The sequence below is a fragment of the Manduca sexta genome, chromosome 19 (assembly GCF_014839805.1).
Source record: "Manduca sexta isolate Smith_Timp_Sample1 chromosome 19, JHU_Msex_v1.0, whole genome shotgun sequence".
Lineage (NCBI taxonomy): Eukaryota > Metazoa > Arthropoda > Insecta > Lepidoptera > Sphingidae > Manduca > Manduca sexta.
The window spans coordinates 3,423,947-3,568,125 of NC_051133.1; the positions used below are offsets into that span (position 1 = coordinate 3,423,947).

The 144,179-nt window shown below is 35.3% G+C and overlaps 3 protein-coding genes and 1 long non-coding RNA gene across 5 annotated transcripts; 2 read left to right on the top strand and 2 right to left on the bottom strand.

Annotated features, from left to right (window-relative positions):
• The first annotated feature begins 696 nt into the window (after window positions 1-696).
• Window positions 697-41,239, top strand: LOC115446182 (5'-3' exonuclease PLD3). 2 transcript variants are annotated; one of them, XM_037440385.1, is made up of 11 exons: window positions 697-795; window positions 2,434-2,543; window positions 5,199-5,363; window positions 8,588-8,765; window positions 9,685-9,819; window positions 10,162-10,284; window positions 10,593-10,661; window positions 16,559-16,690; window positions 36,529-36,668; window positions 37,592-37,757; window positions 38,164-41,239. In XM_037440385.1, exons 2-11 carry the CDS (start codon window positions 2,509-2,511, stop codon window positions 38,422-38,424), a joined length of 1,404 nt encoding a protein of 467 aa, XP_037296282.1. In that variant the 5' UTR covers window positions 697-795; window positions 2,434-2,508; the 3' UTR covers window positions 38,425-41,239. The 2 variants fall into 2 exon arrangements, with proteins under 2 accessions (XP_037296282.1, XP_030028608.2); XM_030172748.2 differs by lacking the exon at window positions 697-795 and adding an exon at window positions 1,454-1,689.
• Window positions 41,240-51,143: 9,904 nt separating this feature from the next.
• LOC119189826 lies at window positions 51,144-52,713 on the bottom strand. The gene is made up of 2 exons (XR_005112633.1): window positions 52,361-52,713; window positions 51,144-51,390 (listed from the first exon to the last, which is right to left on the bottom strand). It is a non-coding gene; the product is annotated as an uncharacterized LOC119189826 (long non-coding RNA).
• A 2,498-nt stretch (window positions 52,714-55,211) lies between these two features.
• LOC115446187 (structural maintenance of chromosomes protein 3) lies at window positions 55,212-84,255 on the bottom strand. Its single transcript, XM_030172753.2, is given in 24 exon segments — window positions 55,212-57,150; window positions 57,483-57,533; window positions 57,535-57,666; window positions 64,037-64,217; window positions 67,275-67,411; window positions 67,894-68,070; window positions 68,497-68,704; window positions 69,292-69,455; window positions 70,090-70,252; window positions 71,367-71,578; window positions 72,784-72,942; window positions 73,678-73,836; window positions 77,021-77,167; window positions 78,322-78,421; window positions 79,068-79,277; window positions 79,532-79,761; window positions 80,298-80,451; window positions 80,908-80,999; window positions 81,573-81,740; window positions 82,149-82,274; window positions 82,736-82,894; window positions 83,360-83,499; window positions 83,913-84,027; window positions 84,134-84,255. Coding segments are annotated over 24 exon segments (3,612 nt in total). The 5' UTR covers window positions 84,149-84,255; the 3' UTR covers window positions 55,212-56,937.
• A 33-nt stretch (window positions 84,256-84,288) lies between these two features.
• Window positions 84,289-97,307, top strand: LOC115446186 (SET and MYND domain-containing protein 5). The gene is made up of 7 exons (XM_030172752.2): window positions 84,289-84,618; window positions 84,689-84,816; window positions 85,521-85,757; window positions 91,557-91,794; window positions 92,048-92,225; window positions 92,732-92,946; window positions 93,378-97,307. The coding sequence occupies exons 1-7, from the start codon at window positions 84,580-84,582 to the stop codon at window positions 93,495-93,497; spliced, it is 1,155 nt and encodes a 384-aa protein (XP_030028612.2). The 5' UTR covers window positions 84,289-84,579; the 3' UTR covers window positions 93,498-97,307.
• The last annotated feature ends 46,872 nt before the right edge of the window (window positions 97,308-144,179 follow it).

Sequence of the window (144,179 nt, forward strand, 5' to 3'; positions counted from 1 at the left end):
CATTTTGCAATAAAAATACCATAACTATGACTCGATTGTCGTGATGGGTGAACGTTTAATTATATACCTACACGTTTGTACGGAACCCTCGGTGCGCGAGTCCGACTCGCACTTGGCCGGTTTTTTTTATTTTGAAACGTATGCACTAACTCAATGGACTAAATATCTTTTTACTTTTGAAGAAAATATGTTTGAATTTTTGATAAAAATTTACCATTACATTACCCATTTTATTTAAATCTTTCTTCTCTCCCTTTTCCAAGCCAGATAATTTAAAAATTGGCTCCTATTTTTGCGAGTCTCCAGGAAGTAATGTTGTACAAATATTTTTGAATATGTTCATTCGAAGTCAATTTACTAAAGTAATGAAGTAATAAAACCTGATATAAAAATCAAGTCACGCAGGATATTGTACTAGTCTAATAAAAATGTCGAAAAGCTTTTAATCTTATTACAACCGTGTAACAACACCGTTACTAAATCTATTGGCATTCGTTCAGGTCAAGTTCGGCAAAGGCTTTGTTGGTTTATAGCAAATTTGTTTGAAATTATAGCCTTAATGTCGTTCATATTTGAATTTTATACTGAAGTTACCATCAAAATGTTTCGTCACAGTGTAATTTTGTAACTTGCCGTGTCCACACGACAAAGCCGAAGTAAATTTTAAATGCGTTAAAATATTTGCTTGAACGCTCATTAAACTATTTGATTGTGGCGTGAGTGAAATTTTACGTCTTTAATGACTGTTTAACGGTGGAATCACACGCAAACGTAACATCGGTATTTGTCGCTAAGGTGAGAGATTGTGTCAATAGGTGGTAGTCATTAATGAGCTCTATCAAATTTATGTAAAATTATTCAAATAAGTAGGGACTTAATACAATGTGTTTCTTTTTAAATCTTTTTGAGAATAAATTTGTTTTGAATGACTTATTATGTATACACCAATAACGTGTACGTATTTTTGTAAAAGTCACGCCTTCCCTAGTATTTTATAGCTGTGCCCGAAGCTTTTGTGCCCTGAATAGTTTTACGGTTTGTAGTAACCTAGTATTTAAAATGCACATTCACAATGCGGCGTTTGTCGACGTCATTTGCTTTGCAGTAATATTTTTGCTACTAATGCGCCTGCACGACTTGTAAAGGAACTCCAGGACAAACAAAATGCAGTTTATAACGTGTTGCATTCGTGTTTGCATTTTAGAAAGTACATTCTGTGAACTCTGTAATTATTTGTTTGAGCATTTACTTTATTTGTTTCTGGAACGAGTACTTAAAACTAAATGGTTGGTACCAGTGTGTTAGTAAATAAGTGGAGTTTTTATATTCTTTCGATGAACGTGGTGGTGTATTTTATTAAACATTAGCATTTGTAGTTTGTGTATTGTGTAATTTCAATAGATCCATTAATTTTGATTTATAAGTGAGCACAACACTAAGAAAAAAAATATGAACAGTATTGTCACTTTTGACAACTGACCGTTGACGTACAATACTTTTGCTTTGCTGTCAAATATAAAATTTTGCTTAGCTTGGCGAACTACCAACAAAGAAAAGTGCTATGAAATATAAATAGATTTATTAAATTAAACCGGGTAACCTGTTTTATTATAGAAAATATAGTAGTCAAATAATAGGAAAATGGGTTTTTTGACGACTACTGCCAAAAAATTGTGTCAAAATATTAAGGTAAGTGGGTAAATTTTATACGAGGAAAATAAATATTAGAACAAATTTTGAAGAAAAATAATATAATTGTGCATAAAAAGTACATGACTTAATAATGTATATAATTCATAAAGCAACAATTAATTGCCATTCGACAATAATATTGCGTTTATTAATTTCGCGCCTTTTCAGTTTTGTGAACTTGATTATATTTAGTTAGGTTACAACTAGTTACTCCAACTGCTAAATGATATTTACGTACAGTATATTCGTTAATACAAGTCATTTAATACATACAAATTAATATTAACTTACCATAAGATAATTAATTTGTTTACTCCCTCAAATAAAAAAATAAAATGTAGAAAGGTATCTTCAAACATTTAGTTACATATTTTTATCTAGAAAGTTTTATTCATATGTTATAATCCACACAAACTCATCTTTTATCTGAAAGGGGTATGCAGGGGCATAACTGGTATTCTCATTTTCCAGCATTTGTATTCTGTCCCAAAAAGTGATAGAGGGCGAGCAACTATGCCACTGAAACTGATATGTAATATTTTTTTTTTATATAGGACATGGCATGTTTGTTTACCTTTCAATTTTACTCAGAAAAAATTTGTTAAAATCCTAAAACTGACATGGTTATATTTTTATTAATAGAATGAATCTGCAGAGTTAGTAATGCATGATAAATTCTGCAAATTAAAATGTATTTGTCTAATCTACAGTTTTAATGAGAATGTTTTGGTTTTGTTGCAGACTGTGCTAGAGTCAGGGAGTGTGGGGAACGCATCGTCGTCTGATGAAGAGCTCGAACAGTGGGAACAAATATTCATGATGAATGAAAATGGGAACAGTTACAATGATAAGTGAGTTTTACACTATTTTCTCTGTTTTACACATATTTATGTACTTTTTATTAATATATGTATCAAAACATATGTCATCAAAAATAAAACAGAAAAAGAATTTTCAAAATCATGCAATAATAAGTAAGTTATAAGGCTTTGAAATTTAGAGGAAGCGTTAGCTGACAATAACAGTAGTAGCGGACTGACTTCACGGGTCTTAAAGCTGCGTGCGTGAGAATAGGTAGCATGATAATCTCACCAGATCCTTACTTTTGCTCACACAATATTTGAAGTATGAATATCTTATTTATTTTTCAATCAATTTTGATGCTTATTTCACAGAATATTTTTTTTCTGTGTTATTTTCTGTTTCATAGAAAATAATATACAAAATCAAACATATGTATCTACCATATCCAATGTATCATGGCAAGTTGAGAGATGTTAAAAAGTATCACACAAAAACATTTCAAGCAATTGGTTTTAGCTACTAATGCAAATGGATCTTAAGATAAAGTAGAATAAATCAAATTTGAATAAAATACCTGTTATCAAACAAAGGAATGATAGTGTAATGTATGACAACATTTAATTATAACAACAACTGACATAAACATTGTAAATATAATATTGCATTTAGAGATCTAATTGACCAGTACTGTGTTTTTCTATAATAATTAATGTTGATAAGTATAGCTTAAGGAAAATGAATTAAAATTTATTTTTTTATCATTTATTCATAATAAGGTAACTCACTCCATAAATTGATTGGTGATGTAACACTTTGTTTTGATGAAGGCTCACATGTTCAAAACCTATGCTTCTGACTTATTAACCCGGCGAGCGTGAGGTAAAAAATGTAACAAGGAGTATGTGACGGGGTATGACATACCCCTTAAAAATTAGCTATAAAACTTGTTTCTGAAGAAGTATTATACTATTTATTTTTTTGTATAATAAGACAATACCATCATAACGCATTGGCAATAAAACAATCGCGCCATTTTAAAAAAAAATATTTTTTTACCTTGATGGAAATAAGTCACTTTGAATTTCAAACAAACACTTTCAGTCTCTTAAAAACTAAAAGGAACTAAAGTAAAACCAGGAATATGATAAAAAAAACTTAATCGTATGATAGAATATGACATAATTTTCTTTATAAACTAAAAAAAAATTACAAAAAATTTTAGGAACATCTTAGGAACTGGAGATAAAATCTGTGCAGTTTTTGCAAAAAAACGTTGCATGCTCCACACTAATAGCCTTTCATCAGCTTGTTCATGAGTAGTTTGTCTTATGATTCTTTTTGTTGGGACAATCTCTACATCTAATAAAATGACCAGGAACATTTTGAGTCGATGAAAGTGATTCGTTTATCTGGGAAGAAATTCTCTGACGTATATAAATCGGAATATATATTTTTTGTCATTTCACATCTTCAGGTGTTCGTAAACTAAAGCCAAGCCTAAGTTACGGATGAAATCGGTCCATTTAGTGTCTTTGCCCTGATTTTCACGAAACATAGGACCCCTGGGGGCCCGTGGCCCCTCTCAGGGGATCCGCAAGTAAAATAAAAATTAAAAGAAAAACTATAAAGTGCACGCTTTTGCACTCTTGTATATCTAAAAAATAAATATAGAAGTAAACTGCTAGTAAAAACAGATTTAAGAATCCAACTGAACAACATCAACCCAAACATTACGACTTTGGTCGCAAAAAAGGTCGCATAAGGTGGCATTAGCGGTCCGCACTAAATAAAAGTTTGCGAAACCCTGTTCTAGTAAGTACATCTTCTATCATGGACCGAAGTTGTTTTTTTTTATTTTCAACATCCATTTTCTATTAAAATCTACAATTAAACAAAGAAAATAAGTTAAAATAGCAGAAAAAGCAATGTTAGTTTTTGTCACACCAGCTATGTGGCGGGGTATCACGTACCCGAACTCAGTTTGCAAGCGTGTAACTCGAATGCAGGTTGCCGCGACACTGTGATCACGCCACTATTACCTTCCGCAACCCTGTAACTCCAGCTACTCAAAGAGACTATAAGTTTGAAAGTCAGGCACAAAAAATATACGCCAGTAATTAACATGGGGGGTATGATATACCCCGCCACACGCTCGCCGGGTTAAAGTTATGTGTATTCTTTTTTAATGGCTCGCTTTAAGGACGAAGCGAAACAGTGCAAGAAACCCTATACGAAAACCTATATCTAAGAATCCATAAAAAAAATCAACTCTGCCAACCCGTTCTATGCCAGTGCAGTGGACTAAAGCCTAAAACTGAGTAAATAAGACCCGTTTCTGGCAGTAGAACAGTAAATATACAGGGCTGGTATATTATTAAACAAAGCAGATGATATTACTTATCTCATAAGATTTTTTGCTGGTGATAGGATCAATGTTATATCTGCCCAGATAGTGGCCACAGGGGTTTGCACAAGGTGTTTAAACGGCCCACGTAAGTATGTCGCGTTCCGGGATCAGCCTGTGCTTATTCGGTTGCATCAGGCCGGCATAATTGTGTCAACTACCGTGGGGTAATCATCTGTCGTCAGTCGACATTCTATTGGACCCCACTCCACTATCATCATCATCAACACGTGCAGTGGGGTCACATCGCCATGCACATATGTATAAAAAAAAAAACTAAATACCTGTTTCCTTGCAGAAGAAAGAAAAAAAGTATATGGTGTCGGCCGTCTTGCATCCCGGTCTCGATCGTGATAGTGCTGATAGTGCTGGTGGTGCTGGTGCCGCTGCTGGACCAGCCTAACGTGACCCACGCCAACGCCACGAGCAGTCCCGTAGCATTGCATTGCTCAGACGAGTGTAGGTGAGTGTCATTTACTTTTATAATTATTTATATGGTAATTAATGAAAGAAAGAAAAGAAACAACAAACACAAGTTACATAAATATACCAAACAAACAAGCGAAACAGACAAAAAAAAACTTAAAACTATGTGTTTCACAAAAAAGGCACCAACTCAGCAATATGCTGACAGTGAAGCCAGCTCTGATCTTCCGTTGGGCCGTTTGGCTGTTTGTTGGAAATGACGAATAATGAAGATTTCTTTGTATACTAGGTCGGTACTGGAGGGAGGGCAAGTTGGGTTGCCTGGAGCGCTGGGTGCTAGAAGGGGTTACCAGCGATCCAATAGTCCAATGGTCAAATAAATTATAAATTTATTAAAATTTTTAGTATGTCACATTCCAAACTTAGTAATATAAGAAAAGTTTTATAACAAAAAGCATTTCAAACATAGGCAATTATTCTACTTACAAAGTTGACAAAGAATGAAAGTTTTTAAATTAAAATCTAGAATAAAATAAACTTTAGTAGACAAAATACAATGTACAATTTACCATGTCAAATTAGTGACAAAAAATTAATTTTATTACTATTTTTGCCCTTGACTTACTAATAAAATTATAATCAATACTTCACTTTACAAATGGTACAAAATAGGTATGCTCTACGGAAAGTAAATTAAGAAAAAGAGTAGGTACAATGAAGTTGGACTACCCAAAACAAACAAGAAAAAATGATTTCATCCAGTTAACATTCAATTTCAAACTCTAATCCTTAGTACATAGAGTCTATATCCCCTTACTCTGGTGTTGTCAGCTTGGGTTGATCAATCAAAATTTAATTACTATTCTTTTGCTGGTAACTTGCTAGAATGACTGGTAAAGTTGTAATTGATGGTTCATAAAAACTACAAACATCGTAATGATGCGTAGACACGAATGGTGGAGCAGTAGTCGAAGTATATTATTGAATGGTAAATAATAGAGGAGTTACTGTGGAAAGTACAGTAGGCTTTCGGAAAAAGTTCCTGATAGTGGTAATTTCGAAACGTCAAGTTCGGAGTTTGATTCTCTCGCACACACGCACAGGCACACGCTCACGCAAACGCGTACGCACGCGTACACTTTAACTAGAACTCACACAGGCATACACTCACTCACTCACTCAAGCCTTTTATTCCCGGAGGGGTAGGCATGCGCAACTGATGCAACCACTCTCCACCATGCATATTCTGTCCCATGATGTGATGGGATATGAGCCTATCGCCATACGCATCGACCGTGCACAAATTAAAGACTCCGGCCTGATACTGAGTAGAAAAATTTTAAATCACTGCCCGACCCAGACTACACTGCCCGAGATCTCAGCACTGTAGTCGTACCAGAGGTACGGGGGCAGTCATTTGTATGTCGAAGATAATGTGTCTATTTTGTTATTTTGGGCGACTGCACAATAAAATGATCATGTTCAAATTTTTTTTTTTTTTTTTTCTTAAAAATCATTGTGTATTCTTTGTGAATTTATCGTTCGCTTTAACGGTGAAGGAAAACATCGTGAGGAAACCTGCACATCTGAGAAGTTCTCTATAGAAATTTCGAAGGTGTGTGAAGTCTATCAATCCGCACTAGGCCAGCGTGGTGGACTAAGGCCTAATCCCTCTCAGTAGTAGAGGAGGCCCGTGCTCAGCAGTGGGCGAGTATATAATACAGGGCTGATATTATTATATATATTTATATTGTTCAAATATTACGTTAATATTTGACTTTGTTAACGTACGACTGCCTCGGTGGCGTAGTTGTAATTGTACACGGTGCGAGTACAACTGCCACGCTGAGGTCCTGGGTTCGAATCCCGGGTCAAGCCTACATAATTGCGACTGGGTTTTTCCATCTTAAAAAAATACTCAGTCACAGCTCGGAGTCAGGAAGTTGGTAGTATGCGTGCCTCGGAAACCACGTTAAGCCATTGGTCCTGCGCCTGATCTCTCTCCGGTTATGTCGGATTACCGTCTCACCGGACAAGGAAAGTGAAGAAACAGAGAGTGCACCTGTGTATTGCGTACACACTTGTGCACTATAATTTGTTCTGTGTACTTGACTGATCTCCGTTGAGATTGACCACCGTAGCCGAAATTCGGTGAGGAAAGAATCAACCAATCATTACGTTAATTACATATATTTTTCCACAAATTTATTACAATTTAACTTGAATGTAATTTCCTTTTAGTCTAAGAGCATTGGTTTGTTATATCCTTACAAAAAATTGCTTATATTGTTACAATATTTCCGCGAAAGTTCGCGACGTTCGGCCAAGTGGGGCTGAACAGAGGTCAACGTGCTATGACAGATAAAAACATAGTTTTTGGAGCGCGCCCAAATATGATTGATGAGGGGTAAAGAACTAGCCGTGAACGAAACTGTATCTACATGGTCTAGAAAAACTGATCTGATGGATTTTGTAACATTTTTTCCTGCGGTTCAACGTTCTTTACGTTAGTGATGTGCCAACTCGGGATAAACACAACTCGAGCTAACTCGAGTTGAAATTCACGTAATTCGAGTTAACTGGGTAAAATAAAACTGAGTAATGATTTGTTTTGGGTTATTTTTACAAATGCAATGACCCACCAGGTGAACTTAAATAAAAAAGGAATTTATTTATTCATCATGTGTTTATGTTTTATGTATTTAAGATTAAATCTTCGTAACATAAATAAAGTAAGTATTTAAACTCGAGTTAAAGAGAATTCAACTCGAGTTGACTCGATCTAAACCCAACTCGAGTTAGTAACTCGAGTTGACACATCTCTACTTTACGTGGTATATCCTTCGTCGTGTATGTACCGCTGGTTAGATAAGTTTTCTTTTAACTTGACAGAAAATACATCGGATAATTTACGTTCCGTCGAGCCTATTTGCCTCACTTAGAATTCATATTAACTATTATATAATCCATATTATGTCGCCACGAGCTTTTATATGAGGTATATAATTAATTATTGATCTATTTATATTGAAATTGCCTTTATTTTAACCTACACTTTTAACGTAGTACTTCTCTAAAATAGCATTTATTAATATCGTCTAAGTTTAAATATTGTTAATAATATGAAATATTCAAGTGTGATAATTTGGTTTAAAAGGGGGTCTAAAATGACCCATTCAATGGACACTTAGATTTATAAAGGATACTTTTGACCCACTGGTTTGAAATATGGAATGTGTTAATTATATTTTTTTGTTACAGGTTATCTTTAGTGGAAACAATACCAGAGGGTCATATGTACCCTCCGAACGTAACGCATTTGCCCACTAAAAACGTGTGGTTAGATTTGATAGATGAAGCTCAAACTTCTATAGAAATAGCGTCTTTTTACTGGTCACTTAGGTTAAATGAAGAATATCCTTATAATTCCTCTATAGAGGTTAGTATAATTATTTTTTATAATAAACTATGTTCCTTATTACGTTTTATATTTAGCAATGCAATTATACGTTCCGTTCTATGGCATAGGGTTTTTTGTTTTTTATGTAGAATAATGTTTTCTATGCAAGATGCTATCTGGTCACGAAGCTCTGTCGTCAGGTTTAAGCGTTTATAAACATTGTAGCCGAACATAGTATTATTATAGGTAATTAGGTATTTTATGGTTTCGAATATAACTAGTGTGATATCAACTTGAATACTGTAATTTGAAATTCGGTCTGTTGCTGTCAGTTTCTGACGGTTGGTATCAACCGTTATTATAGTATGATAATATATAACATTGTGAAATAAAATATAATGCACTGATTTAACTCGATTTGATAATCAAATACCTTATGAAATTTTGTATTTAAAGCAAAGTCATAGACTTGAAATATCCTTTAAAGGACTCGAGTAATGAAGACTGGCAGTTTTAGATAGTGGAATATTTGCTTTTATGTTTCTGAAAGGGTCACTTTGATCCGTCTCCGAGTTAAGTGTTATAATAAAGGTTATATGTGCAAGTTTTAGTTTTTATAGTATGAAACTTTGGGTCTCGAAGGAATTACGCAGCCAATTTCAAAGAAAACTACATCCGATGTATTTATCGTAGCGTTTTTTCGGTGCTATCGTTACCACGCCGGTATCTTTTGTCGTTGATTAATGTTTCATATTATTCAAGGTTAAGTTAACAAAGGTGCTTTTAAGGGAAGCGTTGCTAAAGGTTATGTAGTTTTTCATGTTTTTATTAGAGTATTGGCGAAGTAAATCGTTGTATTTACGCAAAAGTATTCTAATAATGTGGAACGCTGTTTATTTTGAACGAACGAAGTTACCTAAAATGTACTGTTGGTTGAATGTATTTTTATTGTTTTTAGGGTGAACAAGTGTTCCAAGCGTTATACGCTGCTGGGTCAAAAAGGAATATAAATTTGAAAATTGCTCAAAATTGGCCCACAAAGGCATATCCTAATATTGATACGGAATATTTAGTTAAGAAGAAAGCGGCACAGGTAATGTAATTTATTTAAATAATTTCTATCGAATATTAATGTATTAATTTACTGATTTTAAACTATTTTTACAAACATCAATAATATACATTTTATAATATTTATTTATTTATTTAATGGTTACACCATCGGTTTACCACTATAACTACAACTAATACAATGAATTTTTTATACTAGGTGATAAATCTTTAGAGGTGTATACATTATTTATGTAATTTTAAATAATATGCCTAAAGTTCTTTATTCAAATACGAGCAACAATTATTTTAATTCAAAAACTTATTTATATCCCTCTATACCATTGGATACATAACTTTATTCAAATGAGTGATTGTGATGCAGGTGAGGAGTCTCAACTTTTCCAAACTGCTCGGCGGAGGCGTTTTGCACACTAAGTTTTGGATTGTGGACAGAACACATTTTTACATCGGCAGCGCTAATATGGACTGGAGAGCTTTGACTCAGGTGAAATAGCATCTCTATTGTTAAGATAGGGCGTTATTTGGTTTTTATTGATTAAATTTAGTATAACAATGATCGTACTATACAATTAGAAATGAAATGTGCATGGGTCAAATATGACCCGGTAGATATTTTTTTTATCGTGTCATAAATAATTAAAATGTCCATGGGTCAAATATGACCCGGTAGATATTTTTTTATGTGTGTCATAAATAATTAGTTATCTAATCTACCTAAACGTTATTAGTAACTTTTAGACCAAAAAAGGTGATTTTTTTTTATTTTAAATATTTTTTTTTTTTTGTACATAGGTGAAGGAACTGGGTATTGTCGCATACAACTGTACGTGTCTGGCCGCAGACCTCAGCAAAGTGTTCGATGTAAGTGCTTTAGTTTTTTCTATTCAAATAAAAATGCAGTACAAGTATTTTTAATATAAAACGAGTATGGCTGTGAGCTGATGCGAATTTATTTTGGCTTGGGTAGCGATATGTTTCTTTGAAATAAATAATATGTTGTACTTCTTAAAAAAAGATAAATATGTTTAGGCTCCTAAAATAGGCATATAATAGAAAAATACTTCGTCAGCTTTGTCTATATCGCTGTTTAGAAGTTTGTCAATGAATGGGTTTGAAGGAAATTTGCTTTAACTAACAAGTTCGTATTTGTATATTATAGAGCATTGATCCCAATAATTGATTCTTCTTGATAAAGATTAAGTAAAGTAAGAGAGTAAGACAGTATTTTGAATTGTTTTTCATATAGATTAATACAAAGAAAAAAATTAACCTTGGTAATCGTATATTTATAGGGAATAAATGCAGAATTATTTCTCTCGTTATGTTACCTTTTGGCACTTGTATGTTCAATGTATGATTTGATGCTATCTAATATGTATCAATTTCTTTTCGAATGAAAATAACCTTTTGTATTATATTGATACTTTCATTGTAAATCACTTACCGTGAACAACTCATGATATCAGTTGGTTATTAGACTGGAAGAATCCTCATTTCATACGTTCCACTATTTGTATAATATAACTACACTTTTATAGCCTGAATCTTACTAAAATACACAAGTACATTGGTAAATAATTACTATGAAAGAATGTCGGTCCCGCAATACATTAAACTTAATAAACAGATTAGCCATTACTGCTCCGCTCCTATTGGTCATAGCGTGATGATATATAACTTTGAGCACTCCACAAACAAAGGACTATTCAACACAAAAATATTTTTTCAGTTCGAATCGGTATTTCCTGAAATTAGCCATTACTGCTCCGCTCCTATTGAATATAGCGTGATGATATATAGCCTATAGCTCTCCACGAACAAAGGGCTATCCAACGCAAAAATAATTTTTCAGTTTGGACCGGTAGTTCCTGAGATTAGCCATTACTGCTCCGCTCCTATTGGTCATAGCGTGATGATATATAGCTTATAGCGGTCCACAAATAAAGGGTCCACAAAAGGGCTATCCAACACAAAACGAAATTTTCAGTTGAAACCGGTAGTTCCTGAGATTAGCCATTACTGCTCCGCTCCTATTCGGTATAGCGTGATGATATATAGCCTATAGCACTCCACGAATAAAGGGCTATCCAACGCAAAAAGAATTTTTCAGTTTGGACCGGTAGTTCCTGAGATTAGCCATTACTGCCCCGCTCCTATTGGGTATAGCGTGATGATATATAGCCTATAGCACTCCACGAACAAAGGGCTATCCAACGCAAAAAGAATTTTTCAGTTTGGACCGGTAGTTCCTGAGATTAGCCATTACTGCCCCGCTCCTATTGGTCATAGCGTGATGATATATAGCCTATAGCACTCCACGAACAAAGGGCTATCCAACGCAAAAAGAATTTTTCAGTTCGGACCGGTAGTTCCTGAGATTAGCGCGTTCAAACAAACAAACAAACAAACAAACAAACAAACAAACAAACAAACAAACTCTTCAGCTTTATATAATAGTATAGATTTGGTGCTTGCGTCCTTTTAGAATATAGCAAAGTTCAAGGTAAAAACCATGACTGAAAATATCTGAATATTGGAGAAAAAAAAAATTTCAATTCTAGATATAGTTTCATAAAATATAAACATTTGAGTAGGTATGTTGTAAAAATGAAATGTTGTCAATACCACAATATTGAATCCCGGGACTCAAATCGGCACCTTCTCTTTCACAATATCTTCTGTGCTCCAAACTCGGTCATAATTAATTAAGTAAAACCTTCATATTAACCATTAATTATTATAGAAATATAAAAGCATACACATATTTAAATATCATTTGCATGCTTCAAATATTCTGTTCTAATAATGGCAAGGGAATGCGCTTAATTAGCTTAAACAAAGCATTGTTTGAGTTTAAACTTGACGTGATAATATAACACGGGTTATTCGTATAACAATTTTAAATAGTCTAATTATACGCTGTAATTTTAAGTTGAAGCAATTTCGTTTTATTGTTCACCGGGTCATTTATGGAACGCTTTCATTTTATACTCTATAGGGCCATGAAGTTAAAATATTGGCTGGATTTCACATACTTGCCGTTTTTTATGTAAAATTTTCTGGTCTGCAGGTTTCTTTATTAAGTATTCATTTATTTTTGAATGAATAAAAAATTTCATAAGCTGTTCACTCTGAATATCGCGCGTCATATCAATACAGTTTATTATATAAAGCTGAAGACTTCGTTTTTTTAAACGATTTAATCTCGAGAACTACTAAACTAATTTTGATTTTCTTTACTAATGGGAAGCTACATTACTCCAGAGTGCTATAGGCCACTTTTTATCACGGAAAAAGTTTTTCAAGCGGGCGGAGTCGCAGACAATATCTAGTGTTTGATATCAAGCCGATATATACGTCTGCAACGTTGCTAACATGTTACGATACAATTGTTGACTACCTTGCTTTATAGAAAGCATACATACAGTATATATTTGTGAAATTGAATACGTGATAATTGGCACGCGGCGTCCTTGCGTCCGCTATTTTTAGTGTTAATGCATTCGTGTAATAACAACCCCGTCCGTGTAAACAGCGATACATAACCTACCCTATAACGTGGGAATATGAAAATAAACAATGTCCGCATTATTCCAAAATTAAGTCTAACTATAGTACCGAGTTTAATAACAGATTTAAACTATGGACTAAAAAAATTATTACCAAACTAAGTTTATGGCGTGACTGAGGATTGTCTATGGTACTAAAGTTAATCTGACCGTGTTTAATTACCGTGCATTAGAGAAATTCTCCGTGACGTAGCGTGCGTTTTTCCACCTAGAGACGGCCTAAAATTACTGTGCGCAGGCGCCGGATGAGAGTAAAGAAATGATTAACCAATTCGGTAATGCAGTGCCCAGTGGCGGCCTTAGCCGACGCGAGGCTGCTGGGAAAAAGAACGGACACACGATTTCAACTTTTTCATAGATAAAATGCTTTGTTGGTTCAGAGAGTAGAAACCTAAAATATTCTGCAGTTTACTCACGGCGCGAAAACTTCCTGTAAGCTTGAGGCTCCGGATGGTTGCAACGCCCTCCCCTACTTTGTCTAAGGGCGCCACTAAGTTACTTCTTTTACATAAAAATATGTGAAGCATGCTCTTGATTTTATAGGCTGTGAGAGTTTTCTATTCTGAAGTTATTTCCTTCCCTTCGATATCTATTTCTTGATTATGACCAGCCATATTCTTCTGTTAATTTGAATTTAAGGTGTTGATGGGCAGCAGTGGCGAATAGTGTAATTACTACAAAAGGTAGCCCGAGGCAAAAAATATTGCCTTAGTATACATATCGCGGCTAATTTAACAGAAAAACAAAAACTAAGACAAACGTAAATGAACCTAAAAGGGAAGCCGGTAGGAATCGGGTTGTATGGACGCTCCGCCACTGAATTGGGCAAAGGGGATGTAAGTAAACGTCTACGACGACCTTTTACAAACGAAAATTGTAATAACAAAACCAGTTATTTACTTTACCGGTAGACTTAAAATTCATCATTGTATCGAATTCCGTATAAGAATCACAAAACTTCCAATATCCCTTGACGTAAACTCGCACAACTGAAAGTTACAATCGAGTAATTGTCAAAGTTCCCCCTTTGTGCCGACGTCTGACGCGGCATTGTACTTCGAAAGAGAACTTCGTCACTTTGTATAGAATAGATAAACGGTGTGTTTAGCCTTTAATTACATCGAACGTTGGTGGTTTGGGTAATGGGTATTAATAGGTTTGTTCTGTTAAAGGTCGACTGCCTCAGTGGTAGTTGTGATTATACACAGTACGAGTACGACTACCGCGCTGAGGTTCTGGGTTCGAATCCCGGGCCAAAATAATTGTGATTGGGTTTTTCCATCTTAAAAAATTACGTTCAGTTCGGGAGTCGGGAAGTTGGTGGTGTGATACCCCCGTGCCTCGGCAAGCACGTTAAGCCGTTCGGCCTGCGCCTGATCTCTCTCTGGTCTTGTCGGATTGTCGTCTCACTGGACTATGAGAGTGAAGGAACAGTGAGTTCGCCTGTGTATTGCGCACACACTTGTGCACTATAATATATCCTGCGTACTTGGCTGATCTCCGTTGAGATTGGCCGCCATGGCCGAAATTCGGCTAGGACAGAATCAATCACTGTTAAAGGTGTTATAAGAATTATGAACGTTACGTTCATAATTCTTATAAGATTTAATATAACTATTGGCGTTTACATTGTCAATGGCCAAAGTTTGGACCAGATTTTGAAATGACCGATTCCCCCGACGGATCCAATATTATTGCAGTGTGTATGTTGAAGAATATTATAGTTTTAAAAGGTTTTTTTTTATATTAGAGTTGATAACGCATATTAATCAGGGTTGCCAGAAATCTGTTTATAAATATAGTTTTTTGACAGCCTGTTAACAACAATAAAATATGATATGAGTTAAAATAAAATTACCTTAATTTGTCCTTTGGTTTAACCTTTTGCTTATAGTCTTCCTAATAGTTCCCTAAACTATAGAAACAAATATATGAACTTTTATCCCAAAACTGCCATCACGTATAAAGTTAGTTGATCCTAATTGAAGATACACGGTTAGTCCCTTAGGCGATAATAAGGTCCGTAAGGATACGTGAATTATTGAACGCAGAAGCGCTTCAGATGTAGCAACTGACTAGACGTGTGAATGATTCAAGCGATTTAAATATTAATTTCCATCGCAGTGATAGAGAACATGTTATGATTGAGTCGGTGTTTATAATATGAAAAACTAGATTATGCTCGTGGATTCGTCTGTGTGAATGACCTTCGCTGGAATAAAAACTCTATGTATTTTCCGAGGTAAAATCTATTTTTCAGCCTGTATGTTAATCCAGAACGTGGTCTATTTATGTGCCGAATTCCATTCAAATGCATTCAACGATGTATTTCTATGGTTATAAATCATCGCGAGCTTCCAAAAAGCAGTCATAATTGTGTCGACTGGCGACGGATTGTCATCTATCGTCAGTCGACATTTATCTGGACCCCATTCCATGTACCACACTTTATTGTGCACATGTAAAAAATTTGCAATTGAAATATTCTTAGGTGGTTGTACCATAACTAATCTTACTAATATTATAAATGAGTAAGTTTGCGAAAATGTTTAGATGTTTGTAAATAGTATAGGCAGAAATAGCTGAACGGATTTGGATAAAATTTGGCACACGAATCGTATCATGGATTAACACATAGGCTTTTTATCCCGTTAATCTGCTCTTACGGGAAACTATTGGAATTTTTAAACAGATTCTACAAATAGATAGCGCTGGCGTTTTACAGGAGGCACAGTTACAGTTTTTTTAAGGAGTTTTATAACGGCTTTCGTGTGGGTGAAGCCGCGAGCCTCACTTAGTTTTTTTTCCTAACGATTCGATTTATATTGATTTAATTAGGCCTTAAATATTATTTACCATTGTGTTTCGCATAGGGTGAGGGGGGGGGACAAGGCTAGTTCCCCCTAATGATTCGACTTATATTGATTTAACCCATTCAGCATCGGAATGTTTGCCGGCAAACATGACAGTTACATGACATTACGCGTGTCACGGAAAAATAACCTTATTATGTAGTATATAATAAGGTAATATTCCCGTGACACACGTAATATCATGTAGCTGTCATGTTTGCCGGCAAACGTTCCGCTGGTAAATGGGTTAATTATGCTCTAAATATTATTTAACATTGTGTTTCGCATAGGGTGAGGGAGTAGCATCACCTAGAATATAACGCCAAACTGTCCCTAGGTTTACTGGAGTATGGGCGCGCCGGACGCGGCGGTGCCGGACGCGTGGCCGGCGGAGCTCCACACCGACATCAACATGAGGCACCCGATCAACATCTCCGACGCTAATCACAGCTACGGCGCGTTTATTACTGTGAGTATTACTATGGTGGTTAATGGTCCTTATAACCAGATTCCTACCGGCTTCACTTTATACATAGACAATCGAAAGACTAACCCCCTTATTCATAGACGTTTTTTGTCTAAGGACGGATTAATGCTGTGATAACAAGTTTGTTTCACAGTGGCCAAGGCACTGAGAAACAGACATTAGGGCCGTTGTGATTGGCTAATATTGAGATACAACAATAGCCAATCACAACGGCCCTATGTCTACGCATTGCCAAGGCTGCCATGCAGTCAGCACTGAAAAACAGATTTGTTATCACAGCTTCGCTCCGTCTTTAGATAAAAAAGTTTATGAATACAGGGGTAATTGTCTTAAGCGATTTTTTTTTCAAAAACATTTAAATAGTTAAAAAATCATAGAAAATAGTGCTGATTTTAAATATGTATGAAACTTGTGTCGCAAAAAAATATCGCTTAAAACAATTAGCCTTTCAAGCGTCGATATAATTTCTGTAGTCTAATTATCATTAGAATGATTTATAGATCGCATTTTTGCATATTAGTAAATATCGAAGGCGAAGGGAGAATTTTTTTTTCTAAAGATAACCTGAGACACAAAAATGCCGCAGTGAACATATCGCAGCCAAAGAATACAAAAACTATGACAAACGGAAATAAACCTAAAAGGGAAGCCGGTAGGAATCGGCTTGTATGGACGCTGCACTGGTACATAGTTGTTTTGTTGGATTTCCTTTCCGAAAACATCTTTCGGAAACGACTTTCGCCACTATTACTATTATAATCTCGATACTCTTTTGATAATGCTTTGTGCGATATGTATGCGGATTGTTGTCATGAAGGTTGTGAGTTCGACTGTAATTTAAAAAACTAATTTTGGTAACTGAAATAATATTTACAGATCGACATTATAACGTTTATCAAGTATCAACCATTGTTTCATTATGACAATGTAATATCAAAGATTAATATTACATGCAGGCGAAATAATATTTGTTTTTGATCTGAATGAAATATATTTTCAAAATAAACATCAAATGTAATTAATCTCTCGCATTGCGAATACAACGTAAAATAAATAAATCGGTGCAATATAAACTTTTGAAGAGAAAGTGCAAAGATCTAGAAATTTCGACGTCGATCCCGTCTCGTTGTTCTAAAACTCGTTTAACACATTGTCGTCGATTTACTGAGAGTTTACAAGTATTAATTAGTGCGAACGTGTCATTGTTACACTTTGTAAATAGTTTTAATTGATTCTATAATATATTTTCTAAGGGCCTTTTGTACAATGTCTGAGTAAACATTAATCGTCGAATCGTAAAAGCAAAACAATAAAATGATAATCAACTGAAGAAAACGCACGAAATAGTTACTACTTATACTAGTCTAACATGGTGAATTTATATTTTTTACCAAGTAAAAGCCAATTTGTCAAATAAATGGTAAACAAAAAAGGGCTTTTTATTTTGTTATTTAACAAAAGGCATAACATTATATGTGAAAATGCGTTGTGCAATTTGTGTTAAATGTCTTAGAACCGGTTTAAATAAACGATCTCAATCTCAATCTTCTATCCGATTCCGAGAATGAGCCAATCAAAATAACTCATTTGTAAGCATGTCAAAAAACCTTTGTTCCGATTGGTTAAATTATTAGATATATCGGAAAAGCGTTCGGGCTCGTTTTTTTTTAAAATGGCAGTTATACGTTAACTGGCGAGTAATATTCACTTGTAAATTGTGGAACAGGCGCTTAGTTTTTTAAAGGGGCGTTTGATTTTTTGGTCCCGACATCCATAGTGATTGTAGGGAGCTCAGACTAATATGGGTTGTGTGGAATAATATCAGCCCTATATTATATACTGTGCCATTGCTAGGCACGGGCTTCCTCTACTACTGAGAGGGATTAGGCCTTAGTCCATCATGCTGGCTTGGTGCGGATTGGTAGACTTCACATACTCTCAAAATTCTTATAGAAAACGTTTAACTTATGCAGAATTCCTCACAATGTTTTCCTTCACAGTTAAAACAAGCGATAACTCATAAACATAAAGTGTGGAAAAATATTTTTAATTCGCTAGCTCACTATTGCAGTTTATTGTGTTATTATTTTCTCCTGACGATTTGAAGACTTTGCAATCTTTATGGTGACGGGGGTAATAGTTTTATTTCAATGTCTAACATTCGCGTAAACATAAGTAGAAATTAACATAGAACCTTGTAATAGTGAGCCAGCGAGTTGTATGTCACAATGAATTTATGTTTGTTATGCTAAAAAAGGCAAAAAAATAACAACACATGTAAATTAAAATCGTATAAGCTTATTCATACAATTACGGGTAAAATATGAAACGAACACTAAACAATAAAATAAAATACTTTATTTGTCACGTAGGCGAATAAGTTGTACTTATGATACGTCAAAACAATTTATAAGAATAATTATTATTATTTCTGAATAACAGTTAAGATCACTTATATAACTACAGACATTTTTAATTCTATGCTAAGGCTTAAGTTGTAAGTGTAAACTAATGTTCAATGTAATGAGTGTGGTTGTTGGTTTTCCGTTGTGTTACTTCGGTAATTGTGTATCGGGTATAGGGTTGCCAAAACTTTTCTCCGAAGACCTATTTATTATATTCTAGTAAGCGGGGAAATAATTAAAATCACTTTTACTACGCATAGTAATGAGTCCCTCCTAGCCGATTTTCGGCCACGTCGGCCAATCTCAACGGAGATCATCAAGTATATAGGAGATATTATAGTGCAAAAGTGTGTGCGCAATACACAGATGCACTTTCTTCCTTCGCTATTATTTTTCACGCGACCAGGGATTCTAACCAAGGACCTCAGCATAGTTCTCAAACGCGCGCCGCGCATGCATTGCAATTACACTACCGAATCAGCAAATGTTTTTTGGTCATATCGATTTAAAAATTATGTAAGTATATCTAATTATATTGATTAAATCATTGCTCTTTTATCCGCAAAAAAATTAAAAAGTACACATAATTCGTTTTTCTTACCTCGTTTACGACGTAATAACCGACGGCAAAAAACTTTAACCTCTATAAAAAAAAATCTATCTACTGTCCCAATGTTGTTATGTTTTAATTAGGTTTGTAAGACATTATTTTTCTAACAGTCTTAATCAAAGATTAAACTTGCGCTATAATGTTATTCACAGTAGGTGGCAACCCTAATCACGAAGTCAATCACTGTGTCGTTTGCAATTATTGTACTATGCAACACGTGTAAGGGTTGTCGGGTCATGCGTTAATTACAAGCTAATATTTGATCAATCACGCTCGCAATATGGTTCCTTATGGATTGATGCAGGGGTCAAAGGTTTATTTGCAACAAGTAGCAAATGTCAATCGTGTTAAAGGCTTATTGTGTAGAAAAGAAAAATAAAAAAACATTTATTGTTTGAACAATAATAATATTAACAAAATGAAATAATCTAAAAACTTTACCTAGCATGTAGTAGTTAGCAGTTATTACATAGAGTTCTTTTTTTTTTATTGATCATCAACAAAATTTTCACCAATACATAACATTAGTAAAATTATAATATTATTGACTAGCTAAGTGCCATTGTAGTTATAGGTGAAGACTAACTTATCTTCTATATTTTTTGATGCTTGGAGTCAGTATTCATTATGTTTCATCTTTCACTGTTAAATAGAGCGTTAATCACCAATAATTTGACACTTATCTTCCAAAAGTTAAGAGTGAGCCGACGAACTCAAGACCTTTGCCTTGGCAGTACGTCAAACAAATATCAAATCGTTTACAGTTAAATGAATAGTCCAACAATATAGAACTTTATATCAATTACCTTAATGTTCATATTTTAAAGTAAATTAAGTGTCAACAATACCCGAATCTTCAGTAATATCATTATTGTACTAATTGACATTGAAAATTGGTTCCATTTAGGGGATTAAGTTGATATTACATTCGCAGTATCGTTTCTATTTATCAACCTATTGTATGGAGCATGTAAAATGTATATGTTTTAAGGTCGTCACTTCATTACTAATGAAGTCCAAGGTCCGTTCGATAATGCCACTTACGAGAATTAAAATAGTTTTACTAGTGGTAGGTCTCTCATGTGTGAAAGTCCGCCTGGGTAGGTACCACTGCAATGTCTATTTCTATCGCCAAGCAACAGTGTTTAGTCACTGTTGTGTTCCGGTTTGAAGGACATTGTAGCCAGTGTAACTACTGGAAATAATAAGACTTACATGGTCTCACGATAGCGAGCGCAGCGAAATACCAAACAATACTTTGTAATTCAAGGTGTTGGATGGTGTTTCTACTGTTTATGGGCGGTCATATCGCTTACCATCAGGCGAACGGCAAGCTCGTCTCGTCATTCAAAGCAATAAAAAAAAAAGTTTTCAACTGATTGTTGTAAATGTTTTAATTTTTAATTGGTCTTTATTTAGTGTCAAAATTTTCCATGTTAGGTCTCTCTCGCACTCATATGAAATAGCCACTAGCTAGCTTCGTTATCTTCATAATTGTAATATATTTTAAACTGTCAGGAAGGCGAGTTAACGAAGCGTCGCTGACTTTATCGTTACCGAGCCGTTGATTTTATACGTTTACTAGTCTGATTATTACTGGAGAGTTACCCATTTATAAATCATTGGATTTTTATTGTACCTAATATTTATTAGTAAATGGTTTTCCCCGCACTCAAAAACTACACAATATCTGGAGATTTTTAGAACAGGACGTATGAAGCTCCGTATCACGTTACGATGTGGTTTTTAAGAATACGAATGGCGACATGGGCACTCAAAATATCTCACACTCCAACGATCCCCTCAGATAATTTTTTTCTTTACGACCATCCAAACTAAAAAAGGCAAACGTTTATGAAATACGAATAAAACGCGAGCAATAACTTACATTTGAAGGAACAGAAATGAGGACGACGCGCCGTGACGCCCCGTAGTTTGTTAAAAATGCTCGTAAACTTTTATCTGTCGTTAAAACCTAGACCGAGCGGCGTCGGAACGTTTTAAATTGACAATATCGCGGAGTGCTTCGTTCGGTTTAATGCGAGCGATGCATCCGGCTTCGGTGCTGACTCACGATGGCTTCAAATGTGGGTAGTTCCTGAATTGTTATCGGTAGCTATAGACAAGGTCGGCTTGGAATTGACAGGTGTAAAGCGTTTTGTGCCTTAGAATTTGCGGGTTTATTAACGATTTTGTATTGAACTGGAAGTTTTGTTTAGCTTTTGTAGAATATTTTAGGGTGTTTTATTACTTACTAGCGATCTGTCTCGGTTTCGTCTTGGTAGCAGATCAGGGCCCCAAAATGTTCCTCAAATTGTTTTTCTGACTAAATTCCCGCTATGTATTTTTCTGGGATAAATAGCTCATGTGCTTTCTAGGGCTTCAAACTATCTCCATGTCAAATTTCATCGAAATTCGTTAGGTAGTTTTGAGTTTATCGTATTCAGACAGACAGACACACGCGGCGGGGGACTCAGTTTTTAACTTTTCTACCGGGATAATATACGGGACTTTTATCCCGGAAAACTCTTTCGCGCAGGCGTGAGCAAAAGCTATATTAAAAGAAAAACGCGAATTGGAAAAAAGATTATATTGCTTTTGTGTATAAAGTATAATTATTCATTGTATTGTGCTGGTTTTCGGAGTTGGGCATTTTTTTAAATAATTAAATCAATCATCGAGCAATTTTAAAGTTTAATACTATTTTGAGCAATGTCATTACTTTCTGTCGATTTGAGGGACATCGCTTCCGTGGTGGGAAATCTCACGTGGACGCCGAACGTGACGTGACGTCACACAATGGAGGCTGTCTTTAATTATATAACATGTGGGTATTAAAATGGCTCGCATGAGTCAAACGAAGGTGACTGGATGACCGCATGCAGGGTCGCAGATAGGGTGTATGCGGTAGTATACAACTATGCATTGAACTTAATCAGTCAAGGTTGGAATTTGCATATTTTGCGCGGTTTTAATTTCAACATGACACTTTTCATTTTGGTTAGAAATCCCTTTCAGACATAGATTAGTCAATGGCCAAACCGTATACATAAAATCATTAGTGTCATTGTTGTGGATAAATATTATAAACTGTTTATATATTATAGACCAAAACTAATATTCCACATAATATATGTTTATCGGTACATTCGTAACCGACTTTCAACTAATAGTTTTTGTTTGTCGCAAAACGCCTATAAAGTTTCTTTCGCATTACTGACATGCATATTTCATGGATCAGATTGTAATGCAGTCGTAAGCAAGCATTCAACAATACTATAATAGCAAACATAGTGGATACCAAATATTTATGTGTATTGTATAGATATTATAATAATAACATCAGCACTGTTTTATGGACTGTCACACTGCTAAACACGGGCTTCCTCTACTCAGCCATTAGAATTCAAATGTAATTTAAGGCGATACTATTATGGGTTAATTTAATAGCGACTATCTTAAGATACCAACCTTGGTTTGACAGCGTCTCACCCGAAATTTAATTTGTTAGCAAAATTAAGTAGCACTTATTTATACTCCCCTAAAAGTATTGACTCAAAATAGCGATTACCGTCTGAAGATTCCATACTATATAATCATGGGATCTCAACTATGTTATCAGTTCCCAACAGTGTCGTTTTCTCCCCACGGTGTCGCTGCGAAGTCTGTGTGTATGAAGCAAACTAGGCTCGCCTAACGATGTTGGGGCCGCGTTTTATAGCTTAAAAGCAAATATCGTGTACGTTTGGTACGCGTTACGGTTGTGTACTACGAGTTTATCGTGAGTAGTGTTGTCTTTGTCGATACGTAGGGATGTGTATATTCGTTTGTATTTTAAATAGGGGATATTGCACCGTATTTTGCTCGTGATATGAATGTTTGAAAGATAATGTGGATGAGAAAGGCAGAGGAATGTTAGGGCCGGTGCGATCCGAGAAGGCATGTATTGCTATGATGTCATATGTTTGTAGTTTATCAGTAATGCACGACATTCGTAGTGGCATGCAGTTGTCTAAATATACTCTTAAAATGCTCACATACTTACGTAAATAATACCCTAAGCATAAAATTGCCTTACGGCAGCAATAAGGGCGCTTATCGTACAGCAACTAATGTTGAAAAATCAGTAGCAACTTACCTATATATACCTACATATATTGCACTTTCCGGACTAGCCAAAGGAATATTATCCATTAAAGCGATCAATATGGTTATAAGTCGATGTATCCTTACCTTGGTCATCCACTCATAACTAATTATCGGGGCTACTCAAAGTTATTTACTGTCGCTTCTATCTAAGCAAATTCTGTTAGAGTAATAGTAGTGGCATCAAAGCGTGTAAACTTTAAATAACTTTTTAACGATATTTATTTTCTTCAAAACTACGTTTTTTAATTTTTTATTTACAGTTCAAGTAACTTATTGTAAAGTGTATTTTCAAGAAGATAAATAATATTTCATATATTAACGCAATGTCAAAATTACCCTGTATAGAAAAATGTGCGTAATTATGTTCCTTAGGGACTCTAAAATGGTTAAAGCAATAGATTGAAATTTATATTACTTGAATTTAATGTAATTATTAGGTAATCATCGGATTAAACCAGCGATCTTGTGAAGTTAGGACCATCGGACCAGGTCGATCGGACCAACAGAATGCCTATAAATTATAATTAGTGCAAACCGTGCGAAACCGGGTCGGGTCGCTAGTACACATATTAGACACAGTACAGGAAAGTTATACCGTCTCGTATGTTACGTAATATTTTTTCATCTGGAACGAAGGTCGAGATGTGTATTCCGAATTACTGTGAGCAAGAATGAAATAAAATACGGTGACAATTTCATCTCTCTGTACGATGTTTTCTGCTCAGTTAGTTCGTACTGTATCAATAGTTAGATGTTTGTAATGGTAGAGATGTTTTCATTTCTGTGCTTTTTCAATACATCATTTCTGAAATTGATAGGGAGTTATTTGTTTTAATTCACAAGGAAAATTATTGTTTGGTAAATATGGTAAAAAAATAAAATTCGCGCAGGAGGCAGAAGCTAATGTTGGCAGGTGGATAGGACTAGTTTTTATTTTTGAATTTAACATATTATTAATCAGAATCAGAATTTTCAATTTAAAATGTTATTAATAAGAATAAGCGGCGATAGCCTAGCTGGGTGTGGAACAGACTGCCGAGACGAATGTCCGCAGGTTCAAATCCCAAGGGCACACACTTCTGACTTTTCTAAAAAATCATGTGTGTATTTTTTGTGAATTTATCGTTCGCTTTAACGGTGAAGGAAAACATCGTGAGGAAACCTGCACATCTGAGAAGTTCTTTATAGGAATTTCGAAGGTGTGTGAAGTCTACCAATCCGCACTAGGCCAGCGTGGTGGACTAGGGCCGAATCCCTCTCAGTAGTAGAGGAGGCCCGTGCTCAGCAGTGGGCAAGTATATAATACAGGGCTGATATTATTATTTATATATTATTTAACGGTGAAGTAAAACATCGTGAGGAAACCTGCACATTGAGAAGTTCTCTATAGGAATTTCGAAGGTGTGTGCACTGCTGGACACGGGCCTCCTCTATCACTTAAAGGATTTAGGACTTAGTTTATCACGTCGGCATTATACCAAAATATACCATACATACATGCATAATGCACATACCCTCAAAATTCCTTTAAAATCGTCTCAGATATGCAGGTTTCCTCGCGATGTTTTCCTTCACCGTTAAAGTAACCGATAATTCACAAAGAATGCACACAAATTTAGGAAAGTCAGAGGTGCACGCTCTTGGGTAATTGAACCTACGGGCATTAGTCTCGGCAGTTCGTTCCACTCCCAACTAGGCTATCGGCGGTTTGCTAATGCTAACTAACAGTGGCGAAAGGTCTATATAACCCGTTTTTTTGCCGGCTTCCCTTTATATAGTAATTATGTAGAATTTAATCATCATTAAAACGATTTGCAGACCGCTTTTAAACATTTTAGTAACTGTATGTTGTGTTGGGTTTCCCTTTGGAAAATTTCATCTATCGCCACTGCTAACTAAGCTATGTGGATTTCTAAATGTAAGAGAAACATGTTGAGCGATTACAAATTAAATAGTCCGGACGTAGGTCTTATTCAAGCCAAAATCAGAGATCGCTAGAAAAATTTGTAATTTATTAACAGTTATTCAGCAGTGAGTCGAATTATTTTTTAATACCTATCTAAAATTACGAGTATGCTATTTAATTAAATTATGTATTTACATTGTAACAAGTTACGATGGGATTGTCATGTCTGCTAAAGATAAAAACCCCGAAATTAAAACCAAGATTAAAAAAAAAATGTAAGAGAAACGTTGATTATTTCCAAAGAGACCGTCTATGCGTGTTAGTCGGCTGTAAATTAGGACAATGGCCCTCTAACAACTTAGTTGCTATTCGAAGTTGGTAATAACTATCTACAAACAATTAAGATAGGTAGCGACCACCTTACACGAGATGTTAAAACCCGCCATAGTGGGTTACATAAGTGTGTCGCGTTCCGGGATCAGCCTGTGAATCTTCGGTTCCAACAAGCCGGTATAATTGTATCGACTGCCGAGAAGTAATCATCTCTTGTCAGTCGACATTCTATTGGACCCCACTTCACTTACCATCAGGTGCAGTGAAGTCACGTTGCAGTGTATAAAAAAATGTCTTAAAAATATTAAGGATAAGTCCTGGTATGATTGGATAGTACTGGAATAAACTCTTATTTTAATAATAATAATAATATCAGCCCTGTATTATATACTTGCCCACTGCTGAGCACGGGCCTCCTCTACTACTGAGAAGGCTTAGGCCTTAGTCCACCACGCTGGCCTAGTGCGGATTGGTAAACTTCACACACCTTCGAAATTCTTATAGAGAACTTCTCAGATGTGCAGGTTTCCTCACGATGTTTTCCTTCACCGTTAAAGCGAACGATAAACTCACAAAGAATACACACATGATTTTTTTTTAGTAAAGTCAGATGTGTGTGCCCTTGGGATTTGAACCTGCGGTCATTCGTCTTGGCAGTCCGTTCCACACCGAACTAGGCTATCACCGCTTAAACTCTTATTTTACCTTATTCCAAATCAATTTATATTGAACCATTTCATTCGTACTGAAAACGTGTCAAGACCAATATTTATGCAGTCAGCATATTTAAATGAATCACTTAAATAAGCACAATATTCCACTTCAATAAATTGCTTGAGTGCTATTAAAATATATTGAATCGTTTTAAAATTTATTCAGTGTATTCAACGCTTTGTATATTTTTATTTTGTATAATGCTGAACTCATTGGACCGGTCAGTAATTTGTAGTATTGACATAACATCAATTTGTGCAGTATCATTTTATTCTATGGTTTAATAATATATTATGATATTTTTCATGATTTATAGTGACTGCTTCAATGGCGTATTTGTATTACGGTACGACTACAATGCTTAGGTCTCGGGTTCGATCCCCTGGTATGGCAAAGTGATATTGGGGTTTTCTACTCATTATCAGCCCGAAGTTTGGAATTTGTGCTCGATGTGGCGATAGGCTCCCTCCCTATCACAGATGGGACGGAATATAAACAGCGGAAAGTGGGTGCACCATTTGCGCCTCTACCTACCCCTTCAGGGATAAAAGGCGTGAGTGTATGTGTGTTTGTTTATATGTTAACCTATGAGCCTTAGTAAGTAAATATTTTTCTTTTCACTGCGCTAAATGCTGTGAGTTGAAAATTGTGTTTGGATTGTTGTATTAAAAATTCCTCATAGGTCTTGATCTCTACTACACGGTACAAGCAAGACTTGTGTTTATTTCATAACTAGCCGCGGCCACGTTTGCGTTATTGTTTTTTGAAATTAAATTAAATCGTTGTCTATTTGAGAAGGGTGTAATTTTCTATTACTGTATTCGAATCATTCCGGTAAACGCAGATATTGTTCCCCTTGTTCTTCAAGTGCCTCTTCATTGTTGAAGATTATCCGTCAGCTTCTTGCATTTCTCCTTGTCATTGGTCAGGCGGAATAGGTTTGCAACGGAGTTGATACCACTCCCGAATGTTCCCATACAAACTTCCAATCTCGTGCATCTCTATATTTAAAGATTTAAAAATAATTTTAAAATTCGCATTCCCGAATATAAATAACAATTGAACATCAATGCGAAGTGAAATTCCTTAAAAAACAGAGTACTTGCCATAATGTCAGTGGAACTTGGCCCGGCGCGGTCAAGGTCGCGCGGTGGGCCGTTACCAAAGGTCATTATGTTATGTGTGCTACTGTACTAGTCGTAGGGTTGGCACTTGGCAGTTAGTAGAATTTCAGATAGCAATAGTAGTAACAAATGTATGGACTAATTCTAGGATATTTATTATTATTTATTTGAATGACGAGACGAGTTCGCCGTTCGCCTGATGGCAAGCGATACGTCCGCCCATAAACAACAGAAACACCATCCAACACCTTGAATTACAAAGTATTGTTTGGTATTCCACTACGCTCGCCATCCTAAGACATGAGATATTAAATCTAATTATGTCATTGTGTATTAATATTTAGTACAAATAGCGACTATCCTCCGCAATGTGTAAAACCCTCCACAGTGGCCTACGTAAGTGTATCGCGTTCCTGGACCAGCCTGTGTATATTCTGTTTCGAACCGGCCTAATAGTGTTGACTGGTGAGGGATGATCTTATCATATCATCTATCTTGCTGATATTCCATTTACCGTCACGTGAAGTGGAACTATTTTGCTGTGTTCGTAAAAAACTGTTTGATCCACTGGCAGATTTAATAGTCCTAAAATGTATAACTAAAAAGATCAAAACTAGTTACTACATTCCATAGTCCAATCACAGAGCTTGTCACCCGATTATGTAAAGTTTCGTTGCCAATATTAGGTTTATCTATTTCAAAACTTTAATAAATTTTCTGTTATGTGCCAACCCTAGCTATGAAACAAATTCACTTGACTTCGACTAATTAAATTGTTACCATCAATATATAACGCCTTAATGTACTCCTTTGTTTTAAGCTTTCTGTACTTTGGCCAATAAACTCGTAAAATTCATTGTCAATTTTTTTGTTTTATGAGTGACCCGTCAAGTTTGTGGTAAAATTTAAATTAAGTTTCATTCATTTGCCGATAAGCTTATTGATGTTAATTATCACTTTGTTAACGAGTGGCGCAGGGTCCATATAACTATGTAGTGTGTGTACTTAGTATATAAGACATGTTTTGTAATTTGTATAGTATTAAGTTGTACAATGAGAGCATTGGTGACCCTGCCAGGATTCGAACCTGGAATCTTCTGATGTAATGTTCCATGTAATGGAAGATGAATATATATTGGGACGTATTGATGGTTTTAGGTTCTTTATTAGACTGCATTAACTTAATCTATACTATTATATAAAGCTGAAGAGTTTGTTTGTTTGTTTGTTTGTTTGAACGCGCTAATCTCAGGAACTACCGGTCCAAACTGAAAAATTCTTTTTGCGTTGGATAGCCCTATGTTCGTGGAGTGCTATAGGCTATATATCATCACGCTATACCCAATAGGAGCGGAGCAGTAATGCCTAATCTCAGGAACTACCGGTCCGAACTGAAAAATTCTTTTTGCGTTGGATAACCCTTTGTTCGTGGAGTGCTATAGGCTATATATCATCACGCTATACCCAATAGGAGCAGAGCAGTAATGGCTAATCTCAGGAACTACCGGTTCGAACTAAAAAAAATCATTTTGTATTGGATAGCCCTTTGTTCGTGAAGTGCTATAGGCTATATATCATCACGCTATGACTAATAGGAGCAGAGCAGTAATGGCTAATCTCAGAAACTAGGAGTTTGAACTGAATAATTCTTTTTGTGTTTTACAGCCCTTTGTTCCTGGAATGCTATAGGCTATATATATCGTCACGCTATGACCAATAGGAGCGGAGCAGTAATGAAACATGATGCAAAAACGGGGACAATTTATTAGTTTTGAGAGCTTCTGTTGCGTGCGCTGCGTAAACGGTTAAAGTTATGCAACAATAATGTATGACGGGATTGTTCCTCTTAAAAAGTTCTACAAAAATATATCATAAAACAAAGTCCCCCACTGCATCGGACGTGTTAAACTCAAAAACTACCTAACGTATTAGGATAAAATTTGGTATGGAGACAGTTTGAGACCCTGGGAAGAACATAGGCTCCCGGGAAAATATAACTTTTATAACGGAAAACTTTAGTCCGAAAAACTTTATAACTCGGGCGGAGCCGCGGGCAAAAGCTAGTACTATATAAAACAGGGGTGGCCAACCGGTCGATCGCGACAAGTCCAGTCGATCGTGGCAAGGCAAAAATATAAATAAGTAAAAGAGACCGCGCAACATACCTAATCACTAACTGCTGCACGCATCGTTTTGTATCATTTTTTAATCAAAATAATAATAAATTGTGTACTGAACAATGTTGTTTCATATAATATTTCAAGATGTATGTAGCTTGGTAGATCGCGCAGAGTATCATCAGTGAAAAGTAGATCTTGGATCTTACCAAGTTGGCCACCCCTGATATAAAACATGTCTTATATACTAAGTACACACACTACACCCGATTCCTGTCGGCTTCTTTTTATGTAGAATCTAATTATGCTTAGAATGATTTGCAGACCGCATGCATGCGTATTATTAAATTAAATTTCTCCTTTAGCCACTGGCGCACACAAGTATTCTTTTTTTGCCAAAGTATAAAAATAGACTGCCTCGGTGGCGTAGTTGTATTGCACGTCCGGTACAATAGCGCTCTGAGGACCTGGGTTCGAATCCCGGGTCGGGCAAAGTGATATTTGGGTTTTTCTGCTCAGTATCAGCCCGGAGTCTGGTATTTGTGCCCGATATGGCGATAGGCTCGCCCCCTATCACATCATGGGACGGAACATACTTGGCGAAAAGTGGGTGCCCTAGTTGCGCCTCTGCATACCCCTTCGGGGATAAAATGCGTGATGTTATGTATGTATGTATGTATGTATAAAATTAGGAATCGTGGTTCCAATTCTTACGTTATCGATCTCTTTGATGCCAACATGTAATGAGGTAAAAAAAAACTTCAATGTATAAAATAATCGTTTATTACAATACGATAAAAACATTATATTTCACTTCTGAGTAAATGGTACACGCCATATAAATATAATCCGACCAAATGCAAAAGTAGCGCTCTAATTTATGCTCCTAGAGAAATGGTAATAAAAATACTATCTCAATTAGCTGTTTAATACGATGACTATGAAATTAAATTTACTTAAAACTTATGAACCGGGCCCCTACAATAATGTTCATTATACACTTATAATTGATTGTTACGGTTTTAGTTTAGGTGGTATCTATCACATGTTATTTTATTTATTTTGAGCAGGCTACGGCTAATTTTACAAACTAGGTTATATCTTAAAATAACTGTATGACAATTACAAGCAAATGGCATACACAAAGACATTATAAAATACATTATTAAACTAAAATTAATCGCGTTTAACAAGTTTTGACACAAGGCCCTATAGAAGTTGTAGAATTCGAAGAAACGTGGAAATAACCTTCTGAGTTTTTTTATTTGAAAACAATTTATTTACAAACTGACATTTCTTTAAAACAGAACATTATATCAAGAAAAACGTACCAGCCAGTACACTACAAAAGGTACTTTATATTGCGCTTTCTAATGCAAAACAAATCAATATGATTATTAAGGTTGAATGCATTAATTAAACGTACAACTCATGGTAAGCATCTATTAGATCTATAAACATTATGCCTGAAAGTAACATGGAGTAGACTGCTGGGATGCCAGCTTCTAGTAGGGATGATAAATTAGACATTTCGAAGGACATCCAGACAATCTAATTAATTCTGTGTTATGTTCAAAAGAAAACAGACGTCAGCTATATATTGTTCCTTCTAAAATTTCGTCTCGTCTGTATATACTTCTTCCAAAGCTCTCTAGACGATCGATTGAACAACACAAACATCGTCTGTGTTATGATCTTAAATGCTATCAATGTTATTCTGAATGCGGAAAAATCGTCTAACGTGAAATATTTAATTATCATACCCAAGAATATGTATGCAGTATCACATGTTACAGCAACACCGATCAACGAAAGAACATGACGTTTATTTCTCGCAGAAATACTTTTTTTACAGCACGACATTACAGAAGTAATGATACGTACGAATATCGCAAAAATTCCAATAATTAATAAAAAGAAAATATATAGAGAAAATATGTAAGTGTCGAAGGTTTCGTTCATAAAATTGGCGTTTATAAATATTATAGTAGAAGGCAAGTATGCGCACAAGGCAGTTTTTCTGAAAGCATAACTTATGTAACCATTGTGGAGTAACACCAGTTTCAAATAAGCCACCAAGGATGAGCACATTGACCAACACAGCGACGTGGTGTAACCAAATTCGTTGAAAATGTAAGGAATATCGTCTTCTAAATCAAAGTAAAATAAAACAACACCCAACATGTAAAAATTGGTAACTGTGATTTGATTGAGGCTCATGAAGTTATGAAGACTCCTCCATTTTGGCATCAAACACCAAGTGATAAATAGAATTATCGTGCACAATACGCATAGTATTGTCTCTGCTATCACAAATATGTTTTCCATTGAATCCATTATGTTCACTTTTTGTTTAGTTTTAATGAGCACTCACTTGTTCCATGGTTTCAATGCAACTGTTAATGAGAGCGATAAAAATTATAATTAACAAAAAAATCAATTTATACCACATTTCATGTCAGTTGATAAGTCGCGTGGACAATAATATCAAATGCTTTTTTTACGCTACCATTGTATAAATTAGACCAGTCTTAACATACATGTGTAGGAGAATATAATTCATAGGTTTCGTAAATTATAAACTGGCAATGCCTATGGATCAATACTCTCAAAACTATCATCTAAGTTCACTTCGCGCCTCGGTGAAAAATTAAAATTGCCCGTGTTTTCGCGCGTTTTGTATCTTTCAGTAGCTTTGTTACTTTCACGGTTTTCTTTAATAAGTCATTTGCTGGGCTCGCAATACGCATTCGAGACGGTGCGTGAATTTTGACCTTTGAATTTATCAACCTTTATGGTTGTTTTGTTGAAAGTAATGGCGCATAATGGGTTCGTAGCGTCTGTGAAATTTATTTTGGCCAAGTTTTGCGTGTCGGTTTCAAGGTTCTAACTAGTAATTGGACGCTTTTTATCATCAACACCATTTATATAAATCACTTCATATTGTGGTAGGGTTAAGGTCTTGTGCGGTTCGCATTTTAGTTCGTGAAAATGTTCGTGAAATACATTAGAAAGTATAAACGAAAAAGTTTGCCAGATAGCGAAGTCATTCTAGCCACTTTCCGAATCGCTTTTTTTCCGGAGAAAGTGCCTTATTACTACCGCCCAGCCTTTGTGGAGGGCGACTGAGCGATTATGATGGGGTCACCATGTCTTACGACCCGGCGTTGCGCCGTCCGGATTTGATGTTCACCTTCAGCCGACCGCCGGGCTCAGAAGCCTCCGCGCATAGAAGGACGCTCTCGGCGTCAACGGCAGCATGAGGCTTACTGCGCACTGCCGTCCATCCTGGAGGTCAATCGAAGTGTGCAAAGAGGCACAAAACGCACTGGGGCGGATAGCTCCCTGCTGCCCGCCGACGACCCCATCGTGGCCCCTATTAGTCGCTTCTTACGATAGGAAGGAGATACCGTGATGGAATTCTCCAAACGCCTCCATTCCACATGGCGGGCTTTCCGAATCCAACTTATCTCACCTATTTTTATCCCGCTCACATGTGGGGTCGGCACAATGCCTTTTGCAATCATTATGCCGAAATATATTTATAAAAAAAGTGATTACTCCACCCTGACAAGGGAAATACGACTTTGATGTTCTCTTTTCATCATATTAATTGTATATTTTCTTCTAGTTTAGCTCCTTGGTCGGAAAAACATCTTACTAGACGTGTAGCCCGGGGCCAAGAAATCTCCTTTAATATTCATCATTATCCTAATGTTTTTTTCATTACGCGGGGAAAGGAGAGCTGAAAGATATATATTTCCTAATTGGTTGCCCAATTTTATTTATTATTATTCCCAAGAGATTTTCAGTTTTTTATTTTCTCATTCTATTTCTTGTTGACTTTAGCTTTCATTAGACTAATCCATGATTAAAATTTAAATGTATAAATAATAATTTCCTGCCTTCTAAATACACCTTTCTTAAAATTGAACATTGAATTCAAACTAATATTCTATTGGCATCATTTGGTACAGGATTTGTAAGTAATAGTAATCTCTTATCTACAGGTGATTTATCTTCTCAATGCTTTGTCAAATGCTTAAAGAAAATGTTACCTGCTTAATTTTCGTTGTCCTCTGTCCTATTATTATTCTGTTTAACACAAAAAAAAACTTTTGCCACAATTTCGCCATAATTGTATACTTTAAAAGCGCAAACCACTTTGTTTAAGATTTTATTTGATTTTCTCAAGAGCACTTGTGGTTTTACAGCGGCGCGCATCTGGCCTTAGCTAGTTTCACATTTAAAATGTTTCTGCAAGTCGGATCTTTGCGGTTCAAACTTTACGTGCTTTGAGTTTTTATTCTCTTTTAAATTGTGTTCTTTGGACAGTTCATTGTTATTAATGCTAGGAAATGTAGACAATTTGATATTGTTTTGCGATTTATTTTTGGCATTGAAACCATTTAGTAGAGTTTTTTGTTTGGATCGTTTTCAATTTAGGCGAAGTTTTTGTGTTTTCGTTTGGCTCTATAGAGTTGGAGTTAATAATTATAGACAACTGATTTTCACCCGCGATATTACCAAGCTGTTAGGATATAGGGATTTTCAAGAAAAGCGTGTGTCAGCATGGGGTTTAATAATAAATAATAATATCAGCCCTGTATTATATACTTGCCAACTCCTGAGCACGGGCCTCCTGTACTACTGAGAGGGATTAGGCCTTAGTCCACCACGCTGGCCTAGTGCGGATTGGTAGACTTCACACACCTTCGAAATTCTTATAGAGAACTTCTCAGATGTGCAGGTTTCCTCACGATGTTTTCCTTCACCGTTAAAGCGAACGATAAATTCACAAAGAATACACACATGATTTTTTAGAAAAGTCAGAGATGTGGGCCCTTGGGATTTGAACCTGCGGATATTCGTCTTGGCAGTCCGTTCCACACCCAACTAGGCTATTGCCGCTAGCGTGGGGTTTGCTCTGGATATTTTAATTGTTTATGGGCCATTACCATTGGATCAGCTACTTGTTAGTTTCCTCTTCTATAAAACAAAATCTTAACGTGTCCTCCGTCTATGTTTGCTATAATAAAATACAAATGTCTTGCTTCCATTAGTCTTGCTGAAATATTAAAATATACGTCTCTAGTATTGAAAGACTGCCTCGGTGGCGTAGTTGTATTGCACGTTCGGTACAATAGCGCTCTGAGGTCCTGGGTTCGAATCCCGGGTCGGGCAAAGTGATATTTGGGTTTTTCTGCTCAGTATCAGCCCGGAGTCTGGAATTTGTGCCCGATATGGCGATAGGCTCGCCCCTATCACATCATGGGACGGAACATACTTGGCGAAAAGTGGGTGCCCTAGTTGCGCCTCTGCATACCCCTTCGGGGATAAAATGCGTGATGTTATGTATGTATGTATGTAGTATTGAAAAAGTTGTATTAGCCAGTGTTTTATATAAACTAAACCAATTATTTCTAAAAGATTTCAACGTGGATAAGCTTTGTGATTTAGCACAATGTATGGAGGTAAAGGTCACGTCATTAGTTAGGGTTCAATAGGTATTTGTGAATGAGCCAGTTTTTGCTTAATTATGGACTTTAAATATGAATTATAAGTTTTTGTGGTTAATAATAAGGTTTGAAAGAATGAGTCGTTGTTAGAAACGTTTCACTAAAGAGACACCTAAAGAAGAATAAGTTTTTTTACCTTACCTAAATGATGATTAGGAGAGAATACCATGTATTCTTTTAGTTTTATAAATTTTAAAATACTGATAAGAATGGCGGCGCTGCAGCGTTAAAATGGAAGATTTTTACCTTGTCTTTACCTAGGTTTAATTTAGCAAGAAAACTTACAGTTGCTTACATTTAAATAAAAATTAATACAATTATTTGAACTAGAACTCAAGTATCAGCTGATACTCATAAATAATTGACGAAGTGGATTATATTTGTATCTTATAGTATTTTATATTTTCGCTTGTAAACTTCACCGTATAAACAATCGCAGCAAGGTGACTACAAATTTTAAAGATTGCAACCCCCCTCCTTCCCCCATGTGCGGACATACGTCTCGGCAGTCCGTTCCACACCCAACTAGGCTATAGCCGATTTAAATTATATTCTACCAGCAAATTCGTATTATAATTGTATAATAATATCAGCCCTGTATTATATACTGTCCCACTTGCTGGGCACGGGCCTCCTCTGCTACAGAGAGGGATTGGGCTTAGTCCACCACGCTGGCCTAGTGCGGATTCGTAGACTTCATATACCCTCAAAATTCCGATAGAAAACTTCTCAGGTATGCAAGGTTTCCTTACGATGTTTTCCTTCACCGGTAAAGCAAGCGATAATCCACATAGTTTACACAAATAACTTTAGAAAAGTCGAGATGCGTGTGATTTGAACCTGCGGACATTCGTCTCGGCAGTCCGTTCCACAACCAACTAGGCTATCGCCGTTTTTTGTAATTGTAATTTTATAATTGTATGTATGATTGTTTCACTTTCAGTCTTCCCCGCCGCCGTTTAGCCCCGAGGGTCGCACCGACGACGCCGAAGCGATCGTCTCCCTCATCGAGTCGGCCGAGCAGTTCGTCTACATATCCGTGATGGACTACCAGCCGGCTTGTGTGTTCACGCCTAAACTTTTGTGAGTTTGAATATTATACTCGTCGTACTTTACGTGCTTTATTATACTTTCCGTGCTTTCCGGCGTTATTGCCATGCCTATTGTAATCAAATCTAACAGCTCATGTAATAGGACCCTTTCATTTAATTTTATCCGTGGTACTTTATAACTAGCTTATCTAGTTGTAAACGTCCCTATCCTTGAGGTTAAATCGCCTCCTTACATCATGATTTTGTCACCCGCATTGCTCTGGAGGGAAGTTAATAAAGGACAATTAATATTTCCAACTCCTCCCTATCTTTCTATTTGAATAATTTCGTTACGGGATAATGACAAATTAGTTTTCCCTGAGACTCGCCGAGCTTCACCGCTCGGTGTCATAAATTGCGTGGCACTGCTGATCCTGGCTTACAGGAGTTGTAGTGGTGGGTGTAAGGGCGGGAAAGTCTCGTCGTACTTTAGGAGTTCAGGAAATAAAGAATTTCGGATCATATAGTCTATTGCAATTTAGTTGGTGTACAGTTTGTCTTATTAAACTTTGTTTTTGATGTCCACGATACAGGCATAGCCTAGTGTGGACATCGTTGCTAATTGTTATAAGAAGTGTAACTTTTTGGAAAATAAATTTATTTCTTATTTCTTATACTCTTATATAAGTCATCGAGCATTTATGTCGCGAATGGTGTGGAGTTGTAAAACGAGTAAGGGATTTCTTATGTTTACGCGAATGTTAGACATTAACATAAAACTATTTTTCGGATTTTATCGCGGTTTTATATTATAATTTCGTTCCGACGTTTCGGAAACTGCAGCCTTCGTGGTCACGTGGCGGACTACGTGGTCCGTCAAAATAGTTTTATATTAGTGTCCTTGAGGGCTCTAAATTACGGTGGTCCGTGGTTGGATGGCGGTAAAATATTATTTTTATTAAATTGCATTTCTAGGTTCTGGCCGAAGATCGACGACGCGATCCGGAAAGCGGCGATCGAGCACAAGGTGCGCGTGCGCATGCTTATCAGCTGGTGGAAGCATTCGAGCGGCTCCGAGGACTACTACCTGCGGTCACTCGCCGCGCTGTCCGGCGCCGTGCCCGGAGTCAGCATACAAGTGGTAAGGCGGTGCTTGTTGCTTACTTTCACTTCAAATTTCTGGGTAACCGTCAAGTTACAAAAAAATCTTGACTGTTATGTTGTGTTAAATTTTTGAGTCACGATATAAAAATGTAATCATTTTATGACAAGAAGGTGTAAACATAATATTTGCTTATTGCTTAGTTTCACTTAAAATTCCTGGGAAACCGTCATGTACTTAACATGTTACAAAAAGAAAAAAATCTCAACTGTTTATGTTGAGTTCAGTTTTTGAGTCACGATATAAAAATGTAATAATTTAATTACAATAAAGTGTAAACAAAATCTTCGTTTGGATTTGAAATACAATTAAAATTTACTAACTTTGAAATTTTGTTATATTTTTTTATACAGTCAGTTTTATTATTAAACCCCACTCTCCACAGAAACGTTTCATAGTCCCGTCAACGCCAGACCAAGAGAAGATACCGTACGCGCGCGTCAACCACAACAAATACATGGTGACAGACCGCGCGGCCTACATCGGCACCTCCAACTGGTCCGGGGACTACTTCACCAACACTGCAGGGGTCGCGTTAGTGTTGGAGGATGAGGGGCTGAACACTACTGACGTACGGAGGGATCTGCAGGCAGTGTTCGAGAGGGACTGGAACTCTCCCTACGCGGTGCCGCTGAGACGGTTATAGCGTAGGCAGGCTCCGAGGTTTGCAAGTTTATCAAAATAGGTAAAATGACTTAGAGATCGAGTCGACGAAATAAGGGATATAGATTTATTTTACTGAAATTTTGGATCTTATAATTTAAAATGTAATTACGTTTTTGATGAAACGAAAAAAATATATATATTTCTGGTGTACATTTTTTTATGATTGAAAACTGTCGAATTTTCTGCAAACTTGCAAACGTTATTCAATGGATATATGTATTCTTTCATAGTAGATATAATTTAAATTTAGATAAATGAAATTTAAATAAAAATCTTCCTTCTAGTATGAAGCGTAATGTTGATATGCACGATTGTGATCTCCTGTGTTCTTACAATAGGATAATAAATAGTGTGAAAACGTCAACATATTGGATATTTACATGTTTTTTTAACAATATTTACAATAAAATAATAATTTTTATGTTGACCGTACTAGACACAATCAGTGTTATTACAAAAAAATACTCGAGACACAGTTTAAACACGTGTTTAGCTAAACAGTGTCTAATTCTAAAATCCATTTCTATAGTCTTGTCTAAGTCCTTGCATTACAAAATAGTGTTTAAATATTGTTTATCTAAATACCCGTTAAACCACAAATAAAAATTGTAGCAAAACTGAGAAAATTTTTACTCTCAGATGTCAAATTAGTCTATTTTCCCTCTATGTGCCTGTTAGTGTGAGTCAAATTATTATTCGTTAATTGTGTTGTGCAGCTATTTAACTCAAAAATAAACAAAATTATCTAATGTACTTGTATTTGTTGGTCTATAGTTCCACCTCGGCAATCACAAGGAAGATCTTTTTTATAAAATCCAAAAACATTAAACTATATAGTTAGTTATAGACCGGATATCATAGCCAAATTTCTACTCCACAAGTTATTACCAATTGATCATAAGTCGCCGTCTTATTTGAAATGTCCATATGACAAGATCTCACATGACACAGCGTCCTTAGATATAAATACAAAATTATTATATTTACAGAAAATATGCTAATCTTCGCATTTAAAACATGAAAATCATGATATGGGAAAAATATGAAGTATTTTACATTGATGTTTTGCTACTTCACGGTAGATTGAGTACTGAGTGAACCATCACATATACGCAAATGTTTGTGTGATAACCTTCCTAATGTCCGCTCTATATAATCTCTTTGATAATATCAAATATTTTGTTGGCAAAAGATTTGCTGAATCTGTACTTTTTTTAAAAGTAACTTCATCGTAATATTCGAATAGGTTCGTTATTTTACGGTTATACCAGTATCAAGAAAGTTCTCCATGAAAACTAAATTTTCCATATCAACATAATCTATAAGATTTAGATTCATTGCTCGGGCTTTTTTCCAATTACTACTTAAAAAACAGAACTGAAGTCACAAAATATAGACTACCACCTACTACCAACGTGGAAAGCAGTTTTAAGATCAAACATGCGTTAAAACACCGTCGGCTTGTGTTTAAATATAAACAATGTTTAAACCATTTCTAACTCTAACCAATGCTTAAACATGAATTTGTAATAGAAGATTTTTTATTCACGTGTTCGTCGCCTGTTTAACTTTTTTGTAATACCACTGGATGTATTTTACATTTTGTACCGCATTTGATTTTTAACGTTTACCTTAATTGTTAATAAAATTTTGAAATAAACCTATAAGTTGAGATATTTTTTCTGTGTGGAGCGCTTGTGTACTGAATTTACAGTTGTAATAATATCCAAGGAAATTAAAAATTTATAAATAATTTACAATTCCAATATATTGAACAAACGGCGATGTATTAATTTCGTTATTTTTTTCAGTTTACCTTCTAATACAAGTTTGAAAATACAAAAATTTCTTTTAATGGTTCATATCAATCCATGAAAAACTAATTCACATAAGTGACGTTTCCTTGCGGCGTTAAATTTTATACATGTTTGTATTATTTATTGAACGTACCTACTTCAAATAAAAATATATATTTTTAAATCAATTATATCAAGTCTAATTATAAATATTTATTATGCTTTTATTTGGTTCAATAAAAGTAATATAATTCCTTTACAATTCAAAGGTTGTCAAACCTTCATAATATTAATATCATAGTATTAAATTATACCACGTTTCTAAATACTTACTTTGTGACCATCGTGCGACTGTGTGCCTTGTAATTATGATCCGTGAGTATTCTTGATTGTGAAACGTATATTTTTAAATATAAATAAATTGATCATGAATATTCTATCTTACTAAGATGTTATTTGTATATTCAAAATGCTTAATGGTGTTAAACAGTATTATAAAAGCGGCAATTCTCTTTCAAATGTTTTAAACCGAAGGTAATAAAATATATCAGATAGTTTTAAGTACATTATAATGCATCATATCTAATGTAAGTAAATAGTATAGAATTTATGAAACTTTCGAGTGATGTCACTTGGGTTTTTGTAATAAATTTGTTGCAATTTGGATGTTTTGGATTTTAAAATGTGTATTTTTAATGACTTGTTGTGTTACATTGTCTGAAATATTAAAACATAATTTCTACATAGTTGACTTTTATGCAAAGGTAAAAAAAATAATTTTAAATTATCAATGATCTGTTATTGTTTTTTTTTTTTTTTTTGGGGGGATACATAATTTTTAGCTTATAATTTTCAGTAAACTGTGCATGTTAGTTTCTTCGATTTTTTATTATTGTACTTATTAGTTGTAAGTGCTAAAAGCAATAGAATGATTTCAAAGATGACAATACATGTTATCTCGGATTTTTGGATTTGTAAATAAAAAAATACGTTACTTTACCGCTGTGTTTTAATTTTATCGCTCGTGATTATAATTTTGTAAAAAAATATTTTATAATAAATTTTAGTTATATGGGAGACTATTTTTGTATGTTGATCAACCCTACACACAGCTAACTAAATAAAACACATATTAAAGAAAACGTTTTATAACCGAATTTTTATTCTAATAATTGTCATACATTATAAAATCTGCACCATTCCACATTATGGAATACACGCGTAATTGACCCTTTACCTAAAGGATCACTCATTGATCGGTGACAGGCAATACAGTTTTCGTCAGGAATTGCGGGACTCCAGCTGTGAGCCTCGACATAGTCAAAGCTTTTGATAGGGTTTGGCACCGTGGTCTCCTTTCCAAACTTCTGGTATATGATTTGCTCAATAACTTGTGTGCGTGGATTTCTGGCTTCCCGCAGGGTGTAGAATGCGTGACGTCATTCGTGGGCACGCTCACGGCTCGGTGCTGTCGCCCACCTTATTTCTTCTGCATATCGATGATAAGTTATCACTTGACACCTGATGACAGCACGGTTCATGGACCCCTAGTTCGCGAAAGGACACTGAACAGGCGCGAGGATCTTGTCATTGAGGTCAACCGGACTCCGGACCTCATTTCTATATGGGGTTCAAAAAGCCTGGTTAACTTCAATGCCAAGAAAACGCAGGTGTGTGGGATCACGTGCAAAAGATTCCCGTTTTCCCCTCTCCTCAATGTTCAGGGTGTTCAACTCTCATTACGCAATGACCTTGGCATGGATATCCGCTGTGATCTGAATCCAAGAAATCACATCAGATATAATCGGAACAGATTAAATTTTTACACAAACATTAAGTATTAACGCTTTATTATTCATAAATATGAATATTACATGCAATATTTTACGTACCTTTACGTTTGGTACGAACCCCCTCCCCCCGCCCTTGTAACGTTTCACAAAACTCCCCTCCCCCCAAATTGCGTTACGTAATACTTGCACGGTCCCTGATTGGCTAGCGTAGCGGCAGACTAAAAGCGGTAGTTTGCTCACTGTTTAAATGAGCGCGCTACAACGCAAATTTAACTTTAGATCATTATTTTCTCCTTCATACGTTCATTTAATTACCCTGTAAAATCAAAATACACTTCTGTTTATTTTATTTTTTAGTCTTTTCTTTACTGTATATTTCTGCGAAACGCTGTATTTTATAATTCCAGTTAGGCAACACTGACTCAATAAGTATAACTGTAGGGATGATGCGTATTTACGCGACCAGGTTTTTACACCAGGTATTTACTTGCAAGTACGCCGACCAGGTGCCGACTCGCAAGACTTGAAAGTATTTTACTCGGCTTCTCCCTAGTGACACGAACGAGTCATGACGTCCACGCGGCTCGCCGCGCTACGTCCGCGTTCAGGCCCGTTGTGCTCAAATGCAATTATAGTTCTTAATCTGATGTTTCCAGTGAACAATTTCCTATGCAAGTATTAGAAGTACTTTATTTATAAACGCGATTGTGCTCTTTATCGATAGTGGCTCACGGATCAATGTCCTATGCAGAAAGAAAAGATTTTAAGTATTTCGGCAATCCAAGTGCTAAAATACTTTGTTTGTAAATGCGATCGGCGATTATGCTCTTTACTTATATGGAAATTTGGATCAATTTCCTATGCCGTAAGAAAATACTTGGTATTTCGAGAAACCAAGTTTTTGAAGTACTTTATTACTAAACGCAATTACACTCCTTATGTAAATTGAAACAAGGATTAAATTTAATATGCAGAAAGAAAATACTTGAAACTTGAAAGTATTTCGAACCCTGGTTTTTGGCGCTGGTATCTTAAGGTTATAGCTTAAGGTCCATTTTTAATACATTTTGTTTCACCTTTAATCTGGGTAACTAAACAAGTAATTTCGTCGTATTAAATTTTAAAGGCCGAAATATCCATGCATATTAATTATTTTTACGTTTTTCTTTCAACTGCGAGAACTAATTACTAACTAGACGTGAATTTAAATTCTTTACTTGTCAATACTTGTTTAGTTACCCAGATTAAAGGTGAAACAAAATGTATGAAAAATGGACCTTGAGCTACCACCTTAAGCTATAACCTTAAGGCGGACGTACTTGTAAACCTTGGTTCTCGATTTTGCAAGTATGACCCATTTCTAAGCTTAACTATTCGTATAAAACTCCTGAAGAGGAGTCTGCAAAAACTAACGTGAACCGACCCATCTGAGGTTTCCCTCCTCCAATTTTAAGCTAAGGCTAAAAATTAGATTATGGAGGAAATTCAAATAAGAACGGTCACGCAACAAACGTCAAATCGTATCACATGTTTTGAGTCTTAAACACTCCAAACCTTAACGAAACACGCGAGAATCTTGATATCGCAATGCAGTTAAATGTGTAAATTATATAGCGACATCTAGCGGAAGCTTCTTAAAATAAATATATTGACTTAGTAACCACGTGAAGAAACTAGTTATTGCTATATACTCATGTGAGGTATTCCTCTAATTATACCGTGTAATCGAAACTTGGAAGCGACCCTCTAACCCTAAGGCGGTTCACACATTGCCTCGCTTCACGCTGCGGGGTACGTGGAAACGGGGCCACTCGCGTGGTTGCTCCGTATGAGAGTGAGATGCAGGAGTGTAGATCTGCATCACCATGCAGATTTCTCCGCACAAACGCGCGGGGCTGCAGATAGTATGCGGTGGCCCTGGAGCCTCATTTAACAGCAGGTCGCGGTTGTAATAGTACAGTGCAGAGAATTGTTTTCTATATACACATGGTTATTAATGCAGAACACACTCACGAAGTCTATAGAAGATATTGGGTACATCTCTTTTTACGAGCAAGATCTATATATGGGTGATTTGTTCGGAATTACTTAGATTTAAGACAATTTATGAAGATAATTTTTTCAATTATAGGCGTATGTCATCTGCATCTTTTGATTATTTGTTAAGCAAAATTCGAAGAGCAATTACTGGAATAGACACAAATTTTGATCAACACTCTGACACATTCTGGGACCTTATTCTCTATCCCGCACGTTATTTAGACAGTGTGTAACAAGCACGTAACACAACGCATCATGTCTAGGACTATAGAAATTCGGCTTACAGAATACCATTCCACACACATTTCTCGAAGATAACATGACACGGCCGCGTTACGCGTTTACACTATCATACAGAATAAGGGCCCTGCTCGGTAAACATATTTATTATTTCCTCCCATTGCTTCACTTTCTGTACTCTATCGCTATATTCTTTACATTTCATATTCCAAATTGCTTCTCGACATCGATTTCGAATATAAATCGATCAATATCGAGATCCATACAGCAGCATGCATCATACAGCAAAACTCGGTGTGCCATACCCTGTATTTCGCCCTGCAACCACGCACGGGGACGCGTTTTTCTCTGCATGTAGGCGCGTGATCTGTAATACTGCGCATGAATGCGTTTTCTGTATGTTGGAATACACGTTTTTCAATACAAAAAGAGATACTTACAAGCAGCTTAAGAACACGCATTCACGCATTACGCTGTGTAATGCGGTGCAGTGTGCGAATCGCCTAATCGATAGGGTGAACCAGGCACAGTCATGGATAGCCACATGGTTTGGCGAATTTACGTCAAATATTTTATCATGACGATTCCTCTTATGGGATAAATTTGAAAATACAATAATTTCTTTTAATGGTTCATATCAATCCATGAAAAGCTAATTCACATAAGTGACGTTTTTTTGCGGCGTTAAATTTTATACATGTTTGTATTATTTATTGAACGTACCTACTTAAAAAAATATATATATATATTTTTAAATCAATTACATACCTAAGTCCAATTATAAATATTTATTATGCTTTTATTTGGTTCAATAAAAGTAATATAATTCCTTTACAATTCAAAGGTTGTCAAACCTTCATAATATTAATATCATAGTATTAAATTATACCACGTTTCTAAATACTTACTTTGTGACCATCGTGCGACTGTGTGCCTTGTAATTATGATCCGTGAGTATTCTTAATGGTGAAACGTACGTTTTTAAATATATTACTGTTTATATGGAAGGGGGCTAGTTAAAAGGTCATATGGTCACAACTTAGATTCATCATTAAGTAAGTTCCATACACAATATGTGAATTATTATTTATAAGATTACTCACGTCTTTACATTAGCATAATATCTCATGACAATATTATTTCCAGGCTTGAATTATCAGCAATGACAAATAAAGGCCTATTTATTGGTTTCAAAAATAAATACTGTTTCACAATAGGACAATATTATGAATTGAAAGGAATTGATTTAAAAAACCTAGTTGCTGTAAAAAAATTACAGAGCCGTTTACGGCAATGGAATCTAAAATAAAAAACAAGAGTGAAGAAATGCAGTCTCCATTATTTAAATTTTATTAGAGATGGAGATTCCTCTGTGTTTGCTAATTTGAAAGAAAAAGTACAACATGGGAACTAAATAAAAAAATTGGAATGCATGAATCATGTAATGAAAATTACACCAGTGCACAAGGTAATTTATTGTATCCAATATCCATAGACCTTAATCTCCTTGGCATAGTGTTAGTCGTATTATCATGAGGCCGGAGATTCCAAGGTTTTTGTTACCATTTATGGGTGATAGGATTTTGAATGCTTCAAATATGATTGGTGTCATAAAATCTCAGCTAAATTATAAGTGTAACATTCTTGGTAAAGACTGCTGGTCCCACCACACATTGAAGTACAATTAATGCTTCACATAAATGTTTTGTATTTGTAATCATTAATACCTGGTGGTGTGAACTACTACTATGCTATGCTATTTATTACGATAACTTGCTATATGACAATATTGTAATTAACCTTTTACTTGGCAGACTAAACATTGAAATTGAATTGATAATGTAATGTGGAAATAACATAAGTATATACTATATTACTACTCACATTACAGATTTTAACTAATACAAAGCTTCCACATTATGGATGAAATATTTTGAAACCAAGGTTACTGAAAAACTATTTTGCGATAAATTATTGTACGTAGCAATGGTCAGCCTAGTTCCATGGCTAATGATTTACGGATTCGGCCACCGCATGCATTTGGAAACTATGAGAAGAGGAATAAAAATTTACTACTCTTCCCATTCTTAATTTATTGTATAATATAATTTGTACATAGTGTTACTTTTGTAACATTAGCCAGACAAATGTGATTCTATAATAAAAATACAAAACTATAATCTGGTAAATCACATGCTATTGTATTCGAATTTAATTAGGGTATGTCATAAGTTTGAGAAATCATTTCAGAATTGTGGCATTTTACTTAAAAACAAATAAAACCAAAAACTTTCTTCCAAATATTGTATTTCAGTAAAATCAATGTCCATATTTTCATGACTGGAGCTGGCTGGACAGTCATCCTGTGATTCTGAAGAACTACTACTGTCATCTTTAGGATTTATTACAATTCTTTCAATATCCTCTTACAGGGTATGCTCTCTCTTGTAATACTCAATTTAAATTTTTCTTACATATTGACATGAGTTTTTCCAATCATCTTCGGTTATGTCTTGAAATGCACTCACATATGCTTCCTTTAACAAAAAATAATTACTTTTGATTTGGATAATAAATGAACATTAATTTGTAAATTATTGTTAAAACTGTACTTTGAATGAATCATTTCATTACTTTAATATTAATATTTTCTACAATATGAGCTGCTTCTATTTTGCTATGCCCCATATAAGCTCAATGGGATTTAAATCACAGTAGTAAGGTAAGAGGTAGAACCCTTACCACTCTACCTCTACCTACCTACCTACCTACACTACACCTCCATTAGTAATTTTTCATTATAATTATTGATACAAGTATCTCGAGATGGCGTGGACAATCTAAAATAATTCTGTATCATGAATGTAAACATTACCTACGGGCTTGATAATAATATTGTAAAATATAGAAAAAAAATTGTGCAAGTCAATGACGTTTTACAAATAGACGCGTCATACACTAACAATATTGCACATAAAAACGGCGCACTATTCACTATAGTCACATACCTATTCATATAAATTACAAATTGGCTCGAAGAAGGAATACAAAGATTAGGCATACGTTCGTTAGAAAAGGATATATATACATCGACAGTTACAGCTCGCATTGATACGTCACGAGCGTTGACCGCCGTCGCCACGACAGTCGAATAAAATGCATTTATTAGTTAAAAAATAAGTTAATAGTGTATACTTATTACTAACGTATGAAGTAAAACATTTTTTTAATCCACAGTTAAAGTATAATTTGTACATCATCTAAAAACACAGGAAGGCATTTTATTATCAAAATACTAAAAGTTGTAAGCCGACTAGCCGCGACAGTGGTTGGAGGTTGACTACGTAAATGTCGATATTTCGGCCTTTAAAATTTAATATGACGAAATTTTAAAGGTAGAAATATCCATGATTATTAATTATTTTTACGTTTTTCTTTCAACTGCGAGAACTAATTACTAACTAGACGTGAATTTAAATTCTTTACTTGCCAATACTTGTTTAGTTACCCAGATTAAAGGTGAAACAAAATGTATGAAAATGGACCTTGAGGTATCGCCTTAAGGCGGACGTACTTGTAAACCTTGGTTCTCGATTTTGCAAGTATGACCCCCTCCTAAGCTTAACTATTCGTATAAAACTCCTGAAGAGGAGTCTGCAAAAACTAACGTGAACCGACCCATCTGAGGTTTCCCTCCTCCAATTTTAAGCTAAGGCTAAAGATTAGATTGTGGAGGAAATTCAAATAAGAACGGTCACGCAACAAACGTCAAATCGTATCACATGTTTTGAGTCTTAAACACTCCAAACCTTAACGAAACCCGCGAGAATCTTGACATCGCAATGCAGTTAAATGTGTAAATTATATAGCGACATCTAGCGGAAGCTTCTTAAAATAAATATATTGACTTAGTAACCATGTGAAGAAACTAGTTATTGCTATGTACTCATGTGAGGTATTCCTCTAATTATACCGTGTAATCGAATCTTGGAAGCGACCCTCTAACCCTAAGGCGGTTCACACATTGCCTCGCTTCACGCTGCGGGGTACGTGGAAACGGGGCCACTCGCGTGGTTGCTCCGTATGAGAGTGAGATGCAGGAGTGTAGATCTGCATCACCATGCAGATTTCTCCGCACAAACGCGCGGGGCTGCAGATAGTATGCGGTGGCCCTGGAGCCTCATTTAACAGCAGCTCGCGGTTGTAATAGTACAGTGCAGAGAATTGTTTTCTATATAAACATGGTTATTAATGCAGAACACACTCACGAAGTCTATAGAAGATATTGGGTACATCTCTTTTTACGAGCAAGATCTATATATGGGTGATTTGTTCGGAATTACTTAGATTTAAGACAATTTATGAAGATAATTTTTTCAATTATAGGCGTATGTCATCTGCATCTTTTGATTATTTGTTAAGCAAAATTCGAAGAGCAATTACTGGAATAGACACAAATTTTGATCAACACTCTGACACATTCTGGGACCTTATTCTCTATCCCGCACGTTATTTAGACAGTGTGTAACAAGCACGTAACACAACGCATCATGTCTAGGACTATAGAAATTCGGCTTACAGAATACCATTCCACACACATTTCTCGAAGATAACATGACACGGCCGCGTTACGCGTTTACACTATCATACAGAATAAGGGCCCTGCTCGGTAAACATATTTATTATTTCCTCCCATTGCTTCACTTTCTGTACTCTATCGCTATATTCTTTACATTTCATATTCCAAATTGCTTCTCGACATCGATTTCGAATATAAATCGATCAATATCGAGATCCATACAGCAGCATGCATCATACAGCAAAACTCGGTGTGCCATACCCTGTATTTCGCCCTGCAACCACGCACGGGGACGCGTTTTTCTCTGCATGTAGGCGCGTGATCTGTAATACTGCGCATGAATGCGTTTTCTGTATGTTGGAATACACGTTTTTCAATACAAAAAGAGATACTTACAAGCAGCTTAAGAACACGCATTCACGCATTACGCTGTGTAATGCGGTGCAGTGTGCGAATCGCCTAATCGATAGGGTGAACCAGGCACAGTCATGGATAGCCACATGGTTTGGCGAATTTACGTCAAATATTTTATCATGACGATTCCTCTTATGGGATAAATTTGAAAATACAATAATTTCTTTTAATGGTTCATATCAATCCATGAAAAGCTAATTCACATAAGTGACGTTTTTTTGCGGCGTTAAATTTTATACATGTTTGTATTATTTATTGAACGTACCTACTTAAAAAAATATATATATATATTTTTAAATCAATTACATACCTAAGTCCAATTATAAATATTTATTATGCTTTTATTTGGTTCAATAAAAGTAATATAATTCCTTTACAATTCAAAGGTTGTCAAACCTTCATAATATTAATATCATAGTATTAAATTATACCACGTTTCTAAATACTTACTTTGTGACCATCGTGCGACTGTGTGCCTTGTAATTATGATCCGTGAGTATTCTTAATGGTGAAACGTACGTTTTTAAATATATTACTGTTTATATGGAAGGGGGCTAGTTAAAAAGGTCATATGGTCACAACTTAGATTCATCATTAAGTAAGTTCCATACACAATATGTGAATTATTATTTATAAGATTACTCACGTCTTTACATTAGCATAATATCTCATGACAATATTATTTCCAGGCTTGAATTATCAGCAATGACAAATAAAGGCCTATTTATTGGTTTCAAAAATAAATACTGTTTCACAATAGGACAATATTATGAATTGAAAGGAATTGATTTAAAAAAACCTAGTTGCTGTAAAAAAATTACAGAGCCGTTTACGGCAATGGAATCTAAAATAAAAAAAAACAAGAGTGAAGAAATGCAGTCTCCATTATTTAAATTTTATTAGAGATGGAGATTCCTCTGTGTTTGCTAATTTGAAAGAAAAAGTACAACATGGGAACTAAATAAAAAAATTGGAATGCATGAATCATGTAATGAAAATTACACCAGTGCACAAGGTAATTTATTGTATCCAATATCCATAGACCTTAATCTCCTTGGCATAGTGTTAGTCGTATTATCATGAGGCCGGAGATTCCAAGGTTTTTGTTACCATTTATGGGTGATAGGATTTTGAATGCTTCAAATATGATTGGTGTCATAAAATCTCAGCTAAATTATAAGTGTAACATTCTTGGTAAAGACTGCTGGTCCCACCACACATTGAAGTACAATTAATGCTTCACATAAATGTTTTGTATTTGTAATCATTAATACCTGGTGGTGTGAACTACTACTATGCTATGCTATTTATTACGATAACTTGCTATATGACAATATTGTAATTAACCTTTTACTTGGCAGACTAAACATTGAAATTGAATTGATAATGTAATGTGGAAATAACATAAGTATATACTATATTACTACTCACATTACAGATTTTAACTAATACAAAGCTTCCACATTATGGATGAAATATTTTGAAACCAAGGTTACTGAAAAACTATTTTGCGATAAATTATTGTACGTAGCAATGGTCAGCCTAGTTCCATGGCTAATGATTTACGGATTCGGCCACCGCATGCATTTGGAAACTATGAGAAGAGGAATAAAAATTTACTACTCTTCCCATTCTTAATTTATTGTATAATATAATTTGTACATAGTGTTACTTTTGTAACATTAGCCAGACAAATGTGATTCTATAATAAAAATACAAAACTATAATCTGGTAAATCACATGCTATTGTATTCGAATTTAATTAGGGTATGTCATAAGTTTGAGAAATCATTTCAGAATTGTGGCATTTTACTTAAAAACAAATAAAACCAAAAACTTTCTTCCAAATATTGTATTTCAGTAAAATCAATGTCCATATTTTCATGACTGGAGCTGGCTGGACAGTCATCCTGTGATTCTGAAGAACTACTACTGTCATCTTTAGGATTTATTACAATTCTTTCAATATCCTCTTACAGGGTATGCTCTCTCTTGTAATACTCAATTTAAATTTTTCTTACATATTGACATGAGTTTTTCCAATCATCTTCGGTTATGTCTTGAAATGCACTCACATATGCTTCCTTTAACAAAAAATAATTACTTTTGATTTGGATAATAAATGAACATTAATTTGTAAATTATTGTTAAAACTGTACTTTGAATGAATCATTTCATTACTTTAATATTAATATTTTCTACAATATGAGCTGCTTCTATTTTGCTATGCCCCATATAAGCTCAATGGGATTTAAATCACAGTAGTAAGGTAAGAGGTAGAACCCTTACCACTCTACCTCTACCTACCTACCTACCTACACTACACCTCCATTAGTAATTTTTCATTATAATTATTGATACAAGTATCTCGAGATGGCGTGGACAATCTAAAATAATTCTGTATCATGAATGTAAACATTACCTACGGGCTTGATAATAATATTGTAAAATATAGAAAAAAAATTGTGCAAGTCAATGACGTTTTACAAATAGACGCGTCATATACTAACAATATTGCACATAAAAACGGCGCACTATTCACTATAGTCACATACCTATTCATATAAATTACAAATTGGCTCGAAGAAGGAATACAAAGATTAGGCATACGTTCGTTAGAAAAGGATATATATACATCGACAGTTACAGCTCGCATTGATACGTCACGAGCGTTGACCGCCGTCGCCACGACAGTCGAATAAAATGCATTTATTAGTTAAAAAATAAGTTAATAGTGTATACTTATTACTAACGTATGAAGTAAAACATTTTTTTAATCCACAGTTAAAGTATAATTTGTACATCATCTAAAAACACAGGAAGGCATTTTATTATCAAAATACTAAAAGTTGTAAGCCGACTAGCCGCGACAGTGGTTGGAGGTTGACTACGTAAATGTCGGGCAATTACCTTACTTTCTTCTTGCCAATATTGAGCTCAGGCAACGTAGGTATCTATGTATTAAAAACGCTTTGGTGCAAGAAGTAAGAATCACTCCAGACTCATCAAAACTTATAAAGTACAGTTAAATTTACAAAATAAACTTCTACTTACCAGTCATATCAGCGGTTCTTTGGTAAAAATTGTCGACATCGTCGGTAAAAGTTTTATAAATATTTTTTCTCATGGAACTTATTATTCGCGGCTTATTCATTTTCTATCGCGAAAAGTATTAGTATTTAGTATTAAATTTTAATAAAAACGAAAATACCGACACAATTTATTAAACTTCACAAACGTCAAAAATGTGATAATGTGGCCAGCCATAAAATAAAGGATTAGTTCCATTTCACTTTTTTGCCAAGCTATAAAAAACTGTATTTTAAACTATTTATTCCCAATTTTTCATTATCCATTACAAATATGCACCAACAAAGATGATTGAAATATGTTTTCTGCCTTAGTACCATCTAGTGGTCCTATATAAAAATAACTTTCGATATGTGTGCGTATACACGAAATACCGATTTTTCTGCTTCAGCTAACTTAAACGGTACTATTCTCAGATATTCGTTATGATGAAGTAAAATAAATCTATATATTATTATTATATAAAGCTGAAGAGTTTGTTTGTTTGTTTGAACGCGCTAATCTCAGGAACTACCGGTTCGAACTGAAAAAATATTTTTGCATTGGATAGCCCTTTGTTCGTGGGGTGCTATAGGCTATATATCATCACGCTATACCCAATAGGAGCAGAGCAGTAATGGCTAATCTCAGGAACTACCGGTTCGAACTAAAAAAATCATTTTGTATTGGATAGCCCTTTGTTCGTGAAGTGCTATAGGCTATATATCATCACGCTATGACCAATAGGAGCAGAGCAGTAATGGCTAATCTCAGAAACTAGGAGTTTGAACTGAATAATTCTTTTTGTGTTGGATAGCCCTTTGTTCCTGGAATGCTATAGGCTATATATATCATCACGCTATGCCCAATAGGAGCGGAGCAGTAATCGCTAATCTCAGGAACTACCGGTTAGAACTGAAAAAATATTTTTGTGTTGGATAGCCCTTTGTTCCTGGAGTGCTATAGGTTATATATCGTCACGCTATGACCAATAGGAGCGGAGCAGTAATGAAACATGATGCAAAAACGGGACAATTTATTAGTTTTGAGAGCTTCTGTTGCGTGCGCTGCGTAAACGGTTAAAGTTATGCAACAATAATGTATGACGGGATTGTTCCTCTTAAAAAGTTCTACAAAAATATATCATAAAACAAACTACCTAACGTATTAGGATAAAATTTGGTATGGAGACAGTTTGAGACCCTGGGAAGAACATAGGCTCCCGGGAAAATATATAGCGTGACTTTTATAACGGAAAACTTTAGCCCGAAAAACTTTATAACGCGGGCGGAGCCGCGGGCAAAAGCTAGTATATAGATAAATTGAAGCATAGTATGTACCTCTAGCATATAGCAAACATTTTTCTAGAAACAAAGTATTTTGGACGTAATTATAAAAAATGTGACTTTTTGTGACTTAAATGCCATCTAGCGAAAAAATTGCGGCGGAGACACGAACGCATTCGCCTTAAGGCGGACGTACTTGTAAGCTCTGGTTCGCGATTTTGCAAGTACAACCGATGCAAGTCATTGGCAACACTCTGGCTCTAAGTTAAGTTTAACTATTTACTAATTCTAATAATACTCCTGAGGAGTCTACAAAAAATAACGTGAACCAACCCATCTGAGGTTTCCCTCCGCTAATATTAAGCCAAGGCTAAAAACTAGTTTGTGGAGGAAGTTCAAATAAGAACGGTTCCGTGTCAGCGAGACTCGCAACCTTTTTGAGCTATTATACTGTAAACAAACACACCAAACCCTAACGAAACACGCGAGAATGTTGACATCGCAATGCAGTTAAATGTGTAAATTATATAGCGACATCTAGCGGAAGCTACTTAAAATAAATATATTATTGACTTAGTAACCATGTGAAAAAACTAGTTATTGCTATGTACTCATGTGAGGTATTCCCCTAATTATACTGTGTAATCGGAACTTGGAAGCGACCCTCTAACACTAAGGCGGTTCAACACTGCCTCGCTCCACGCTGCGGGGTGCGTGGAAACGGGGCCACTCGCGTGGTTGCTCCGTATGAGAGCGAGATGCAGGAGTGCAGATCTGCATCACCATGCAGATTTCTCCGCGCAAACGCGCAGTGTTGCATATGTCATATACGCGTATGTCATCTGCATCTTTTGATTATTTGCTTAGCAAAATTTGAAGAACAATTACTGGAATAGACACAAATTTTGATCAACATTCTGACACATTCTGCTCGGTAAACATATTTATTATTTCCTCCCATTGCTTCACTTTCTGTACTCTATCGCTATATTCTTTACATTTCATATTCCAAATTGCTTCTCGACATCAACTTCGAATATAAATCGATAAATATCGAGATAAATTTCGAAACACTGCTTCCCGTCTAGATACGTACTTTATATATAACTAGTTTTTGCTCGCGACTTCGCCTGCGTGAAGGAGTTTTCCGGGATAAAAGTCCCACTATATATTTTCCCGAGATAATAGCCTATAACTTTCCCAAGGTCTTATACTATCTCCATACCAAATTTTGCTTTCTTATACCACGTCTTATGTCATAAGGTTAAAAAGTATCCTAGGTCCGTTTCCTGGTTCTAAGCTACCTCTCCATCAATTTTCAGCCAAATCGGTTCATCCGTTCTTGAGTTATAAATAGTGTAACTAACACCACTTTCTTTTATATATATATATAGATTTATAAATACGTTACTTTATCGCTGTGTTTTAATTTTATCCATCGCGATTATAATTTTGTAAAAAATACACTTTATAATTAATTTTAGCTATATGGGAGACTATTTTGGTAATTTGATCAACCCTACACACAACTAACTAAATAAAACACATACTAAAGAAAACGTTTTATTAAAAACGAATTTTTATACTAATAATTGTCATACATCATAGAATCTGCACCATTCCACATTATAACCAACAGTAGCTTCCCTAAATAAACAATCATTAATCATCCAACACGATAAATACAAGAAAACATTGTGTTTCGTAATACTCTCAAAACCTTAAATTTCATTTATAAAATTTTGAAAAATTTGCACAATGTTTCCTTTTATTTTGCAACTTACAAATTACTTAAGGTTATCTAAAATATAAATCTAGCTTAACAAATCTAAGTCCATTAAAAACAAATATAAAATTTCTAAAATGTCCAAATCAGTTGTACTAGTTAACTTAAGGGCACAACTACACTAGCGAGTTTCTCGCCTGAAAAGCCTTTCCTATTACAAAAGTCCCTAAAAAACTGTAGTGACTTATAGCGCTACCTATACGACGTCGGCCCCTTAAAGTCATCTATTAAAAAATCATTATAAAATTCATTATTTTCCAAGAGAGCTAAGTTCCAGGATAAACAGTAGCTCATTAGTTAATCGAGGGATTTTGGATTTGGCTGAATTTTGTCAAAATCTGTTCAGCTATTTCTACGTTTACATTAACATCCAACAAAATATTGACAAAGTTGCGCTTTTAAAATATTAGTAATACCTCAACGATCCATGTAATTTTTTAGAATGTAGAGTATGTAGAATCATAGCAACCACAAGGTATTATTATTGGCACAGCCCGTAGATCCTGAAGTAAGACATTTGTAATCGAATTATTCAAGTTCAAGAATTATTCAAGTGGCTTTAATAAAAAAAAAAAAATAACATAAAAGTTACATCCCTAAATAAGAATAACTATAAATAAGAATTCAAAACTTTAATGACATTGAAAATGTTTGAATAAATTCGACAAAACGAGAACGAAATTTTCACGGGAAATTCGCTAGTGTAAGCACCACCTAAGGTCAATCTTTTGGTGTTCCACCTTACAGAACTTACAAGAGGATATAACTATTTGTTAAAGTAGCTTAATTTTAGATACAATATCTAATTTACTACTAAAAATTTCTTTTACAATTGACTAAGTGCCGATTGTATTTTGAACAAGGCCTCGTTTTTTATATGATGCGAAAAGTTTTTGTTGTTTAACGTTCTTTCTTTAAACTATTAAATTATCGCATATCTTGAATACAAAAAGGAATTCTAAGAAATCATCACGGGTACGAAAAAAATAATTTTAATTTTATTCAGAAATAATAATTAGATGGGATCAGTAGCGCTTATGTAGTCACGTGACCTATTATGTCTATAAGTCAACTGATATTTTTTTCCATGAAATATAACATCCAGCGTTCAACACTGGTCGATATTTTCTCTAATGTGATCAGCAAGTTTTTACTTTTGAAATCAATGAACGAGTCAAATCACTCACCGAATCCATACCAACAACAAAACAAATAAATCAAAATCTGTAAACACAAAAAACAAACTATTCTGCCCTCGTAGAATGTATAACGAACACGACACGAGATTCCATATCATTTCATTGTAATTGGTCGAGAGGCCATCACGTGAATCGCGCGTCGGCCTCTCGACCAATCACAATCAAACAACACGTTCGTGTTGTATTTCATTTGTCATTCCAATAGGACGCCTTTGTTAATTTTTGGGTTTGATGGGATGATAGCAATGAGTTGATTCAGTTCGGCCGTAGCGTTACATATACCGCAGTGCATTACGCATGCGTGGCGCTGTCCTCGACGAAGTCCCTCGCCTCCTCCTGCGACACGCACTCCACGTGCGACACTTTGTTGCGGAACTTCACGCCGTAGAACTTGTGCGCATGCTCCAGCAGCTCCGGCCTGAAGGTGGTTGTGATGAACTGGGCGGACGTGGATAGCTCGTGTATCATGTTGGCGATGGCCTTTCTGTGTTGGGCGTCGAGAGCCTGAATTCAATAATAATGGTAAGTTAGTGATCGTGGTACTCAAGAAACTGAAGTTTTAAGATCCTAAATAAACATATTTAACATACGAACTCACACCTTTTTGATCCCCGAAAAGGTAAACAGAGGGGCAACTAACGCATCCACTTTTCGAATGTATTCCATCCTATGACGTGACAGGGGTCCAGCCTATCGCCATATCGGACACAAATTTCAAACTACGGGCTGATGTTGAGTAGAAGGATACGATATCACTTTCCCCGTTTCGAAGATGAAGCCCGAAACCTAGGCACTGCAGTCGTGCCGAGGCCGAAGAGACATAAATGCATACTGACCTGGTCGATCTCGTCGAAGAGGTAGAACGGGGCGGGGTCGCACTTCTGTATGGGCGAAGATGAGCGCCAGCGCCACCAGCGACTTCTGTCCGCCCGACAGCTGGTTCATCTCGCGCATGTCCCCCTCGCCGCCCGTGAACGACACCTTGATGCCCACGCCCGTGAACTGGTCCGCGTTCGCGCGCTGCACATCAACATTCACGTTCTAATACTATTTTATATTTACGGACTATCATGGCTCTCCTGTTCTTCTGTAATATCAGAGAGGGAGTCTTGGGTGCAATTTGGTTCTTAATGTACTTAGGGGTCGACCATTAATCACGTGATGTTTGTAGTGGCTTTTTAATCCCCTACTCCCCCCTCGTGATATGGGGTGAGGATTTAGACTACCCCCCTACCCAAAATGACGTGTATTTTTTTTTGGTACAAAGTATATTGAAATTTTTAAATTAAATCGCGCGATCAACGAAAAATAAATACACGTCATCTCATTACTCCCTCCTTCTCCCCTCCTAATGATATTTCGTGATTTTATTTCCGACCCCCCCCCCCCCCTTCGAGCCTCACGTGATTAATGGGGACCCCTTACTAACATAGTTCAATCTCCCTTTATTACTAAAAGTACTATGAATTTTTATAATATCAGCCCTGTATTATATACTTGCCCACTGCTGAGCCTTACTGATTAGGCCTTAGTCCACCACGCTGGCCTAGTGCGGATTGGTAGACTTCACACACCTTCGAAATTCCTATAGAGAACTTCTCAGATGTGCAGGTTTCCTCACGATGTTTTCCTTCACCGTTAAAGCGAACGATAAATTCACAAAGGATACACACATGATTTTAGAAAAGTCAGAGGTGTGTGCCCTTGGGATTTGAACCTGCGGACATTCGTCTTGGCAGTCCGTTCCACACCCAACTAGGCTATCGCCGCTACTACGAATTTTATTTTTCAATAAATTATTATTATTGATTTATATCTTGGTTGATGCTGGCCTTAATCAGCTTCCGACAATTCATAATTTAGTTTATTAAGGCAATCTTCCGCAACAGGTAAGTAGCAAGTCGAATTTAGGGAAATCACCACATCCCGGACACGTGGTAAGCATGTGAGGACGATAGCACCTCCGAGAAACATAGAAGCAAGGGAGCGGTACGTGGGCGACGAGACGTGTAGGGATTTGGGTATTAATTAATATACTAACCCCCTTATTCATAGACGTTATTTTTCTAAGGACGGAACATTGTTGTGATAACAAGTCTGTTTCTCAGTGCTGACGGCATGGCAACCTTCGCAGTGCGTATACATAAGGCCGTTGTGATTGCCTAATATTGAGATACAACTTGAGCTTGGCTGTGAGATAAATAAAACTGAGAAATAGACTTGTTATCAAAATAATGCTCCGTCCTTAGATAAATAAAGTCTATAAGACTATATCTATAAGACATTAGTTCGTAACTGTAAGCCTCAGTAGACCCGCTGGTGGTAGGATGTTTGTATCCAAATTTCGACCGTATAGTCACGTCCTACGTACAAGTAAAACGGCCTCCGTAGGTACCCACGTAAGTCGCGGTCCGAGATCAAACTATCGAGAGATAATAATCGCTTGCCAATGGATACTCTATGTGAGCGTTACTCCGACAAACTTTGAAGTTATTTTTTTATAAAATCTAGGGTCAAACAGAAATCTTAAGTGAGAAACACCACTTCTAAATTCTAATAAAAAAAACTCCTGAGCAGGAGTCTATAAAAATTAAACAGTCGGCCCGTTTGAGGTTTACCTTCTCAAATTTCTTAAGCAAAAAGGCTTAGAAATAAGATTGCGAAATGCGAAGGAAATTCAAACGAGTTCGACCATTGTCACAATGTCATTTGTCAAAATTTTTGTATTTGGAGTGAAAACAAACACCCAATTCTAACAAAACGCGTCAGAATCTTGACATCGCAATGCAGTCAAATGTGAAAATTATATAGCGACATCTAGCGGAAGTTTGTTAAAATAAATATATTGGCTTATGTAGCCATTTGAAAAAACTAGTTATTATTACGTACTCATGTGAGGTATTCCCCTAATCATAGTGTGTAATCGGAACATGGAAGCGACCCTCTAACACTAATCGATAGGGGTCAATTCGTCAGTAGTCAAAATTTGGTCACATAATACATGCAGCCTGTCAGTGGTGTGCCTACTATTTTGGACAGGGCCAGCTATAGCCGACAAGTATAAAAAAATCCGTTTGCTGTAAGTATTACTATTATACCTATATAAATCCTGTTAAGAGAAATAAAAAAACCTGCTTTGGAGGCGCCCCGTTTGATTCCCATTGCAAGACCAAGCACAGTCATGACCATAATATGGTATAGTTAATGAAAGAAAAATATTGTATCATGACAATAATTTGTCTTATAAGGTATCATGCAATAGGGGACCGGACTCATTTTTGTTCTTTATTATTATCAAATATTTACGTTATATAAATTATAACACAGAAAGAATTATTTAAATCCGGTAAAAAATCAACAAGTTATAAGTCTTTCAATTTCGGTAGAAGGGGTAAGTAACAAGAAACAGAAAAGAGGCGCAATACCCACGTGTGACGTCATCGGGCATTACGACGCGTGCGAAAGAAAGAGATGAAACGATGTCCCCACTTCGCGCCCACTTCGGCAAGTACTAATATTTGAAATATGAATTACTGGCTCATTTTTTAACCAATTTTAATGCAGTTTTCGCAGAAGGGTTTCTTTTTCGTATTATTAACCATTACATATAGAATAATGTACAAAATCAAACACAGGACGGTCCCCTATTGCTAGAGTGAATTTAGGAGTAAAAAGTCGATAACTATACTAAGCACGAAACTGAACCTCAACGAAAAGCGTGAGAATCTTGATATCGCGTTGCAATAAATAAAAAAAAAACAGCGACATCTAGGGGAAATTTGTTAAAATAAATATATCGACTTATGTAACTATGTGAAAAAACTACCTTTATTATTACCGCATTATTTACTATCTTTAATAGAAATACACGTGATGTCTTTTATTTACAGTTAGGTGACGTTGGAAAAAGCCTAATAATTTGTTTGAAATGGGAATTGGGATTATGGGATCTAGCTTTTTTAATGAAGAAAAAGTCGATAACTCTAAACCTTTTTTTTACATATTTACTATACGGTGACGTCATAATATATAAACGAGATTTTTTTATTCTAAACTAATTCCATTAAACCATCAAATTTAATGAATAATACACCACTCAACAAAGACTAGGGAGCAAGGGAAAGGTAGTGTTTCTTTTAAATTCAATATTTTTCTATCTTAGATGTTACACGTCAATAGAAGCGTAATTTAATATTATTTTTTATTTTTGCAATTTAATAAAAGGCATGTTACTGAAATAATATGACAAAAATTTTACATAGTTCTAGAACAAAAAAAGCAAGTTCATGAAAATAAAATAAAAACAAAAAAAACTAAAGTATAAATAAAAATTCATTAAAAAGAAACAAAGAATATTCCTAACAACTTTTTAATAACCGTTTTTTACTTTGTTGGATCTTCTTAGGCGTTAACAACGGCTCTACATCGGCATGGCATAATTGGGTATTTGACAAATTTTCGTAAAGTACTTTAAAATGTTCTAGAGTCACTAAAGATATGCTTGACAATTGTTTTTTTTTAATATTTAGAGCCATTTTAATAGCTAAAAGACAGTTTTAATAATTACATTTTGTGTTTCCCGCTGAAACGCTAAGTCACGTGACAAATAAAGGGCGTGACGTCATGATGTAATAGTCTTAATGTAAACAATACGTGAGATTCGTTTATTATTCAAGATTATAAAAAGGCCAATACAATAAAATACCTTATAAGTAGCACACCTGATGGTATAATTAACTACATTTCTCCTGGTTATGGTGGCAGGATTAGCGATGTATGTTTGGTTGAAAATTGCAACTTTTTAGATCATTGGGAACCTGGTGCGATTATACTAGCTGATAGAGGATTCAAGCATATTGAGCAACTGTTATTACAAAAGGGATGCAGTTTAGTGGGACCGCCAAGTGTATCAGTTAAGTCTAATTAAACCAAAGTTGAAGCTCTAAAAACTAAGGAGATAGCAAGTTTACTGATACACATTGAAAGAGTCATCCGACGTCTAAGGGAGTTCTCAATGTTTTTTATAATAAGTTTGTAATTTGTAACCATTGAAATTGTAAACAAATTCCGGTTATTTACAATAAAAAATTATTATTATTATTAATGTTAAAACCACATTCAGTTGTCAATACAAATTTAATTAAGTTTTTGGACGATTGCATTGTTATTGCATGTGCCTTAATTAATTTACTAGGCTCCTTAATTAAAAACATTTGACGAATAAAACAAAATTTAGAATATAATGTTTTATTTTTCTATATTAAGTTATAAAAATAAGTTTTTACAATAGATTGTAAACATTATTCTTCCAAAACTTTACAACTTTAGATAAAATATCATTTACTTTGATCTCATCATACTCTATTGGTATTACATGGACTTTATTATTTTTTTCAAATTCCCAATCTGCCACACAAAATAAACCTTTTGTTAAATTACTCACATACATTTGCAAAAGAACTTAGACTGCAAACTTTTCTGTGATTGTGTTGTTACATATATAGTATATAAAACTTTTTTTGCTTGTTGGACATTTAATTTCAATAACTGTGTCACCCTTTAAAATACCATCTAGCGATGCAGCTACCATTGGGAATTTTTGGCTAATAATAAAACCACATTCTGCAATCTTGTCATATTTTTTTTCCAACTCCTTTCTTACTACTTCTTCCAATGATTTTCCTCTTTTCATGGTTGGAGTATCTAGTACTTTAGCTCCCATTATTAAGGCAACCAAGGATCCAACAGTTATTTTGCATCGTGAAACATCAAATGCTTTTGATGCTTTTATTCCTGAAAAGAAAATTCATTTTTTTTTAAATGTTAAACTAGTGACTGCCTGGTGGCCACATATACATTTATATCCCCACTAGGATGCCCTGTAGAATGGGTGCCCAACACATATGAATGTGAACACAAACATCAAAGACTAGTAAAGCTACAAGACTAATTTACATTTTGAGATTGCATCTCACATGGAAACATATAATTCCAATATATATTAATTTAAGACAGCATTTTCCAACCTTTCTTAGCTGTGGACCACTAAATGAGCAAAGATGATCACCACAGACCTCCTTAAATCACAATAAAATGCTTCTCTTAAGCACAACCTGAAACTTCATATAGCTTTAACATTGAAATCAGCCGACTCTAGATATGTCCAGAGACCCCAAGTTGGGAATTTTGCTCTAGAACATTGATTTTAAATATCTTATTAGTTCAATACTTACAGTATCAAATCACATTTAAAAAGGCAACATCACATTTAAAATGCAATCAAATACCTATAAATAAATAATACCTTAACTCATGCCATGCTTGAATTTCGTGTTGTGCTCGAGTCAGACTTTCCACAAAATTTATATTTTCTTGTGTAAAAACATTAATTTTGGCTAAAAACGTTTCACAGTCACTTCCTTTCTTATGCTTGATGCTCTAATAATGCATCGAGAACTGAAGAATGTCGGGCACTTTGTAATCAGCTTGATGTTTTAGGATTTGAGTTAGCATATGAATTAGCATCATCACCATACAACTGTCTTGATGATCTGTAAAAATAGAAATAAAGCATCACAGATAGCCACAATACGAGAAACTTTTCGTTGAAAAGATTTTACACAAATAACAGGTACCTAACCAGAGTAAGATTCTTATAAGTTATGATTTTATTGGTAACGTAATAAATGTATTATTTGTATTTATAGTCTACAAAGTAAACATGTACCTATCATATGCATGACACAAAGGTTATTTTATATCAAAACAAAATAAGGCTAAGTACATAAATCAAACTGTAATCTATTGTGAATTGAACAAAATATCAGAAAAGGATAGTTTTGTACTTACAATGAAGTTTTCACGTTCCTCAATTCTGCAGAACAAAAGTCCGAGTTTGAGGCAAAGAAATTTGCGATCATAAAAGACACAATTTTTGGCAAATTTGCACTGTCCGCTTGAATAAAACCAATTTCCATGTTTGTTTTTCGGTGAAGTGCACTTTGGACACGAAATAATCAAATAAATATTAATGAAACCTGCGAAACGCGCCAAAATCTTTTCGGAATTACAAGACCAATAGACAAGACATTACATATAATACATCGTGACGTCACGTTCTCTAGTCTTGCTCGCTTGAGACGTTTCTTGTAAATGATGCACAGATTCAAAAACTCTTATTTTTATTTAGGAAAATAAAATATTAAATAATTTTTATTTGTAATTTAAGTCAAATATTCTTAATTAACACCTTAAATTATATAATGTTCAATACCAAATTTATTTATTTCTTTACTATGTCAAATACCCAATTAATTGGTCACCCTTCGCCACTGCTAAGAAGCGTTAAATTTTTTTGGTCGGGCTGTATAACCTTATGTCCAATACTGACCTCAGGATTAATCTCGGATCCATCATCAGGGCCGACCCTCATGATAAGGCTGCCTCGTCCGTGCGGCACCAGTTTCTTGAACACCTCCGTGAAATTCTTGCTTACTTGTTTAAAGGTAAACTGGATAGCCTCGAGTTTTCTGTGTTCTAACGTTTCAATCAACTCGCGGATCTTTTCGCCACTGGAATAGTATAATGCAGGCTTATGATCATATGTTTTTTTTCTCTTTAGTTACACAGTTATATGTTACAGTAGTTCATATTGATAAAGCAAAAGGTTTGTGGGTGCGATGTCGTCTTTTGTGGAAAGGAAAAACTGGGAAAAGATTCAGGCCGGATGATATGCATTAAAAGTGGAAATTCGGATGGGTGCGTAAATAAATCCTAATTTCACATTAAAATAACAAGGAATCATATATCATTAAAACAAAATAATAAGTAATAAAGATGAAATGTAATATAATTCATGAAAAAATATATTTTATTAAAGTACAATACAATTATTAATGATCGATAAAATAATTCGCCGAGACTCCACTCCCAATGAGTATTCACGACACAGAATAAATCGATTTCCACAAAAACGATTACATTTTCGAAGTATTATAATCACTAATACAGTACGCTGACCACTTTGTTAATGATCAATTCAAGTTCTAGTATTAAACTGTGTCAAGATTAACGGCAATTAACTGAGCCAAGTTCTATGTAAATGGGGACCCTAATTAGCCTTTGTAGGGCAATGTTACGCATAAAATGTGATACCTTTGGGCAACAGACCTCATTCAATAGCCATTCCCAAAGATGTATACACAGACCTGTTTAATTTTGCATTTAATTTATTTCGCATCTGCATTTAGTTTGTTTGGTGTGTTCAATGCGATTATCGATGGTGTATCGATAGTTGCCGGTTTGAGCGTCGCTGAAGACGCGCAGTTGAACATCACTCAACTCGCGAGAAAATATCGATACCATATGGAACAACACGAAGTGGTCACCCAAGATGGATACATTTTAAATATACACAGAATAAATGGAAGAAATCGTATTAGAAACAATATGACAGTATTTTTGATGCATGGAATCCTGGACAGTTCCGATTGCTGGTTATTACAAGGTCCGGAATTAGGGTTGGGATACATTTTGGCCGATAGAGGCTTCGATGTATGGATGGGAAACGCAAGAGGGAACAAGCACGCGTTGAAGCACATTAACATGACTTCAGACCAGGTGGAGTACTGGAAGTTCACATGGGAAGAGATTGGACTATACGATCTACCTGCAACTATCGACTACATACTAAATGTTACCGGAAAAGAGAATTTATACTACGTCGGACACTCACAAGGCACAACAAGTTTCTACGTCATGTGTTCTATGAAACCGGAATATAATAATAAAGTAAAAATGATGTTCTCCCTAGCGCCCGAAGCTTGGATGGGACACGTCAGGAGTTCGATAGTCCGTATGTTTTCACCCGCTAATGAAGTTTTAGGGTATTTACTATCGAACTTTAACACCTACACTTCTGTTATAGATTTCTTTAACAAAATCTCGTCTTTACTTTGCACAATTCTCCCTGTGAGATGCGACAACGTTATATACGGAATAATGGGATCTAATGACAAATTGGATCAGAAACTTCTGCCTATAATTCTAGGCCATATGCCTACAGGATCATCGACATTACAATTCGTGCATTACGGACAACTAGTGGAATCGGGAAGATTCCAACGATTCGATTATGGAATGGGAAGGAATTTAGAGAAATACGGACAAATCAAACCACCAGATTACAATTGTAATAAGGTTACCGTACCAGTTGTATTATATTATAGTGATAATGACTTATTGTCTGATGTTAGTGACGTGAAAATGTTGCGAAACTGTTTATCGAACGTTTTCGACGTCGTTTACGCGAAGGGTTTTAATCACATGGACTACGTTTATTCGTCCGAAGCAAAAGATGTTATTTATTCGAACATAATTTCGCATATAAAGAAGTTTGAAAATAGGGATATGAATGAAAATGTGCTTTTTATAATCGGTTTATAAATTTAAAAAAATATATGTGGATGTAATGTAACTTTATTTATTCCAGTTGTATATTTAACTAAGATTTCGTTCAAACGAGTTATCCTTCTCTGATACCTATCACAAATTGTTTACTGGGGCCTTATTCTCTATCCCGCACGTTATTTTGACAGTGCGAAACAAGCACGTAACACAACGCATCATGTTTAGGACTATAGAAATTTGGCTTACAGAATACCATTCCACGCACATTTCTCGAAGATAAATGACACGGCCGCGTTACGCGTTTACACTATCATACAGAATAAGGGCCCTGACTTCTATTATATTGACAGTTGTAAATACAAAAACCTTGTTACAAGTTTCTGAATGTTATCGATATGTTGTCATGGTAGGACATAGGTTGTAAAGGCTCGCAGACTTATTAATTAATCTAACTCCATCATTGAGTCCATTATATTTTTTTAAAAGTAAAAGTCAATTTGTCAAATAAATGGTAAACAAAAAAGGACATTACACATTGACGTATATTCTATAGACACGAACGTCCATATAAACTATTTGTTCAAAATCTGAACTATAATTACAACCAAAACGTCACTGTTACCCTATTTATTGACTTGAACAACAAACAATTTAACTTATTTGAGTAATATTTTTTATTCACATCCAGGTGTTAAACTCGCGTTTATATTATAAGTTTCACTCCGTACATAACCACATGCTGTAAATGTTGAAATCATACTAAAGTCAAGTGTAGAGATTGCAGTGCAGTTGAGTCGAACACAATGGCGCGTAAAATTAAAATTATTTTTTATTAATATTTATTTTGTTCGAAACTTGCACTTTTTTATTTTACGTCTTAGGCGCAAATAAGTTATTGTAAAGAGTTGTTTTCACGAAGATAAGTATGTGGTTGCATTTAGTAACAAAAGGTCAAAATGACCCTGTATATCAATTTAAGTAATATCTTGATGGCGTAGTTGCTTTGCATGCATGAGTTCGGAGATCTCTAGTTCAAATCCCGGGTCGGGTAGTGATATTGAGTTTACCTGCTCAGTATCAGCCTGGAGTCAGGAATTTGTGTCCGATGTGGCAATAAGCTTGCCTTCTATCACATCATGCGCCAAAAGTGGGTGCCCCGGTTGCTCTGCCTATACCTTTGGAGATAAAAGCGTAAAGTGTGTGTGTTTCAATTAACTCACCCAATGTCTAGTTCTTCTTTCCGTTTGTATAATTTCTCTTTTTGTTCTGAGAAACTGATGAACTGGTCCAAAGCTTTCTTGTTAACATGATTGTATTTCTTGAGATGTTGATTAGCTTTTTCTAGCTCTTTAAATAACTGAAATATAATATTTCATGTCATGTCAGTTAATCATTACGACTCTATACGTTCTTTTATTTCTTTGAATTACTAGACGAGCTTACTGTTCGCCTGATGGTAAGTGATATGACCGCCCATAAACAGAAGAAACACCATCCAACACCTTGAATTACAAAGTATTGTTTGTATTTCACTGCGCTCGCCATCCTGAGATTTAAGATGTTAAGTCTTATTGTGTCCAGTAGTAACAGCAACAGTGTGTAGTTTTGTTGTGTTCCGGTTTGAAGGATATTGTAGCCAGTGTAACTTCTGGACATAATGAGACTTAACATCTCACGTCTCAGGATGAAGAACGCAGGGGAATACCAAACAATACTTTGTAGTTCAAGGTGTTGGATAGTGCTTCTACTGTTTATGGGCGGCCGTATCGCTTACCATCAGACGAACGGCAAGCTCGCCCGCTATTCACAGCAATAAAAAAAAGAATATTGCATATTTACCTGCTTCAATGACATCTTCTGGTACTTGGCGTGTAGCTCCGGCGCGTTCGGGAGAGTCCCGAGGGCTGCTATCTTGTCCAGCGACTCCTGGATCTTCTCCTGCAGAAGTACTTCCTTCGACGCCATCTTTTCTAGACCCTTGGCATCTTCCTCCATCTTGTCTTGCGCTTCTTTTTCCTAGAATTTTAATTTTTATAAGAGGGGATCGTGAATTGATGAAGTGATACAAGGTGTAATTTTAAGTGAATAAATAATTATTAATTCGATTTTAGGTTTCAGAATGGGTTCTAAAATTTATACAATCGGATATATTTTATACGGGCTATATGCGGACATCCTATCTTAACATTCGATCTAATCCATGAGAATAAACAAAATAATTCATTTGTAATTTTTTTGATTGGTCAATTTTCGCGATGGATTAAAAAACGATTAGAATCTTTAAATAAAAAGGACGGTTAGCGAGGTGTAAAAAAGACCAAACGCAACTGTAACAAACAGGAACACAAAACTTCATTTACAAATAAAAATAGATAATTTATTTTTATTTTATTTCGTTAATTAATTTCTATACGAATTTCGTTGACGTGTGTTTCACAGTACCTTATTCCTCCACTTATCGAGCTCCAGTTTCAAAGCCTTCTCGTTTTTCACAGCGGCCTGCACCTTCCTCTCGACTTCCTCTAACTCTTTGTTGATCTGTTTGATTCTCTTCTCCGTGGCGGAGAGGTCCGCCTTGCTGTTGGCGAGGCGTCTCTTCCTGTCCTCCACTGAGATCTCTTGTAGTGCCTGTACTAGCTCATCTTTACGTCTGTGGAATTGTAATATAGGGTAAGTAGGTTAATATAGCATGGGGAAGTGATGTGTTCATATAAATAATAATAAATAATGAACTGATCAAAAGTTTTATTCCTTTATTCATAGACGTTATTTATCTAAGGACAGAGCTGTGATAACAAATCTGTTTTTCAGTGCTGATGGCATGGCAGTCTTCGCAGTGCATAGACATAGGGCCGTTGTAATTGGCTAATATTGAGATACAACTTGAATCTAGTTGGCTGTCAGATAAACAAAGCTGAACAAACAGCAGGCTGTGAGATAAAAAAATGCTAAGAAACAGACTTGTTATTACAGCAATGCTCCGTCCTTAGATAAATAATTATGAAATAATTTAGTTATTTTGGCTGCCTTTCGCAACTGTTAGGTTTTAAATGTTGTCTGATCAAATCTAAACCAGAGATGGAACACAAGCATACAGTATGGGTTTATGAATGGTATTTGTAAAACATCTTACATCAGTGTAATTTGACATTTCATTTAGTATACACATCCACAACATCTAACCACGATGAAAAACTGCCCATTAAAATTCTAGGCCATACGGTACTCATACCTTACCTTATCAAGTTATTAGTTAATAAGTTTTCGAGTTTGTTCTTGGTGGCCTCGAGGTTCATCCTGGCGCTGAAGGCTTCCTTGTTCTCCTGCGTGAGGCGGCGGATTGCGTCATTCAACTCGTCCACTTTACCTTGGTCCGCCGTCGACAGCTGCTCCATAAGTTCCTGAGGACATTTAACAATAGTTTTTATACAAATGCATTATGAATCAAGCAAACCGTTCGCCTGTTGATAAGCTTTATAACTATATACATCATTTGTACTACTGCTACTAAATATATTACTAAAAAATGTGTGTAACTAAAATATCACCTGTATTGTGAATTAAATGTGTAGATGGATACAATAATTATGTAATTTTATTTTGACAAAACTAAATCTCGCGACTAGCTTTTATCTCTACTTTATATAAAACAAGGAATGATTCAATTAATGGGTTTTTTTTCTTTTTAGAACATTTAAATAAAAAAATATTTAAAAAATGATCTTTTTACTACTAGTTATTTAAAACAAATGCTTTTCTACACACACACCACGCATTTATCCGCTACTTTTCGCCAAGTGAGTTCTGTCTCATGATGTGATAGGGGACGAGCCTATCGCCATATCGGGCACAAATTCCGGACTCCGGGCTGATACTGAGCAGAAAAACCCAAATATCACTTCGCCCGACCCGGGACTCGAATCCAGGACCTCAGAGCGCTGCCATACCGCGCATGCAGTACAACTTCGCCACCGAGGCAGTCTTCAATCAATCAATCCTTTTTCTACAATTACCATTTACGCCACTACCACATACCTGATGCAGTTCAGACTCGAGTCCCTCCTTGGTGGCCTGCATGGCTTCCAGACTGGAGCGGCACTGCGCCAGGGACCTCTCCTTGGGCCCGCGGAACCGTTCTATCGAACCCAACTCCTCTTTCATCAGCCGGATATCCGCCTTCACCTTGTCGAATATGTCCCTGGTGATATATAATATGTATTATATACTGTCCCACTGTTGGGCACGGGTCTCCTCTACTACTGAGAGAGATTAGGCCTTAGTCCACCGCGCTGGCCTAGTGCGGGTTGGTAGACTTCACACACCCTCAGAAATTTCGAATAGAGAATTTCTCAGGTATGCAGGTTTCCTCACGATGTTTTCCTTCACCGTTAAAGCCAGCGATAATTCACAAAGAATACACACACATTAAAAGTCAGAGGTGTGTGCCCTTGGGACTTGAACCTGCGGACATTCGTCTCGGCAGTCCGTTCCACAACCGACTAGGCTATCGCGGCTTTGGTAATAAGGTTTTTAAAGTTGAAATTTTACCTGAATCAGTTTAGCAAACTTTTAATTATTCAATACGATATAGATATGTGACAAAATGTTTTCAATAAAATTAACTATTGCGTCAAGCAATTCAAAACTATTGTCGACAAACTAACGAACGATTTCAATAAACGATCCCAAATCCCAATCCCTATCTCCGGATCGATAGTACAAGTGGACCAATCAGAATAAAGTGATATGCTTACAGATGCTTTCAATTGGTTTATATTTGACATTGCTCCACAGTGAACGATTGAGGTTTATTATTGTGTATAATATAATACTAACATATAAAGCTCAACAGTTTGTTTGTTTGGACGCACTGACCTCAGGAACTACTAAACCGATTTCGAAAATTCTTTAACTAATAGGAACCTACATTACCCATAAGTGCTTTAGACTTTTCATCCCAGATTTTTTTTACGCGGGCTTAGCCGTATTCAAAACCTATGTTTGATATTACTATAATACCGGCGCCACACACAGACAAATATTTGAACAAAGACTTTGCCACTCATTTGAACACAGTTACAGACACTAACAAAATTTCAATTTTTATGGCTTTACTTTTAGGTTTCCATATAATCGGTTCTCCTTGCAACTCGATAACTTTGAACGCTTTGATGTGTGGTCGAAAAACCGATACCGAATGGCAAATGCGCAAACATTTAAACAAACTTTGCACAAATACGCAAATACCCGCGCCACACATGAGTTCAAACAAGTGTTCAAATATTTTTGCTATGTGCGGCCACCTGACTTACTTAGCCTTCCCCTGTTTGGTCTCAGTCCGTTGCATTTCAGACACTATGGTGTTGATACTGGTCTCAGTTTTGTTCAACTCTTGTCTCAGCGTGTTCAGCTCTTGGTCCAGTGTTGTGATTTGTTCCATCAGCTCGGAGCGGGTCTTTTGCATCTCGAGACGAGAGCGAGATTGGTTGAAGTAACCTCCTGTTAGCGAGCCTTTTGATGACACCTGTAAAAGACGATAATTATATATTTAGCGGTTCCTAGGTTGTTACCACTTTAGCGGCGTATAAGTTGACACCGCTGTAGAGGAACAGCTGGTTGCGTTCCTCTATGGAAGGGGAAGGTTTCCTGTCAGGCAGATGTTGCTTGTGCCCGGCCGCGGCCCCTCCGACGGTTCCTATTCGGAGGTGGTATATATGCAACGCGTCGCTCAAATTGTGCAAGCGTAATTCAGGATCGTTTGTCGCCATCTGGCGTGATTGCTATGCGATAAATCACTACAGTTGTGTCAATACCACATCGATCTTCTCGAAGTTCTGCTGATGTCGACGATATGGTGGTATGTGTACTAATTGTACTGCTACAATATAGAGGGTTGAAAGGCTGACATGTTTTTAGAAAATTTTAACTAGTTTAAAAAAAAACAAAGGAAAACGTGTTGATTTGAAATATATATGAAATTTAGTGTCGCAATAAAAATCGCTTCAGTCAATTAGCCTTTCAAGCATACAAAGTTGGTATTATTTAACAAAATCTAAATCGTTTTCAGATATCGCCGTTTTTATATTATAATTCTCTCCCGATGTTTCAAAGATTGCAGCTTTAATGGTCACGTGGTGGCATGAGGTGTTTTTAGTTCCAAAAGTCAAAGTTATAATATACTATCTACATTTTATATATTTTTTATGTTAGCAGTTCGATCTACACAGAATGAGCGTATAGTGTCTTGCTGGCAGCCCATCTTTAGCAAATATCTTCGAAACGTCGGGAGATAATTAATATATAAAAAATGGCGATAAATCCAAAAACTAGTTTGATTTCGATGTCTAACATTCGCGTAAACGTAATATAAATATAATATTAGCCCTGTATTATATACTCGCCCACTGCTGAGCACGGGCCTCCTCTACTACTGAGAGGGATTAGGCCTTAGTCCACCACGCTGGCCTAGTGCGGATTGGTAGACTTCAGACACCTTCGAAATTCCTATAGAGAACTTCTCAGATGTGCAGGTTTCCTCACGATGTTTTCCTTCACCGTTAAAGCGAACGATAAATTCACAAAGAATACACACTTGATTTTAGAAAAGTCAGAGGTGTGTGCCCTTGGGATTTGAACCTGCGGACATTCGTCTCGGCAGTCCGTTCCACACCCAGCTAGGCTATCGCCGTTTCGCCGCGTAAACATAAATCATTGTGATTTTATTGATACCTGATCTCCTTCAAGAGTGACACAGTCGAGGTGGAACTGTTTCCCGAGTTCGGTGGCACACTCCAGGTTCCTGCAGATGAGCGTCTTCCCGAATATGTACTTCATAGCTTTGGCATATTTCGGATCGTATTTTAATTTCTGCACCATAGCTATTGCGTTCTGTAAAATAGGTGCCCGGTAATTAAAATAAAACTATTAAAGGGTGAAGTAATGAAATTACAACATGAATAGTCAACCACAATAGTTGAATAGTCAACAACAAATAAAAAAAATCCAAAACTAATGTGTCAATATCAACATTATTTTTTCTTCATTATAGTAAACTTTAAAGCATTTATTTTATTAAAGATAAATCAAAAAATAATATTAAATTTTTAGTAGAAGCGTTTTGAAGTTTTAAATTAGTTCAGCTTCTCTTGTGGTTGAGTGTACTTTATATGTAGCTATGTTACCCAAAAAAAAATTTTTTTTTTCTTCTAAATATTGCCAACACTATGCTTCTTCACATATAAGGTTGCTTAAGTTTACCACTTTGTCTGCATTTAATAAGTTTATGATGACAAAATTCAAATTACTATTAGTTTCCCTAAGACTTTCAAGCAGACTTAAAACTTCGTTAGCTCACTATACCAAGGTCTTATGTTAAATTTAACCTTTATTGCAAAAATAAAGATAAAAAAATCATCTTAGCAAAAATTTTAAAAGTCAATAATTCATAGTTCCTCCTTTAATTATGTTTCGGAGCTAATGGAAATTTTCACTAAAAATACCTAAATAATTTAATAATGTGATAGATATAATTCAGTTAGGACATCGAAACATAGGACCCTGTAATTGTGAACCAGCGAGGTGTCCTTCACAATATTTGTTTACATATACTAGCTGAAGACATACATTATCATTGGGATAGACCATGTCGCGCACTTGCAGCCTGTTGAGCGGCATGAACGTCACCTCTCCGGGCAGGCTCTGCCTGTTCATCTCCTTCAGGATCTTGGTGCCGACCGTGTCTGACTCCACTATGTGATGGAAGAGCCTGTTACCTGCCGTCACCTGGATAAATGATGTGATGAATTAAACATACTGGGTATAGATATTATTTGATATGATGAGAGTCATATAATACCAGGCCTGTATTATATACTGTCCCACTGTTGGGCACGGGCCTCCTCTACTACTGGGAGGGAATAGGCCTTAGTCCACCATGCTGGCCTAGTGCGGATTGGTAGACTTCACACACCCTCGAAAATTCCTATAGAGAACTTCTCAGGTATGTCAGAGGTGTATGCCCTTGGAATTTGAACCTGCGGATATTCGTCTTGGTAGTCCGTTCCACACCCAACTAGGCTATCGCCGCTATGATGAGAGTCATATGGTGTGTATATTGGATGATTCTATAAAAAAATAAAATAAAATAAAAATGCTTTATTCATCACGTAGGCGAACATAGTTGCACTTATGATAAGTCAAGGTACATGAGAATATTCAATTATTACTTAATTAGATTAGCTTATATAAACAAAGACAATAAAATAAATGAAAAATATACTTAGTAACAAAGAAGCCAGCTCGGGCTGGCAGGGAAGAAGAAATAAAATTATGTATGTATGTATTTTTAAATAAGCAATAAGGGAGAAACGCGTCGCGATCCTCACCGGTGAGGACAATAAAAGCCCTAACCTAGCTAACCTACCAGCCTTTCACTAACTACCTAAGCGATGACTACCCGAAGAAGAAAGGCAGAAAGAAACTCCGGGCTTTATTTTTTGTCATCAATTGTCTATTCATTTATAATATTGTTATTAAATATATATATATTTTTTAATAAGTCTTTTCTATACAAAGTCTGATTAATTATATAAGCTAATACACGCACATCACCGTAAAATTGCGGAGAAAATCCACATAAAAGTATTTAGCAATAACTAAAAACTAACGGAAAAAAACAATAATACTAAAAAATTATAAAAACTATGAAACAGTCAGTGTACAGCGTGCATACGCCTACATTTACAAACATAATATTTTCATTTCATATTTTGTCGCAGATCTTGGTCAATATAATTAAGATTATAAATTTTAAGGCTGGTGCAACAAAATGATCGGTCGGTCGTCTATTATACATTGATAATTCAATGAGTCAATATAAAATAAAATATGTCACATAAATTTAAAACTGTTACCCAGTATAATGTCAAAATTGTAGAAAGGTACACATGAGACGTTTATGTAGTTAATTTATAATATTGGCGTTAACATAGGGTTGGACAGGGTGTGCAGGACTGTTTTTCCAAACCGTCTGATCATCGAGGTAATCCTTTACATTATAATACCCCTTTGACATTAATTCGCGCTTAACATGACACTTAAATTTGTAGCCGGGCAGATTGGTTATTTCAAGAGGGATTTTATTATAGAATTTGATACAATTCGCTAGATAAGATTTATTTGTTTTACAGAGCCGGAAATTTGGAACAACTAGTTTATTCTTATTTCTAGTGTTCAAACAGTGCAAGTCACTGTTTTTCATAAAAGTACCTAGGTTCTTACGGACATACATAATATTTTGAAAAATGTATTCAGCTGGCAAAGTCAGTATATTCACCTCCTTAAACAGTTCTCTAAGGGAATCGCGAGACCGAAGGTTATAAATTGCACGAATCGCTCTTTTCTGTAAAATAAAAATGGTCTGCAGATCTACTGCAGTACCCCACAGAAGAATGCAATAAGACATAATGCTGTGGAAGTAAGCGAAATATACTAACCTTGCCGTAGCCACATCAGTTAAATATCTGATCTTCCCTAATAGCAAAAGACTGCAGAACTCAATTTACTCGAAATTCTTTGAATGTGGGGTCCCCATTGTAATTTCCTATCGATAGAAACCCCAAGGAAGACTGTAGAGGGTACTAATTCTAGTTTATTCCCGTCTAAATCAATATCAGTTCCATTAATCTTGTTCAGTAACGAGAATCGAACACATTTAGTTTTTGCTGCATTTAATAGAAGATTATTGGCAGAAAACCAGTCAGAAATCAATTTAAATACTTTATTTGGCTCTACAAAATTTCCTTCCCTTCTATTTAGTTTAAATATTAGTGAAGTGTCGTCAGCGAATAATACAACTTCAGCCATTTTGTTAATAATGTACGGTAGATCATTAATATAAACTAAAAACAGAAATGGTCCCAAAATTGAACCCTGGGGGACCCCAATCCCAACTGTGGACCCTGCAGAGGAAACGTTGTTGATAAAAACTTTTGTTTCCGACCCGATAAATATGAAGATATTAGTTTAAGCCCCACTCCCCTGATGCCGTAATAGTGGAGCTTTAAAATGAGGGTTCCATGATCAACGCAATCGAACGCCTTGGAAAGATTACAAAATACCCCTAAAGCATCCTGCGATCCCTCCCAGGCATCCAACACAGCTTTAACTAATGCACGTCCTGCATCTTGCGTGGACCTACCCTTTGTAAAACCGAATTGCCTGTCATGTAGAATCTCATTTTTATTAAAGAACACCAGCATTTGATTAAGCATTAACTTTTCGAATATTTTACTTAAAGCTGGTAAAATAGAAATAGGCCTATAATTGGAGGGGGGTGTTGGAGCAACCAGTTTTAAAAATTGGTACTACTTTACTTATCTTCATAAGATCAGGGAATATGCCGTCTCTTATGCAGCAATTAAAAATATCAGAAAGGATTGGGGCGATGCTAACTATCACTGACTGCAACGCTTTAACAGACAAACCCCAAAGATCTTCAGTACTCTTCATGTTCATTCAACCATAATTCGTTAGGATATTGAATATCCTGAAGCGGATGATATGCCGGCAGTCAACAAAAACTAAGTCAAGACTAAACTGAACTAAAGTGTTAGCTTTATATTACCCCCTACCTGCCAACCCATACTGGCTACTTTATTATACCTTATGCCTTGTATTCCTTAAGAATTTTATCCCTAATTTAAAATGTACATAGTTATAAAAGTGATCTAAAATGTTTTTTGGAAATAATAATTATTATTTTTATAAATTGATTTGACATACCATAAGTGCAAATTTGTTCGCCTACGTGATAAATAAAGTATTTTATTTTATAAACTTCAGTATATGCAACATCTTATTATGATACTCGAACATATAAAGGATATTATTTTGACTGTTTTATGAAATATGTTATATGCTGCTCCACTGCTGGGCATGCTATATATTTATTATAACCCACTCTTACCTCAACAGCGGTGTATATGGTCTTGTCACACGTAAAGTTCTCTATAACTGGTCCGTAGTACTGCGTGGCGATCTTGGCCCACTCGCCACCCCGTTCTTGGAATGTCTCTAGTACTTTGCGCACACTGTCGCGCCCGTTCAGTATGGGCTGGAAAGATATTGAAGAAATTTTGTAGTGAATGTACTGCTGTTTTGTTTATTTTTACTGCCAATCAGCAGTATGCAATACACCGTCTGCAGTTATTGTTGTCAAATATGTATTATATTGTATACTAGCTTTTGCCCGCGGATCCGCCCGCGTTATAAAGTTTTTCAGGCTAAAGTTTTCCGTTATAAAAGTAGTAGTTTCCCGGGAGCCTATGTTCTTCCCAGGGTCTCAAACTGTCTCCATACCAAATTTCATCTTAATACGTTGGGTAGTTTTTGAGTTTAACACGTTCAGACAGACAGATGCAGCGGGGGACTTTTGTTTTATAATATTTTTTAGAACTTTTAAAGTGGAACAATCCCGTCATACATCATTGTTGCATAACTTTAACCGTTTACGCAGCGCAGGCAACGGAAGCTCTCAAAACTTATAATTTTCCCGTTTTTGCAACATGTTTCATTACTGCTCCGCTCCTATTGGTCATAGCGTGATGATATATAGCCTATAGCACTCCAGGAACAAAGGGCTATCCAACACAAATAGATTTTTTCAGTTCAAACCGGTAGTTCCTGCGATTAGCCATTACTGCTCCGCTCCTATTGGACATAGCGTGATGATATATAGCTTATAGCGGTCCACAAATAAATGGCTATCCAACACAAAACGAATTTTTCAGTTCGAATCGGTAGTTCCTGAGATTAGCCATTACTGCTCCGATCCTATTGAATATAGCGTGATGATGTATAGCCTATAGCACTCCAGGAACAAAGGGCTATCCAACTCAAAAAGAATTTTTCAGTTTGGACCGGTAGTTCCTGAGATTAGCCATTACTGCTCCGCTCCTATTGGGTATAGCGTGATGATATATAGCCTATAGCACTCCACGAACAAAGGGCTATCCAACGCAAAAAGAATTTTTCGGTTTGGACCGGTAGTTCCTGAGATTAGCGCGTTCAAACAAACAAACTCTTCAGCTTTATATAATAGTATATAGAAGTATAGATTTGTTTTCTTTCTATCATGCACTGTAGCCTATACATTACCTTGATTTTGGCCTGATTATACAATTTAGGTTTAAATAAATATTATATTACAAAAATGCTTAATAATTAATAATGCACATAATACAACTATTCATTAATTCAATGACCTACCTTTCCCGCCATTGAGCGTAGTGCTTGGTCCGCTTTCGCCAAGTCTTCCTTCAGTGATGACAGATTTTGTGTCAACGTTGTTTCTTTACGCCATAGTTCACTAGTTACAAGTAGAAGTTAGTTTTATTCCTAAAGACATAATGTACGCTCAGCCACAAAAGCGGTTGAGCAAGTTCAAAATTTCAAATTGTTAAACTTTTTTCATTTTATCAATAATTGTTTTTTTAGCAAAATAATCTTTATTTTAGATTTAATAAAAAAAAAGTTCGATTGAAGTGAATATGAAGAAGCGTTTATATGTTTTGAAATTGTTCAGCTACTTTTGTGACTGACTGTACATCTACGTTTTCGAATGAATTTATTTGTCATTATTTCTCAAGAAAATCATTTTTAATTAATTACTGAATTCCCGTGTATTTGTTCATAATATTTTGCCAAAGTGTGAATGATGATAAAATTGAAACAATAAATGTGTCTATTTATTGTGTCTAATTAAAGCAAATTTAGCGCTATCTAGCAGCATATCTTTGAAATACATTTATTTCAAAATATGCCATAAAAAAAGCTGGAATCTCACTTTCTTGCCTCCATCTCCTCCTGTCTCATATTCTGTTTTAATTATCTAACTCACTTTCTGGCACTATCATTGTGATCACCCATAGTATTATTTGTTATATTTGATGGCAGCTGTATGCCTCTCATCTCCTATTATCTCCTACTAATAAAAAATTAGAGAACCAACTCACTTTCTAGCACTCTGCTCCTGATCCTTCCTTTTCTTACACTCGTAATACTGTTTGTTATGCTCGTCGATGGCGACTCTCTGCCTCTCCATCTCTTTCGTAGTCTCCTCTATTCTCTTCTCCAACTCGGTGAGTTTGGTCGCGTCGCGTCGGAGATCCTCGCGCAGTTTGTTCTCATGGTCCTTTTTGTCTTTTATTTGTTTGTTTAGGGACCTGTAGAAGAAAAAATAGTTATTGACCATTATGGGTCCCAACTTCGTAAATACAAACATGCATCGTATATTATATTCTTTAATTATAAAAAAAATATTTGGATAGAAATTACAAAAACTTTTAGTCTAAATTAATCTTTGAAACATTTGAAATGATTTCAACGGGACTTTCATTTGCAATACTTATGCATTCTGTAGCTTTATATTGTGGAAATCAAATAAACAAATTTACTTTCACATTAACATAAATCTTACTTCAACTCCTTCTCAATCCAGCGGTCTCTGTCCTGTTTGCTTGTAAACTGGGTGCCTCTGCCCTGCTTCGCGTACAACTCCTGCCGTTTCTGCTGGTTCAACGCCAAAGCTCGCGTGCACTCCTCCTCGCGAGCTTTCATCTCCTCATATTTGGGCTTCAGTTCTTCCAACTCTCGCTCCTTTTCCGATATTTGTTGACGAAGCCGCTCCAGCTCGGCTTCTGCTCTTTCCTGTTGGTAGAAATGTTAATTGCCGTCATATAATACTCGGCAGCTATAGTTAATGGGCTGTAACTTAGTTAAACATTCCGCCTTCGTCTAGTCGGCTTTTCATTGAAAAATAGAAACGACACTGCTAAGAATTATTATTAGATCAGTGTGATTAGTCTGAACTTAGTTACAGAATACCCAAAATAATTATAACGACTTACCTCCGTATTCATAGACGTTTTTTATTTAAGGACGGAGCAAAGCTGTGATAACATGTCTGTTTTTCAGTGCTGACGGCATGGCAGCCTTCGCAGTGCGTAAACATAGGGCCGTTGGGCACTGAGAAACAGACTTGTTATCACAGCATTACTCCATTCTTAGATAATAACCTCTATGAATAAGGGGGTTAGTGTGTGGGATATGAAAGACCAAAATTCACTATCAATTGAGCAAGGTTCACTGTTGCCATGCAATATGACTTTGGTCTCTTCTTCGTCAATCTTTATCACCAAATTATCAGATCGCATAATACCACAATGCTTTTAATAGTTTATTACCTTAGATTTATTGTCGCCGTCGACATCATCTGTTAAGTCTTTGATGGCGAGTTCCAATTTGGTCTTCTCGCGAAGCAACTGCTGTTGTTCCGTCGACAGAATGTCCTTTTCTTCTCGAGCCGCCGCCACGTCCTTACGTGCTTCTTTTAACTTCCTGAAAATATTAAATATTTCAAAACAAGGCGGCTTTGGCTTAAAGTCAAAACCTTCGAAATATCAAAGAATATGTAGCGGTCGTAGAATATAAGAGTCAGTTGCGCTAGACTAAGGACACTCTATGTACAACCGTCGAGTACAATAAACAAGTTATGTAACTCCGTGTTTCATTGAATGGTCACCTCCGCGTACTCCTTACAGTGGTGACCATTCAATGAAACACTAGTTTGATTCGATGCGAACAGGGATGAATTAAAATTTAAAAAAAAATGGATTTTATTGTGGTTTTTATTTTTTAATTTTCCCAACACACCCAAACATCGCGATAAATTCTGAAAAATTGTGTATTTTAATGTCTAACATTCGCGTAAACATAAGAAATCATAGTCATGAATTAGATAAACTGTTTGTTTATCAAGACGACAAAAAACAAAATAGACTTATTTAGATTTACCTGTTTGCTTCTCTGACATGGTCCTGGGCCTCTCTCACCAAGTCAGCATAATGTTGTTGCTCTTTACCACTGTTCGAGCGAAGTTTTTCCAACTGTACGAAATATATTAATATAAATTTATATTATTATTATAACATACACTAACAGCATCACATATTATATTCCGATGCAATATAAATATTTCTCAAAATAAATGTATGTAACGAAATAGTTTTAATATTTAATAAAATGAATGTATTAAGACGAACAAAAAAAAAACAGATGAGTGAAAATTTCGTATCACTACTTGAAACTATTTTCTGATATTTGATGATTTTCATTATTTCATAGTAATATTCCTATAACTAATAGGTACATACAACATTCTTGCATGCAAACCTTAGGTACTGACTATTGTTTTCACTTATATAATCAAATAACATTCAGCACTGTTTCCTGTTTGAAATAATGAGGCATTAAATGTGAACAAAAATAAGATTTGCATTACAGTCTCAATTTAATTGCATACCTAATTATGACAATTAAATTGTTTATTCATTTTTTATTATAGATTGTTCAATTAAAAATTAAAGTATAAAAGTGTGTGTAAATTTGGATTGTAGACTACTGTTTACTAATTTGGATTGAGTACCTGCTTATTTATCTTTTTGGAAAAGTTATATTACCTCCTCTAGTTTCCGTTTGTTCTCCTTGTGTTCGGTGTCGTGTATGATGAACTCCAGGACGCGTCGCGCGCGGTCCCATTTCTGGTATTCCTTCAGTTCCTCCTTTTCTTCTTCCAAGGTCTTCAGACGCTCTTCTATTGTTTGCAGGAACTCGTTGATTTTTTCAACCTATGAAAATGGACATGTATCAGATTATTTTTACATCTACTTATTATTAGGGGTGAATTGTGGTTTTCTTGGTAATTATAATATGATACAATAATTTACACCTTATCATGTAAACTCGTTAGTGTAGTTCACCTTAAACTACTAGTGCGCTCTAAGAACCGCAGTAGCGGCGCACGCGCAGTCGCTATTCATATTGTACTCAATAAGTACAATACCATTATAACTTCATTTTTATAATTCAAGAAATAATATTCAATAGCTGTATATGTTATAGCAATTTGAATTCAATATAATAACACCTTTCAATGTTTTACTATATTTGAGTATACAAGTATCTTCAATGTTAATATTTGAGTATATCAAAAGTGGTCAAAAGTAAAATGACTGTGATTTGTAAGTTATATTGACCTTTCCGACAGTTTCTTTCAGTATGGTAACTGACTCCTCCCTTCTCTCATCGTAGACGCGCGTGCCAGCTACCTCTCTGAGCAGCTTCAATCTCTGCGAGTCTGGCGCTACCGCCATTTGATTGATCTGTTGCATGCAAAAATAAAAAGGCAAATTTATCCATTACTAGATAACAGTTATAACCTGCCAATGTAAAATTAGGCAATTATTAGGCAATTCATATGCCTCATTTTTATAAATGGAATGTTGAAATTTCATTAAAACATTTAAATTATACTTATATAGAGCTTTTTAAGAGGTATAATACCATCATACATGATTGTTTTGCACAACTTTAACCGTTTACACAGTGCTATAATGGAAACTCTCAAAAGGAATTATTTTTTATTGATGCTTAGTTTTTATTGGTCATAGCAATGATGTTATACAGCCTATTGCCTTCCGCTATAAATGGGCTATCCAACACTAAAATATTTTTTACATTTGAACAATAGTTCCTGAGATTAGCGGGTTCAAACAAACAAACTCTTCAAGCTTTCATAAAAGTATAGATAACTATATAACACATTGTAATCTAACACACATACCTTTCCTTGTTTGACAATGTAATATGGATTGGAATTTGACAATCCAGCACTCTCAAGCAAATTCAGCACTTCAGACCGAGGCACCACTTTCTTATTGAGGAAGAACTGGTCCTTCTTGGATCCAATGACACGTCGCAAGAATATCTCATCTTTTTCAATCTGTTAAAGATAACCATTACTACAAAAAAGATTCATCCATCCTTCCACATAAAATTGAATTAACCATTTTATACAGCTTACCATTTTATTATATAGTAATGCAGTGTCAAAATGACCCTGTATATTGTATTACATATTATATTATGGTATACTAAAGTGTATAATGATTTCTTATGTTTATGTGAATGTTAGACATTAAAATTAAACTATTTTAGGGATTTTATTGCAGCTTTCTCCTGATGTTTCTAAGACTTTGCAGCCTTTGTGGTAACAGGAGGGGCACTTTAGTGTACACATGAATTGATGGATGGATTACATGTGGAACATTTAATTTTGATAAAAAATATATTAAATATTTTATTGTGTTTAAAATATCAATAAAGAAAATTTCTACAATGCTATGATGATAATATAATCACACTAAAGACTGGAAGACTTTTACTATCACATAAAATGTATACTTACAGGAATCCTATTGTCAGAATTGTCAAAAATAATCTCCACGAATGCAGATATGACCCTAGGGCCCGTCCCTTCATGAAGCAAGGCCAGGCGCTGTTCTGGCCTCAAGTGTGAGAACTCATCACTTAGCACGAATTGTATAGCTGGAAAAATTATAAATATTAAGAATATTATCTAATTATAGTATTAGACATTGAGCTGGTGTTTATGTAGTGTGTTAAATTCAAATAGATATAGATATTAAAAGGACATAACAGTTTCTAGAAGTTTTTTTATTTTACCACAGACGCATTCCATAATAATATATGCAATGAGCACTGTTATAACTCACAACGCACGGTTTCAATACAGACAATACAAATTAAGCTATCGTTAAAAGGTTATATTACTAATGAAGTTAGTGTTTAAACCAAGTGTGTGCTTATACCCAAAGTCACTATTATAGGTAATGTTAAACATGAAATCAAGCATATTATAGGAAGTTCTATAATAATAGTGATAGAAAGTACAAGACTTCTCCTGACAGTAAAGTTTACGAACCTAATTTTGTACTTACCGTGGAAAAAGTTACTTTTACCGGACCCGTTGCGTCCGACCACAACATTATGCCTTTTATCAAATGGTTCCACGACTATCTGCTCTCTGTAACTCTTAAATCCTTGTATAATTACCTGTAAACATTGCATGGCGTCATTAAAACAATATTATTAAAGTTAAGCCAAAAACTGTGGATAAACTAAGCACAGTTTTTTGAATATTAAATAATAATATACATACCTGTTTTATATGCATTTTAACCAATTTTATTTTAAGAAAACTTCCAAAATTATTGTTTATTGTGACGAAACATTGACCGCCATTTCGAAATGTCAAACGTAAAATGACAGCTGCACAATGCACAGCATAGATAATATTAGTATGGTTTGGATGTAACAAAATTTTAGTGGTTTTATTGGTGAATATCTCATGGCTTGAATGTTTTACTCTCTCAAATATGATTTTTTTGAGAAATTTTTAATTAATTTCTTATAGTCTAGGGTAAGATCAAAATTGTAAGTGGGAATACTAGTCTCAGTATTTGACATCTTCCATCGACAGGAATAAATAGAAAAAAAAAATTTGCTTGCCAAGTGCCGACATGTTGCATTTAACCTGAAAATTAGAAAATTCCCAATAATTTCCTTGCGAGTTTCAGTTTTTGTGATTTACTATTAAGTACTAAAATGGAGGGGTTTGAAATAAAGATAACCAACAGTAATAAGGTAAGTATAAACCTTTAATTGAATTGTGTGTTTGTGATATTCGAGGGATAAAGGTTTATGTTCTGTTCAGGGTAAGGGGTTGTTTGCTACCAAGAAGTATGATCCAGGTGATATTATCCTCGAAGAAGACCCGATAGTCTCGTGCCAATTCGCATGGAATGCAGCTTACAGATACTTAGCTTGCGATCATTGTATGAGGTAATTTTTTTAATTCACTTCTTTAGCAGTAATGTAAACGCGCCGGTTTCAATCAGTTTCATGATTTTAAGGCTCTGCGACTTATTAGAAATGCTTGGATACGTAAATCTCAATCGTAAATATGATTTTTAATAGATGCTAAATCTGGGCCATTTCTCACGTGCGCGCGCATATTATCGATCAGCTACCACTAACATCTAGTGCATTATATTACGAAAAAATATGCATACTGTTAATAATTAAAAACATGTTGGTGCTACCATAACATATAAATAAATACATTATAGGTTTAGGGTGTTTACACCAAACAGGTGCAGGTAGCTCTGTGAGGTTGTCAATCAGTGAGACCTTATCTATTAGCCCTCTTTTACTAAAGCTCCACTAAGAGATTACAATGAAGTATCAGTTTATTTTTTGTGGCTGTTTGGCTGAGATTTATCGCACAACTCCAGTCGACACATAACTTTGCTATATTCATGTTTGTAACCATTTCACAAAGCAAAACCGGCCTAAGATCGAACTAGTTAAAAATCAAAATAGAATCTAAATGTTAACACATATATAATTAATAGACCATAGCGGTCAATTGAAATCTGAATTACAGTTTAAACTAAACCAAATTTAGAAAATGGATTAACTTATGATAAAACGATGAATGATTGTCACAGGAATTTGTTCCTTAAAAATGCATTAATTTATTCCAGGCCTTTAGAAACACCGGAACGTAATGTGAGACGTCTTTCCTGCAAGTCGGATATTGTGCTGCCCCATGCAGACTGCGTTGAGATGAACCTTGTTGAAGCTACTGGTTGTGATGAATGCGAGGCTCTGTATTGCTCCGAGCTTTGCAAACAGCAGGCCTATGTTACGTACCACAGGTCAATGTGCCACGATTCATTAGATGCCCTGCATCCAATGACTGTAGTATTGGAGGAGTGGAAGTGAGTTGGTATATTTATATTGAGACTATTTTTGTTTCCAGTACTATAGTTTTTTGAATTGTTTAAAGTTTACATTTGAGCATTTCACAAAGCTAAATATAACCATAAACTATAAACTCAAGTAAAACCTGTTTTGATGTGTGTATGTGAGGTATATGCATTCTTGTCAATTAATATTGTAACGTAATTTTTTGATTACGTTACATGTTTGGTTTGTCAAGTTTTTTTTGTTTATTTATTGCGGCTCTGGAGGCTTTGCTTGGTTTGACAGGTGATTGCCAACATTGCCACTTAAAAATTAAATAAAATTGCGGAAGTAGGATTTCCTGCACTGGTCACATTCGATAGGGTCAGTGGTCGTTTTGATGTCTTTTAGTGGATTGTCTGAGGGACATCTCTACGTCGATCTATGGACTTTCCCATCCCTACGAGGATGATGGACGGCTGTCATAGACACAGGAAGTCACTTTCTTTGACGGTTCTTGAAGGATAACATCATGGATTAAATAATCCAATTTAATCTTTCACAATTTGGCGTCCGAAGAACAGGGACATGAAGTAGGCTTTTTCTGATAGGTTTTCTAGGACATTTATTTTGGTTCATTGTTGCATCTATCTTTTATGTATTGTTTACAATCACTATTGGTTTGTAATACATTTGTAACTTTACTTTAAAACTTTAAAACTTAAATGCAATTTATATTTAAAGTTGTAACCAATATTGACCTTGTACTTTATTGTTTTCTTTTTTATTGTGTTTATTTTCAGCACATTGTTTTTATCTTGCGAAACTACCAGTGTATATGGTGTAAACTGTCTTTTGTTGTATCGAGACTACTTTAAAATGTTTTAAGTTTAAAATTCAATATTAAACTTAGTTTGTTTAAAAATTTAATTAAGTGAACATACTTTAATTAAGTATAACAATTTTGTGAGTCACTATTGCATCTTCAAGTATTTTGAGTATAACTTTATAAATTTTCATAAAATACTTTAACTTTGATAAAACTTAATAATTACCTTATTTAACTTTATAGTTTGCACTTTTAAATTTTGATTTTCATAATGGATAAGGAAATCCAGTTTCCGGAGTTGAAAGACAATCGTGTCTCGGTCGATGTCGGTCCATCTACTGCTGCGGCACCTGAACTTATTAATCTGACAGAGGCTCAGAACCCTTTCGATAACAGTGAACGTATTGCTCATTCTTCTTCAGCTTTTGCGGTCAATGCCTTACCTTCGTTCAATTCTTTAAATGTTTTGGTCAACGAACACATTAGGAAAAATCTCACTTCTTCAAATAAATTATTGGATTTAAAAAGAGTAAAATTGTCTTTAATGGTAAAACGTGTGTCCGTGAATTTATCACACAAGTTGAGGAATATTTTTTATTTAAAAATTTCGATGAAATTCTTTTAGTTGGGTCTTTTTCTGATTTACTTTCTGATATAGCGGCCAAATGGTTCCGTACGGTCAGAATTCGAATTGCTTCTTGGCAGGAACTTAAACTTGCTCTTCTTAGGCGTTTTGATAAACCTGATTATGATTACTTTTTGGAATATGAACTTAGAACTAGAAAACAACAATCTTCAGAATCTCTTCCAGATTTCATTACAGAAATTTTAGATATGGCTAGTAGACTGTCTCATCCTTTATTTGACTCGGTTTTAGTTAAAATAATAAAACATATTATGTTGCCACTTTATACACCTTTTATTTTAGGTAGACATATTGATTCCGTTGAGCAATTCTTAGATTTCTCTAAAGAGCTTGAGGTTCTTGTTGATAGGAAGCCCAAGGTCACGTCAGGGAAATCTTGTCCTAAATCTAATGCAGTGTCGACTAATTTAATTTGTTTAAAATGTAAAAAGGAAGGTCATGATTATAAAATTTGTCCTACTATTCCCGGTTTAGTTTGCTTCAAATGTTTAAAGCCTGGTGTCACTACCAAGAAGTGTGATGTTTGTTTGGCAAAGCCAAAAAACTGATTAGGTCCCATCGATCACCGGTTTTTGTTTCAACCGCGCGTGAATCGATGTCTGAAAATTTTATTAGTCACAAACCTGATAGTGATATGCAGAAAAAGGAATTTTCGGATTGGTTAGGTTATCTAAAAACATTTTTTAAAATTTATACATCTGCACCAATATTATTTGTTAAATGTAAAGATAGTAGACCTTATTTGGAATTTTTAGTGGATAATATTAAATTTTTAGGTTTATTAGATACTGGTTCTAGTAGTTGTGTTCTAGGTTCCAATAGTCATAAACAATTTCTAAATTTAGGTTATAAAATTGACTCCGTTCCTGAAGCAAGTTCTGCTTTTACAGCTGATGGTTCAGCTCAACAAATTGTGGGCACCATGACGTTGCCAGTTTGTTGTGATGATTTAATTAAAAACATAACATTCTTAATTATTCCTTCTTTTAAACCCAATATAATTTTAGGTTTTGATTTTTGTTTGGAATTTGAACTTTGTAAGGATTTATGGAAAAATATAACTTTAGTGAATTCTCGTGAACCACAAGTTTTTACGGTTACTTCTGTTGATAAACTTTCTCCTTCTGAGAAACAAAAATTAAATAATGTTATTGCTCTTTTTGAAGATATTTCTTATGAGAAAAAAGGTTTAGGTCTTACTCATCTTGTTGAACATAAAATTAAGGTCACTAGTGATCCTATTAAACAACGTTATTGGCCTTTGAGTCCTGCTAAACAAAAAGAACTGTATGATGAAGTAGAGGTTTTATTAAGGGAAGGTATTATTCAACCTTCAAAATCTCCTTGGTCTTCTCCTGTTTTAGCTGTGGAAAAGAAGGATGGTGGAATCAGGTTATGTTTAGATTCGAGACGCTTAAATTCTGTTACTGTTAAAGATTCTTATCCATTACCTTATACTTCTAGGATATTAGATAACCTTAGAGATGCTAAATTTATTAGTGCTATAGATCTTTCTAAAGCTTTTTTACAAATTCCCTTGGAGAAATCTTCTCGTGAGAAAACTGCTTTTGTAGTTCCTGGAAAAGGTCTCTATGAATTTGTTCGCATGCCTTTCGGTCTCACAAATGCACCTGCTGAATTGCAAAGATTGGTAGATAGACTTATTGGTCCTGAATTTGATAATTCTGTATTTGTATATTTAGATGATTTAATTTGCGTAAATTCAGATTTCAATACACATATTGAATGCTTAAATAAAATTTATAAAATATTAAAGGATGCCGGTTTAACTGTGAATTTGAAAAAGTGTCAATTTTGTAAAGACAAACTTCGTTATCTTGGTTACATCGTGGACAGTAATGGTTTGCATACTGATCCTTCTAAACTAGAAATTATTGAAAATTTTCCTCGTCCAGAAACTATTAAACAACTTAGAAGTTTCCTTGGCTTATGTTCTTATTATCGTAGATTCATTTCTAAATTTGCGGATATCGCTTCTCCTTTAACTAAATTAACTGGTGGTAGTAAAAATTCTAAAAAACCTTTAACTTGGAATGATGATGCTGAGAATGCATTTATAAAATTAAAAGAAACTTTAATTTCTGCTCCTGTTTTGCAATGTCCTAATTTTGATAAACCATTCTTTTTGCATTGTGATGCTAGTGCTGTCGGAATTGGTAGTGTTATATGTCAAGAAGATGATAATAGTGATCAACACCCTATAGCGTATTATTCTAGATCTTTAAATAAGTGTGAACGAAATTATAGTACCACAGAACGTGAGTTGTTAGCTATTCTAGATTCTATTGAACATTTTAGACCTTATATTGAAGGTATGAAGTTTACTGTTGTCACTGATCATGCTAGCTTAAAATGGCTTTTAAGTCTTAATAATCCTAGTGGACGTTTGGCACGTTGGGCCGCTAGAATTTCTCAATTTACTTTTGATATTGTTCATAATAAAGGTTCCTTACATTTGGTTCCTGACGCGTTATCTCGTATTGAAGTAGCTGCGATTAATGTTCCTCAGGATAATTTAATCTTACCTGATGATGATATTTGTGATCCTTGGTATAGAAAAACATTTATTAATTGTCAAAAGTTTCCTTGTAAATTCAAAAATTTTAGAGTTGAAAATGAGATTCTTTATAAATATTGCAAAAATAAATTTAATCCTAGTAGCCGTCTTAATTGGAAAATTGTTATTCCAAGAGAACATGTATTGGACACCATTAAGTCAAATCATGATGATTTGAATAGTGGTCACCTTGGAATACATAAGACATTAAATAAATTAAAACTACATTATTTTTGGAAAGGAATGTTTGGTGATGTTCAAAAATATATTACTTCTTGTGACGTTTGTAAAGCTTATAAACATACTACTTCACCACCGCTTGGTATGATAATCCATCCAAAGAAAGTTGATCGTCCCATGCTTATGTTATCAGTGGATATTATAGGAATTTTACCTAAATCTTATTCGGGTCATAAATATATTCTTTCAGTTGTAGATGTCTTCACTAAATATTGTTGGATATTTCCCATGATCAATGCTACTACTAAAATAATTTGTAAACTTTTTGAAAAAGAAATCTTTTTGAAATTTGGTTGTCCTAAAATTATTGTTTGTGATAACGGTACTCAATTTACCTCTAAACATTTTGCAGATTTCTTGAAAGGATTTAATATCACTAATATTTTCTTTAATACTGTTTATACCCCTCAAAATAATCCTGTAGAAAGATATAACAAGACGGTTGAAACTTGTATAGCCTGTTTTGTCAGAGATGATCAAAGAACTTGGTCAAAATTTTTGCCTCATGTTCAATTAGCTTTAAATAATAGTGTAAATCTAGCTACAGATTTTACACCAAATTTTTTGATGTTCGGGCGCCAAATTGTAATAAAAATAAATAAAAAAAAATAAGAAAGGAAAAAGGACGACAAATTGTAATAAAAATAAATAAAAAATAATTGATATATTTATGTGTGTGGTATGGTTATGTTATTGACGCCTGGCGCCCGAACCCTTTTCTTTTCTTTATTTATATTTGAAACGGCGTTCAATAGCATAACCATACCACACACATAAATATATCAATTATTTTTTATTTATTTTTATTACAATTTGTCGTCCTTTTTCCTTTCTTATTTTTTTTTATTTATTTTTATTACAATATCTAAAATAGAACAAGTCAAAATGTAATACCATCTTTAAGGATGATCAATGGAAATTAAAATTTGAGTGATTTAATAGAATGTCTGTTATTTTTTAAATGTATGTACCTTCTTTACATCTATATATATAAAAGAAAGTGGTGTTAGTTACACTATTTATAACTCAAGAAGGGATGAACCGATTTGGCTGAAAATTGGTGGAGAGGTAGCTTAGAACCAGGAGACGGGCATAGGATACTTTTTATCCCATTCCCACGGGAACCGGACGTGACATAAGACGTGGTATAAGAAAGCAAAATTAGGTATGGAGATATTATAAGACCCTGGGAAAGTTATAGGCTACTTCCTGGGAAAATATATAGTGGGACTTTTATCCCGGAAAACTCCTACAAGCGGGCGAAGCCGCAAGCAAAAGCTAGTTATGTAATAAAGAAATGTATATTTTTATCATATAAATATGGACTTACCTTTAAAGTAATATGTTTACAAATCTAGCCTGAAGAATAACCAGAATATGAGCTATTGTTGTATCCATGGTCCAGTAAAGATAAAGTCCTACTCACATGCACTAGCATTACAAGCGAATTCACAGCAAGGCCAGTCCTTGTCCAGTGTAATAAGACATGGTTAAAACAATGGCCTCTAAGTCAACTTATTCATAAAACTTCTTTTTTTTAGGCAAATGCACTACCCACCAGAGACAACAAACATATTGCTCCTGATTCGAATATTGGCTTATATAAATCAAAATTCAGACCCAGCTGCTGCAGCAGCTAAGATTAAACAGTTCTGTCACCGCACTGTGAATGAAGATGCAGAATTGATCCACAAGCTACTCGGTGAACAGTTTGCCGTTCAACTGAACAGGCTGCGGGAGCTAACCGCAGCTGTTATTGATGGCGATTACATACAGGATGTAGGTTTTTTCTGTAGCATTGTCTGATAATGAATATGAAGAACTACATAATGAATTTTTTTGTTAAAGCCAATTTTAGTAACTTAGGTGATTTTCCTCAATCATGTAACTGTGTAAATCATTTTATTAACAGATTCTGCTAGCTATTACCAGAGTATTATGTTAGGAACCACACCCATAATTGTGAACATATTGGAATCAGCCTGCATTCTATATATTCATGTAAGACTAATGTTGTATTTAATTATTTCAGTTCCTAACGCCAGAAGGTTTTTGTGCTCTTATGGCACTGGTAGGTACTAATGGACAAGGCATCGGAACCAGTCCGCTCGCTATGTGGGTGAATGCAGTGTCCGAGTTGACAATGTCGGATGATGAGAGAAAACAGATCAACCTGTATATTGATAAACTGTATCAATATGTGGAGGAAGGTGAGTTAATTATCCTAATTTTTATAATGAAGTTAAAACAACATCTATGCAAATGTATAAAGCTGAAAGTTTGTTGAGCTGTTGTTGTTTTGGGCGGGAGATCTTTGGGAGGCTTTTTTAGTTCATTGGGTAGAAAGAGGAGGATTGAAAGAAAGTAACGTTTTTTTTTTACCTCTTGAAAATGTGAGATCAAAGCTTGAGACCCCAAGCTGTTCTCTTGTTACCCATTAAACTGATGTAATACTGAGAATAAAAAAATTAAATTACCCCTAACCCTAAAACCTCCAAAAAGTTAAAATAAATTGTAGTGTAGTGTGTAGCGGTAAGGTAAGAGTAAGAGTATTGATATTATTTGATCCAAGAAATATCAATACCCTTGTCTACTTGGAATAGGTGGGAAAAATCATACTTTTAGTAAATAAAAACAAAATTATATGGCATAACTTACAATTTTTCATACATTTAATTCATCAATTTAAGCTTAATTTTACGTAATTCTTTTGCAGAATCTGGAACATTCCTGAACACGGAAGGCTCTGGTCTATTCGAACTGCAAAGTGCGTGCAATCACAGCTGTTCGCCAAATGCGGAGTCGTCGTTCCCGTACTCCAATCACAGGATACAATTGAAGGCTCTGAAGACCATCATGCCTGGTGATGAGATATGCATCAGTTACTTGGATGAATGCATGATTCAGAGGTCCAGGCATTCTAGACAGAAAGTAAGGAACTTTGAATATTACGCTTCCAAATTTTAGTATACTTTTGGGGGGAATAGGTAATATTAGGTATACCACATATTCCTATAATATAGGAATATGTGGTAACCTAATAAGACTTGGTTGAATGTAACCTTTTAACTCGTGGTTTATGTCCGATTAAGTGTCTTGTGAACAGAACAACTATTACACCCATCACAATTTACCAATTTTAAATCTCAACTGGTTTTGCATTATTATTATTTTAAATTACCCAGCGGGATACATCAAATTTAGCAAATTAAATTAAAGTGTTGAAGTTCATTTGACATTGGGTTAATATTGCAACTTTAAACAAATAATTTATCACAATACTCATATTTTTTTATTATTCAACCAAAATAGAATATACTTATTGCTGTCTATTTGCTATATGAACATAAATTGTCCCACAGGAACTGGCTCAGAACTACCTGTTCAAGTGCTGGTGCGAGCGGTGCACGTCCCAGGCCGCGGATCCTGACGTCACCAGCGACGAGGACATGAGCGAGGACGAGCCCGACGACGTCGATTGATGCTCCAACCTGCTCGCACTCTGCCTGCTCGGGGTCTGAGCGGGAGCGAGCCTACGGACATAGTGGAAGTGATCAGTGCATGAAGTGTAGTGTTTAGATCAATGTTTGTCATCGATATAAAACTAGTTTTCGTATGTTATCGCGGTTTTTTTGTTTTATTTTACTGTTGACAGTCTTTGGACCATGAAGGCAGTTTTAGAAATGTCGAAAAAACGCGCGAATATTCCGAAAACTAGTTTTATTTCGACTTGAATGAGTGATAAGCAATTACGGTCTAATGAATGTATGACTACAATGCTAAGTGTGATCAGTGTTTATGTAGACTTTAAGATAATTATTAAGAGGAAGTTACATTATATTTGTTGTAATAGAGTATACATTTGTATATTTTGTATTTCAGAGTTTTTTTTATATTTATAGTTTGTTATTTATATTTTTACGCTAAAAGTACATTTCAATTTCATGTTTAGCTCGAATTTATTTCAATACTACATTTTCGTCCTCATTGTTTTAGTGTAGATATTTACTAAGCTACGGCCACACTAATGTTAATGTCTAACGTTTATTATCACATTAAATAAGGTGTAATAACTTTGCCAATACCCCAATGGAAGCCTGTGAAATTGACATGAGACACGACTACGCCATGCTTAGCCAAAGTTCCACCACAAATAATGTGATAATGATAGTATGGCCTATGAAATAATAGTGTGGCCTCGGCATTCAGCTAAAATTATCCGTAGCTTATGCAGAGAGCGCGGTAGTTTTAGCTTCAATGAAAGAAATTTGATGTGCATTGTTAGAATAAGGTAGTATTGTATGTGCATCGAATATTTGGCTAATTATGAATGCGTTTGACAAATTCATAAAAAAATGGTGATAATAGTATAATTATTTGGATATTACGCTTGTTAAAATTGTTAGTTTTGTGTGGAAAAAAATAATCTTTTATCTTTAAACCGATGTTAAGTTTTTTGATGTATAAGTACTATTGGAACCACATAACACAAGAATAAGGTTAGAATGCTAATCGTGCGCAATTAGTGCGAGTTCATGATGTCAAACGCACACTAATACAGATAATGCAATGCTCTCATCGGTAAACACAAACACTACATAGCGTAGGCAAAGGCACTAATACTATACCACTAAAGATATATGATGAGCCAATGCTGGTACTAATTGTTAGACAACGATTTCTAAGTCTTGTGCTTTGTGACTGGACCACCCTTTAAAAATATTTTGTTTGCTTTAAATCTACAATGTCCTAGTAAGATGTACAATATAATCTCAAATATATAGAGTAGTATTTGTCTATTATGATATTTAGGTTTTCGAAATCGGTTTATGTATAAGTACTTATAATACGCTCAAGTGGTACTTTTTGTATTTATATGGATAAATATCGAATTTGACAAGGCCTACTGCAATAATAATGGCCTAAGTAGAAAGTAGTTTCGGTGTCTAGTGACATTGGTGTAATGAATGTCAAATTATAGCAACAATATAATAAGTGTAGCATGAAAACAATGTAGTAATTGATGTAAGTGAATATCGATAAACGTTTCAAGCATCGGAGAGTATCGATAATGTTATCGATTAAACGGACGTTATTTAATAATTGGATTTTTTAAACTACGTGCTAAGTAAGTAATACCATCGTCTAGAAATTCTGCGTACTCATTTGATTCGTAACAAATAATAGGGTAGTTTTGTACATTGTTTTATATGTAACAGAAGCTAATACTAAAAAGAAATTCTATTAAATTAGCATCACATTGGTTAAAAAATAAAACAGTTATTCATATTTGATATATTATTGTGAGCAAAAGTGGGGGAGTGTTGGTGTTATGTGGCTCTCTTTTCCACGCATGCAGCGTTATAACTGGTGACACTCTGTGACGTCACAATTTCCTATTACTGTTTGACATACCTTTTCCACTAAATTTCAAAGTTTTATAACTTATTTACTATTGCGTGGATTTTGAAAAGTCTTCTGTAATATTTTGGATGACATACATTTTCGTAATCTTATTATCGGTATCGATATTTTGTAGCCATGTATGGATAAGTTAGATGGTTCGAAGATCAAATAAAGCTGCAAAAAGTTTTAACTGGAAAACTATTTTAATAATAAAAAAAATACGTTCTGGCGGGACTTGAGAGGTTACGCGACCATCTTTAAGTAAAAAAAATGGTTTTAAAATGTTTACTTATAAAATGAACTCTCTCTACTGTGTCATCTCGATTTTACTGATTTTTACGACATTACGGCGAAGTAAGTAACCTTACGTATGTATGTAATATGTATCCAATTTGTTCCACTTTCAAATCGTTACTGAACCGTTATTGATAAATGAGGTGTCTATCGATTCGTTTTTATAGTGCGATGGTTATGGGCTATATTTCTCTATTACTTCTGTATGTCACCATACATCCATCTGTTAATATAAACTAGTATATACCAATACTACATTTGGGTATTAAATTATTCAAGATGTCAATTTAATCGTAAGGTAAGAGTAGCATCGTATGCAGGTAATGTCACCCGAAAGTATTATTTAACAGTAACATATTACAATAATATGTAAGTGGCAATAGTAAGATCTCGTATTGATCGTAATTTTTAGCTTAAAATAGCTTACTATACATGATATTTTCGTGTCCGATAGCAGAATTTCATTTGGACAAGAAAAAAAATAGCCTTTTTTATGTATGCACCCGTGTGCTTAGAAAATGGTAAAAAACGCAATACGACTCCGTTTCGCCTTATTGTGATTTTTCTTTTTTTATATTATGGCTGCCATTGTTTATTTATCGGTGATTTTGCCAATGTCGAGTAATAATAGATACAAAACAAAAAGTGACTATAAAATCAGATCGCCATTTTGAGAAACCTTATTCTGATTGATTGAGAGACCAACATGTGACTGACGTATTGGTCTCTCGATCAATTACAAACATCAGAATCAAACATCGACTTACGAAGCAGGTTTTTTTGAGACATTCTTTGGAAGCTGAGCTCTTGCCGGCCTATGCATAAAATGCACGTTATCGGATCATTAAAAGTGGCTAATAGTATTTTGCGACTGGATGTATAAAGCAGCAGACCGAGCTCTGTGGTGTACCTTGGGAGAGGATTATATCCAGCAGTGGAGTACAGCGGGCTGATGATGCCGCTGTACTAATATATAAATTTGCATGCTGTGGTCTCCTATAATTGAAGAGGCACGTCACATTGTTAATTGTACCAATATTACGACATTGTATTTATTATATGCCGTGTATCCTTTGTTAGAGGTCCTTAAATAAATAGATAAACATTAGTTTAAACAATTATAGACAGTCTACAGTTCTACATGAGGTCAAAATTAGTCACGAGATAAAATTTTGTATACGCAATACGTCTAATGTTAAGTAGATGTTACCAGGGTACTGAAATGTGCCAAGTAATTTACATGATATTTTAGGATATGACTTATACTCACTATGGACAGATTGGTCATTGCATCAAGGGGAGATATATTTTGTGGGACGTATTTTACTGATTGCTTTTCCCCCGGTTTTTAAAAGCAAGATGATAATTGTGCGCTTAAAAAAGGAGAAGTCAAAAATTGATTTTAATAATGTTAAAGTAAAATGGATATGAGACCCTGATCTATTGTTAAATCGAGTTGAAATGTATTGCATTTTTAAACGTCCTGTATAAGATTGTAATATTTCGTGCAGCTACAATATATCGAAATTATGAATTGACATCGGAAGGTACATGAGATGTATTTTTGTCGTAAATAAATAAATGTGAAATAATAAATTGGTTTCATTGCGATTCAATATATGATTCAGTTCTCATATGCGAGACAACTTTGAATTTGTATTTCGGTTATTGATACAAATAAATTATTATCACAGAGGATTTTGATATTGCTTTACTGAATGAAAGCACATACGTATCTTTTTGGAAATAATACGAGGATAAGTAAGTAAAATAAAAAAGTAAGTTTCTAACAAAATAAATATCGAACAAAATTATTTGTTAATTGTTTTATTTTACGCGCCCTAATGCCACGCTACTCTAAGGGAATTTGTCACAGCCATCCTACTTTCAATCATAAATGTGTATTTCATATACGTGTGTACGTATACTATATTCGCACTAAACTAAAAAATTTGGATAGCAAAGCTGGTATTTTTGATGACACTATTCGTTACTTATGGATAAGTTTTGGCACAATGCTAGCAGAAGGAAATACGAGTATGTGGTTTCATTGAAAGCAATGTCGAAATGATTCTGTATTATAAGATATTCAAAGAATCCGTAAACTGCGTAGAAAATAAAAAAAAATATTATATTATTCACTTGAAGAGCTCTAGTTGATGGTAATACAAGAATATTAAATTTCCAATTAAATTTCATTTTAACGTACCATATCGTGATAAGTTTTCACGTATTTTTTTGTTTTCTTTTTCATTGTATCTATGAGCATCTAAGCTCTAATAGTATCTAGATTTTGATTATTATTAAACCAGATTTTGGTCATGGCCTTATTAGTACCTGTGAACATCTTCCCAGATTAAAAGCAATTCATAATTGCATAATTTAAACATATACTATTGGTGGAAATGTAGATCTTTCTCTGTATTTTTTTTCCAAAATGTTTTCCCATCATTACCTACTTAATCGATTACAATTGCTTAAAGATAACTTTACAGGTAAGTAATAAGTTAAAAATAAGCGTACACAATTCATTACTTTAACCAGTAATATTGAAAGCGATGTACAGTCAGCCACAAAAGTAGCTGAGTAAAATCAAAATTTCATATCGCCTTTCGTTGCCGTATTAACAAATGTTTTAGTTCACTTAAATATACTTCAGAGGGTTTACTCCATTTTAGATGGAAAAAAATGTTATTTCGATTAAAGTGTAGAACAGTTTTGAATTTGTGTAGCTACGTTTGCGGCTGACTGTACTATTGTTTCCGTCAGTTTTCCAAAAGAAAATTCCCTAATGTAGAGTAATTCAAACTTTTCCCCTATTTTACGAAAGACGGTCATTCATCGAAAGGGCATTGATGTAAAATTCAGAAGCTGGCGATACCGTTCTGTTATTGAAAATGTCTATAATTTATATTATAAAGCTCTGTTCACAGTGGATTTTATTTTATGTACTACATTATAATGCGTAATAACACATTAAGTAAGTACGTGTGGAAAGATATTCCCCACATTAAAATGTTCGTACAAAACGGCAGAAAATGTAATTAATAAAAAAATGTATGTAAAAAACATCAATTTTCGACTAATTTTGACAAATCAGTTTAAATATTTGTATACGTAATTAAACCAAGTAACGCTCTATAAAAATAGAGGGCTGCCCGAAAGAGTATAACCAACCTCGTTCCCATATACGTACATTATATAGAAAAGTTATGTTGACTTGGTTGATTGTTTTTGTATTATTATTGCATTGAATGCGGAGACGAGCTTGTCGTTCGCCTGATGGTAAGCGATACGACCGCCCATAAACAGTAGAAACACCATTCAATACCTTGAATAACAAAGTATTGTTTGGTATCCACTGCGGTCGTCATCCTAAGACATGAGGTGTTAAGTCTTACTATGTCCAGTAGTTACAATGGCGACAATGTCCTTCAAACCGGAACATAACAGTGACTACACACTGTTGCTTGGCGGCGTGAATGGCGTGAGACATTTTCATTTTAAACATTTTATGAATGAAAATAAAATTCGCAAGCGCAAAGTTAGAGCGTTTTGTACCAACAAACAAGCAGGTGGGTCTTCGTGAACAAGTTGATTAATTTGGAAGTTGTGAACAAGTCTTAATTACCTCTGAGTTGAGGTCCCTCGAAGGAGAAGTGTTCATTACGCCTAATTATTATTGAGGGGTAAGCAGTGAACTGTTGTGGTTAATTGCAAATTGACGGAATTATTCTTGTTGTTCGAGAGCTCGTATTCATTATTAATTTTCACTTGGATTTTGCGTAAACAGCGCTAAATCGGAGAATTGTGGTTGTTTGCTGAGATATTCTTGGTAACGTCTGTAAGTTTAATAACTTATTTGGCAAGTTTATTGTAATAATACAAGGGTTGTACTTAGAAAAGGTTATTACATAAATGTATTTTTGTTAAAATGTTATTTCCTTTGTTAGTTTTAGTTGTTTATGATTGTAGAGTATGTTATGAGAACTTGGACGACTTACATTTATAAAATTTTACAATTTATAATATTAGGTCGCACGGCCAATAAAAAGTTACTCGCTTAGAAGAAATAATCTAATACAAAACCTATAATTTAGGTTAGGTTAGGTTACTTAAAATAATCGAACGTCACATACTGCAAACAATACCCAAACATTTTTTAAGTTCATTAATTTCTCATGTCGGAACAAATACACAGTTGATACGAACCTCGAACGCGATAAAGAATAGCACTAAAGCGACAAGACAGTCCCGGAGCGAGCCACCCGGCCCAGTCCCGCAAACATTTGTCCGCCCCACTTCAAACGTCTATCCTTTAAAAGGGGGCAGAAAATTATCTCGTGAATAAATTATATTCTTCTCCCCTCTATGAAGACACTTGAAGTGCATTTTCGTTTATTTTTTTCTCCTTGTTTGACTTAGATCAAAGGCATTGCAGGAATTCCGTGCGCGGTTCGTGACCCCGCAAAAATAAAACGAATAAAGAATTTAATGTGACTTGATGTCTTCGTATAAAAACATTAAAGTGCTTTAGAAATGTCTCTATGGTAAATGTTTGTTTTGAAAATTCAATTTTCTTTTTGCGCCGTCTTTCTTGCGGTTTAATGCAAGTTATCTAAATTACGCTATCGCTATGAGTATATTATAAAATGTCACGGGTCGATTGTGATGACAAAATACAGTTATTCTTTTATAGCAATAATATAAAACAATACATTGTTCTATCATATTCTAATCTTCGTTTTTTTTCAGCTCTACCAGTAACGAAGTTATTTTGTTGCTTTTCTATTGTTATTGTTATATGTAGATCGAATAGAGGTGAATACTAACTTAATAGGTATAGATTTTGTATGGCGGCAGCGATAGTAAAATTAAAATACTTGCGCTAGTTAAAATCATGACACAAAGACAATGTCCCCAATTCTACTTCCGGAAACAGGCGTAGCGGTTGGCCGGTCTTTTGTATGAACGCATGACAATTCGTGGTTGAAATCCCTGTTTATGGAAAAGTAGTTTCATAACGTTATCTACATCGAGTTACGATATTTTTTTTATAGCAACGTTATCCTATAAATCAGGTTATAATATGATTTTTTAAACCAATAAGCCATCATACTAGGAATTGGGTCATTTGATGCAAAGGAATTTACTTTTCACGAATACCCACATTATCAAATGAATCGTCAGCCAATCCACAAAGGAAAGGCAAGAGAGTCGGGAAGGGAGGAGATACGAACATCCAGGAAAGCAAATGGCTGACTTACAAAACTGATATGGGTTATTGGAAATAAAAGGCATTGCGTTGGCGACGGGCATTCAAATTAAAATCGCAGTCCCTTTGAAGAAACACGTGTGGGGTGTTTAATTGTGATCTGTTTCGGACTTGGTATTTAAAACGGGTGTACGATAATTGATGAGTTTTATATGCAAATGCCTCTTATAGAACGTTGGATCAGTTTCGTGTTAGTGAATAAAGAAATTTGGAATATGAATGATTTTAAAAGTAATTTATTTGGAGGTAAGAGAATGGATATATTTAAGTTTGTTAATAATGACTATGCTTCTTTTCAATCTGTCACTGCGACTCCTGTAGATAAGCCAGCATCTGGTTAGAGAATATCATCAACTGACACTCTATCTTCCCGCCAATCCACTTTCTATTACGTGCAGAGGGGGTAATTTAGCCTGTGCGTAATAAAAAAATAATACAGTATCAAATTGTTAGCAAATCTTTACTGTTCTATCTAAACATCAACACCGTTATTCATCTACGCCGCTGATCGTAGGCTCACTATTCAAATTCTATTGACTCGGAGTTCTGCGGCGTGCGTACTTCGTTCCTCGTCAAAGCGTCGAATTGCGGTCGTATGTTGCAACGATTTGTACGGATTGGACGTTTGTTTTAGTGCATAAATGTTGAAGTGTGATGAAAATTGCGCGTATTGTAAGAGATATTACTATATTATTTATCGCTTAGTAATGTCTATATTTTGTCAACAAAATGACGAGATGGAGCTGATGAGAACCATATCTATAAGCAGTAACAATCACATTTATCTGTCTCCACACAGCACGGCCATGCAGGGGGGGGGGGGGTCATTTGCCGCGGCCCCAGGCACACAGTTAAGTACGTATCCCTCACGATTGGCAATTTACATTGAGTTTTACGACGGCTCGCGAACGTCTCTTGGCCTTCTAACTTCCTTCTATTCTATGAGGGTTCTTTCTTCCCCACACTTCTTTCCCCAGATATCCCCCAACTTTCCTCCAGGCCTGCAAACGTTAAGCCTAGGGATTCCAGTACCACATTCGTAGATTTCCACCGATGCTAACTGCGTGGTCCGATATCCAAAAAAAAATCTCATATCTACTTAGAATAATGATTTACATTTTCCCCAGCATTCTTTTTGCGCTGATACAAAATACCAAAACATTTCTCAACACGTCTTATCGACCAATCCAATTTCTCGAGGACATTCGTTGCACTGCATAAATAAACAAAGCAACGTTGGACTGAGCTGTAGATTGAAAACTACCCTCAGTCGGACTGCCCGCATCGAATGCGAACACAGACCGCACCGTGTTATCTCGGGGTCACTGATCTTTTACTTTTTTTATTTTAGTGTAAAGGCGAGTGATAGGATCCGAGTGTGTCGGATTATTTACAATTTATTTTCTAGTACAAATGATTGCATAACATTTATAAGAGTTTCAGTTAGTTATTATTTTATGTCTTTTGGAATCTATTTACGTAGGTGTAACTATTATATACTAAACTTAGAAAATACATAATTTTATTTATAATTTTATAATAGATAATATAGTTTCATACTCTCTGCACCTCTGTCCCACCTCCTTTGCGTATAGAAGTGTAGTCGTTTATTATATATCGCTTACACACTATTACAAAGTCCTATTTTAATTATGTTGTAAAAATTACCTTAACCTTTTTAATGTTGGTAAAAATTATTTTCATGGTTTCCGTTTATTTTTCTGGATTATTAGAAATTTTCAAAAGACTTAAAATGATCATATGCTTATAATTCAATTTACTCAACAAATATAACATAGTCTTGTAACAATGAGCCAGCGATATGAGACTAAATTAAATAAGAAAAACCAATGACGTTTTACAAATAGACGCGTCATACACTAACAAAATTGCACATAAAAACAGCGCAGTATTTACTATAGTCACAGCCCAAGCGGCTCGCATTGATACGCGCCGAGTGAGCCCGAGTATGTCCGAATGGGCCCGAGCGTCGACCGCCCCGTCGCGTCGCCATGACGGTCGAATAAAATGCATTTATTAGTTAAAAAATAAGTTAAATAGTATATACTTGTTACTAACGTATGAAATGAAATGTTTTTTTCATTCACAGTTGGAGTATAATTTGTACATCGTCTGAAAACACAGAAAGGCATTTTATTTATAAACATACAAAAGTTAGTAAGCCGACTAGCGGCGACAATGGTTGGAGGTTGACTAAGTGAATGTCGGGCAATTACCTTACTTTCGTCTTGCCAGTATTGAGCTCGGACAACGTATCTATGTAATTAAAACATCTTAGAGAAAAACGAACGACATACAAGATATTCATAATAAGAAAAACACAAAAGTACTAATACAGAAAAACGTTACTAGGGTAAATCCATAAAACCAACCTAATACTTTAAGCACAAAGACGTATATCGTTTAAAAATTGAGGCCGGCATAATCCCATTACGTTTTCTGTGATTATGCCGGCCTGATCAAGATTGATGGCCGCTCGGACTTAAACTCCATTCGGGGGATTATGAGGTATAAATAGCGAATTCATGACGTACCACTGGTACATTTATTTTGCTGGGCTGGCACTAGATTAGTGAGGAGTAATGAAGGGTCCATGTGTATATGTAAAGGCCTCATTTGTTTATTTGGGCTGCGAACTGAGGTTTTGGGTTCGGTTCTCCGACTGCAAAGAAAATTACGTATATTGCAAATACTCTGGAATTGGATTTTGTGTTTAAAGTATTAGTCATATCGAACATGCAGATCAGTATGATATTAGTGATGCATAGTTATATAACGGAAGAAACAGATGTCAAAAAATCTTAACGGAAAATAAAGAGAAACCGATGCGGAATTGTATATTTTTAAAAACTTCTTTTTTTTTTTAAATAATATTTTGTATTGAATTATATTAATTTTCAAAATTAAGTGGTGACGAGTTGTATTTTATAGAAATTAAAAGTAGAACCCTCACCAACAAGCAAACATTTACAATACCTGCGCCGCGCTCGGGCGTGTTCCCGCTACTCCGAATAAATATTAATTTTAAATTTCACTTACTAAAGATGCAGTAGCAGAAACAGATGTGAAAATATGCGGAGATTCCGTAGTTGCGGAAACAGAAACGTCTGTTACATCACTAGTAATTATGTGCGTGGGTTTTAGAAAAAAACTGTTTGGAATTGAAATTATATTTCTCTTTCAATGTTCTAAGACACCAGATTCTGCTGTATTATTATATATATAAGGCAATAGATTCAACATTATGAAACACTGAAATATAGATCTATAAAAAAACAGGATATATTCATAGTTAGTACCTCTGCTTACCATAAGGACAAATATAGCGATATGAAGAAAATATGCCACAACTACAGCTCGCTTATAAAAATACAGAACTAATGACATGTCTACCAAGTTATAACCGGGGGCCTCTACACGGGAAGGGCCATATGTTACACAGGCAGGGGATTACCCGGGCGGACTTAAGCCTTATAAACGGTTGTCCAAATCTGCCTTATTTAGGCGGGCCTAATTAAGGAGCTACCCAACTTTTCCTGACATGCGAGGCCAGATTGTTTGAGCACGCGACATATTTTATAAAACTTGTAATATTTGTGCTTGTGTATCTTATTTTTATATTTTGAATTAACATTTATTTTGTTTCTACATAAGGGTTGTTTTTCGTAAGAAATTTATATCAAATTTGTAATAAATTAACCCGTAGTAATTCGTATTATTGTCTAATCATTACGAGTCAAATAAGGTTATTATATAAATCAAAACAAGAACTACTATAAGCAGGATTTGAGCAACTACATCTCAGTACGAGTAAAAAAAAACGTTGTACCCCTTTTAAGCACATTGCGCGCACGGTGGAGTGGACACTTGGCATGATTAAGATTTAAGTAGAGAATCAGAAAAATAAAATTGATATCTATGTATGTATATATTAAAGTCTACCATTGAATTTCTGCCACTGAACGACTAAGGATTAAATACGCTAAAACGCTTTATGTATTTTATAGCTTTGCGCAATTTTTCATTACTACATGTCCCCTGTGGTCATAGTTGATACCTACCTACAAACTATGAAATACAACAGTTACAATTCCTGTTACATCAAGACTCATGCTAAGTAATAATAGTAGGTAAGCGCTAATGTATTAAGTGTTATTGTCATCACAACTATAATAAATCACGTTAAATCATCCCTAACTTCGAACACAATCATCCAAATAATCTTAATTTACTTATAACTTCGTAAACCCAATAAAACTATAATCTATGTTAACATCCATTTTACAATTAGCTAAGGGAGGGCTATCTCAGTTGAGGAATGTGCTAATAACAAGCCCGAAAAACCCAAAGATAAAGTCCGTCAAGGAGGGTGGATTTTAATTAAATGCGTCTACGGACATTAACGAGATGAAAAGGGGCCCTGATCGCGTGATTTGTTTGTCGTATCGACTGAGATCGAGCTATGAATTTTCAAGTTTGATTGAATTAGTTCGGATTTAGGTCAGACGAAGTAGGGCTTTGTTAGCAAAATTTTAAATCCAGTCATTACTGTTTGAATGTACAAAATGCTAAAAGGTATTTACTGAGGATACACTGGGGCTATTTTTAGCGTGTATAAGCTCATGTGTCTACGCCCACAATCCGTGCGGAGGCGATATGCTACTCATATTAAGCTGAACTGTTAAGTCTTCTGGGTATAATCTAAAATAAGTATATATTTTTCAATTAAATATCACTCGTAACAGTAGCTAAATAGATTTTAAAATCTTCTGTTTTGAATTAAAAACAAAAATGGACAATATATTTATGTTAAATATTATTGTATATAGTTTGATTGTATTTGTACGCTTATAATGGGTTTATTACCTGAAAAAAAAAAAATCTATTTTGCGAATTTTATCGACGTTTTTATATTATAATGTTCTCCTGACGTTTCGAAGACTACAGCCTTCGTGGTCACGGGGCAAGGAAAAGTCAAAGTTACAATATCTTGAGTTAAAACAAGCTTATATCTATAACTACGCTCAATATGCTGTTATTTGTTAGTGTTAGTTACTGTAATAATTATCGCATAAGATAGGCACTGATAAATTTCTGACTAATGCATGTTCAGACCGAATTACAAATCCTTTTTTAAACACATATCCTTTGCAACTCGTTTGAAACATAACCTTCGCCCGTATAAGCTGTGAGTTTAAAAAACTCCAGCAAGTCAGATTAGTATACAATATGCAAGAACAGAGCATAATTGGTAACTCCCAAACGCATCAAATTTTCAAACGAGCGGAAAATGCGAAAAAAGGTTGGAAACACTGTCGCGCCCCGTGCCCTTAAAAGGATTCTGTAGTCTCGATCTCTGAGGTACAATAAACCTATTTCTCTTTTGTTTTGCTCACTTGGAGTGACCGAACTTCGGATTATTTGGACGATTGTCGTGTTCAAGTTAGGGATTATTTTACGTGAAGTTATTACAGTGGTGTGATATCAATAACACTTAGTCTATAGTATGACAAAATACACTACACATTATTATATTTTATGAAATGATTTGTGATTTATTTGTTGTAAAACATTATTAAAATTTTGTCAGATTTTATCTCTACTAAAAGCTCCGATTAGTTTTCACCAGAGAAGCGAATACATTAACAGTATGACCGTCAGAGTGTTCCTTTTTAGTGGTGCGTGACAGAAGCTCGTTGACACATTGTTTTAGTTTCTACATTTTCGTAACCACCCTTCTAATCCTTCTAATATTAGTTTTCACTGCCGACGAAGCGTCTTTTCTTGACATGTATTTTCACTCTCCATTTTTACACGATAGAAAGTAGCCTATAATATATCACTAATAACTTTATTCCAACGTTGAAAGGAAACTATTTCATGGATTTTCTCGTGATAATTTTATTTAATTTCAGCTTACATCGTTTCAAATACAGACCCTTCGTGGCCTGTCCGTAAAGTTTGCCCCGTGACCAAAGAAATCGGTTAAGTTAGTACCTTTTTCTATGTTGAATATTCGCGTAAGCACAAGAAATCATTAACTAGTATATTTCAATCCGTAGAAGACTAGGTTTCAGAGCGAAATCGATAATATCGAACTTATTTCGCTGGCTCATTATTTCAAGGTTTTATGTTATATATTTTGATGTGCAAATTGAATTATATATATCACATGATACTAAGTTTTATTCAGCAAAAAAAATCAATAATATATCTTTTCTAATTTTTACCAACATGAACATTTTAATTTCATTTTTACAACTTAAGTAGGTAACATTGAAATAGGAACACGTAATAAAGCCAGCGATTATCAACTATTTGATACACACAGTAGAACAATACGTCGTATATGGTAATTCTGGTATGTGTAGGTCAGTGGTGCTTCGTTACCCCGTTTCCATGTAACTGAAGGCTTCATGTCGGCAGCGAGTCGGGGGAATTGAATATCTTGTATAGTGATGTGCCTGGGTTGATTCTAGAACTGCACTGGTATTAGATTTGAGGTAACTAAGCACTTTTTGAAATAATTTGTACAGGTACATCAAAGTGATCCCTCTACACCTGAGTGAAGTGGAGTGGGGTCCAATAGAATGTCGACTGACCAGAGATGATGACCCCTCAACAGTCGACATAATTATATGCACAGGCTGATCTCGAAACGCGATACACTCACGTAAACCACAACGGCGGACTAGGTCTAGAATGTATTTATAGAGTCAAATTAATTACGCTATAAAAATAAGAAAATACATAATTGATTTTCCCTTTATTAATCTATCGAGATAATTGGATGTTTTTACTAAAAAATGACAGAATTATGTGATATATCTATACTAATATATAAAGCTGTATAGTTTATTTGTTTGACCGCGCTAATATCAACTACTAATAAAACGGTTTTGATTTTTTTCACTAATGGGAAGCTACATTACTCCTGAGTGCTATAGGCTACTTATTATCCAGGGAAATATTTATACCGGAATAACCTTTTCACGCAGAGGGAGTCGCAGGAATAAGTAAAATAAAATAAAATGCTGTATTCATCATGTAGGCGAACATAGTTGCACTTATGATAAGTCAAGGTACAATAAGAATATTTAATTATTACTTAGATAAAGCTTATATAAACTAAAGATAATTTATATTGAAAGAAGAAGCTATCACATGTAATTGAATTTATGCAATAAATATAACAGAACCTTATAATAGGGAGTCAGTAATTTGTCTCAAACTCGAGAAAGTCCCATCCCTAGATATAACAGCTTTATATCTTGGTGTCGGCATGTAACGTCGACGTCGTACGTGTTACGGAAAAATAACAGAAGACCGGTTTTTATGGGTATCGTAGGTTACTACGAAATGGTAATATGCGACCTGTGATTCGAAGTTCGAATCCCAAACGGATGTCATGCTAATGTTTATTATAAATTATATTTTCAGACTACTATAGTCTGAAAATATAGACTACTATAGTCTGAAAATATAATATAATAAAATATATTTTTGATAGTATTTTTCACTGAATTAAAAAAAACATACAGATCATACAACATTTTTATATTATAGGTACATGACTGCCTCGGTGGCGTAGTTGTATTGCATGTCCGGTACACTAGCACTCTGAGGTCCTGGGTTCGAATCCCGGGTCGGGCAAAGTGATATTTAGGTTTTTCTGCTCAGTATCAGCCCGGAGTCTGGAATTTGTGCCCGATATGGCGATAGGCTCGCCCCCTGTCACATCATGGGACGGAACATACTTGGCGAAAAGTGGGTGCCCTAGTTGCGCCTCTGCATACCCCTTCGGGGATAAATGCGTGATGTTATGTATGTAGGTACATTAAAAAGAAAAAACTTAGAATTTTTTAACATTTAACAAACAGATATCAGGTAGAACATCCGCGAGGCTACAAACAAAGCAGGCTAAATTCCGATCTCGACTTATATTCAAACGGGTCGCCACAACACCAAATTTATTTCTAGTCAGAGTGCATTCCGAAACTGATTGATCACATCTTGAAGAATTTATTTATATCCCAAAGCAATATAAATATCAATTTCGATTTGATTTACGATATTAACAGTCAGAATAAATTGTGTGACAAAACAATCTAGATGGTACGGGCAACTGTTTGTCAGCAATAAAGAATGCAAATCGGAGAATTCAATTTGCAGCACAAACTGCTATGCTCAAATATGCAACGGGGGCTTTGAAAAAATTGCTGCAGCGTCCAAAGGGAGATCGGTGAAAATTAATGCAATTTGATGATACAAAGATCGAAAGGGTCTTTTATAGGTATTTTTTATGGCTGACTAGTTTATCCGGCTTTTTGTTAATAGCATTGTATTTAGCTTGTCTTCGGAAATATGTTGATTTGAAATTCGGATATTTTTTCTTTTTGAGGTCCTTTTAGAAACTATTATAATTATTAGCTAGGTGTTGCACGCGGTTTCGCGCGGATGAATTTTTTTTACCGCTACAAAAATTCACGGTTTGTTGCACCATCTGTACGACGCTAGCGCCATCTAGTTAAAAATCACATTAAAAAAAACATTATTTCCCTTGGCAGCAATTTAGTGAGATAAAGGTAACTTATATGCAGATCCAGGATATGGTCTATCCGTGTGCCAAATTTCATCCAAATCCATTTAGTTGTTTCTGCGTTTACTTCTAACAAATATGCAGATATCTAAACATTTTCATAAACTTTCGCATTTATAATATAAGAGTTAGATAAGATTATTGACTTAAGTTTGGGCCCTCTCTTTTTGTAACTAGATTTTCTATACCTTTGCCTGTAACTGACATATCACGTACACTGCGTAGGTGAAATTAAAAACTGCTGTCAAAAACAATTAGTAACCCTTCACGTATTGTACCCTTAGCAGGAAGTAAATTTACGTATTTCTCGACTAAACAAACAGTTGTTTGACAATAAAGAATGTCATAGAGATTCTTACTGCCGATTTCCTTACATTTTGAGTTTATTATGGTCACACGATTATTAATGAAACTTTACACGCACGCAATATTTACGCTGCTGTATTTTAGTTCCAAATACGTTCACTTGGCGCTGTTCAAACCATATAAAAATTTACTTATCGAAAGTATTATGTTAACGATATGTATGTAAACGCCTAAATTCATACTGGGAGTTGTGAATAAACTAATCTAGTAAATTATTTTCTATGAGACTAGGTTTTGTGATTTTTATTTTATGCCTGTACGAATTATCTTACAAGATGTAAAGTAAATTAATGTACTTACGTTTTGATATTTCAACATGGGTTCACTCTAAAAGCTTTGTGAGTGAATGGATTTTCTTAAAGTCGTTTTACCTTTCTTAAAATAGAAATTTAAAGGTTATTTAAGTAGGAGTTTGGTTGTTCGTGGAAATAATTTTATATTTGCATTTATATTAATATAGATTAGCAATCTATACTATTATATGAAGCTGAAGACATTTTTTGTCTGAATGCTTTAATGTCAGGAACTTCTGGTTCGAATTGAAAAAAAAATGTGTTGGATAGCCTATTTATCGAGGAAGACTAGAGGCTATATAACATCCCGCTATGATCAATAGGAGTAGGGTATTGGTGAAAATTTAGGAGCTGGGTATTGCAAAAACGGGTAAAATTTATTTCTTTTGAGAGCTTCCGTTGCGTGCGCTGCGTAAATGGTTACAGCTACGCCACAATTATGTATGACGGAATTGTTCTTTTAAATTCCAAAAAATATATTATAAAACAAAAACCCTTGTTGCTTCTATCTGCCAATCTGAGCGCGGTAAACTCCAATGACGTTTTACAAAAAGTTTCTGTAATAAAAACATCTTAGGTAAACTCAAAATCTACCCAACGGATTTCGATGACATTAGGTATGGAGATAGTTTGAGACCCTGGGAAGGATATAGGTTAATTTCTATCCTGGGAAAATATATAGTGGGACTTTTATCACTGAAAACTCTTTCACGCGGGCGAAGCCGTGAACAAAAGCTAGGTTGCTATTTAAGTTTTTTTTTTATAAAATAGTGGGCGTTATTACTTAACCTTTATTGAACAGTTGAAATCTGGAACTTTAAATAATCTTTTCAGTTTTGTAACATTTTTAGTTACTTATAATATGTACTTTAGTTCGTTCTTTTGTAAATATACTTTAGGCCTTGTAAATACAACTTCAATACTAAAACACTTATAGCAATAAGTAGGTTCGTCTAAAATGTTCACAGCGACTTTTATTAAAATAATAAAAAATGAAGCGGTCGTAGATAAAAATATAATTAACAAATCCACGCGAGAAAATTACACATAAAATATTTTCATATCAAATACCATAGACATTAGACGGGCCTCATTCAATCCAATTACTTCGGATGAAATGTGCCTTATTTCATTTGAATTAAGCGTAATTGTCACGAAAGATGGCGTGACTGCATTTTGTCACCGATAGCCCGTCCCTTTATAAGGCACTATAAAATTATTGGCTGAAATATTAGACCGTTGGCATAATGAATTTGTTGCCTTTGTCTACTTTGTTCAAATTGGTTTGATTGGATATTAAATGTTTATTTTAATGGTATTACAGAAAAGGGATGACGTCGTTCTTAAGCGGTTGCATGCGCGTAAAATATATCCATAAACATTACTATAAGACAGTATTTGTAAAGGATATGACATCTCAAATAAGTTATCACTATGCCCATATACATCTCTATCATATTTCATATTATTTATTTAATATTCAAAACCTTTTGATAAATAAACAATGTATATTATTAAAAAGTATAGTAACACCGCTGTAAGTGTAGGTAGTGTAGTCCTAATATCCCACACTGACGCAAAAACGTTGACGCGTGTACACAGTTGTCAAAATATTTACCTGTGAAAAGTGGTTAAAGCCAGGTAAGGGTGTTGGTTGCCAAATGAGTTTGTTTTGCGTCAGTAGCAGGTTAAGGTGCGGTTTCGAACTTAACACTTAATACAAAAACTCGCAAACTCTATGTGCTAATGATTGATAACTTCAGTGAACTTCAATGTTAATCGTTAGATTCACATTGCAGACTAATTTATCTGCAGCTGAAAAGGGGTCCTTAACCATCCGTAGTGTACTTATATTTTATTTATTTGTATGTACTACGATCATGGGCTATACTAATCACTTATCAGATAACCCCTCGCTCTTTAGTTTATAGTTTAATACGTCTTTTTTATTCGTATATCTCCGTAATATAATCTACATTTGATGCCTAGTTTATTGTAGACTTGCGTTGTGTCGGGTACCTAGTGTTTGGAACCGTACCTTTAGGGACGTGTCGGAGGCAGGCAACGGGTATACAAACGTAACGCGACGGCACAACGCCTAAGTTCGTGCTGTAACTTGCCTGCTTTACGATGTGTGGTTGTGGGAAGCAACGTTTCTGCCTACCGAATTACTGTCCTTGATAGAGGCTGTTTTGCGAAGCGTTGCGATAAAATAAAGGAATTCCACCGAACTATATAGATGTCGGTGTTCTGCGATCTATTTGTTGATAAAATGCAAGTCTTCGGCCTATGAAATGATTGACATTATTTTCAAAAGTTTTTTTAATAATATGAAATTATATATTTCGCTCTCTCGCTCGTTTCGTTCTTAGTTATTTAAATCCATCTAAAGGTTGCCTGGAAGAAATCGCCACTTTATTTGAAAAACTACAGAAAAAAACATAACACTTACAGATTAAAAACAAACAACTCATTATCCACAACAGTTTCCACAAATTGCAATATTATGTAAACAAAGAAAAAGGTGGTGGAGACATTATAACTTAATATGTATGTTCCTTGTACTAGTTAAACAATATATTCTTCAAATTGGCACACCATAACCATTACTTTATTTAGTAAAACAATGCATATAGCATCGGTAGCATAGCATAACCCACGTGGAACAAAATCCAGATTATCTGTTCCGTTTAAAAAATAACCGTAGGCATCCCTTGGGCGTGTAATATCATCTAGAAACAGAGTCTGCGAACAAGTCTGGAATTTGTAACAACTCGTCGGCATTGTTTAAAAATAACAGTTGTTTCGTAACGTACCAAACGGTTATGTACCTGAGTTACGTAATGTTCGTTTCGGCTTTTATAATAAAACTGAATGTGGTAGTGTTCTGGTTGTAATGTAAGGTTAGTATACTAGCCCTAAGAGGAGTTATACGGAACCTTTTGGTGAGTTTAGTTCAAATATAATGTCAATTAACAAGATAGCATTCGATATAGCTATTTTTAAGACGCTGGTTGATCTGAATGTGCAGCGACTAAACCTGAAAAGCGAACCTCACACGAGGCAATTCTTGTGCGCTCGGTCTTCAAACCGAACGCACTCCCATGCACAGGGTGACATTTGCCGCGGCCTTAGGCACACAGTCTAGTTACCTCTTGGTTGTAACTACACATTGAGGCTTTTTAGGTAGCCCCGGGTATTGAAATTATTCAAGGCGGGGCGAAATCTGGCAAATGCCGTCCCCGTCTACCTATATTTTTACCTTTATCATCATCACCATCATTTTGCGACCCGCAGAAAATAATGTATGTATTAAATGTACTAGACGTCTGTCTCAATACTCAAAGTTGGGTTAATGATGTCTGCCAAGTTTGAATTTGTCACCCTCTGAATTCGCCGCCATGGGCATGAGCCCCGGCTTGTCCCCCTCTAGATCCAGGGCTGCTCTCAGCGCTCGCGAACATTTCTTGGCCTTCTCCTCTTTGTCCATCCTAAGAAGGTTCCTTTTCTATCCCCACACTTTCCTTCCCCAGATATGCCTCCCAACTTTTCTCCAGGTCCCTGCAGTTGCTAAGCCGGGGGATTCCAGTATCCCATTCACAGATTTCTCCCGGTGTTGACTGCGGGGTCCGATAATAAGAAACAAGCCTTTCAATGCGACCTAAAACTAGCACCGATTGGATCTCCACAACGACCGCTATCCGTGAAGTCATCCTACCCGATTAATTAATTACTATGATACCGAATATGCCAATAAATTTTAGCTAAAAAACCATCGATTCAAAATACTATTTTAAACAAATTTTCATTATCATGGCTCGTGTTTTATTACTTTAACAGAAGTAAAATTCACGGATTACTCTATTAATCATCTCGCAAAGATTAAGAAGAATACACGCTAAAAGGAAATATGACGTTATAAAATAGAATCTCATAATTACTAGATATTATGGTTAAAATGACGCAGTCATAACTGAGGTATTACTCGCCAAACTCGATAGTAAAATATTTTATCGCACGCAAACTACGTGAAGTGGATTTCGAGTATTCCCTAGAGGATATTGCATGGTGTCTATAAAACATGGGCTGTGGAAATATATGACTTAGAATATGACAACGTATGGTATATAAAAGTTATGCTTTCCGTATCGTCATGATTTACCAATCTAGTTTTTGGTATTGTTCGTGTGGATCTACCAATATCACGACCATATTGTTGTCGAGATGGCGTTCTACGACTATAATCAAAATCTAACACTAATCAATAATATCTTAGGATTTGAGATGTTCTGCGGTTTTCGACGTTTCTTAGATTGGTCCTAGTTACACCACTGGGTTATGGATAGGACGTGCCATGACTCAGTAATAAGCAATGTTATACCTACCTTTACTTTAAATGCAAAGTCTTAAAATTTATTATCAGCTTCAGTTATGTTAATAACTTTAATAATCAGCCTGATGGCAAATATTGAATAAAGGTTTTCCCAATATCCTTCTTTAAATCTCAAATTAGTACCACCATGAACTTCTTACATAGACATGCCTTCTCTGCGCTACCCCTTCCTATATTCATTTCATGAAGTACTAAGATGATAATATTTTTTTTCTGTTCCGATTTTAGCCCTTAAAATCATTTCTATAACCCTGTGTTTGAAAATATCAAGCGATATGGTCGTGGTAACGTACCGCTTATGAGCCGGATGGTCGTAACTTCGCGTGTTTTATGTCCAGGGTCTAACCGGCTGTCTGAATATTTAGATAATTACAGTACATATGTACGGGTTGTAATCTGCGTGGGGTTTGCGAGGGTTGTTGTGTGCTGATATGAAAATGTTATTAGAGGGTTTCAGTAAATTTTATTTGTGATCGTTGGGACCGACCCAATAAATGTGATATGTCAAAAGTGATATCATAGTGATATTGAATTTTATGTCTTTAAGTAGTAAGTAGTTAACATATGACTCCCCTGACGGTGAGTGACCAAATTCTACCATATTACTGGATTAATAGAGACATATGTTGACTTATAAAGGAAGTTTTAGTAAGAGATCTGGATGTAGAGCGTATCGTTCATGCAATAAAACGGTAACTTTCATTTTTTTTTATCTACATCATTATCTCTAGTTAAGGTACATCTAGCAACTTCCTACGATCTTTAACAGGTTTTTATCCAACTTGTAGATGTTCAATCTTATTTTTAATTATATTTTGCAAGAAACTATAATTATCTTAATACTGACCATAACTACAAGTAACATAAAATAGTCTCAACTCAGCAGAAAGTTTTTACAGCGCGGTAAGAAGTCAACGAGCCGTCCACGGATTCTTTAAATTAAATTTTTAATTCTTCCATTTCCAAACGTAAACGGTTTAGTTAAACGACCGACACTGACTGAGCACTCGCTAATCGCTCAGCGTTCGTGCTAACTGAAGCACTTTTAACTTTTTAATACTATCGGTCAAAGGTATTTCAAATTGAAAATCTTAGTTATTCGTTGCAAGATTTTAGATGTTTAAAAGTAGTGAAGACCGTTTACGAGCATTTCGTTTTAATCCCAGTTTAGCTTTATGTCTTTTGGTTTTATTTGATAAATTAGTACGTAAATTGCTAAAATAAGTCTATAGGTATTATTATGAAATACTTAGACTTCAAATCTCAAAGTACAGAGGTATGTGTTTTGGTTTTATTATGACGTTGAGTAAATAAGTACGTAAACTGCCAAAATCAGTCTGTAGGTATATTATTATGAAACAGACTTCAAAGCTGAAAGTATAGAGGTTTTACAGGAACAACAAAGGCATTAGTCAAAGGGTAAAAATGTGTACGAGATTTTAACAAATCATTTTACGTTTTGCATTTGAACAAAATTGTACCGGACAAGTGCTTACTATGAGATGAGATTGTGGCCATAAAAATAGCGGGTTAAATAGAAGCGCTAGTAAACATGTTTAGAAATACGAAGTACTCCTAAAGTAGTAGCACTTCGTATGACAGTAGTATGACCAGTTAGATGAAAGGTAATGTCACACGCTCCGCTGTATGAAGAAATGACGACATCAAAAATGCGACGGTTAGCTGATGGATGCGAGCTGCTTAAGATCAGCTACGTTTGCATTCCCCTGGGGCTGGTTATGTTCCGCAGTGGACGTTGATATTCTTATTCCTTAACTAAAGAAGATTAAAATGTAAACTTTGGAAATTGCGTTGACTGCAGACAACACAATACAATTTAGGTAATGTGTTATTTCGGGTTGATTTATCTCTAGACATTTAAAATTTTACACACGTTCCTTCCATAAGGTGTACACTAAGAAAAGATTTATCGAAATTCGTATTTTAGGTTAGGAGTACAGATGAATGTGGGATAAGAATGGAATTGAAGTTAATGTGATACTTTGATTTCATGGGTAATAAAAGATTCTCAAAAACATATACATATGTATTTTAAAAAAACATTTTAGTTGGCCTTAACACAGCAACGGATACCTTATTCTTGGCTATTTCATTCTATAACTTTGTGCTGAGTCTATTGGAGAACAATAAATGAATAATAAATCGGCACAGGAGACATGTCGCTCGGTCCCTGGCCCCTCGGTGTACATAACACGTCGGGACACTAAACTCGGACACGTGTCCGCCAGCGTTCCGCCCGCTCGGACGCGTATCAAGCTTTATTTCCGTTATTGTGCAAACTAAAACGAGTCTGCGAATTTTAAAATTGAATTTTCGTATAACCTTGCTCTAGTGAAAAGCGGACGAGACAGATTCGCATCCCGTGTTTGCACATAAACATGTTTTTATTTATAAAGTAATTTTAGTATTTATATTTGAATTGGATTAGTGAGAAATTATGGCAAAGGTTTTATTTTACGATGTTTTTTCGTACACCTGTGAGCACCACGGTAAAGTCTGTCATAGTGGTCCACGTAAGTGTGTCGCGTACCGGAATCAGCCTGGGTATGTTCGGTTTCATACAAGCCGGCATAATTGTGTCGACTGGCAAGGGATAAATCATATCTGGTTAGTCTATACTTTATCACCATTAGCTGCAGGGGCGTCACTTTGCCTTGCTTTATAAAAAATTAAGATGACCTATGAATTTATACAATGGATTTTTGTGTGTTACGAAAAGGTCAATCGAGAGTTGTTACGTAATCATGTGGATTGAACGTCGGTAGATATTTCTGTTGTTCCTGCTTTAAGTTTACACACCTTTTTTAAATTCAATTTATATTTTGAATTTAGAAACACCCCAGTATCTATGATTTAATAAAAGTAAACGAGATGCCAAACATGGTAGAGTTTCTTTTAAAAAAATAGATTGTTAAGTTACCAAAAGATTTAGTTGGGAAACAAACAGGCTCGCAACCAGAGTAAATACGCTGTCAGCGTCGTTCAAACTTTTGTATTACACCAAGTAAAAGTACACACTTGTTAAACAGTGAAATGTGTAATCAATTCTGAATCGAAATTAGACAATTGATTTGTGTCTATATATTTAAACAGTGACTTAATAATAATATCAGCCCCGTATTATATACTGTCCCACTGCTGGGCACAGGCTTCCTCTACTACTGAGAGGGATTAGGCCTTAGTCCACTACGCTAGCCTAATGCGGTTTAATAGACTTCACATGCCCTCAAAATTCTTACAGAGAACTTCTAAGGTATGAAGGTTTCCTCACGAAGTTTTCCTTCACCGTTAAAGCAAGCAATAATTCACCAAGAATTCACACATGATATAGAAAAGTCAGAGGTTTGTGTTTGCGTTTTGAATCTGTGGACATTCGTGTCGGCAGTCCGTTCCATAACCAACTAGGCTATCGTTGCTTTTTGGGCAGGCAGTCATCCACTATAGAATATTTAGCATTACAGAGAACTTTGAGAACCACTGAGCCATAACAAAATCTCGTTATACAAACGCCTGCGGAGACGTGACAACGGCTGTAACACAACCTGCCTTGTACGTTTTCAAAAAATATAAAGGGATTATTTTAGTCAAAAAATATTAGCTATTTTTGAGTAAACTTGATTGGAAAGATTGGGAAACGTATAGTGTTTGTGGAAATACATTTAATGTGTATTCTGTTTGAGGTTTATTGAAATGGCAATTCTATTACTTCTGCTTTATAATTTAGAGCCATCTGCTGTGGTAATATTTGTTTCAATGTGAATAAACCTGCTAGATCGGCAGGATGTTACTGCTTTGAAACCAATAAAAAGTGGTCGTTATTTTGCCTTTCCTATGATCGGTGCATATTTTGGATGCCCAAGCGAATCTTTATCCTTCTCCTAAGGCCGGCAGGCCTTTAGAGATGTCTATGACCAGTAGAAATCAGTCATCATCCGATGACACACTTGCGCGTTTAACGACCTAGGGTTTAGAATTCAAAAATAACAAATTTAAACCAGTCTCTAGGTTTCTCTAATAGAAACTAAAAATACATATCAACAAATAACTGAAACAGGTACGAAAGAATAAGTATTTCTGCCAAGAAGGTCAAAATTCGTTCTCCATAAAGCTCTTTGTTTACAGCCCAAGGTAAGCCTGAGGTTAGGCAAGCCCACGCACGTTACTCGGTTCAGACAAATCGAGTTAAGTGACCGTAATTAAGAGGAAAGGGAAAAGAAACGATTCTTTGTAGATACCCGCCGTCTTGAACGCATTAATGATTCATGATACTAACCTAATAATGTAAGCAGTAGAGATACTTTTTGTGTGGAAATTATTTTAGATTTCTTTGCGCGGTAGAATGGATGAGGGTTTTGTCTGAATATATTAGGCCTAGTGTACGAAGAAAACATTCTGAGCCCTGTCGACAATGATGCGAAAAGACTTTATAAATATTTTTATGAATTATATTAGTGCCTTGATTTTTATAGATAAAATAATATCAACATTCGGGATCTAGGTTGCCAATTCCAAATAATAATAAAGAAAATATACAACACAAATAAAAACTAAATCAACGAACAATATTAGATAAACCACGTCGAAATAAAAACGGAATGTGTTATACGCCGCTACAGAAACCAAAACACAAATACCTCTAGCTTCGTGTCGTGGAAATGGGTTTGAATAAATAAATATGTAGTCTGTTGCGGAATATATTTACAGTACATATTGAGATATATTGTTAGTCTGTTCGATAGCCTACATGACACACACCAGCATATATCATGCTATCTCTTTCCGTAGACGAATTTGGTAGACAGTAATAAGGCTCTAGTATTTTATTAACGGAATCCCCACTTAAGTTTAGTCGAGTGAAAAGAAATTTCATCTATTTACTTTGGGCCCAGGATCGCAGGCTTTTATTCGTTTTCCAACGTTAAGTGGACGTCCTCTAGTGGTGTTTGGTCAGGCGGGATTCGCCATTGCTCTTTTCGCTTTGGCTTGCCCACTCAATCAGGCGCACGGAGCTTAGCCCTTAAAATGTTTTCCTTTCTCATTTTTTATTTTGTTAATCTCGGGGATTTAAAATTCGCATTGTAGGGTCCGCTGGTTTACAGAAGTAAAATATATTTTACTTTCATCTGGTGTCTTAAATAGAAATATTCAGGGTGCTTTGGTAATTTGGAATGCTGGGTGATACCACTGCGCTGGAGTGACTTAAGTGCGCAGGAGTATTTAAGCTTAGCCTATCTTCAAGATTACGAGCATAGACCATAGTCGTAATGTTAACTCTTTTACATATAAAGGAGTCAACATTACCTTCGCTTAGATAAAAAATTAAAAAGGGTACATTCTATTTTTTTTGTGAATTTCGACTGCCAGCGACGAATTTCTTGCCTAACCTTGATCTCACATATTAAATTATAAGACTGTTATTGGAATTACAGTTTTGCTGTCTTCATAACTCCAAATATAAAATACCACGATCGCTTTCCACCTCTACCATTACCAATACATTACGATCATTTAAATTCACAATAAATAAGACCGACACCTGTCAAAAGGTAAAAGCTTCACGTACGCCAGCTGAAAATGCATTCCAATTTTTTAAAGTACGCTAAAGCGTTCCAGTTTGAAAGGGTATACACTTGACCCCATCCGATCGGGATCCGCATTTTGTTATTTGTACTTTGTATTCCAGTTGCATCACGTATCGCGGATAGACTATTTTGTTCTTTTTTAAAATTTGTTTCGCTCTGTATGCATGTGCAGCCAAGTGTGTAAAGGAGTTTAGGTTTTTAAGTTATTATTAATGCAAAAAAAATGTTGAGGCTTGATTTGGTTTTGTAGTAATTGTATGTTGCTTTAAGCAGCATCAGAGAGCAATTCTTCTGTATATAATTAACAATATACTAGGCAAAGAATGTTACTTCAGTCTGAGAAGAATTCAAGTTCACGCCATTCCAGTATGATGGTGGTATTTATGTAATAGTGACGACCTACCCTTCCCACTTCTACCAAAACTAATTCGAAATTCAAACACATCCCGTCAGAAGGATCATGATAGTTTAAAAAGTTTGTTCAATCTGGCAACCTCTTTGGGAGCCAAGTCACGTGACATTAAACAAGACGAATGCTCGAATACCGATCGAAATAGGTATTCATCAGGGCGCTCTCGTACTTATTGCGATTGTATTTTATCCAGATGTATTTGCGGTACAATTTTGAAGAAATCGATAGCCACCTGAGACGTTTCACGTCGGTGTTTCCCTGCATTTAGTATGCGGAGCGCGATCCGAGTGTGTTACGCGTTCCTTCGGCGAAAAGGTACTCTATAATTTTATTTTCCGACCAAAATGTAGTTACCCAAGTAACTGATACTTTTATAAGAGTCACTCCACTCCCGGTGTCAGTTTCTGCCTTTTGTTACGATAAATTGTGTTTCCACTACATATTAGGCAACCGATATTATTTAGTTAACTTTTTTTATGAAAACTTTCTGCTGAACAATATTTACAGAATATATTATTCTAACTATGTTAACTAATAATTTATTTGTTCATTTTATGATTGCCTGTGCGCGGTACGACTTACGATCTGAGGTCTCGGGTCCGAATCCCGATTTTGGCGAAGTGGGTTTTCTTCTCAGTATCAGTCCGAATTTAGAAATTCGTGCTCGATATGGCGATAGGATCACTCCCTATCAGACATGGAATACATACGGCGAAAAGTGGATGCACTAGTTGCGCCTTTGCCTTAAACGTATGAATGTGTGTGTGATTGTGTATAATTTATATAATTTAAGAAATTTCCTCATCCATCCTATCGTGCCGTACCTTTATACATCTGTTTTCAAATAGCTGTCTTCGATTTTATCTTGTTAATTAAATTCCCTGTACCATATGAGCTATAGAATTCATCAGGTATTAAGAGTCTTTCTATATCTCTTTACCGCCTTTTACATCTAAATAATGTTATTGCTCTTATCATACCTGTGTTATTTATTAGTGAAAACTTCACTGGATTTTGTAACACATTCTTTTCTTAATAATATTTGATATTTTCTGTTAGTTGTAGTTTTAAATAAATCTTCAGATCCCTTTTTGACATATATTTTTTTAAACATCCATGTGCTTCCTCCCTAAGGTCTGTTGGCCATCGCGACAAACGAGTAACGAGCCTTTATAAAACTTCCAGTCACGTGCGATGACTTTCAGCCGACTTTACGATATTTGTTTACGTAATGTTTGTTTCCACCGTCTTGTTCCACTCTCACTGGCGTTTGTTTGATTCGTTCCATTTTGTACGACCATTGGTGAAGAGAATTTTTATTTTGGATTGCGAGTAGTTTTCGTATCAACAAAGAGTGTCGATAGATGGGAATTTAAGAAGAATGGTGAGTTAGAGCTCTTCGAAAGCATCTTCTTATTGCCAATTGACTGAAAGAACCTCAGGTAATAGTTTCCAATAAATAAAAGTTTTCCCTTGGCTGTACAGCTAAATTCAGAGAAGTCGTAAACGTTAGTTGTGGACGAATTACGCAATAGTCATTTAATTTGGACACTGATGAATTATTTAGTAGAATCGTTTTCAGTTGAGTGTATTGAAGCAAGTAATCGGTTAATGTGCTTTTACTCATATAACATTTAAAACCAATGCTGTTTTTAGCATAGGATCTGCGTCATTGCATCTATTTATGGATTTCATTAATATAGAGTGGCTGTGCGACATTGGAACTGTCACGTTATTTCAAGGACAGAAAGGTTTGTTTGACAAGTGTCAAGGAATACAGAAACTACAAAAGAAGTAATAATGTAACTTGAAATTTGGAAGTTATTTTTATAGTTTAATGCGCATGTTAACTTGCAGCTTGAAATTTATACAGCTGCTGTAATAGTTGTATTTCCGCTTATTCCTTCGGGAATACAGGTGAGAGCATTCGACCTGAATCTCAATTATATGAACTAACTAGCTTCCGCCCGCAGCTTCGCCCGCGTGGATTTCAGGTTTCAAAAATGGAGAAGTTGCTCAATTTGTCGGGATGTTTTTTTAATTTATGGTGGTATGCAGGTGGTCCGATTGTCCGGTCAGGGTCTGATGATGGGATCCTGGTGAAATCGAAGGAACTTTTAACCATTAAGGTTGCACACGTTATGACGGAAGCTTAAAAAATGGAGTAACTTCTCCCGTTTTCCCAACATTTTCCATCACTACTATGCTCCTATTAATTGTAGCGTGATGAAAAGTATACTATAACCAGCTCAGGAGTATGAAAAATAATTGTACCAAGTTAAGTTAAAATCCGTCGAGTAGTTTTTGTTTCTATAACGGTTATACAGACAGACAAAAATTTTACTAATTGCATTTTTGGCATCAGTATCGATCCCTAATCACCCCCAGTTATTTTGGAAATATATTTCATGCACAGAATTGACCTCTCTACAGATTTATTATAAGTATAGATATGCAAAAGTAGCTCAAAAATTGTCCATAACGAAAACATGCATTTTAAAGTAAAACAAAAGAAATAATATCGTGAAGCCAACCAAATAACTAATGATATATTAAATTTTGTGACTGTTCAATTTAGTCGGGTCCGCGATATCACTTTTGTTGAGTTTCAGAACGCGACATTACATTATTATATTCTGTGCTCCAACGCACACTGCTTTTATGTTAGGAACACACCTACATTGCTTAGACAACAGTGAACTTTATACAATAGCAATAAAGCTCAAATTGACTCTACGTATTAGTTAGAAAACGTTTGTATGGGAAATAGAAAAATGCTGTTTTGAGGATTTTCCCGGCAATTATTCGAATTTTTCTCACCTTTTAAACCTTCCCTAGACCTCCACAAATAATTCAAGACCAAGATAAGATAAATCCGTTCAGCCGTTCTCGAGTTTTAGCGAGACTAACGAACAGCAATTCATTTTTATATATATAGATTTAGTCAGAGTGATATCTCTCATACATCCCTAAATATTTAAATAGGATTATAACTATAGATCTAAACAGAGTTTGCGGAGACGCTGATGGGTTAGCTAAACCTATAAAGATATAGGCCACAATAAAGACAACTCTTAATACGGGGATCGTTCAGTGAAATTTAGTAGGGGACGGAAGATAAACGATTTTGGTCCGCTAATTTATCGCATGTTTTTTGTACACACGCGGGGTTAATGGCCTTTAATGGGACTTTTATATGGCAATTAGAATGACCTCGGTTCTCCTTTAGGGTAAGAAAATCAATAAACCCCAAGTTACAGATTGGATCGATTTATTCTTGAACGATGTTTTCGAACCTCTGGTAGTATGTTTGTCCTAAATATTAAGGTCTTAAATTTTATCGCCTGGGCCTGGTGGGGGCTTTGATCTTGTAATATTTTACGCTATCGTTCTTAAGATAACATTTTTTTATTATACGAAATTATAACTGCTTTATTTTTCGGGATTCATATTGTCTATAAGTATTGCATTTAAGAGTATTTTAAAATACCTTACAGTAATTTTCTAACTTGTTCTCCTATAAATGATATCTGATTGCTTTTCATCAGAAGTCACGATGTTTTCTTCACCATCTCTACATTCGTTAATCAATTTGGTAAAAAAGGTATGTTATCCTTCCACATTGATATATTAAAACGTCCGAATTTCGACAAAGCGAAATATTCAGTGCCAGTAAATTTAGCATGGCGTGACATATTTCTTAGTGGTGTACGCATGCAACGTGCTTGCAATATTGCACCTGCGCTCGTATTAGGCACCGGCTAGGTGCAAGCAATGCGACTAATAGCAGAATACGCTAGGTTCCTTAAGCAAGGTGATTTCCTACGTTTACGCCAATGTTAGATATTGCAATACAACTATATTTAGAATTTTACTACAAAAAAGTGTAGGTAGATATTGTAACTTTGACTTTTCGGACGATTAATACCTCAGACCCCCCCCCCCGCCTCCGTGACCATGAAGGCTGCAAGTCATCGAAATTTTGGAACATCGAGGGATAGGTATAATGAAGAAGTGTTATTTGATAGGTAATGTTCATTTTATGCAAGATATCATCTAAGTAAGTCCCGTCTCGTCTGCCCCTGAGGAGAAGTTGGACAAAAACGGCCATATGTATGTACTATAGATCAGGAATTTGTAGTCAAACCTTTTATGAGGACTTATAGTATAATTTGCTCGGTTTCCGAAATTGGATATAGAATGCTGGCAACTAGTAAAAAATATTGTCAAATCTTTTGGTGAAAAGTCTGTTGCCAATGTCACATAGACAACAATAAATATAGTTGGTCTATGGTCAATGGTCATGCCTCGTAATAGACGGCAACACTGGCTGCCGTTGCTGCTTATTCCTGTTCCGTTCCTACCATGTCCAATGACGTACACATAATAAAGTCGTTACTATGTCTTTTCATTAAGTCTACTATAAGTAAAACAGCCAATACTATAATAGAGAAGAGTCCCGAAAAAATATCCCAACGTGCATTCACAAAGCGATTTCCCTGCACCTTAATATTTTATTTTTGAGACATCGTTGCCTGTTATTGATGTATGAATACATATTTAGGGTGCGGGTGAAATAAATTCCATTGCATTACGAAACAGGTAGCCGTGATTTGTTTAGGAAAAAGGGTATTTCTGATTTGAGGGTGGATAATATATATTTATGAAATTCCACGTCAGTGTTATTGGAAGATGTGGGAGTAAATGGCAAAATGATATCTAATTTGCTTTGGTATATTGGAGTCTGGTAATGGCAGAATGAGGAATATTGAAGCTGAGATAAATATATAGACATCATTAACGGTAGAACCCAGCGGTGGGAGTGTTGATATAGTATACAGGGTAGGCAATAATATGTTTTATAAACCTAAGAATATAAACCTTCCGAATTAGAAATATGAAAGCGATTGTATCATCCTTGATTTCTCAAACACAATAATTGAATTAGATCTGTTGTTCCGTACACTCATTGTATTCGATTCAACTGTACTGCAATCCATACACCCGACTTTAGTATGATTTTAACATTCACATCGTGTATGTATTGTGTGGCGCTCATAATATAAGAACACGAGTCTAACTGTAAACTTGGATGTGAATAAAAATATTAGTCAAATAAGTAAAATTATCTGTTGTTCAAGAGAATAAATAGGTTACAACAGTGATGTTTTGGTTGCACATTTAGTTCAGATTTTGAACAAATAGTTTATATAGACGTTCGTGTCTATAGAATATACGTCAATGCAATAATTACGTTGCATACTTCCGAAACTGGAACTTCAAACAGTAAGTGATAAATTTTAAACATCATTCGAGGTTATATAGGACAGAGGCAAGTGAAGTTTGCTTGATTATTAATTATTCTGCGTAGTCTAAGGTAAGGTTGGACATGGGACGCCTTGAATTATTAACTAACGTCTCCTTTGGGAAATCAGAAACGTGGATGGACTGTTCGTGTGCAACGGATGATATGAAGATTGGAATTTATGGGTACTAGCTTCTGTTTGTGGGTATGCCTGCATAAGTATATTCTTGAGATAAATTATATATAGCACTTAAAAATAATGCAAAGCTTTAGGTGAAAGAATTTTTAGAATCGAAAGAGTTCCAGATTATATATATATATATATATATATATATAATCTGGAACTCTTTCGATTCTAAAAATTCTTAAAAAATTAATTCAAAAATTATATATATATATATATATATATATATATATATATATATATATATATATGTCGGAGAAGCATTATTCCCGTCGACATCATCATTAGTGGTTGCGGACTTAGTGGGCGTTATCAGGGTAAAATGCGAGCACAAAACACAATGATCACAGATATTTTTATATTCGAATTCAAATTAAACAATATTTGTCACTTTACAATTATGAAGATAGAAAAGTGGACAATTAAGACCGAGCAGCGGGTTCAGGGCACCGATCTTACTTTAACCAACAAATATTCTCAACGATCCAACTCGATCAATTCGACCAGTCACTATCATGATTCCTCCAACGAATGTCCAAAGCACTCATGGCCTACCTGAATAGTAAAGATGGCGCCTCGACCCCGCTCGAGGCACGTGCCTGCTCTGATTGGTCGTTTCGTAAATTATAATTTTTAAATAAACTTCTATTACATTATGGCTAATGCGTAAGGTTTTAAGTAATAGAAAAATGTAACAAATCTAATAAAATTAGATTAACAATTATTGTGCGTTATGCACGAAAACAACAATCAACCGGACACATAGCTTCCTCCGACACGGCCGTCCTGACATATTACACGCCCTCGTGTAATGTTGAAGGCCGCGCGTCATAGTTTCCTGCAGAAAAGAGAGTAATATAATAGTATAGTTCGGCCACTCCTGACCAAGGAAATCGTGTACACTTTGTCTTCTGCGCGACAACTTTCTTTAAGGTATTTTCACAAAATAGATGCCCTATAATAGTAATAAGGCTTTCCGTATCGAATCTGAATCTCAATAGACTCCACATGACATACTGAATTAAGTCCGCAGTATCGAAACAGTCACCTCGTCGTTTATCGCGTTTCACATTTTTTTTTATTATTAACAATGGCCACCTCGCCGCTTACACTACTATTCTAGGGCCACCTCGCCTCTTATACACTTATCAAGGGCCACCTCGCCTCTTATACACTTATAAGGGCCACCTCGCCTGTCATTCTACTAATTCTACTTTTTAATGGCCTAATAAATTGGCATTTCAAAGCTTAACGAAACCATAACCACCACCACGCCTGCCAGGCTACCTTATGAAGAAAATTTATCTCTTGTGAAATACTTTAGTAACAAGTACTTGGTAAAATCTTTATAGATGGCTCACCTCTTACGATAAAAATAGATGTCGAACAGTAGCCCTAACGATTTCTTATCCAGAGTTTCGCGTATACCATCCGGAGTACCTCAAGGATCATTACTTGCCCCATTGCTTTTCATCATATTTGTTCACGATATTAATGAAAACTTTTGAAACTCTAAAATACTTTTATATGCAGACGATATGAAAATATTTAGTCATATTGCTACTGGAGCTGATAATCTCGCACTACAAGAGGACCTTACTCGTTTTACAAATAACGGTAGATTAAACAAGTTAGATTTAAAGATTTAAAGATTTAAACGTCTCTAAATGCTATATCTGTACCTTTACACGAAAGCCAAACCCCATTGATTTTACATACTCAATTGATGAAACTCCTTAACCAGTGTCAACTCTATTAAAGACTTAGGAGTAACGTTAGACTCGAAAATTTAGTTTGATATCCACATTAACAACATCATCAAGGCTGCATCTAAACCTTAAGGTTTCGTAATGAGAATATCGTCTGACTTCAACAATATAAAAACAATTAAACTTTTATACTGTACTCTCGTGCATAGCCATCTCGAATATTATTCACAAGTATGGAATCCAAATTACAATAGTCATATCGACAGAATTGAAAGCATTCCGAGAAAGTTTGTGAGATATTTACAATATCGCTCCCATAAGTATCTTCCAAACCACATTAGCAACTACAAAAAAAATCACATTCATCCCTTATCTGTGATCTGTGATCCACATATCTGTGAAAACTTTAAATTGGCCTTCAGTTATATAATTGTTCAAACTATATCTGTTTTAGCTGATAGTTTTCTGTAAAAATAGAAATAAAATAATAAACCGTCTGCTAGAATGAAAACATATTCCTTTCATCATTTTGCCACTGAACTTACTTGTGGCGCCGATGTGGACTGTAAGCTAAGGAATATCAGCTTTCACTATGGACCGTTACACTATCGGTTGTTTTCCACTTCGTAACTTAGCTACTCTATATGTTATGCAATTTTATGACGTACTATGAAATACTGGGAAGCCAGTTATGTTGATAATATGCCATCTCTTAAGTTTTATCCCAACCCAAGGGAAAAATTTACTCATGAATACCACTAATAATTAACCAATGAAAAACTGTACATTTTTCGCAGGTATCACTAAATTATCCATGTAGACAATTGTGGAAGATTGCGCTAAGTCACCTAGAGCCATTGATGTATATTCTATAGACACGAACGTCCATATAAACTATTTGTTCAAAATCTTAACCAAAATGACAACCAAAACGTTACTGTTAAACCCATTCATTCACTTGAACAACAAATAATTTCACTTATTTGATCAACATTTTTTTTATTCACATCCAGGCTTATACCCAGACTCGAGCTCTCTTATAATGAGCGTCACTCCACACACAACCACACGCTGTCAATGTTGAAATTCATACTAAAGTCAGGTGTACGGATCGCAGTACAGTTGAGTCGAACACAATGAGTGTACGGAACACCAGATCCAGCACGTAGTACATATACATCGATGCCTAGAGCAGTATTAATAACTCTCTGATACATAGAGGTTGCATTTCGTAGGCGGAAATACATTACAGTTAACTCATAATGAGAGTTCTGAATAATAAATGCGGTTTTTTGTATCGAATTTGCCTCTACATCCACAGGAATTTAATTAAATCCATTAGCCATGTTGACACTTATTTAATCGCACGACGGATAATCTTTGAACTTGATCACCGATTAGAGTATTAGAGTTTAATTCTCGGTTTTCTATGCACATTCGATGTGTGCCATCGCGCTGCTTCACTAAGAGTATTGGGTTAGAGAAGAGCGAGTTGTTTGGTGTAATAAATCCGGCAGATATCACTTACTCTTCAGGACTCAATGACATGGTTGCCGTTGCACGATTTTTTCTAGGATCTACTAAAGTCATTTGTAACTCACCTCTTTTTATTCTTCTAGTAGGCGTGCCTTCAACAAATGGATTCTTGAAGCTGCTAAAAAGTTCTATTAGTTGTGTTTAAAATCATCAGGTATATCGGTATCCAAGCCAAGAAAATCAGCCACTACGTTTACTTACGTTGCAAGTATTAACTAGAGAGGGCTTCGCAATTATATTAAGTTTATTGCTCGATATGTGTATACTGATAAACCTAAGGCTAACAAATTGCGTCCAATCAAAATATCACATAATACATCGCATTTTCTTATACCAATCAAAGTAACAATTGCACGCTACAATGTACCAACAAGCTTAAGAGAGACGCACTTTCTTAATTAGGGAACAGTCAGCACCGGAATCAAAACAAAATGAGAACTGCTCACCAAATTACGCAATTATCCCAGTGATAGATTTCATACCACATACGTCCACTCGCTTCTCAACGCTCGGTACGGTGGCAGATTGTGCGCTACTGCTCGCAACTGGCCATATTTTAGAGCACCGCGACGCCACATGACCCTCAACACTACTCTTGTAACAAGTAACAGGAGCCTGTGTAGCAACGGCGGTGTTTCGGCGCTCAGAGGTCGGGGTTATCTTCTGCATGTTATGTAGTCGACTGAAAGATCGTTACTTCTTTAGAAAAAACAAAAAAAATATTACGTTGTAAACGTGGCTCAATTTGTCCCATGTGTGCAAGTATTAAGGGTACCATCACTTCTTTTTCTTAATTACTCCATCGTGAAATAAGTAAAATAAATAAACGACTTGCATATGCAGCAAGACATTCTCCTTCTTGCGGTGTACCAGTAAGCATTTTTAATATAGTCGCTGCCTAAGATGTTTTCATTACATAGACACGTTGTCCGAGCTCAATATTGGCAAGACAAAAGCAAGGCAATTGCCCGACATTCAATTAGTTGACTTCCAACCACTGTCGCGGCTAGTCGGCCCACAATATTTTTGTATTATATATAGTAATAAGCATACACTATTCAAGTAATTTTTAACCATTAAATACATTACATTCGACTGTCATGGCTGGTCATGGCGACCAGAGACCAATAAACTAGATGGCCACGGCGGTCGACGCTCGAGCCATATCAATGTGAGCTGCAAGGGCTGTACAAGTATGTGACTATAGTAAATAGTACGTTGCTCCTTTGTGCAATTTTGCTAGTCCATGACACGTCTATTTGTAAAACGTCATTGGTCGCTGCACATGTTTTTTTTAACGTATCGAAACGAGAAATAACAATTTCCTTAAATTTATTCACTAAATATTAGGAAAAGCTATCTGAGAAAACCATGTTGCGGGCAAGCCTCTCATTGCCTTACTAAGTATGAGAATTAATTTACTTCCCTCTATATTATAATCCGATAAGCCAGGCCTGGGCATCAGTGTTTGTATGTGCCAGTTGGAATTTAGGTAGCGTGATGCCCTTATTCGAGATATTCGGTGAGTTGGTTAGCGCCTCCACTAGTAGCTTCATATTGGTTTCAATGTGCTTCGAATAACGTGCACCATCCGTCATTTGCCGCCATCTATCTATTCACGTTTTGTGCCTGCACCGATCCCACTTCTGATGTCGGAGAAGCATTATTCCCGTCGACATCATCATTAGTGGTTGCGGACTTAGTGGGCGTTATCAGGGTAAAATGCGAGCACAAAACACAATGATCACAGATATTTTTATATTCGAATTCAAATTAAACAATATTTGTCACTTTACAATTATGAAGATAGAAAAGTGGACAATTAAGACCGAGCAGCGGGTTCAGGGCACCGATCTTACTTTAACCAACAAATATTCTCAACGATCCAACTCGATCAATTCGACCAGTCACTATCATGATTCCTCCAACGAATGTCCAAAGCACTCATGGCCTACCTGAATAGTAAAGATGGCGCCTCGACCCCGCTCGAGGCACGTGCCTTGCTCTGATTGGTCGTTTCGTAAATTATAATTTTTAAATAAACTTCTATTACATTATGGCTAATGCGTAAGGTTTTAAGTAATAGAAAAATGTAACAAATCTAATAAAATTAGATTAACAATTATTGTGCGTTATGCACGAAAACAACAATCAACCGGACACATAGCTTCCTCCGACATATATATATATATATATATATATATATATATATATATATATATATGTCACATATCTTCCTATATTTTTAGATTTCACAAATGTGTTATGATCTAGAATCACGAAAATTGGCAAGATTTTGCAGCAAATGTAAAGGAAACATTTGAAAATCGTATTATGTACCTTAATAAAAAATTACTATTTCAAACTTATTATTTGTGGTTGTTACAATATCCGTGGAATCTAGGGATCGAAGCGCAAAGTTAAATTTGTCAAGTTTGAAGTTACATATATAGGTATATATGTAACTTCAAACTTGACAAATATACCTACAAGTTTGTACGGAACACTCATTGCGCAAGTCCAACTCGCGGTTGTCCTGTTTTTTGACAGCAGTATTACACCACAGCACTGGCTGAGGTCTCGGGTTCGATCCTCGGTTCGGCTAAAGTAATATCGGGTTTTTCTACTCAGTGTTAGCCTGGTATCTGGAATTTGTGCCTGTTATGGTCATAGACTTACCCCCTATGACATCATGGGACGGAATACATACGGGGGAAAGTAAGTGTACCAGTACCGCCTCTGCTTACCCCTTAGGGGATAAAAGGCATAAACGTGTAATGCCAAGGGTAAGGATCACAAACAGACTTAGTAATTTAACTAACAGCTTACGAGATCAGTAAGATCTCGTTTTATCTAACCCCACTACATGGAAGTGACATAAATACAGTGAATTCACAAAATGTCAGCGCGGAATACGCATCGCGTGTTTTCGCATCGACGTTTCTGACGTGTCAACGCACCAATGACTATGGAATTACTTCCATTTCTATGAATGGGTGGAATGTTTGTGTATATAGCTTCTTTGACAAAGAAAATCAAATCGTAATTAAGGGTTAAAAGTTATGATTATATTCTAATAGTTTCGATTTTGATTACGAAAGTTTCAGTGCCAGGTTTTAAAGACCAGCTCTAAAGGATACAAGACGATGATAGGTCTAGACGTACCATTATTCAATTCTCATGCTGATAGTTGTTACTAAGATAGTAGGTAGTAGGGTGAGTTGGTACTCTATTTGAAATCAACGAATTGTTATATGACATCATGGGATTGAATACACGCAGCAAAAAGAAGATATACCAGTTACGGCTCAGCCTACCTCTTTGAGGATAAAAGGCCTGAGTGTGTGCATGTTGTGATGTTAAGGTAAAATGGTAGATATATTTATTCAAATAACTTATCTTCTATCTTCTTCTATACTTATAATAAATCTGTAGAGAGGTCAATTCTGTACATGAAATATATTTCCAAAATAACTATCAGGGGGTGATTAGGGATCGATACTGATGCCAAAAATGCAATTAGTAAAATTTTTGTCTGTCTGTCTGTCTGTCTGTCTGTCTGTATAACCGTTATAGAAACAAAAACTACTCGACGGATTTTAACGAAACTTGGTACAATTATTTGTCATACTCCTGTGCTGGTTATAGTATACTTTTCATTACGCTACAATTAATAGGAGCCGAGCAGTGAAGGGAAATGTTGAGAAAACGGGAGAAGTTACTCCATTTTTTAAGCTTCCGTCGCGTGTGCAACCTTAATGGTTAAAGCTACATAGAAATCATGTATGACGGAGTGTTCTCCTTAAAATTATGTAAAAAATATCCCACGACAGCATGTGTCTATCTTTTATGGTTGACTCACAATAACACGTGTAACTCCCGATAGCTTAGCAGTTCGAAGCCTTCTCATTATATTTGTCTACTCTTACGTTTATAACACTCTCAGTCATCCCTAATTAAAAAAGTTAATATTATTAATTAAATATTCCATAAAAAAGAATCATAGAAATCGGTATAGAAACACCAAAGTTATACATGAAATACGCTAATAATAAGCCAGCATGCGTGAATACTGAATCATGCTATAAGGATTATTTTTGTATATATATAAGGTCGCGAACGCACAGGCAGGCGGCTTGCCTGGCACCTAGAGGCTAGCGAATCACCTAGCGAGTAGCTTCGTAAAACGAACATTCTCGAACGTTCGCGACCGGCTCCATTTTTGAAGTCCGAAATCCACGCGGGCGAAGCTGCGAGCGGAAGCTAGTGGGTAATAAATCACATCAAAGTTTACTAATACGTTTCAATTTAAATAGCAAAACTATCAGCTTTCTATCTGAGCAATGTCTCTAAGAACGAAAATCAAATAACCTCATCTCTTTAGTCGCAAATTGAAAACCATACCTGAATGAAAATATATAATAGAAAACCCCATTAACATAAGAAGGGTAGATATTCCAAAGGGTTCAATACAACCCATCCAATCATTAGCAAAAGCATCGACAAAAGATGTTTGATAAAAAACGTTAACACGAAATCACTGGTATTAACTGCACTCTTATTAGTTGAGGGTTGAGAGCCCTTAGCCATTTAAATTGATGCCTTCATTGGCTTAACCCCAAAGTAGGATTAGGGTGCAAGTTTGCTTAACAGATTGTCTATATTATTTGAGATCGGAAAGCCAATTTGCAATTTACACAGGTAATATTAAATTTAATTGGAAATCGAGGTGATTTGTAGATTTGTAAAAAGGTGATTCATTTTCTTTTATACCTAATGTTCGGGATTGATGCAAATGGATGATGGATTTATAAAGTACTTAATGCATAAAATTGAATTTATCAAAACTACTTCGAACAATTCGATATTCGATTTACATTCACTTATTTAGAGTAACTGTATATTCCAAATATACAATTTAAACGGAAATCAAACGCGAAGCATATCAGTTATATATGTAACACTGTTATATTTTGTTTTCACTTATATTAAAGTTAATATATAATAATAATTTAATATAATCTGGCATTCTTTACACATATACACCTGATTACTGTAATCTATTTATCAGTGGCAGTGTTCCCTATTCAGTAAATAGCAAGTCAGTAATTAATCAGTGAAGTGCGCTTACAAGGGTTGATCTTTTTTACATGAAGAGGGGAAGTGATTGAATGGGCTAAAACTCATTAGTGCGCCGCCTGTATTCTGGTAATAGTCGGATAATATTTTAATGAACTAGGGAAAAGGGATATAGGGCCTTGATTTAATATTACATTTTGTTCTGTTCCGGGTTGGCGATTTTTTGTTTTTCTTTTTTGGGTTAAAAAGAGATGGCATAATAGATATACTTGTTCGATCTAAGCACGTGCGATGAGAATTTTTTTATGCAACTTAATGAGATGAGAGTGCTCGTCTGTTGCTGACGGTTACGAGTGCCTGTAGACTGTAGCAAGTTCAGCCGAACTACTTCTGTGCTCGTCATACTTAGACATTAGATTGGCTAAACATATAGTTGTTACAGACGTATTTGGCTTTTAGTTTACACGTCCCAAGGCACACCAGTTCTGGATAAATGCTGTCAAAAAACCTGAAACAGGTGAAGCCCGATCTGGCGATCCAACACAAAAATAATTTTTCAGTTCGAACCGGTAGTTCCTGAGATAAGACATTACTGCTCCGCTCCTATTGGGTATAGCGTGATGATATATAGCCTATAGCACTCCACGAACAAAGGGCTATCCACCGCAAAAAGAATTTTTCAGTTTGGACCGGTGGTAGTTCCTGAGATTAGCGCGTTCAAACAAACAAACAAACAAACTCTTCAGCTTTATATAATAGTATAGATAAAATAAAAATCCTTTTATTACTTGCTAGTTAAATTACATATTCAAAAAATTTAAATTAAATTGTATTAACTACAGTCGATTATAAATGACTATTAACATTTTACGAAATTCAACATTTCCATTTTTAATGAGTAAGCGGTAAGCGTAGTGTAGGACGACCTCCGATCCGCTGGTCCGACGACATTCGAAGGATCGCCGGTGGACGCTGGATGAGGAGAGCGGAGGACGGAGCAACGTGGCGCGCTCTTGGGGAGGCCTATGTTCAGCAGCAGACAGTTGTAGGCTGATGAGATTTTTAAAGAGTGAGTAAGAATCCCTTTCAAGTGAAGGTCTCCTCCAGAGATTTCCATGCCTTCCTGTTGCCCAGCTTCTTAAATCTACGTATGTGATGTCTTCTGCCCATCGTGTTTTCAACAATTAAACAAATTCAATTATCTTCCAATAAAACACAGATGTAGCATACCCAGTCAGAATACGAAGCGTCGGTTGAAAGTTACTGCGACACGTTAAGTCCTGACCAATGGACCATGGCGCGCGTTATTAGCGACGAGGGGTTCCAGGGAAAAACCGGCGATCTCGCGGTTTGCGTACGCAAGCATCCATTTGTGTGGGATACGCAAATGACTTTTAAACGCGAGTTATAGACTCGCCGTAAGCCACGAACCGTGTCGGGCTTAAAAGAATTAATCTCTTTGGTGTTTGAAATGGAAATTGGATAGTTGGTGGAATGTTTTGAATTTGTGAATTTTTTACTGGTATTGAAAAATGCATATCAACAAGTCTGTGAAAAATTTGTTATAAAATATAAATATTATTTTATTTAGAGTAAAAAATATGTTAATTTCGATAAATTCACTGATCACAAATAAAACTACGTGAATGCTTCAGCAATTATAAAAAATGCGTTTCGACATGTGACGCAATAAGTATAATTTTCAAAACCTTAGACTAATGTAATGACTACGGCATTAGGGAGTCTACATTGAAATCCAGTCGTTTAAAAATGGGTACATACGTTAACAAACATTTTTGACAAAAATCTCCTACTTTTCCATCTCAGACATTTTTTCACAGCACGTGCCAGGTGAACGCAATTCCATTTATATGTTTGGAACTCAAATACATAAATAACTTGGAATATTAAATTTTCTTCGGAATCGTCACGGCATGCATCGGACAAATGCATTCGTTGTTCCCTCGTGAATACAAATGGGCTATCTCTGAGATAGGCAGGGGCCGTACAAGTTTAATATCTTAAAATGCGCCGCCATATTTCCGGAGGAAAAAATGGCGGGCGTAAATATAAACAGGTTTAGGAATTGGCGCTGTTTCGACCAGGATTTTCCGTTCTTGTTATAGAAATGTTGTTATATTTTTTATAGCTTGTGACAATTGATATAATATTTAATTCTTATTATCTATCGGCATTGTAAGCATTATTAGTTCTTGTAAATTAAGTTCAATTAAGTTTAAATGTGTTTGTATTTTAGTATTCTATGTTTCCTTTCTACGGAATAGTATAGGACGAAAATTTGTTTAATAAACTCTGTTTGCACTAGTTACATACAATTTATGTATATATTTATTATGTATTAATTGTAAATGAAATTATAATATGTACATTTTCATATAATATTCTTTTATTACAATGACAAATGTCAATCATACAATTTACTTTTTAGTGACCATAGAGTGGCCACGAACACAACAGTTTCCTCCCCCTCAAATGAACATAGTTTTTTACTTATTCTTTAGAACGTAGGTCCAGGATCTGGTCCACGTGACGTTTTTGTACTTCTCCACTCTCTGTTCTGATTAAATAGTGTAGGTGACCTAGGACTTTCTCGATTCTGCCAAATTCCCACTTGTCACGGCCTGTGTAGTCCCTAAACTGCACCTTACGTCCAATCTCGAATTTCCTGGTTACAACGGAATGTGATCTCGCCGTCTGTCTCGCTACCTTCCCTCTGAATTTGACATGTAGAGCGGTGCGTACTTCTCTACCGAACATTAGCTCGTATGGGCTCTTGCCACTGCTGACGCTAGGGGTCCTTAGCAAATGTTCCTTAATGTCTCGTAGCTGCTCATGTATTGTACCAGGCCCAAAACGGGCAGCATGCAGTGCCTTTTAATCGTCTGTACGAATCTCTCTGCCTGTCCGTTAGTAGCTGGATGGTAAGGTGCTGACGTTTTATGTATGACTCCCGTATTCTTCAGGAATGACTCAAATTCATTTGATACAAACTGTCGACCATTGTCCGATACTAAGGTGAATGGTACTCCAAATGTTGCGAATAAATCCTTCAGTTTATTTATACACCATGAGCTAGTGGTAACCTTCGTCGGTATAATCTCCACCCACTTACTGTATGCATCAACTATTATAAATAAGGAATATCCTTTAACAGGGCCCGCAAAATCGATATGTATCCTCTGCCACGGACCAGATGGTTTTTCCCAGTGATGTACTTGTACCGGTGTTGGTTGGTTTTGGTTTAATCGGCATTCACGACATTGACTTACTAGACTTTCTATGTCTTTATCTATATTTTTCCAATAAACATAACTACGGGCAAGTAATTTCATTTTAACAATTCCCAAATGACCTTTATGCAGTTCGTTTAGTACTGTGTTTTTCAGACTAGCCGGTATCATAACCCTGGTACCTTTTAGTATAAACCCATCTTGCACAGTAAGCTCGTTGTCATTATAACCATATCTTTTAACACTTGTGCCCGTCATCAGTGCTTTCATCAGTGTATCATAATCCATGTCTTTCGTGGTTTCTTCAGCTATCTTTTTCCGGTCGATTGTAATGGTGTTCATTTGGTTTCTCTGAAAAACGCTACAAGCGTCAATAATATTCAAGGCTATTTTATCCACCGGAAATCGAGATAAGTAGTCTGCGTTACTATTGCCACTCGATGTTCTGTATTCAATCGTATAGTCAAAACCAGATAGAAAATGGGCGTAGTGAAAAAGCCTCATAGTACTCATTGCCGGTAATGTTTTGTGGGGATGAAATATTATAGTGAGCGGTTTATGATCTGTAATTAATATGAACTTCCTTCCGTAACAGAAATTGAAAAACTTTTTAAGTCCCCAGAAGATAGACGTCGCTTCCTTGTCAATTTGGCTGTATTTCTTTTCACTTGATGTGAGTGAACGAGATGCAAATGCGATTGGTCTATCGGAGCCGTCAGGCATTCTATGTGACAGAATGGCGCCAAGTCCTGTCGGGGATGCATCTGTAGCGAGTACTACTGGTTTATTGGGATCGAAGTGCATTAGTACCCTGTCACTGATAATTTCTTTTTTATCTTGTCGAAACTCTAATGACGTTCATGTTCCATGGTGTACCAACATCGACAATCGACTCCTCGTTCATATCCTGGGCTACATCCTCAGCATGCACCTCCACGTGTTCAGATTGGACCAAATGGTTGCCCCTGAACGGTTGTAAACATACACGAGCTAAATGGCCCTTTCTTTTACATTTATAACATGTATCGTTAATACATCTACAATTATTAGCTCTGTGGCCTTCACTTCCGCAACGAAAACATTTCCCTTTTATGTCTTTTACTGTTATAACTTGTCTTTTGAATGGGGTTTTCTTATTTAATTGGTGAATTTGATGACTTATATGAGTAGCTTTTGATATGTAAGAACTGTCACACTTTGCTGTTTCTATAGCTGTTGCTGTACGTATGAGATTTGGTAAGTCAGTTACATCGGTACTCTGAAGAATTTTAGCGCGTGCGTCATTGTCTTTAAGACCTCGGACAAATTGAAGTGTGATAAAATTATCAGCAATCGATTTATTGCAGTGTTTGCATTTAAAATCACAATCTTGTGCTAAACGTTTTAATTGTGCTGTATATTCTATAATCGATTCATTCTCCTCTTGTGTCCTTGTAATGAATTTGTGTTGAGTTGCCCACATGCTTGGTTTTGGGTCCAAGTAATCATCTAAAATTTTTCATAAGTTCGACGTAACCGACATCAGAAGGTTCTTTTGGTGCACATAGATCGTATGCTCTTTGATGTAGTTCTGGAGGAATAGAACTTAAAAGCATGTACATTTTGGTTTGGTTGTCATGGCAATTATTTAAAAGCAAAAACATTTCTAATCTTTTTGTAAAATTTATAAAACTTTCTTTTTCTTGTAATGGTTGAAACATTATCTTCGGTACTATCGTTTCACTGCTTCGAGCGTATGTAGATGGTGTTGCATAGTATGGTGTAGAAATAGATGTTGTAGGGCGTAAATCCTGTAACCTTACTTGTAGCTGTACTATCAATTCTTCAGTTATATATCTTTCTTCTATTTCTACCTCCACCTAATCATCACATTCTATTATCGATTCAATTTCCGTTTGAATTTGGTCGAACTTCTTTTGATAAGTTGTCAAATGTTCTAGTCTTGCTTTTAATTCTAAGTCTGTAATTTCTTGTTCATTTTGTAGTAAATAGTTTTGTAATTTTTTAAGCTGCCCCCTTATAGAGGCTCGTGTTCTTCGAAGTTTTTGTAGTTCCATATCCTCGTCGCCAATATTATGTATTAATTGTAAATGTAATTATAATATGTACATTTTCATATAATATTCTTTTATTACAATGACAAATGTCAATCATACAATTTACTTTTTAGTGACCATAGAATGGCCACGAACACAACAATATTGTTAGTATTTTTATGTATCTATTTGACCTTGACACGTTCCTTTTATTAAACAAACAGAAACCCTAAAGCTATGTGGGATCTAATAAAAAAGGTAGGAAATTTTAATAAAACTTCTTCCAATGCACATGACCTTCTCACCAACGCCAATGATCCTATATGTTCTGTAAATTATGTAAATCATTATTTCGCCAACATTGGTAAAAACCTAGCATCTAAAATTACTGAGCCAGTCCAAAATATTTATTCAAACTATTTTCAGAAAACACCCCCCCAAAATTCAATGTGTTTGATGAGTACAAGTGCTAATGAAGTAGAACAACTAATTCTTAGTCTTAAAAATACAACTGCAACTGGCTGGGACGGAATACCTACCTCCATAATAAAAGCAATCAGTCAAACAATTACTCCTGTACTTGTTCATATTTTTAATCTATGCCTTTCTTCTGGAGTGTTCCCGAAAGTATTTAAAAAAACACTCGTACACCCTATTCATAAGAGCGGGCAAAAAAACAACGTTGATAATTATAGGCCTATTTCGGTATTGACAACACTATCAAAAATTCTTGAAAAGTTACTCAATAATAGATTATTAGATTACATAAATAAATATAACATTATTTCTGATAACCAATTTGGCTTTAAACAGGGTAAATCTACTGAAGATGCAGTATTAAATTTGACTAAAAGCGTTGTAAAAGACTTAGATATGAAAGAAAAAACAATTGGTATATTTCTGGACCTATCAAAGGCATTCGATACCGTCTCTATCGACATACTTATAACAAAGCTGGAACGCATAGGTGTTAGGGGTATTGCTCTAGATATTTTTAAAAGTTACCTTAGTGATCGGTCTCAATATGTTAAAATTGGAGATAAAATTAGCCAAGATGAACCCATTAATTTTGGAGTCCCCCAAGGTAGCGTCCTTGAACCTACCTTGTTTACTATCTACATAAATGAACTCTGTCAATTATCGTTACCAAATTGCAAAATTATAATGTATGCTGATGACACAGTTCTACTCATACATGGTAAAAACTGGTCTCAAGCTGGGCTGCGTGCTGAACAATCACTATCTGTTGTTATGAACTGGTTAGCGCATAATCTGCTGACCCTCAATGTCAATAAAACCAAATATATGTGCTTTGCATTAAAATCCTCTTCTCTCCCTCCCTCATCTTTCACACTTATTGCACATGCCTCATGTAATACAATGAAAAACTGCACTTGCCCAGCAATTACTGCAACAACGAAAATAAAATATCTTGGAATAATAATTGACAATCGCTTAATTTGGAATGAACATATAAATTTAATAAAAAGTAGGATTCGTAAACTTATATACATTTTTAAAAATCTCAGACCTGTAGTTGACCAAAAAACTTTAAAAATAATCTACTGCTCGCTAGCGCAGTCTGTCATAACCTACTGCATCACTGCTTGGGGAGGTTGTGGTGTATCCAAAATGCTAACCCTTGAAAGAGCTCAAAGGGCAGTGTTGAAGGTCATGTTTTATAAACCAATCTTATACTCAACTACTGAAATATATACTCTTGCAAAAGTACTTTCTGTAAGACAACTTTTTATCCTTCAATTTATTCTTCGTCAACATTTGGAGCTTCATTTTACTCCCAGCATCAAAAAACGAAGAAGAGATTTAGTATGTCAATCAGACACCTGTAGAACTGCTGCATCCAATCAACATTTTTATTTTATTGGACCCCGATTATATAACAAAGCAAACAAGTTTCTTAACTTATATTCCCTTACTTTACGTGAATGTAAATCTGTAACAACAAAATGGCTGCTAACCCTTTCATATGAGGATACAGAATCATTAATGAAAATAGGAAAATAATAGGACACATAAACATGCATACATACACACACACACGCACACACAGACAAACTCACACACACACATACCCACTAACACACACACACACACACACATTTTTTGTTTGTTTTGATTTAAGTACCTTTTGAAAGTTTTCTTTACATTGTGGAATACAACTATCGACTTTACGGAGGTGGGCGTTAATATCTGCGACACAGTTACCCAACTAATGCAGATATTTTCGAACATTGTATTTTTAAAAAAAACTGTATTATTTATTCCAAATAAAGATTTCTTATTATTATTATTATTATTTTATTGTAAATTCGACATTATATATTTCAATTACTCCAAAAATTCACTGCGTATTCTGAATGGAATTTCGGACTAAAACAAAGCTCAAGAATGTACTTTCTCTCTGATCTATCAAATTAGGAACGTATAATGTGAAACTCAGTTGGCGGTTCTGCTTACCCCTTGAGCGTAAATAAGAGGGCTGATGGGGTTGGTAAAGTGAATCAAGTAATTGTGATTTGGTTAATTAAAAGTTCATTGCTCAAGGGTATGAGAGTTCCTTACGTATTCCAATGCATTCCATGCAATTTTCTTTTGGTTTGTCTTCAGATAGAATTGATTAAAATCCTTTCCCTGTATATTTTTTGGGGTATCAGTTAAATGAAAACAAATAACATAGCTCTGTCGTGTGCGAGATACCGTTTGTATATTATCTATTTCTACTACCAAGTAGTATTATACAAGCGCTGTTTTGTGCCGGTTTTCAATGCAGTAGTCGAATTCGATGCAGTACGACCTAAGTAATACTACTTAGGTCGTACTGCATCCAGCTGAACGATAGGTACTTTTGCTGGTCTCTATATGTGTAGGGCAATGATCCTACTGCACTTGATAGTAAGTGTAGTACTGTCCCATAGAATGTCGACGGACGAGAGATGCTGACTCCTGGACAGTCGATACAATTTTGCCGGAATGTTTGAATGTAATATGTATGTGTGTGTGTCTTTGTAATCTTATTACGCGGCATTGTAAAGCATACCATCAAATAACTCAGGTTGACGAGCACTATTGATAAATGACATCTAAATTTGTTAGTAGTGTATATGCAGACGTAGGCCTAACTGCCAAGAGAGAAATTTTCTAGTCTCACCGATTATATAGAACTCTAAACAGAAATCTCGTTTCAAATAAGAAACAAGAAGCGTCATTCCGAAATCCGTTCGCCAAAACTTTGCGCATAAAAAGAGTGTTTAAGAATCGACTTTTATTCGACAAAAACTTGTTTAATTCAAACAGTAATTAAGCATTGTTGTTCGTTTAAATTGTGGAGTCCTCGCGAAGACAATTCGAATAGCACTTCTCGATTGAGTTACTTCTATAATTACGTCTATTTGTACTGCTTCTCTTCGAAGTGTTTTGTATTTGAGTTTATTGTTCATGCACAGCTTTCTATAAAGTTGTGGGTAGCTGTTTATAGGTAGTCAGGGTAGTTGATGACCTCGTTGAGACATGTCAATGTAAAAGATGCTTTTTGGGTAGGTGTTCTTAAGAAGAAAGTAAGTGCTTTTTAGAATAAGAAAGAATGAAATTATTATTTATTGTTGCGATACACGATATATACACATAAAAAAACAAAGTGCTTAAAAGATATTCCATGTCTCAAACGCGACAAATATTAATAAATGTTTTTCAAATGTCTTATTATAGATACTTATATAGTGGAATATTAAAATGTCTTAATATCTTTTAGAGCGTTCTTAAACAGCATAAATATTTAAATAAAACTAAAAGGCTAGTTCAAGAAGTAATTGAAAAGAGCAAACATAATTCGACTTAGCGCAAGATTAAGGAACATACTTTAAATAAGTTGCAGAATTTTCAAGATACGTAGGTATATCATTACGTAGCAAATGGAGTATTAAAAACTAACGTATTTACCCTGAACGGCAATAAAACAGGGCTTAACTGAAAGCACGTACAAAACATACTCGTGTTACCGAACTGGGCTCTTAACAGTGAAACCCACTTGCTATGTATGTATTTATAGTTATGTTTATACTGTTACTATAAAGGTATTGCACCGTAAATACGATATATGAATTATTATTCGTATATACATTTGATATATACAATTGCTAGTTGACTGACGAGAGATAAATGCTTGTTTTCTCACTGAACGTGCTGTGGTGTTGGACAATTAATTTATTTATTAAAAATACACAACCCTTAATACTAAAGTGATACAATCTGATAGTCATCTTAAGGCCAATAACGGGTCAATATTTTGAAACTTAATTTAAAAAGGTTTAGTTGTTTAATTATTAAATATGCATCCATCCAAGCATAAATCGATGGCTTCTAAGTAAACTTTATTAAAAAAGTC

Bases quoted from the DNA above. Each gene is read 5' to 3' on its own strand.
- LOC115446182 (XM_030172748.2), top strand. From the start codon at position 1,642: ATGGGTTTTTTGACGACTACTGCCAAAAAATTGTGTCAAAATATTAAG. The intron at 2,544-5,198 runs GTGAGTTTTACA...GTTTCCTTGCAG, and splicing joins GGGAACAGTTACAATGATAA to AAGAAAGAAAAAAAGTATAT. The intron at 5,364-8,587 runs GTGAGTGTCATT...TTTTTGTTACAG, and splicing joins CATTGCTCAGACGAGTGTAG to GTTATCTTTAGTGGAAACAA.
- LOC115446186 (XM_030172752.2), top strand. From the start codon at position 84,580: ATGGAGGGGTTTGAAATAAAGATAACCAACAGTAATAAG. The intron at 91,795-92,047 runs GTAGGTTTTTTC...TAATTATTTCAG, and splicing joins ATGGCGATTACATACAGGAT to TTCCTAACGCCAGAAGGTTT. The intron at 92,226-92,731 runs GTGAGTTAATTA...ATTCTTTTGCAG, and splicing joins GTATCAATATGTGGAGGAAG to AATCTGGAACATTCCTGAAC.